Genomic DNA, 138107 nt, shown 5'->3' with positions numbered 1-138107 from the left:
CACGGAGCATGCCCGAATGGGCCCCTCGTGTGGGGTTCTTGCCACGTGGGGGCCGCGGGGGCCGGGGTGGTGGGCCCCTCCTGAGCCCCCTTTGCCCTTTTCACACCGGCCCCTCCCCCCACTTAGGTGCCTTCTGGTGGCCAGCCCGGCCCCACCCTCCACGGTTCTGCCTCTCCCCACCCTCAGAGTGAGGGACAAAGCCATGGGGGCTCAGGGAGGGAGCAGGCCTGGGTGGCCCTGGGAGGTTGGTACAGAGATTGGTGTAGTGGGTTAAATTTTGTCGATGGTGTCGTACTCGGGTACGGTGGGTTAGGACAGTGGGTCAGCGCAGCAGATTAGAGTCAGTTAACACAGCAGATCAGAACCGAAGGTCATTGTAACTGATTATTGTGGTAGAACGGTAGGTCAGTAACGATTATGTGGGCAGTTGGGATAGCAGGTCAGTGCGGTGTTATTGTTGTGGACTGATACCAGGTCGGTGCGCCAGTCCAGTCCGGGGCACGGTCCATGTGCGGTGGATTAACAGCACAGATCGACACCGTAGATGAGTCGACCGGACCAGGGTTCCGGAGCTCGGATGAGCCAGGGCTGGGCTCTGTGCCTCTCGCCCGAGGCTGGCCGTTGTGCTGGGTCCGGGGCTCCGCGGCTGCCCCGAGGCGTGAGTGGCCTGAGAGGTGTGGCCCTCGGGGGTGACCGGCTTCGTCGGTTCTGACGCGTCCACCCCCCGGGCGGGTGTCGGCACAGTCCGGACCGGCCCCCGTAGGTGCCCTTTGGCTCTGTCCCCAACGCAGGCTCTGAGAGTAATGGGCTCCTTTCTGTCGCTCAGAGGCGGGGACAGCTCGTGGGACCTGACGTTTGTATTCAGACGATCGTGGTCTTTTCTCACGTCTTTCCTCGTATTGTGGAGCGATTTTCTCTAGTGTTGGGTGTCTCATCGCGTGGGTTTGTGTGTCCACCACGTGGTGGTCCTGCTGAGAACACGGGGGATAGCCCTGTGCTCATGGGCGGTTTTGCTGCTGTCACCGACCCCACAGAGCGGGAGGGGCATCCTGGTTACTGCGCGCCTGCGCTGGACACGGGCTGTGGTCTTAGGAAGCTTCTCCTGCGCGCAGAAATCACACATCCCAGATCCCGCATCCAGAAGGTCTTATTTTTCTTATCAGTCAGTTGTGTTTTGAGAGCCTTGCTGGTCGGGACACTGACGAGACGTTCGCCCGATCCTGGGCTCACGGGTCACCTGAGCGCCGGCCGGGACGGTCCCTGCAGGCACGGTGGGGGGTCAGGGGAGTGTCTGCAGGTGCAGCTCTGGGACCGACCGTGTCTGAGGGCTCCTCTCCCCACAGGAAACGAGAGCAACACAACTGAACTGACCATGTATTTAAAGGTTATTATTATTTTTTTAATCACATTTTGTTTTATTTGAGGACGAGGACACGGCCTGTTTGGGGGCCGAGAATAGGTGTCTACCACTGTTTAATTCAGCACACGTTGGGGTGGCCACTGGTCATTAGCAGGACCCTGGACCTGACCGTGGGTGTCACAGGTGGGGTCCGCAGGTGGGCTGTGGCTTTGGAGGGCACAGCCTCTCACGGGGGCTATGACGGATGTGTTCCCCAGTAACTGGACCCTCCGAGGCCAGACGCCGCGTGAGGACATCACAGAATTCCTTCTGTTCCGGGCAGTTCGAGACGCCCTCACTGTACGGGGACCTGGTTCTTCAACTGGAACCTTACTGAGGACTGGGTTTTGACGCGTCAGGTGTGGGAAGGACTTCCGCCAGCTGTGGGACCCGGGAGCAGGTCTCTCCACGGATGTCGGCGCTGCAGCGTGTTTGGGGAGCAGGGCAGTCCCCCAAGAACGTGCAGGCCGGAGGCCGGGGAGCGTGCGTGGGGAGCCTCCGATCGGCGGGGTAGAGAGATGCTAGGTCTAGATTGGCAGGGAGCCAAGTTGGGGGGGTGGTTGCCGTTGACTGTGGGGTCCCAGTGAAGGTTTTCGGTGGGAGAGGCCGTGAGGACGCAGTGCTGTAGAACCTGCAGGGAAGGAGCTGACCGAGGAGAGGCCTGGACGGTGGGAGGGGAAGGTTAGTTCGGGAGAAAGTCGTCTGATGTCAGCCTCCACATTTAACATAAATGGACATTGGACACATGAACAAACACAGCACTCGCCTTTAGTGCTGATAGCGTATATCGAGCTGGTAACCTGGATTTTTTTCACAAAGGAGAAATATAGTACTTTTAACAAAATACTTGTTTTTCATTTCATAGTTTTATTTTCATTTCATCCATATATAAAGGCACCTTCAAAAATAACCACAATAAAGCATCTAAAAATTAGCAATGATTTCTTAACATCATCTGATATCCTGCCAATGTTTCCCCTTCCCCAGTCTGTGTGTATGTGTGTGTGTGCACACATGGGCTTCAGTGTCCCTGGTGTGTGTGTGTGGGGGTGCTTCAGTGTCTCTGGTATATATGTCTGTGTGTGCGCGGGCTCCATTGTCCTTGGTGTCAGCGTGTGAGCGTGTGTGTGTGTGTGTGTGTGTCTGTGTGTGTGTGGGCTCCATTGTCCTTGGTGCCTGTGTGTGTGTGTGTGTGCGCGGGCTCAATTGTCCCTGGTGTGAGTGTGAGTGTGTGAGTGTATGTGTGTGTGTGTGTGTGTGTGTGTGTTTGTGTGTGTGTGGGCTCCATTGTCCCTGGTGCCTCTGTGTGTGTGTGTGTGTGTGTGTGTGTATGTGCGCGGGCTCCATTGTCCCTGGTGCCTGTGTGTGTGTGTGTGTGTGTGTGTGTGTGTATGTGCGTGGGCTCCATTGTCCCTGGTGTGAGTGTGTGATCGTGTGTGTGTGTCTGCGTGTGCACAAGCTCCATTGTCCCTGGTGTATCTGTGTGTCTGTGTGTGTGTGTCTGTGTGCGTAGGCTCCATTGTCCCTGGTGTGAGTGTGTGTGTGTGTGTGTGTGTGTCTGTGTCTGTCTGTCGGTGTGTGTTTGGGCTCCGTTGTCCCTGGTGTGTGTGTGGGGGGGGTGCTTCAGTGTCCCTGGTATATATGTCTGTGTCTGTGCGGGCTCCATTGTCCCTGGTGTCAGCGTGTGAGCGTATGTGTGTGTGTGTCTGTGTGTGTGTGTGTGTGTCTGTGTGTGTGTGGGCTCCATTGTCCCTGGTGCCTGTGTGTGTGTGTGTGTGTGTGTGTGTGTGTCTGTGTGTGCGCGGGCTCCATTGTCCCTGGTGTGAGTGTGAGTGTGTGAGCCTGTGTGTGTGTGTGTGCTCACGCACGGGCTCCACTGTTGCCGTAATAGTTACCGGTCACGAGTCGGGAAGAGCTGCTGAGGCCCCTGCATGCGATCGCCCGGGGCCGAAAGCGTTTGCCCAGGTCCACAGGCGCCCGAGAGGAGAACAAAGAGGCCTTGAACAGCGGCAGCTGCTGTGGAATCTGCGCCCGTCAGACTTTCCGTGGCCGCTGGGGATTAAGCGCCGTTGGGTGGAGGGTGAGAATTCCCGGCCGGCGTGCACCCTTTTCGGTCCCATCCGCGCCTCAGCTGTTGGGACGCGTGAAGGCCTGCCCACGTGGCCATGTTTCTGGACGTGACTCGGACTGGTTTTAGCATTTATGTTAAAGGGACATCAGTGTGTCCCTGGAAGAGTGCACCCTCCCCAAGTTAAGGTCGGGAGAGGGTGAGTGAGGGCTGTCTGAGCCTGTTCCCATCGCGCCTGGTCACGGGGCTCTCCGGAATGTGCCCAGGGAGGACCAGGGTCTCAGACGTGGGGACGGCGTACGGGTGCCCAGGCCCCTGCTGGGCCGCGTGATTTTAAGCCAGTCGGCTCACCTCTTTGAACCTTTCCACTGACTGTAAACTGGAGAAGTGCCGTGCCGAGCGGGATGGAGGTAGGCTCTCTTTCGCGAGGTGACCCCACACAACCCCCATTCCAGAAGGTTGCCTGGGCCCCACCTCTGATCCTCTTTTCCCAGCTGGTTTCCTGCTCTGCTTACCTCATTTCGTGTCCTCCCAGGACGAGCCGGTAATGTTACTGCTTCATTCTGCAGAGTTGTAGACTGAGGATCAGGGAGGTTAAGACATTTGTCCAGGATGGCACAGCAGCAAAATGCAGAGAAGGGATGGGAACTCAGGTGTGTCTGGTGCTCCCTGGGCCGCAGTCCACCTCCTTGCTGTCACACCAGAACACTGACATCTACTCAGAGCAGTGGCCTGGAGACAGCGTGTGTGCACGTGTGTATACGTGTATATGCGTCCATGTGTATGCGTGTGTGCATGTGTGTGCGCACGCGCGAATATGTGTTTATATGTGCACATGTGTATACGGGTGTATGCATGTGCACGTGTGTATATTGTGCACACATGAGTGTGTATATGTGTGCACATGTGTATACGTGCGTGCACGCGTGCACTGGTTACTTTTGTTTCCCATGGATGAGTCCCGAGAGGCAGGGGGTGGGCCCTGTGAGCACCACTGAAGGCTGCTGTGGGGACACCCAGGTCAGAGGTGTCCCAGCGCCCTGTCGGGTGTGTCGTCTGCTCCTGTTTTCCCCCTCAGCCTGCTTGGCTCCCCGGGGTCTGTGACGTCGCAGAGGACGCCCCGCCATGTACTCAGGCGCTCTTCCCCTTGGAGGAGCCTCGCTTATCCGCACCACCGCGTCCTGTTTTCACAGCAGGAAGGCCACACATGCGAGTTTTCAGTAGAAGCCGCGTGGCTCCCACTTCCCAGGGCCCGAGATCGAGTTGGCATCATCCTGCTGGGAACATGCCCCGTTCAGTTGCTGTTTCCTTGGCGGCCCCTAACGAGAACGACGTCCGCCCGCTGTGTTTGCAGGGACACCCTGGGTTAGTTGGACAGCATGGACCTCCCGCCCGCCCACGCGGGGCGGACCTCCCGCCCGCCCACGCGGGGCGGACCTCCCGCCCGCCCACGCGGGGCGGACCTCCCGCCCGCCCACGCGGGGCGGACCTCCCGCCCGCCCACGCGGGGCGGACCTCCCGCCCGCCCACGCGGGGCGGACCTCCCGCCCGCCCACGCGGGGCGGACCTCCCGCCCGCCCACGCGGGGCGGACCTCCCGCCCGCCCACGCGGGGCGGACCTCCCGCCCGCCCACCCGGGGCGCGCCTCCTGGTTTGCTCAAGAGGTGAGTGTGGGTCCTCTGCCCCTGTCATTACGCAACCGTCCTCGGTTTAACCCCCCAGTGCTGGGCTTTCTGGGTCAGAACAAAATGGCCTTGGGAGAAGTCCGTAGTGCACAATTCTGGGGTTTTTTTTGGTCTGGAAAGTAGGGAAAACACTGATTTCATTTTTTAAACACCCGTGGAAGAAGTTTGGGATTTTTCCCAGAGGAACCAGTGTGTGAACTCGTACATTTGTTTTGTTCATTTGTAGGGCAGAGGGAAGGCTTTGCCGGATCGGCTGCCTCTGCGTGTGGCCTGCGAAACAGCAGTCCGGCCACAAAGCCTGGGGAGGAGTTACCTAGGGCAGAGCCGGAAACAAAGGGTGCCGGGGCTGCGCCAGGCTCCCCTCGCCGCACCGGGTGTGGACCCTGGGCCCAGGGCCCAGGGCCGGAAGGAGCCCCTGCCTGCTTCTGTCTGGCCCGCGAGCTCAGTGTTTTACACTTTTAAGTGGTTGAGAAAAATCTGAACGAGAGCGTTTCCTGACGCCACAGTTGCGGGGTTCCGAACCCTGTGCCAGGAGCTGGGGATCTCTAGCAGGCATGCCCGGGGCCCCCGTACCGTCTGTGGCCGCGTGCTGCGGTGACCCGGGCAGGGTATCCCCGCTGTGCGTGGGGGGCTGTGGGCCCGGGTGGGGGTTCCTACAGGGCCTTCCCGGGGGTCCTGGCACAGGGCTCACTGGAGGGCCAGCAGAGGGGATGTGTAGGTCACAGTACATGAGGAGCTGGGGCAGCACGAGGCTGTCAAGCATGTGTGCGAAGGTTCTCCGCGTCCTTGCCGCAGACAGCTGGGGCCGGGAAGTCGCGGACGCTGTCTGCGGGCTATTGGCAAAGCTCAGTCCAGAATCCCCAGGGCTTGTTGAGAATGGATGACAGTTTCAGGGTGATGGGTCCTTTGCTCTCGCTGGCCACCCACACAGGTCAGCACACGGGTGTCCACTTTCCCCTGGGCAGGCTGAGCCAACGCCTGCCTTCCTGAGCCGAACACGAACGCGGGGTCTCAGTCTGAGGACATGACCAGAAGACTGGAAGTGGCAGCATGGGCCGTCGGTGCCCAGAACATGGCTCTGTCCTGTGCCGCTTCCCGCAGGTTTCTGTGCACCTGAAAGGAAAAGAGAAAATCTTTCCTGCCAACACTCCTTCCTTCCGACCTATCTGCCTGTTTTCCTGGGGGCAGCAGCTCTGTGTGCAGCTGGGGTCACCGCCCTGGCTTGTGCCTGAGGACCTGTGATGGGAAGGAGGAGCTGGCCCTGGACCCCTTCCTTCCCCCCACTGTCCCTCCTTCCGGGTCTCGTGTTGTGCTGTTTAGTGGGGTTCATGGAACATTCTGACCTGATCCTGGACAGTAGGTGTCTCCCTGCCTTCCCTGCGGTTTGCCTGTAAAGACTTAGACCCGGCAAATGAGGCTTACAATGTCATGATTATTTAAATATCTCATGGTACAAATCCAAGCCATAGGGCCACCTTCTCTGCAAAGGAAATAATGTCGCTAAATCCCAGAGAAATCTAATATTTAAGCGTCATCACTGCCTGTATATGTTACTAATGAAATAACCTCCTGACTCCTAAAACCAGCTTGGAAAGTATGTATGTTTGTCTTTGGAATGGGTCGATACCCTGATTTATTTTCAGAAAGTCGGTTTTCATTTAAAGTTTTCTGTATTGTGCTTTGAACTACTCAGTTTTTGTTTTGAATTGTACGTTGGAGAAAAACGTATTTTGCTTTCCTCTCTGTTATCATATACGTTATTATGTATTTTTGCCAACCAGACTTTTAAGGAATGGGCCGGAAGGTCACCTAAGAGTTGGCCTGGGTGGGCGTCCTGCCTCCGGGAGGTCCTGAGGGGTTGGGGCAGCCTTCTGGCCCTGCCCCGGCCACCCCTCCTCGACACTGGGCTCCACAGGACGCTGACACGTCGAGGCCCCCAAGGAAGGGGATGCAGCCTTGAGAGACTCCGGTTCTCTACCTCCCCGTAGTGGGACCCAGCCCTGCAAAAAGGAAGGTTCCTCAGTCTGGAGGCTGCCCACCCCGGGCAGGGCCCTTGCGAGTTCTTCCTGTGGCTGCTCCTCTGTCCTCCCTGCTGTCTGCCTCTCTGTCCCGCCTGCTGGGTAGAGCCCCTGCCTACCCTGCACCTGTGAGCCAGGAGAGGCGGTCCTGGCTGCTTGGTGCCATATCAGGAGGCAGAGACGGCAAAGAACAGAACGTTTGACAAATTGCACCCCAGCGCCCACGTGCCTCTGCAGTCTGAACGGCCTTCTCTGGGGAATGTGCGATCCTGGATGTGTGGCCGCCGAGCTCACAGGCGGCTCCGTGGGAAACAGAGCCCTCGGGGCCACAGAGCCGCCTGGCGTTGGCTCCTTGTCAAATCACCCATTTCTCCTGTGGGCTCGTGGGAGAGGTGAGCCAGGTCATGTGAGCAAGGAGCTCGCTGTCTGCCCGTCCCCATCTCTCTGGGACTGCCCACCTGGCAGGGGTGCGGGCACGGTCCTTTCATGTTGTACCTGTAGGCTCCTGGGCCGAGAAGTGGCCTGGGGCGTCACCTGAGGACATGGTGCCCTGGGTGCTGCCTGTGACGGGTGCCAGCCCGCAGGCCGCCGTGTCACAGGTCAGCAGCAGTGTTAACACAATGTCATAGTAACAACATGCAAGACCGTCTTTTACTGTTTTATGGAACCGTCAGTCCACGGTAGGGTGGGAAGAAAGGGCAGAGCCAGCGAGCTGGCCCCTCCCGAGGGTGGCTGAGCCCGTGAGCACGCTCCTCTGGGCGTGGCTGGCCGTGGGCCACCTCATGCAGGCCGTGGAGGAGCAGAGCCCATCAGCCACGGCTCACAGGTCTCCTGTGATGGCTCCTGTCTTGAAAGCAACGTGGTTGTCAACACTGACACGGCTGAGAGCTGTGTCCCAGGCTGTCGTGGGCAAACGCGTCCAGCCACGCTGGCGTTCCGGAAGGATGCGCCTGCGTCAGCACAGCCTGCCCTGTCCTGTGTCCACGAGCCCTGTGTAGGTGGAGGCATCGTGTCCGGGATCCCTCGTGGCAGCTGGCCGCAGCCGGTCCTGCCTGTCGGGTGCGGGTGCCGGTCCTAGCTGTCCCTCGGGCAGAGATGCTGGGTCCCCACGTGGGGCCATGCCCGTGGCTGGGTGGCCAGGCCTTGGACCCAGGCTCCTTGGCTTTTCCTCTCCCGGCACCGGTGTTTCTTTGCTGACCCGTGATTTTCCCGTTTTTAACTTCAGTAACTTGGCTGAAGGAGGGAGTAGGCGCCTATCACACATGCAGACAGCGCGTGCTCACGGGCTTAGCAAATCCTTGAACGCACACCAGGGTCAGAGAGACCTCTGGAGGCGAGAAGCATGAGCCAAAATAAACAGGATGAAGTTTGTGTAACTTCTGGCTGTGAGTCATGCTTCAGAATCCTGCCGGTGGCTCCCAGTGAGGGAGAGGGGACAGACACACGGAGTCTGTCCCTGAGCCTCCTTTTGGGATGCTGTTCACTTACACTTAGGAGCCTGACACGTGAGAGGATCTGTGTGAGAAATTTTGCCTTCGTCTCGTATCAGTAAAGTCTCATTTCTCCCGGACGGTTGGCTAAGGAGCTTTTCGGGGCTCGGGAATGCTGTGCCAGATCTGACCTTGGCTTTGCTTGCCTTCGGGGTGCTTAGAGCCAAGCCCGCCTCTGACCTCCGGCCTCTGCTCCTGAGCCTGGCTCTTTCTCTGCCTTTCTCTCCTCTTCCCTGCGACCTCAGGCATGTTCGTGGCTTGTGTTTTGTGTACTTTCATGCTGTGAGAAAGGAAGATTAGGATGGGAACAAACAAAAACGAATTTGTCATTGTGTGTAAACGTTCCGTGACTTCCAGCCATGACTCCTGTTTTTTCAAATCTACTCTGTAAATACCGAATTGAGTTAAATTTTTTTTTTTTAAGTCAGCTGCAGAAGCAGTGCCAACTGCTTGCCCTCCTGTCCCCTGGTGTCCCCTCCTGTCCCCTGGTGTCCCCTCCTGTTCTGGACATGCAGTTGCCCTCGGCAGTTCTGTCTCCAGGCTAATGCCGTTCAGCCCTCTCTCCACACCATGCCCAAGATGTTCTCAGACGTTCTCAGACGTCCATGTGATCCTGCCTTCTTTCCACTCCAAACCTCCCTAGTCTCCACTTCAGGAGAAGCCAGAGCCCCACTCCTGGCCTCCTGGAGCCCGGCCCGAGGCAGCACGGCGTCACGTTGGGAGCACAGTCCGTGCCCAGGTCTCTCTCTCAGCAGGTCACAGGCTAGGCCATGACCCCAGGCAGCTGTGGTGGAAGTGTCCAGCCCTTAGCAGGTGCACAGGGACATCAGCTGTTAGCCCACGTCCCAGCAGAACCGCCTGTGGGAGTCTGGTTCACAAACACCTTTGCAAGAATCCGGGACGATCCTTGCAACGGCGCGCTTACCGTGTGCATGCGTGGGGCCAGCTCAGACGTCCCCCTGAATCTGCCCTCTCGGTCAGCAAACCACGGAGTGTGCCCGCCCTCCCCCCCCCCCAAGACCAAGCCCTCCCAGGGCGAGCCCGACTCCCCAGCCTTGCTGGAGCTCTGACCCGCTGCTCCACGTGCACGGCCCCTGTCCCGTAGACCCCGTGCACCGTGTATGGTGCAAGCGTCCTAGCTCGCGGCCTCTCAGGCCTGCCTCCCTCGGCAGGGTGATTGTCAGTGTGGCCTCAGCACCCCAGTGTTGGCATCACCAGGGGAATTTATAGGCGGTCAGTTCTGATGGGCAAACACTAGCCAAGGGCCAGCTCGCTCCCGGTCAGAGAGCAGGGTGCACTCGCTAATGACCTGGGGACCCTAATGAAGCATATTGGGAAACATGGTGGCCTGAAGAGGAGATTCTGGCCAAGTGGGGCCCAGGCAGTATGGGACACTCTGGGCCGTGCCTCCTAACTTGGTGTTAGGAAGGACCGGCTGTGATTCGGACAGCAGCCGTCCATGCATCCCACAAGCACTGTGGGAACCCCAGAGAGCTGGTCACCGGAGCAGACAACAATACAGGGACAGTCAGTGGAGGGGCGCCTGTGGGCGTGACCCCGTAGGCCTGATGGGGCGGGCGTCAGGCTCCTGACACTGACAGCCAGGCACGTCCCGGGCACGCTGAGCTGTCATCATGAGGGACGGCCTTGGGGACTGGAGTGTGCGGCTCGTGGAGGCCAACGGGGACCGGAGGCTGGAGCGGGCTGGGGGAGGGTGGTGTCCTCCAGGAGGATGGCCCAGAGGACACTTGTGCGCTCAGAAGGGCACAGTGGATCCTCATCTGCAGCCCTGATTGGCCCCGAGCTGTGTGGTGCCTGCGTGGTGGGCATTTCAAAGCTGTTTCAGCACATTTGTCGTTCAGGACCTCGTTAGTAAAGGTGCCTTTCCGAGCTGCCCTTTGTAGTTACGCAGCGCGAACATCCCTGAGCAGGTGGTCTTTGCTTTGCCGGCACAAAGCCCAGGGCAAGTTCTCAACTCCGTGTGCGCGTCTGCACGCTCAGAACGCCTGTCCTCACCGTGCTGCAGGAACCACTAACGGGGCGTGCGCTCCTGCGGGTGCTGTCTGGTCCCGGAGGCCAGGTCCGCTTTCCTGAGCTAGTGGGATGCCCACGCAGGAGAGGGCGCGCTGTGTGCCCGGGGTTCTGCAGCAGGGATGGGGGCAGGCACGTGGGCCGGAGGCGTCAGGAAGGACAGACGGCCTGGTGGTGCATCGGAGGCAGGAAGTGAAGGAGATGTGGCGGTCAGCTTCTGGCTCACCTGTCCAGGGGGTGGAGTGTCAGTCAGACTGCAGGAATTGGAGAGGAACCACGATTTGTGGGGGAAGAAAACATGCTTTTCTTGAGGACAAGTGAAGTCCACGGTGCCTTGGGGAGTGCGTGGGAGACCCACAATTCCGTGTGCCCGCAGGCAGGGACGTTCGCACCAAGGCGGGGCCGTAAGTAAGTGTCTTATCACCAGGTCATTTACAGACGTTCTTTTTTAAAGCAGTCTTGGGAAGACAGAGTAGGCTGTGAGGTGCTCTGATATCTTTAAAGTAAAATGTTAGATTTCTGGGACGCCTGGGTGGCCCAGTCCGTTAAGCTCCTGACTCTTGATCTCGGCCTAGGTCATGATCTTGTGGTTCATGGGATGGAACCCTGCATCTGGCTGTGTGCCGACACACGGAGCCTGCTCTCTCTCTCCCGCTCTCGCTCTCTCTCTCTGTATGTCTTCCCGTTCTCTAAATAAATAAACTTAAAAGAAAAGAAAAGCAGTGCTAGATTCCGAAAACAATAGCTGTGTCGGGTTGGTCGGGGTCACGGTCCACTCAATCCAGATGCCGGCCCCTCCCTTCCCTGGGGACGCAGGAGGCAGCAGTGGGTGGGTCCCACGGCTCCTTGCAGCAGCGGGGCCGGCTTCCCGGGGCCACACTGCCCATCTCAGGGAGAGAGTCCAGCGCTTAGAGTTCTGAGTAGAATTGGGGGTGCAGCTAGATTCACGATGGCTCGACACAGTTTTCCGACTCATGATCGTGCCAAAGCTGTACGCACTCAGGAGAAACTGTACTTGGGATTTGGATTTTGGCCTTTCCCCAGGCTGGCGGTACTGGGTAGGATCCCTTCTGATGCGGGACAGGGGTCCGCAGCGGATAACCCTGCCCCCACACAGCCACCTGTGTGTCACTTGCAGGACGGTGCTCAGTAGATCACAGGAGCTGTTCAGCACTCTGTTCTGTGCTGTGTGTGAGGTGGTTTTGCTCAACTGTAGGTTCACGGAGCATCTGAGCGGGTTGGGGTGGGCTGGGTGTAGGCTCTGGGGTAGGCTCCGTGTGCCGTGCCCTCTAGGTGCTCAGTTTCTGATTTCTGTTTTTTTCTGCTGGGCTTTGCTTCATCAGTAGTTTGCAGTAATGAAACATTAAAACAAATCACCTAGCCCTTGGCACTTGTGAGCTTAGACTTGGTTAGCCTTTTTCCTATAAAGTGTAAATGGACTTCTGGTTTTGAGGGTCTGGCTTACAAAATTGCACTGATTTCCAGGGCTGTTCCAGGCCCTTCTGCCACCGAGGGGGCTTCTGTGGCCCTGCACTTCCCCGAGGAGGCCGGAGGGGGCAGCACTTTGCATTACTTTTGAGGAGCTCCTGAACGCGGGTGCCATGGGGCGGGGGCATCCTGTGAACCCCTCCACCTTCTCAGAGGGGGGCGGGAGCGTTGGCGGCACAGATCAGAACCCTGAGCGGATTCGGAGTTCACCTCTAGCCCTGCTGCTTGCGACTGAGCGACTTGGGGCACCTTGCCAGACCTTCCTGCCTCTGAATCTTTGTTTGCCAAATGCAGGGATTTCTTCTAACCTGTCGCGAATTCTCCTCCTTCCTAAAACCACTCACCATTCCCAGGCCCTAACTTGTCCGTGGCAGACACGGTGGACGTGGACCGTGGTGCTGTCCATGATCTTGCCCCGAACTCCTAGTTTCTAGGAGCCCGTGGGAGGCTCCCTTGCATCACCCTGAGACTCTCTACCGTGGGGTCTGCTTAATTCAGAGACTGGCGCCTAATGAGTACTTAGCGCGTTCAGCGGATGAGTCTGGGAAATCTGTCAGAACCATGAGTGATGGTCTCCGTGGACGTCTACAAAGGGCTTTATGGTCTCGGGAGCACTTTCCACAGACATGGTCTCCTGCCGTCCTGTGATCGTGTGCCGAGTGGCGTTTAATTTTTAAGGTTTAGGACTTTTGCTTCCTGTTAGGATTATTTGTGGAAGTACTTAACAATGATTGTAAAAATAGAAATTCTACTTGTAAAATAACTGAGCTATAGCTAAGTGTGCAGTGTAGGGCAGGAGTGACCTTCCATGGTCCTGTTCTGTGGGGTTAGACATTTTGTCTCCTTGGGCATGTGTAGACATTATTTCAAGTTAAAAAATGGGGGGGGGGCATTTAGTATACACTTGGCTCTAACTACTTTTTAATTGGCTTACATTTAACATAAGTTTTATGTCAGCAACCACAAATGGGTTAAAGGATCAGACGTGGAGGACGAGCAGAGGGGACGAGCAGAGACCCACTGTGTGTGTGTGCGTGCACACGTGTGTGCATGTGGATACATGCATGTGCACATGCGTGTATGTGCGCGTGCACATGCAAGGGGTGCATGTATATGTGTGCATGTGTACATGTGTGTGTGCATGTGTGTACGTATGCGTGTGTGCCCAGACGTGTGCATGTACAGATGCCGCTTGTGTGTCCGCACACACTCGCAAACGTGCACACACTCACACATGCACACACACAGCTGCCTCCCCAACATTACCAAAGAGCAGTGTTCTCAAACTTCACCGTGCGTCTCCTGGGGGGATTATAAAAACTCAGAATTACCAGGCTCCACCCCAGACTTTCTGATTCTGTAGATTTGGGGTGGGGCCCAGAATTGGCTGTTCCGGCAAGTTCCCAGGAGATGCTGCTGATCAGGGGACACCCCCCCCCCCCCCCCCCCCGCCGAGAACATTGCTTAAGAGAATCCTCACTGTTCCTAATTAATAAGTCCCTCCTGAGACTTCCTACAGAGCGGGAATCGATTCAGGTGAAACACAGCCTCTGATCTGCAGTTATGACTTTGGATTTGGGGTTCGTATTTGAAGCCCATGGCATCTTGGTTCCCTGCACCTGTCTCTCCGGGCTGGGGCTGCACGGCCTCTGACCGTCCCTCCTCCTGTCGCTCGGAGGCTGACCGAGAGTCTCTGTGCGTCATGTGCGAGGGTACAGACACTGTCCTTTTTCCGTCACACTGTGCACTTTCTGGTGTCCTGCCCGCAAGCTCGCCCCGTTTTCTGCCGTATTCAGGATGTCATTAAGTCTGTGCAAGGACTTCCCATTTTAGCAGTTACGACTTCCAGTTCCAGAATCTCAGTTTAGTTCCTTTTATTGTTTTTATGCCTCTGCTCTTGTTGGGGGGGACCTCTCTGTGCCCTCTCCCTGGCTGCACGGGCATGTGGTTTTTCTCCAGCCGTCTGCTGGGAGCACGGGTGGCTGGCCTGACTGCTGGAAAATAGGCTGTGCAATAAGATGTGGTCACACGTGTAAGTTTAAATTTTCTAGCAGTTTCATTAAAAATTAGAAACGGGCACCTGGGTGGCTCAGTCGGTTGAGCGTCCAACTTTGGCTCAGGCCATGGCCTCACAGTCCGTGAGTTCGAGCCCCGCGTCGGGCTCTGTGCTGACAACTCGGAGCCTGGAGCCTGCTTCAGATTCTGTGTCTCCCTCTCTGCCCCTCCCCTGCTCATGCTCTGTCTCTCAAAAATAAAAAAATGTTGAAAAAAATTTAAAAAAAATTAGAAACCGGGTAATTTTACTGAGTTTATTAACTATAACAAACATGTTCATGTTTCAACACGTAATCAGTGTGCACTGATCTCCACTTCCTCCGGAGTCCTCTAGATCTGGTTTGGGTCTTCCCCGGACCTAGGCCTCTGTTAGGACCGGCCATGCTCGGGCACTCAGAGCCAAGTGCGCGGCAGCCGCTGTGTGGGGGCCCCTCTGTCCGTCCATCCAGCCAAGGCTCCTGGTACAGGCCTCACACCTGCCGGCGGGTGTCATGTGGGGCTCCCTCCCCCCAACCTGAGCGGGTGGGCGCCACCGTGTCGTGAGGGTGTCCAGTCCTGGGTCCCTGAGCTGTTTGCCCCCAGTGCCTGGGCATTTTCCTGATTGTCCGCCCTGCTCTGCCGTCGTAGGGGAGCCCGCCTCAAAAGCTGCATGGCTCTGGCCCCTGTCCTTCTGCCAACCTGAGGGCCGGCTTCGTGGTCTGCGGCCGTCCCCACCGGTTCGCCGGAGTGTTTGCCCACGGCAGTCCCCATTCCGGGGGGAACCTGTTCTCCGTGTTGGTCCAGGGTCATCTGTCCGAACCCTGTGAAACCCTGCCTTTGCTCTGTGCGAGGAGGGATCTTCCAGATCACCTGTGTTTACACTGAACAGTAACCAGCCAGGTGTCCTCATTAACCGCGGCCCCACATTTCACCGGGATGTGGAGGGGAGTCAGGGAAGTCGGCCCCAGAGACGCCCCCCGGCCCCCGTTCCCTCCCTCCCCTCCCTGCAGGGCCTGGCCTCAGTGTCCTTGTGCTGGAACCACGTGCAGTGTTCTGAATGTGGATGTAGATGAATTCTTGCCGTATTTCAAAGCAACAGGTCAGCTCGGGCCAGCTGCGTTCCCCGGAGAGCACGCGGGCGGACACCGGGATCCGGAGAGCACACGGGGTGGTGGTCAGGCTGGCAGTCAGGGCCGTGGCGACCGGCACCCGGGCCTGCCCTTCTCGAGAACCCGCCCATAGCGAGGAAGCAGGTGCCCCACTGTTCACTCCAAAGTGCTCAGATTTCATTTTAGCCACTTACATACTTCCTGAGAAGTTTTTTATTGCAGCATAAACCAGAACCCATTCCGTAAGTCATTACAACTATTAAATTGGCCCCAAATATCCGATTCCTGAAAAGCCCGTGAACGTGAGAACTCTGTACACGTCATGAGAGGAGCATCGTTCCGGAGTTGGACCACATGCTGCCCAGGAGCCCCGTGTCTGTTTCCTGGGGCGGCCTGCACAGACGGAGCTCAGACGGGAATCCACGCGCTCCCAGCTGGAGGCGCCTTTCCACGACCAAGGGTCACGCTCCTTCCAGGGCGGTCCGCTCTGTGTCCCAGCTGCCGGCTCGCGGTGGACCTGGGTGATGGTTGACATGTGGCAGGATGATGGCCGTCTTCACACGGCTCTGTCCCCATCGTCCAGATTTCCCTCTTTGAGGACGTGAGTCATGCTGGAGTGGGGCCACCCTCGTCGCCTCTGTAAAGACCCTGTTTCCCAATAAGGTCGGCTCCGCGGCCCTGGAGTCAGACCTCAAGGTGCTAATGGCAGGGCCCCAACTCATCCCGTGATAATCCAGCAGCACCGAGTCACAAGGGGTTGGGCCTGTGCCCAAGGAATCTTGATTTTTCTGACTCTTCGAGGAGGAAAGTCGTGTTTCATTTGCTTCTCAGTGCCTTTCATTCACGTTAAATTTATAGGTTTTATTTGGGGCTGGGAGCGGGTAAAAATGGACCCGGCCGCTTGCCTTTTGCCCCCGAGCTCATGGCCCCGGGCCGAGCGCCTCCCCGGGTCCACGGAGCACACACGCCACCAGCTGCCCGGCGCCTCCCCCACTGGGCCACCGGCAACAGACAGCTCCAGCCCTGGGCGCCACGGTCCTGCCCTCTGGTCTCACCTGGGCTGCCCAGGTCATCCCTCTGTCCCTGAAAAGTCAGTAACTGCTCTCCCAACACACATCTGAGTGTTGAGAAGACGTAGGGGGAGTACTGAGTTCGGATCCACTGTCTGAGTGCTGAGAAGACGTAGGGGGAGTACTGAGTTCGGATCCACTGTCTGACTGTTGAGAAGACGTAGGGGAGTACTGAGTTCGGATCCACTGTCTGAGTGCTGAGAAGACGTAGGGGGAGTACTGAGTTCGGATCCACTGTCTGAGTGCTGAGAAGACGTAAGGGGAGTACTGAGTTCGGATCCACTGTCTGAGTGCCGAGAAGACGTAGGGGGAGTACTGAGTTCGGATCCACTGTCTGAGTGCCGAGAAGACGTAAGGGGAGTATTGAGTTCGGATCCACTGTCTGAGTGCCGAGAAGACATAGGGGAGTACTGAGTTCGGATCCACTGTCTGAGTGCCGAGAAGACATAGGGGAGTACTGAGTTCGGATCCACTGTCTGAGTGCTGAGAAGACGTAAGGGGAGTACTGAGTTCGGATCCACTGTCTGACTGTTGAGAAGATGTAAGGGGAGTACTGAGTTCGGATCCACTGTCTGAGTGCCGAGAAGACGTAGGGGGCGTACTGAGTTCGGATCCACTGTCTGAGTGCTGAGAAGACATAGGGGAGTACTGAGTTCGGATCCACTGTCTGAGTGCCGAGAAGACGTAGGGGGAGTACTGAGTTCGGATCCACTGTCTGACTGTTGAGAAGACGTAGGGGGGAGTACTGAGTTCGGATCCACTGTCTGAGTGCTGAGAAGACGTAGGGGGAGTACTGAGTTCGGATCCACTGTCTGACTGTTGAGAAGATGTAGGGGGAGTACTGAGTTCAGATCCACTGTCTGAGTGCTGAGAAGACGTAGGGGGAGTACTGAGTTCGGATCCACTGTCTGACTGTTGAGAAGACGTAGGGGAGTACTGAGTTCGGATCCACTGTCTGAGTGCTGAGAAGACGTAGGGGGAGTACTGAGTTCGGATCCACTGTCTGAGTGCTGAGAAGACGTAGGGGGAGTACTGAGTTCGGATCCACTGTCTGACTGTTGAGAAGATGTAAGGGGAGTACTGAGTTCGGATCCACTGACTGTTGAGAAGACGTAGGGGAGTACTGAGTTCGGATCCACTGTCTGTTGAGAAGACGTAAGGGGAGTACTGAGTTCGGATCCACTGTCTGAGTGCTGAGAAGACGTAGGGGGGTACTGAGTTCGGATCCACTGTCTGAGTGCTGAGAAGACGTAGGGGGATTACTGAATTCGGATCCACTGTCTGTTGAGAAGACGTAGGGGGGTACTGAGTTCGGATCCACTCTCTGAGTGCTGAGAAGACGTAGGGGGAGTACTGAGTTCGGATCCACTGTCTGACTGTTGAGAAGATGTGAGGGGAGTACTGAGTTTGGATCCACTGACTGTTGAGAAGACGTAGGGGAGTATTGAGTTCGGATCCACTGTTGAGAAGACGTAAGGGGAGTACTGAGTTCGGATCCACTGTCTGAGTGCTGAGAAGACGTAGGGGGTGTACTGAGTTCGGATCCACTGTCTGAGTGCTGAGAAGACGTAAGGGGAGTACTGAGTTCGGATCCACTGTCTGTTGAGAAGACGTAAGGGGAGTACTGAGTTCGGATCCACTGTCTGAGTGCTGAGAAGACGTAGGGGGCGTACTGAGTTCAGATCCACTGTCTGAGTGCTGAGAAGACGTAAGGGGAGTACTGAGTTCGGATCCACTGTCTGAGTGCTGAGAAGACGTAAGGGGAGTACTGAGTTCGGATCCACTGTCTGAGTGCTGAGAAGACGTAAGGGGAGTACTGAGTTCGGATCCACTGTCTGTTGAGAAGACGTAAGGGGAGTACTGAGTTCGGATCCACTGTCTGAGTGCCGAGAAGACGTAGGGGGCGTACTGAGTTCGGATCCACGCGCAGGGTGGATGGATCTCCCAGCTCACGATGAGCTTCTCAGTTTCACTCTCTACTTCTCACCGAGAGAACACTGAAGGCGCTTGGCGGATAAAGCACCGCGCTCCAGTCCGGAAATTGTCGGAAGGCCGTGCTGCAGCTCTGGACCCTCCCATGGCCAGCAAGTCCTGTTGAGTCCGTGCAGGGCAGTCCCGCTCTGGTTTGGGAGGACCTGGTGACGTTAGGTTTTCCAGCGAGTGGCAGGAGGTGGGCGTCTGGTCAGTTAGAAGCGTGTTTGTCTCTCCAGGATCGTTGCTTAAACCAACTTGTGTCCCGGGAAAGCGCCACTCTCGTTCCGATAAATGCTCACTGATTCGTTGAGCCTCGGAGAGGAGGCACTTGGCCCAAGGAAGGAGCTGGGCTGCAAGGTTTAATTCCTGAGGTGCCTCGTCGCGGTGTTGAGTCTGGGTGAGATGATGGCTCATCACTAGCGGTGACTGTGCACTTCTGTGTCTAAACACATCTCTTGTTTGTTTTCAGGGATCTGCGCTTTAACAGAATCCGGGAGATCCAGCCCGGGGCATTCAGGAGGCTGAGAAACTTGAATACGTTGTAAGTCCAAACGCTCTGTTGGGACCCCATGGGAAAAAGTGTAGAAATCATCTCAGCTTTCACCTGCGGGTGGAGCTCAACCACAGCGGTCAGCCCCGATGATCCGTGGTCGGGGGTGTGGATCGGGAGAGTGGACACGGGGCCCCAGAGGAGAACATGTGCATTGAGACGCCAGGCCTGTGGGTCCGTGCTCGGCGGCCATGCTGTCTTGTCTGACATCCGTGACCTGTGTGGGTCCCTCATAAATGGGTGTGACCCGGCCCTCGGCCACGGGCACCTTCTCTTCCTATGAACGACTCAGCCCCTGGCTGGGCCAGACCCCTTCACCTGCCCTATTCACATGCCCCCCTCACAAGGTGGAGGGGAAGGTGCTTCTCCCGAGCTAGCTGGGCCCAGGATGGGAGCCTGGGGGGGCGGCCAACCCCTCCCTCTGGTGGGACCACCCTGCACGTCCACACTGGCCTTCCAGTCAGCTGAGGTGGACAATGAGACAGTCAGTAGGACAGACAGATACCCTTTCCATCAGAGGGGATCTTGGTCTGTGTGCCCGGGGGGCGGGAATGGCGTGCCGTGACAGGGACGCCCATGCACTGAGGAAACTCGTGATCAGAGGGCAAAACTGAAATGCTGTTTGTCATGGACACAAGCAGTCAAGCCAGTGTAGGCGCTGAGCTCCGCAGCGGAGTCCTGCTATGACCCTTTGCAAGCGGAAGGAACGTTTCCCACAGCACAGTGCAGTGGTGGTGTTTTACTTCTTCCTGAACTTTGGTTTCATAGGCTTCTCAACAACAATCAGATCAAGAGCATACCCAGCGGATCATTTGAAGACTTGGAGAATTTAAAATATCTGTAAGTTCACCATCCGTTCTTTACCCTTCGGAAAGCTTACGTTGTCGGTATACAGACTAATCTTGAGCGAAATGTTATGCTGCTTGCGAATTATTGCAGATACACCCATCTCTTAGGCTGTATTTTCAGAAGGTAGTGAATTTTCGGGTGGGATTTTTAAAATGAGTTCTTGTCAGTATGAAGTGCTGTGTTGCATGAGGCTCGGTGAGTAAAGTCCGCGAGTGAGGTTAAGAGTCACAGCCCTGCAGAGTCCGTGGGAACAGTAACTCTGCTTGTCTGTGACTCATGGTCCCTCGCCAGCGTGAATGGCTGACAGGTGGTCTGTGAGAGAGAAGCTTGGAGAGCAGTCTCAAGCTGCCTGTCCAGCTGTGGGCAAGTGTGGGAAGCAGATGACAAATCCCACTGGAATGTCACTACTTTTGGCTAATTTTCCCCAGCTTCCTCCAAGTGATTGCACCTCTTAGTTTTCTGCAGTAAAATTGTAGTTTACTTTTCAGAGTTGACTTTCGGTAACTTATTTATTAGAATTTAAAACATTTGCCTGTTGAAGCCAGTTTTGCAGGTTAGAAAGTGGCCTCACTGTCAGGCGCAGGCTTGCTACGTTGCAAGCTCTTAATTTAAGACCGGAAGGCATCAAAGACACATTCCAGTCGCATTCCTGGTTGTAGAGAAAAGTACGTGTCGTGTACGTGTTATTCTTACTTTTAAGACTTAGATGGCATTTCCAGATAGAAGCATTAAAAAAAGGTTTTTTAACGTTTATTCATTTTTGAGAGACAGAGACAGAGTGCAAGGGAGGGAGGAGCAGAGAGAGAGAGGGGGACACAGAATCCGAAGCAGGCTCCAGGCTCCGAGCTGTCAGCACAGAGCCCGACACGGGGCTTGAACCCACGGACCTCGAGATCGTGACCTGAGCTGAAGTCGGACGCTCAACTGACTGAGCCACCCAGGCGTCCCTCTTTTTGTCTTTTTTTTTTTTTTTTCTTTTTTTCAATGTTTATTCACTTTTGAGAGACAGAGAGTGAGTGGGGGAGGGGCAGAGAGCGAGGGAGACACAGAATCCAAAGCAGGCTCCAGGCTCTGAGCTGTCAGCACAGAGCCCGACGCAGGGCTCAAACTCACTGTCTGCCATATTATGACCTGAGCCAAAGTCAGACGTTTAACCAACTGAGCCCCCCAGGAGCCCCAAGGTAGAACTATTTTAATGAGGGATTTGTATCACTGACTTTTTTTGGAAATTTATATCATAAGTGAACCTAAACATCTAGAAGTTATGTTGATTTTTTAAAACAAAGTCACATTATTGGTGTTGATGTGTATTTGGAAGCCTGTTTGATTTTGGATAACGTCACTGCAGCGATCACATTAACTCTGCTTACAGAAATACGTATTCCTCAGTGAAGGTAAACGAAAGTGTTAGGTATAAATATTTTCCATCACAGTTGGCATAGTGTGTTGCTTTTTAGAACAGGACAGGACAGAATAGACTAGAATAATGTATGAACATTATTAAGCCTTGTCGCTCTTTTTAAAAATGAGGGAAAGGCCTTCTGTTATGTATTTATTTATTTTAAGTGCTATGCAAGTTCCAGAAGGAAGGTTTTGGTTTCTGACAAAAGTAGGTTCAGTTAGCTGATGCCCAGCATCCGTAGTGTGTGTATGCGTATGTGTTACTTATTTTTTATTTTGTAATAATTGTGCTTTGGGATTGAATTAATTAGGAGCAAGTTATTCACTCTGCAGACGTATTTAGTGTTACAGTTTGGGGGACACTTTGGTTCTCACTTACAAGGATATTTTAAAGTAACACTTCAGGAGCCCCGTCTGCTGGCTCAGTCCCCATCAAGGCACCTGCTCTCCAGCCTCGCCCCCCTCTGTGGCTGGCCTGGCGGAAGGCGCCCCAGTCACTGGAGAGGGCTTGGGGCAGGGTCCCTGGTGAGGAGGGACCCCACCTGCCCATCTGATCCCCTCCTGGGCAGGAGAGTGCGCTCCCACAGGCACTGCTGAGGACACTGTGCAATTTCAGTACCGGGGAGCTGTTCTGAAGTTAACTGGTTATTTCCGCCTTTACACGTAGGCAGTGGTTTCAGACGTTGAGTATTAGTTGCCTGTGTAAGGCCTAAACCTCCCCTCACTGGTATTTCCGGATGAAGCTGGGCAAGAACTCCTGCTCCAGGCGACTCTGACTCTGTGTGGGCTCATCTGTACGCGGCCCGTTACTGGAGGCGACCAGCACCCACTTACTCCCGTGGAGCCCACGTGTCCTCACAGACGCACACTCGTCCACAGTAGTTCGGTTCAGTCCTTGCAAAGTGATCCAGCACCGGGGGCTTGTTTTCGCCTTCTTTTGAAGAAATGAGCCCAGAAACCCCCGTCCGGAAGTAGAAGGGGGAGTAGCGCCTGCCAGGACCGTAGTGGCCGAGGGTGAGGCCGTCTTCTGTCGGCTTCCCATGTATCTGTTCACTCCCAGTGATCCTGAAGTGCTGTGGTGTCCATTTACATCGGAAGAAACTGAGGCGGAGGAAGGTTACCAGCTCGTTCACGACCACACAGCTAGTGAGTGGAGGTTGACAGAGTGGCCGCTGGGCAGGCCTCTGTGGCCGCTGGCCAGGCCTCTGTGGCGGGCGCTGGGCTCTGCACGGGTGGGCGAGCTCTGCCTGGTCTCTGGGGTCGCCTCGGCACATTTGCCCAGACGGAGAAGTGGGAGCCGCTTAGCTGGATGGTTCGAGGTAGCCCTGCACCAAAAACCACGAAACCCAGTGCAGTAAGACACACGGTCCTTTGCAGATGAAGTACACAGTGTCACAGGCGTTAGGACAAACATGTTCTTGGGGGGACGAAAGGGCGAAAGCCTAGCCCCCAGGTAACCAATGTGCAGGGAGGGCCTTACCGCGGTCCCAGGCTGGCGCCTGTGTGTGCTGACCGGTCCCTGGGCGTCCACAGCAGGCAGAGGCACCCAGGGCGCCAGCCTCTTTGTCTGATGCTGAGATCACCTCGTATTCGCCATGGCACTTCAGGGCTCATGAGGACGCTACCGGGGGCCAGTCATGTCCTCAGAACCGGGGCCCTTTGGGGACGGTCCTCACCCCTGGCAGGTCCGTTCAGGATGTGGCGGACTCTGCAAAGGGCCATCCAGCGTCTGTGGTGGCTCCCCGCCTCTGCCGTGTGGCCCCCCACCAGCCGTAGGCTAACAAAACCGGGGTGTGTCCCGTGTCCTTACGGACTCTGAAATTCACACTTTATATACTTTTCCTGTGTCGTGAGGTGTTAATGTTCTTCTGAAATTTTCAATCAGTTAAAAATGTAAAACCCATTCTTAGCTTGCAGACCATCTCAAAACAGGCAGTGAGCCAATTCTGTGACTCTTCTGACATGCCAGCAGGGGACCCTGGTGGGGGAGGTCTGCAGGGCACATGCAGGGTGCGAACTGTCCGCTCCCCAAATCGTTTCCGGGTCTCTCAAAATGGCGCAGTTACAGCGTCTTATGATCAACGCATACTACATGTTTGTGGGGAAATGGTTTTATTCCCTTCGAGCTTTGAAGCGAGTGTACTGGGAACGAGTCGCAAGCCATGCTCCCAGAACCAGGGACTGGTCTGAAGACAGAGCAGTGGTCAACAGCGTCCCGTGTGTGGACACTTTCCTCTGGGGACGGGCAGGGGGCCCTCCAGGAGGGTAACCACGCTGCCGTGTAAATGTGTTGTCCGTATTCTAATACAGTCGTTAATTTTAAAACCCTCTCCATGTGTCAACGTAATTCTCCTTTCCACCTGGAGTTACGGTGTCTCGTGTGTGTGCTAATCCTCCCCTCGTTTCTTGTTTCAGCTATTTGTACAAGAATGAGATCCAGTCAATTGACAGGCAAGCGTTTAAGGGACTTGCCTCTCTAGAACAACTGTAAGTGTCCCTCTCCTGCGCCTGACTGCCTTGGATGTCACCTGCCCTCTTGCCTCTCGTAGGGAAGATGAACTAAGTTTGCTGTCTGCACGATGCATGTCTGTACTAACGGGGCGTAGGGCGTGTGTGCATGCCGATCGGAAAAGCAGTGGTTGACTCGTTACTCCTCTGTCTGTCTGACCCCCACCCACCCGGTCCCGGACGGCACTGGTTTCTGCCCAAGAGCAGCCCGGTGCTGAGCCCCCGTGATACAGAGATCAGTGAGAGCCAGTGGCCCCTGTCTTCATGGTGCTCCCGAGTTAAGGGACAGGCTCGCACACAAGTGAAGGGCCTTCGGGGAGAGGCACCCGGGGCACCGCGGGGCCAGCAGGTGTTTTTTATCGCCCGCCGGTTCCTTTTGTGACTCTGCGCACGTGCAGCTTCCTTCGTTTATGACCTCATGATTTCGGAGAAAATAAACTTTTTCACGTGGTTCTAGTTAGCGTGTGTGGATGTCGTTTCCGTGGCCGCACAAGAAGTCCTCCGTTGCTGTGAAGTCAGCACGTTCATTTCTAAGTAGAATTCCTGGCAACGGGAGTCTCTTTCTGGTTTGTTTGTTTGACTTTTCAGCTGTGGAGCTGGAACAACTTGGAGGATTCCAGAACTGCCCGCAGTTTAGTCGCACAGCCGGACGGGGCCGGTTGCTGTAACGGGGGGTCTGCCCACGGCCGCCCGCGCGTGTGCGTGTTTCCTCGGCCGGCCGGGCGCAGAGCCTGCACGGGGACCCCCGGCAGGACTGGGGCACGGGCACCCCGAAAACAGTGCCTCAGGGCACACACGGTGCTCGTGTGTCGAGGCCCTTTTGATTCGGGAGGGACCTGCATTCCTCAGCTCACTGCGCGTGGCTTGTGATGTCAGGGAGGGAAGGGGTCGTACGGAAGTGTTTGTGTAATCTTCGCTTCAGAGAGAAAGGGACAAAAAGTTCAGAGCTTTGCAGAAACACACGGAAGTGTCTGGAAAACGTCCAGGTGGAGGAGAGTTTACGAAGGGACACACTTCCCCCCGGGACGGGGCAGTGAGATCATCGTAGCCGACACCTAGAAAATCGCGTCTGATTTAAACGTGCTGGAAAGTTAAAGCACGTGGAGCTCACCCTGACGGCGGGGGGGGGGGGGGGGGGGGGGGCAGGGAGGCCAGCTACTTTCCAGGAAGAAAGGGGCAAAGTCTGGGGAAAGTGAGGCTTACTGGACCAGGAGCCCCGAGCAGGGTCTCTAACCAACCGGCTGGAGACAGCGGATCCTGGGTCCGGATGCCTTCGAAACCCCGGGTTAGGGAGTTAGAGTCCCTGCCACCGGGACTTCATGCCCTGAAGGTCGGCGAGAGTGTGACAGACCCAGAGACACGTGGGACCAGGCCCCCCGCCACGGGGAGGACTCTGTGCGAGGAGACGGGGCTGTTCTGGTGGGTGTGCCCGGGCTGCGGTCTGGGGTCCCGTCCCCATGCCAGGAGCCCCTCCACACCCCTGGGATAAGCCCGGGGCCGCCGGAGTCTGCCGAGCTTCTGCCCAGCGGGTTTCTGGGAGGCCCGCATCGTGTGTGGTGAACGTGTGTGGCCAGACCCAGAGAGCATAGATGGAGTTGGGGCTCACGGCCGTCTTGGGGCCGTGGGAGGGGGGTGGCCCCAGGCCGCCCGGAGCCCCGGGGAGTCTCTCCTGCCTCCTCCACCTCCTCCCTGGGCGCCTCCCCCAGGACTCCCCCTCCCTGCCGATGGGGGCCCACTCCAGGAGCCTCCTGTGATGGCCGCTGACTGTGGATTTTCTCCCTGTGTCCCCTCTGTTCCCTGCTTGTGGGCTTCCCACCCTGGTGTGCGGGGCGATGGGCAGGGACCTGTCCGCGGGTGTCACGGAGGCACGGGAGGTGGATCTGGCAATGACCTGAGACTTGGCGGGGGGTGGGGGACACCGTGCACCCTCCCAGGGAGCCAAGGACAGGAACAGAGGGCAAGGGAGGACAACTGAACTCTGGTAACCCAAGTTACGGTAATTTCAGAGTTAGTGGAGGTCTCCGAGTGATCTGGGTGCGTTTCTAGACTGCTTTCTGGCATTTGGGTTTGGGGTGAAGTCTGTAGCTGCTGGGCCCAGCGTCCCCTCCCAGAGTCAGCCTGTGTGAAGGCGGGGACCCCCCTCCTTCTCGTGCAGGTGGGGGGCTTGCGGCAGGAGCACCCCGTCCTAAGACCACTTCTGGTGTTTTTCTTAGGGGGAAAAACACCGATTTCCAAAGTGAGAAAAGCAGTAATTCAGGAAAATGAGGAGAAATTAGTTGTGGTAAAAATGTGTCAATTATGGAAAGTTAAGGGGACATAGTGAATGAAATATAAATGCTGGGTATTCTGTGTAATTAGCACATTATCTTACTGAGCCTGGGGCTGTGTTATTTTTCCTGTAGTTCTTTCCAGAGCTGACGGTATGCTCACCCCCCACATTAACGTATACGCGTGTCCTCCCCTAAATTCACATATAGACTAGAAGGTTTGAATGACGGCGTGCACCTGCTTACATATGTGCTGCAATTGAGAATATTTTGGCTTTTTTCCTGCGAAGGTCCGTGTGCTTTGCAAGCAGGTCCCCGGGCTAAGCAGCCAGGCCCCAGGCCTGAAGGGGACTTGGTCAGAGTCCCTGCTGTCCGTCTTACAGTCTGTGCCCAGTTTTTAATTGTATTTAATCTTACCATGTGATTACTTCACGTGTTTTCTGCACAATGTAGGAAATCTAGAGAGTTATCTATTGACATACGAATTTGAAATGACTTAGGAACCATTTTTTTGAGCAGAAAATCTAGATCAGCAAAAGTAAAATTGTTTAAAATGTTTCCTTTCTCTTTTTCCTTTTTTTTAAAAACTTGTCTAGATACCTGCACTTTAATCAGATAGAAACTTTGGACCCAGAGTCATTCCAACATTTGCCGAAGCTGGAAAGGCTGTAAGTTGATTTCGTCTTGCCCTCCCGTCTTCCCGCTGGTCCCCGGGGGCCGGCGTGCCGTCAGGTTCTGTGATGGAAAGGGGGCCACTGCCTGTCCAGACACCTGAGCAAATCTCTGTTCCTTGTCTAACAGTTCAGAAGCGGGACTTACAATTTTCTCTTTATCTGGAGATGGTGATAAAATAGAAAAAAAAATCGAATTATTTTCTGAACTAAATATTGTTCTCAAGTTCATTTGTATCACATAAACGCAGTCGCTGAGGTATTGTTTACAACTCACTTACTTGACTGCTTGTACTCTTTTCTACACGTGTAAGAAGCGTTTTTAAAAGTTGGTTTGTGGTTTTCTCTCTTTCAACAGATTTTTACATAACAACCGAATCACACATTTGGTTCCAGGAACATTCAGTCACTTGGAATCTATGAAGAGACTGTAAGTGTGTCTTTACAGAAGCCGATTCCCTGCCATTGGCCGGGTCCTGAGCTGGGTCCTGTGGCAGGGGCTGCGGGGTATGTCACATGCAGAAAAGCACAGGGACACCCGGAGGGCACAGTCAACCCTCCCGGTGGGCACAGCCGAGAGCCCCCGGGACTCCGGGGATGTGCCAGCAGGTTGACCCCTTCAGAGGCAAACAAGACATGTTTTAAAATCGGTTTCACATTCTTCAGATTAATTTTTAATTCCATGTTGCAAATTTTGGTGGTGGAACCGCGTCCGTGTAGGACTCTGTGTCCTGTCCCCAACCCTTGAGTGTTCGCAGAGCTGGGCATTAAGTAAACTGGTCCCCCGGTTTCTAAGGCCTCTAAACACACTTCTTGTACCAGGTGGTGTATTTTAATAGAAGGAAGGGATGTTAGTGCTGGTCGAGAACGTTGCTTGACGTCCTTCTGTTTTCCTCCGCGGTCAGGAGGGCCACCGCTCTGCGGTTGGCCGTCACCGAGCGTAAGGAGCCACTGAGCGTAAGGAGCTAGACATCAGGAAAAGGGGAAGATCATGCTAATGAGCCCAGGTCCAGAGCGAAATAAGGTGAAATAAGACAGCCTCCCTCGCTAGTTAGGATTCCTTCTGGACAAAGAAACGAGCCAAAGTCAGACGGCGTTCTGGCGAAGGTGGAGGGGCACTTGGTGTTGAGGGAGCAGGGAGGTCGCCAGAAGAGCAAGCTTAGGGCCGGGCAGGCAGGCGGGGTCCCCGGAGTGGGGACCTGGCCAGCGGCCTGGACGTTCCTCGCCGGCCTGTGTCCGGCAGGCCCCGCACAGGCTCACGCGTCCAGGTCGTCCGGGGTGGGCTCGTCCCCACGTCTCACCGTCTTCCCTGTCCCAGGAGACTGGACTCCAACGCGCTGCACTGCGACTGTGAAATCCTGTGGCTGGCGGATTTGCTGAAAACCTACGCCAAGTCTGGCAACGCACAGGCGGCCGCCACCTGTGAATACCCGCGACGTATCCAGGGGCGCTCGGTGGCCACGATCACCCCTGAAGAGCTGGACTGTGGTGAGTGCGGCCTGGGGCCGAGGGAGACCCAGAGCCCCGTGCTGGCACCCAGGGGGTGTGGTATGCACGGCCCTGCCCACCTGCAGGGACGGCGTCCCTGCATCAGATCCTTGTAGGACTGACAGGGACGCTCCTTGGCAAAGCCCTGGTCTGCACACAGCATCTCTCGGTGCCTGTGGGGTTTCTTTCCTTTTGTTTTCAGGCTCCCCTGCAAAATTAGCAAACTGGGTCACACTGTCCCTGCCTCCCCGTCCCTCCCGCCCCCGTGCACACAGGCTGCAGCTGCCGGCTGCCTCTGCGCACTGGGCTGGGCCTTCGGCCACGGCCCCGAGACACAGACCGCCAGAAGGGCCAAACTCCGACGGCGGGGCAGAGTCCTGCAGTGCCCAAGGACTGGTGCGGCTGAGCCTTTTAACTGCAGCACTGTTTTGGGGTGCTGAAGTCCATTTCTCTAAAGCATCGTCGTTTTTTTAGTGTTGAAAATACATGTAACGAAACTAGAAATCAGCAGCTTTCGTGAGTAACCAGCCAGCATCTGCACTCCTTTGTTAACTGTCCTTACACGTGTGCACCCGTCTGAGCACGTGCCCGGCCTCAATAGTGTGCAGCGTCAGAGGCCCTGTTCACGTGTGTGCGTCCTGTGCGACTGTCCTCCTGCAGGAGCCATGCCGCACGCAGGCAGCACTGCTGAGCTGTGTGTGCCTCAGAGATGAGGTTCTTTCCTGGGACAGAGGCCAGAGGCCGCAGCCGAGAGTGCCCGGCTGATCCCTGACATCTACACGTGTGTGTGTGTGTGTGTGTGTGTGTGTGACCACCATGCACCACACGGTTGATGTCCCAGAGCTGCCCTGGGTGTCCCTGCTCCCCAGCCGCCTCTGACTTAACCAACAGGACCCCGGCTCGAGGGCCATGGGTTTTGTCTGCCTCCTGCCACCGTATTCGTGGAGAAGGAGGACATGGGGCAGCCCCCCCTTAGCAGATTGGAGGAGGCAGCTCGTTGGTCCCAGGGCCATAGGAGTGGGACGCGCACGTGGGAGGACAGAGGACAAGGACGCGCTACTGTCCTGCCTTGCACAGTAGAGCTTTCTGCTCTCAGGAGTGCGTTAGCTAAAAGGCTTTGTTTTCTATTGCTTTATTCACCCAAAGCAGCTGTTCCTGGAGTTTGCTGTGTGCACAGGGGTCTCGCCGGGTTTATCTGAGGGTCAGAAACGCTGGGTAAAACTCAGCCTGTCTCCCAGGAGATGCCCGTCTGTCATCTTCGTGGGAACATTGTGGTTGGGATGGATGTTTGAACACTTGGGATTTTCTCTTAAACCTGAGATCTGGTTTGGGTTCTTGCTGACTCTAACGGGAGTGTTTAAAACCAAGAAGATCTGCATTTCCTTCTTGGCACAGAAAGGCCCCGGATCACATCAGAGCCCCAGGACGCAGATGTCACCTCGGGGAACACTGTGTTTTTCACATGCAGAGCAGAAGGCAACCCCAAACCCGAGATCATCTGGCTGCGAAACAAGTAAGTGATTCTCACTGTCCGCCCAGATGCCCCGTCTGCACCACTGGGCATGTGCCCACGCCGCCACCCTGTGGGCCTCTCGACACTCTTGGCCTCTCCGGTGGAGGGAAGGGTCTAAAGGAAAACGTTTCTGCATCGTTTCTGCTGTAAGGGGCCGTCCGTTACTCCCCCTGCCTGGGGTGAGGGGCGTGAGGGAGGCTTGGTTCTCCGCCGGATCTGGGGGGAGGGTGGTCACTGGGGCTTCGAAGCTGGAACCGTCCTCCTGGGTGAGGAGGGCTCCTTCCTGCTGGGACAGCGTCTTCAGGGACGCCCATCAAGTGGGCACTTTTGGACTTAGTTCCTTGCACGTCTGATTGGCCTCAGGAAACGAGCGTCCTCCCTTCCGTCCACAAGCATTTCGGGGTGTGTGGGGGCACAGGTGTCGGAGGATGTGGCTCCCGGGGCCTCGTGTTAACATGGAACGCTTTCCAGCGTGCGTTGTGAACCGACTCCTTGAAAACGGATTGTTAGCGTGAGACCCCCTGTCATTGCTTCTGTGTTCATTCTCACGAGGACATGGACAGGCTTTTCTGCGGATCTTGGCTGTGGGCGTTTATACTCTGAGCTGAGCTCGCTGGCTGTTCGGTCGTAACAGGGCGCAGAGGACCCTCTGGTGACCGAGCCCAGACGCCCACCCAGCCGTCATCCCTCCCAGTGCTGGGCCGTGTTCGCAGAGAAGATGCGCAGGAAGCTGGGGAGCTTGGCATCAGAGAGCCGTCAGGTGCAGGAAGGGCAGCACTTTCCTGCCTGTGAAGTTTGGGAGCCTCGTCTACACCTGGGTTTGTCCTTATGACCCGGGCCCAGCGCTGTGCAGGATGTGAGCAGTGCCAGCCTGGTCCTCAGAGAGGGTGTTCTCTTGGATGTCTCTGGAGTTGTCAAGATTTAAAATCCTGAGTTAATACAGGAGGAGTACGTGTGTATTTGAAAAGTAGAAAAGCATGAGTTCGGCCGAGCCTTTTCCATTAACCCCAGGCCTGTCGTCTGGTGCTGGGCTCTGCCTCCACCTGCCAGCCTCTCCTGTGGGTCCGCCTCCCCTGCTGACCTGCCTCCCCTGTTAGTCCACCTCGCCCGTGGGCCTGGCTTCCCGACTTGCTGGCTCACCGTGTTTATGGAAGGGAGCTGGGCCAGATCAGTGAGTCTCTTACGTTTGGAACCTGGGGAGACTGTTGCTTCCATCCAGAAAACCCCGTGGATGAGGACGGATGTCACTTTCGGTGGGTTGGTGCAGGTAGAGAGGTGTGTGAGCCGGGAGGGGAAGGGGGCTCTCACACCTGGCCGGGTCTTCAGCCGAGAGCCTGTAGGTTTCTGAGTGGCGTCCATAGGGAAATGCTCACAACAATGATGGTTTTGTCGGTCAGTGTATGTAATCATTTGCTTTAATAATAGCAAATGTTTCTGTCCCATTTTCTTGAGTCAGTTTGCCAGAAACCAAGGAAAATGTTTCTTTTGAATTTTTCCCACTATTTTCATTGTTTCCCTTTGGAAAGAGGACTGCTTTGGAACTTAAAAATATTTTTTGTTTTATTTTATTTATTTTTATTTGAGAGAGAGAGAGAGAGAGAGAGAGAGAGAGAGAGAGAGAGAGACAGGGAGGGAGTGTTGGGGAGGAGCAGAGAGAAGGAGAGAGAATCCCAGGCAGGCTCCATGCTGTCAGCACAGAGCCTGACTAGAGGCTCAGTCCCACAGACTGAGATCATGACCTGAACCAAAATCGGGACAGAGTGGGACCCCTGTACGACCACGCCACCCAGTTGCCCAAACTTTAAAATCTTTATAAACTGAAACTGAATAGTAAAAGTAACCAGGAATTAGTGATGCACTAGGCCGGCCCCTGTCCCAGACATGGTAATGATGTGGGACACTGTTGGGGGTGGGAAAGTGTCCTGGAAAGGCCAGGCATGGCGTCTCTGCCTCCCCACGTGCTCAGGTGTCTTCCGGTGTGGACTGGGCCTCCTGGGGCTTTCCGAGTCTGAGCGTGCCGGGTTTGTGTCTTTGCAGCAATGAGCTGAGCATGAACACAGATTCCCGCCTCAACTTGCTGGACGACGGAACCCTGATGATCCAAAACACACAGGAGACAGACCAGGGGATTTACCAGTGCATGGCGAAAAATGCCGCCGGGCAGGTGAAAACACAAGAAGTCACCCTCAGGTACTTTGGGTCTCCAGGTACGTGGAGAGGACGCCACATGAGGGTTCCTTCCAGAGCTGCCCTTGCTCGTGGCGCACAGGCTCCCTCCCTGCACCCAGCTGGGCAGGGCACGGGTAGGACGTGGGCAGGGCATGGGAAGGAAGTGGGCAGGATGAGAGCAGGAAATAGGCAGGAAGTGGGTATGATGAGAGCAGGAAGTGGGTAGGGTGAGGGTGGGAATGGGCAGGAAGTGGGTAGGATGAGAGCAGGAAGTGGGCAGGGCACGGGCAGGAAGTGGGTAGGATGAGAACAGGAAGTGGGCAGGGCACGGGCAGGAAGTGGGCAGGATGAGAGCAGGAAGTGGGCAGGGCATGGGCAGGAAGTGGGTAGGATGAGAGCAGGAAGTGGGCAGGGCATGGGCAGGATATGGGCAGGAAGTGGGCAGGATGAGAGCAGGAAGTGGGCAGGGCATGGTTAGGGTGAGGGCAGGCATGGGCAGGGCATGGGTAGGATGGGGGCAGGATGAGAGCAGAAAGTGGGCAGGGCACGGGCTGGGCATGGGCAGGGCCAGGGCAGGGTGTGGGCAGGGCGCGGGACAGGAAGTGGGCAGGGCGCGGGCCGGAAGTGGGCAGGATGCTGGCCGGAAGTGGGCAAAGCGCCGGTGCACTAGACTGCAGTGAAATTCCTTCACCCGGAGATGCTGGAGCACGTGGTCCTAGGTAATCCTCGACCTTTGCTCTGTTTTTTAAGAAGAAATTCAGACTGATGTTTTCTTAAAATGAGTCCATTTGTGTTTATTGTCATGAGCAACATATTTAGATTTATAAGTTTTGCATCCTGGGACTATTTATCCAGTCTTTTTTGTATTCTGTGCCTAATTTTGGAATAATTGCCCATCTTCTGTTTCCTGCTTCCACTTTGGAAGCCACAGCGTGGTTCCTTGATGTCACTGATTCCCTAGGATAATTTAAACGTGACCTTAAGTTACCAGAGTCGATAATCACCGCCTACTGTTGTCTCCAAAGTAGGCTGTGTTCTGATTTTTCGGTGTATGAAACATTTTGTGCTTCGTGTGTTGTGTGGTCATAGCACAGTTAGCACTTCTGAATCTCGCCCTTTCTTTCTCACTTGGAGCTGGAGTCAGGCGGCAGCCCCTCATGAGGACCAGCTTTTGGTTAATAAAACTTGAAGGAGATTTATTTCCACACTCGACTGATGCCAACTCTCTGTCCACATTGGGTGCGCAATTGCACCCAGAGCTGTCCTCGCCTTTGCCTCTGTTTCTCCACGGGCTCTGAACAGCCACTTCTCAAGCCACAGTTGCATGTGCCCTCCGGGTGGGCTTTGACTTTGGGGTTCTTGCCCCTGCAGATGGCTTTGTGGTCTCTAGCTTGCCATCCTCCAGAAATGCTAATATTAGGATCATTTCTGCACCTTCTATTTATCTGTACGTGTTTAGTACAGTTTAAACATTAACCGAATACGAAAGGTGCAGAAATGTTCTTCTGTGTGTCTTTCTTCATCCCCTAAATTCACGCCTCCAACCCCACTCTCCCAGATTATGGCTAGGGCTGCCTTCTTCGCCCCCGCCTTGCTTGTTTTTCATCTCAGAACGTGACTGGTTCTCTTACTCTTTCCTTTCCACAGCTGCGTGGAATTCATGATCTGTGGCAATGTGATCTATTTAACTGGTTCTTTGGAGTTTCTGAGGTTTTTCCTCAAATCTTTTGCCATTATCAGTCCACATCATCCCTTTATCCAAAACCTCTTGGGTCTGATATCATTTGGAAATCAGAAATTGGGGGAATTTCAGCAGGGCCACCTGGTACGTAATCTGTTTAAGTGGCTCGCAGGGTCCCGGGCACCGCCCTGTAGCCACCGTATCCGCGTCCCACAGCGAGCTGTGTGCAGTCACGTGACGAGGAGTAAGTTAAGACTCTAGACGCTTCTCGTCAGATTTTTACAAATAAATTATGAAAGATGTTTTGTGTTTGGAGCGTTTTTGGATTTCAGAATTGGGGAGAAGGGTGTCGGCCTGAATATACATCACAGGAATTTAAAAAGCACCCTTTTGGGGTACAAACGTTGTTTTACATGCTCGTAAACTCCTAGGAGAGTGATCTCTGGGTAACGGGGTGTATGACTTCTCAGTTCTGACGTGTGTGGCCACGTCACCGCAGGTGGGCCGTGGCGGTTTATGCCGCTGGTGTGTGAGCTCCGTGCTTCGTGGACGCCCTCACAAAACGTGTCGCTCGGGGCGGCACAGACTTTCTTCTGGATTCAGAGCTGGAACATACTAGCTCAGCTAGCGTGTGCTTTCTTTTTGCATAGGAAATGGTTATTTTTATTTGTTCTAAATACAGTTTAAAAACAGTGTTTCGTGCTAGTTAGAGGCTCTGGCAAGGTTTGACTGGACTGGCCCAGTGTACTTAGAACGAACAGAAGTTAGGATCCTGCCTGGGGCTGCTCTGTCCACGCTGAAAGAGGGAGCCACCCGGCCATCTGTCGGGCACTGACGGCCCTCATCCGAGGCAGCCCATCCCTGCCGGCTGCACGTTCTTTAAAAGAGAAAGAAGACGAGAGAGTGTTGATTAAACTGTTTGCTTTATTTTAAGGCCAATAGATGGAACGAGTGGCCTGGAGAGAAGCCCGCGCAGAGCCCTGTTGCTTGGCCAGAGGAAACTAATCCAGAACTTGTGTTTCCTTGTGACAGCTCGACCCGCTTTTGTAATCCAGCCACAGAACACGGAGGTGCTGGTCGGCGAGAGTGTCACCCTGGAGTGCAGCGCCACAGGCCACCCTGTGCCGCGGATCACCTGGACCAAAGGGGACCGCACGCCCCTGCCTGAGGACCCTCGCGTGAGCATCACCCCCTCTGGCGGCCTGTACATTCAGAACGTCCAGCAGGAGGACAGTGGGGAGTACATGTGCTTCGCATCCAACAGCCTGGACAGCATCCATGCTGCGGCTCTGATCATCGTCCAGGGTGGGTCGGGGCGCCCCTCGTCGCTCGCGTGCAGACCCTCTCCCCGCCCCCAGCGCACTTCCCACATCCGACTTCCGCGACTTGGGGATTCATTTGGTTTCCGAATGGAGACTTTAGGACAGTTGATTTCTCCTGGGGCTTTATCTCTGGCCGTGTTATCTGTGGCACGTAGGGCACCTGGCGTGTGTAAGGCGAACACACGAGTGTGGGCGGTGTGCATGGGCGTGTTGAATCCATCAGTAAGCCTTGCATTCAGCTTGGAACTTCCCAGGAGTAGCTTTGGCTCCAGCTGCAGACAGACAGTACCTGTAGTGTTAAGAGCTCAGCTGTGTTTCCTAACGTCCGACTGACTCTTGTTGAGTTTGTTGCCTTGTTAATAGATTACACAGTGAGGCATTTGAGGAGAAGCTCTGAGCCAGGAGAGTGCCAAATACCGAGAGATCAGCCCTCTCTCGATTTGTCTGTCTTCCCCAGCCTCCCTCCTCCATGGAAGCCCCCTCCCTTGCCGTCTGCTGTGAGTCTGTCCTGCTGCCTCTTTGGGCACGTAACCGCGTGGTGCTGTCGTCTGGTCGTTACTGTTGCACGCACGGATCTGTTCTGGGCTTAGGGCTGTGTGATTCACACCCCCGGCAGCAAACCAGCTCCTGTCCCCCCGTACAGCTGGGCCAGGTGACACTTAGCCACATAAGGACGAGCGGACGTTGCACGGCGAGAGGAGCGGGACCCCCTCGTTAGCCTCACCGCCGTCAGCAGCCGTCTGCTGAGTCAGCAGAGGTCTCTGACCATCTCCCAGCGTCCGATGCCCTTCTGCCGTCATGCTGTTCCCTCTCTGGCGCCCCCCTGTGGCACAGCTGGCCGCTCGGGGCCGTGGCGCCTCCCCGGAGGGAGGACCCTGATGCTCCTTCCAGCGGTTTTACCCAGATCCACCTCTGAAATGATCTTTCCCATGTTTTTCCGGAAGCTCTTCCCCAGTTCACCGTGACCCCTGCGGACAGAGCTGTTATCGAGGGCCAGACGGTCGATTTCCATTGTGAGGCCAAGGGCTACCCACAGCCGGTCATAGCGTGGACCAAAGGAGGTAAGAGCCGCCTCGGGAAGTCTGTCTGCCCTTTCCAGGCAGCCCCGGAGCCCCTGCCCAGGCCCGAGTGGTGGCCGAGCCAAGGCGTCCCGGCCGTGGGGACCGTCGGCGTGTGTGTGTGTGTCCCAGCCTCGCCTTTGCCCACTGTTGCCGAAAAGGACACGGGGAGGAGACTGTCCACGAGGGCGCTGGGGTGGCCTTCTGCTTTCTTGCTCCTCCCACGTAGTCTGTGTCTTGCTTTTGATCTACACTGAATTAGCATCTCGATGGGATTTAGCAGCATGTGGGATAGAAGTTTCTGGAAACCGATTGTAGCACATGTCTGTTGGAAGCTCATTTCCTGGGCCCGTCGTGCTGTGTCTCCACCTGCGGTGAGGTCACACTGTTGATCTCCACCTGTCGATCACGCTGATTCCCCGGGGCCACCTCTCCTGCTGCAGCTGGTGAACCACAGGGCAGATGACGCAAAGACACAGACTTCTCCCGGGACGTTGGCAGCCCGGCTGGGAAGGTGGGGGGAGGAGAGGTGGCCTCCGGGCTCTGCTCTGGGAGTGACCTTGAGAACCTGCCTTGAACCGGAGGGCAGCTCCCCTAAGGGGCCCTTAAACCAGAGGAGCACCCGGGCAGGTGCGGCAGGAGTTAACGCCTGCACCTCTATTCTGGGCAGGAGGGGCTCCGCCAGGGCACTTGCCCCCTCACCTGGGGTGTCCTTCGCTTCTGAGTAGCTCCCGCCCTGACCCCTGCCCCGTGGCCCGTCCTCGGGCCGACGTCACACACGCCCCCTGTGTCCTGCCTCCTGCTTGTTTAGCCTGCGTCCCTGCCACCCGCTCCTCCCTGCTTCTGGGCAGTTTCTCAGAGGCCGGAGCGTGTCTCTTGTCCCTGACCTGCCGCACGCCCCGTAGGCTGGACCGTTGCTCGGGAGGTGCTGACCCAGGGGCCCTGCTTCTCGTTTGCTCCGAGAACGTTCTGCTGACCGACGTACCCGAGTCCTGCCTCTAACCCACCACTCACTGCGTGTCCCACTGACTGGCGCCCCCGTGCCTTTCAGGGAGCCAGCTGTCCGTGGACCGGCGACACCTCGTCCTCTCCTCGGGAACGCTCAGGATCTCGGGTGTGGCGCTCCACGACCAGGGCCAGTACGAGTGCCAGGCTGTCAACATCATCGGCTCCCAGAGGGCTGTGGCCCACCTGACCGTGCAGCCCAGAGGTACGCGCGGCTCCCTCCTGGTGGACCCGCTGCTCTGTGCGGATGCACCGTCCGGAGACGCGGGCCTTCTGCGGCCAAGGTTCCCGTCACTGCTCGCGACAGAGCGTGTCCTCTTCTTCTGAACACCCGTCCCTCGTACCTGCTCGAGGTACAAGGTGTGCGTCCCGCGCATGGAGCTCCTCGTGGGGAACCCGACGAGGCCGGCTTGTCCGTGCTCTGGGGCCGATTCTTCCCGCTTCACAGAACGGCTCTCATATCCTTTCCGGGATGGTCACTGTGGCCAGGGGTCTGATAGCTCCTGACCCATGGACGAATCCTGAGAATGTCCCAGGGATTCTGTCTCTCGCCCCATTGTCCCATGAGCCTTCACACATGTCTTCCTTTTGTCCTTTGTGGGTGTGTGGTCTGACTATTCTGTCCGTGAGAGGCGCCCAAGCCGGAGTGTGGCTGGTGCTGCAAGGTCCCCAGCCCCTGGGGGGTCCTTCCCTGATGGTTTGGGGCCTGGGCTGTCTTCCTGTTACTCAGGCGGGCTGGACTGCTCTCGGCTGGGGCTGACCTTCCCATTCCCGACGGGCAGCATGTGGGATGGCCTGTTGCATGAGATCCTGTGGGTGGTCCCTAAAGGGCACCAGGACTTGCCATGTGGGCGTGGGCCAGGATCCTCACTTTCTTGGTGAGGAAAGCTCTTCTCCTAAGTGTGCGTTTCCCGTCCTAACCATCAGGCTCTCTCCGGGGCCCGTGACGTCCCAGTCCCCCCGCCCCACGTAGACAGGAGCTGGTTAGGGCTGCGTCTGCTCTTCAGACGTGCTCCTCAGGTCCAGTGTGGGCCGCGGGCAGACCATCTCCCCTTTCCTCCGGCCCTTCGGCTCTCTGCAGACAAGGCTAGGAGGCAGAGTGACAGGCTGAGACTGGCAAGAGTGCCCTGGGTCTGGCCTGGCTGCGGGCAAGGGGCTGTGCTCTTTTGAAGCCTTATGGTGTAAATCACGAATGTCTTGGGATTTTCACCGTGGTCAGCTGGCTGCCCCTTCTTTGCAGTCACCCCGGTGTTTGCCAGCATTCCGAGCGACAGGACGGTGGAGGTGGGCACCAACGTGCAGCTCCCCTGCAGTGCCCAGGGGGAGCCTGAGCCCGTCATCACGTGGAACAAGGTAGCACCTGCCACGGGCGGGGGAGAGGGGGGTGGCTGCGGGCCCCTTACTGACAAAACCAAAACGAGGCAAATGCACAACACAGCATCATGCTCTTCATGACCTTCCCCATGACAAAAGCCAAGAAAACCTTCTGGCTAGATCCGTGGCCCCATAATCCATACGGGAGGTTTTTGGTGTTATTTCATTCTTCCGTGTTGTTTTTCTGAAGCCCAATGCAAAAGTGCATTTCCACGTTTAGCCATTGTAAACAAGATTTCGATGGGACGTGTCCCCGGAGGATGGGGTGGCCATGGGCAGAGGTCCGTTGGAGGGAGGCTTGAGTTCCCCCCACTGTCTGCCAGACTTCACCTGCCATGACCACACGGGGCCATCCCGCTGGCCCTTGCCCAAGCTCTGTACCTTCCCTACCGTTGTGCACACTGCATAGGGGTGTCCTTTCATGAACCCCCGATCCCCAATCCTGGAGACTCCAAGGAACTTATCTGTGTCTTCTCTGGATCTTTTGCAGGAGTTTAAGAAAACTCTCACCGAATTGGATTAAATTTTCTCTTTCTAGTTTTGGGTAGATGTGACCACAGTCCGTGTGACCCATCCACTCATGAGGTCCTGACAGGCGGTGTCCCCACCCCAGAAAGACAACGCCTGCTTCTTGATCTTATTCTTTTTTTTTTTTTTTTTTTTAATTTTTTTTTTCAATGTTTTTTATTTATTTTTGGGACAGAGAGAGACAGAGCATGAACGGGGGAGGGGCAGAGAGAGAGGGAGACACAGAATCGGAAACAGGCTCCAGGCTCCGAGCCATCAGCCCAGAGCCCGACGCGGGGCTCGAACCCACGGACCGCGAGATCGTGACCTGGCTGAAGTCGGACGCTTAACCGACTGCGCCACCCAGGCGCCCCTTGATCTTATTCTTAGTATCATTTCTGTTCTGCTTTATTCCAGGATGGGGTTCAGGTGACGGAAAGTGGGAAGTTTCATATCAGCCCCGAGGGGTTCTTGACCATCCACGACGTCGGGACTGCGGACGCAGGCCGCTACGAGTGTGTGGCCAGGAACACCATCGGGCAGGCCTCCGTCAGCATGGTGCTCAGCGTGAGCGGTGAGTCCCCTCGGCGCGTGTGTCCTGAGGTCGGCAGACATTCTCCCGTGTGGACTCACATAGCAGGAGGGCACCTGGCCCAGCGCACTTGCAGACTGACGTGAGGGTTTTCAGGGTTACGGGAAGGCAGGGCGCCCCCAGTTTGCAGGGGCGTTGGCGGGATCCTGAGAGGAGAGCTGCCTGCCCAGACTCACACGCTCTGGCGGCCACCCCGAGACCTCAGGCCGCTGTGGTCACGTGCCCTGTGCGGCTTTTCTTGATGAGGGGTTTGGTGGTTGGTGGAGTCGTCATCCAGACCCATTCGGGTCTGGGAGCATGTAATTTGCAGTCCCCATCTGGCAGGAGTGGACGCGGCTGGTGCCCCTTCACTGTCCTCGCGCCGGTTCTGGAAGGGGCCACGTGTCCTCCCGGGATGAGTGTCTGTCATCACTGACCGGTCCCACCCCGGACCCTGAGCCATGCCGAGCCCACCTCTGCATCTGCCCCTTGCCTGTCTCGTTCACCCGTTCTGTCCATATGCTGCCGCCATCTTCCTGAAGGCTCAGATCCCCAACGTGTCGCTGTCGCTGCCCTGTGCCCTGTGGCTCCAGGACAAACCCACAATGTTAGGTTGGACCCAAACCTGCATCTCCTGTACGTCCCGTCAAGCTTCCCCTCCGCCATCCCGAGCGGCCACCACCTTCGCTTGGGTCTGTGTTTTTGCCTTCCTGCCTTCTCCACGGGCTTGTGAGTGCCCACAGGAAGCAATGGGGTTGGGTTGGTTTGTACGCCTGCCACCCCCCACGCCTTAAGCCTAAAGCCACTTCTTAAATAGGAACCACAGGGGCTCCCGGGTGGCTCAGTTGGTGAGGTGTCTGACTCTTGATTTCAGCTCAGGTTGACTCCAGAGTTGTGTGATCGAGCCCCGAGTCGGGCTCTGCGCTGACCGTGTGGAGTCTGCTTGGGATTCTCTCTGCCCTCCCCCTGCTCTGCCTCTCCCCAACTTGTGCTTTCTGAGTCTCTCTCTCAAAATAAATAAAAAAATATTTTAAGAGGGCAGCCTTTTAAAAAAAGTGAAAAAAAAAAATAAACGTGAACCATAAAGGAATAACTGGAAGCCTGATTTTGGAGGGTTTTTTTAGGGAAAAATATTATTTTCCCATCATACATGGTATGTGAAATGGATGTAAAATTAGATTGGTGAATTTTATGACTGTTTTTTTAATTAGTTTTTTATACCTGAAGTAATGTTACTTAAACGTGAATTGGTTATATATGAGATTTAAAAATAATCTCCCCACAATCCCACTTCTAAGAAATAAGCACTGTTAACGTTTTGGTGGATTTCCTTTATTTTTTCAAAAGGTAGGTAAATGTTTTCGTGTTAGTTTTCGTGATTGTCGTTTACAGAGGAAAACAAATTGAAGTGATTCGTAATAATGAAACATTGGAGTCATAACATTCTATACAATTATTGGACCCTCTCGTCTAGCACTTGGCATAAAAACATTCGGTTCCAAAAGTTAGTAAGTTTGGCTCCGTGCGAGACCCACTGCGTGGGGGGTCTGCCTGGGAAATGCTGTTGGGCCACGTGGGTCGAGAGCGGGTAAACGTGTCCCACGCACCGTGGCTTGCCCGCTGTGTGCCTGTGTCGGCGGGGAGGAGAGCGTCCCGGGCAGCCGCTCTGTACACGGCTGAGGGCGGGCGCAGGGGTGTCGGGGGCCCGAGGGGCTGCGGCTCACGTGCAGGCAGCGGACGCGGACGAGTAACAGAGCGAACGGCAGGCTCCAGTCGTGATCCGACCGGGAGGCTGGGGCTCGGGGCAGGTGGTCGGGGAGGACCCGCCCTGGGCACGCACATTCTGAGGAGCGGGGCCGCGTGGCCTGGCGTGAGTGGCGGGCGTGAGGCCTGAGGTTGGGACGGGCCGAATGCCAGAGACCAGGCGGGGTCGGGGCCTCGTCAGCCGGGCTGTAGTCTGGCTTTTATTGCACAGGTGTGGGAAGCCACCGGAAAGGTCCGAGCAGTTCCGAGGCAGTAAGGACGGTGAGGTGTGGGGGAGGGAGCGAGGACGGTGTCTGCCAGTGTCCCAGTCGACGTGCTGCCACAGCGCAGGCGTGATGGGCCTGCCGGCCGTGGACCCACGCAGAGCCCGGCGGGCGAGCGCCGTTCGCTGAGATGTCACAGAGCGGGGTGGAGGCTGGGATGAGGCGCACGGAAGGTTCTGTGTCCACGCGTGAAAAGCACGAGTAAGCTTTGGGAGAGAGATGGGCTGGTGCGGATTTGTGAGTATTTAGACCACTGCCCCCTGTGACCCCCAGGGAGGGCCTGAGGCTGGCCCGGCACAGCGGGGAGATGTCTGGTGGGAAGGAGGAAGCGGCCACACCGCTGCAGAAGGGACAGAGGTGGGGGTAGGCATCAGGAGGCAGGAGTGGGGGTCAGGTAGACCTGGCTCCTGTAGGTCCTTGGGAGGTGTGAGGAATCAGGAGGGAGTGTGTCCCAGCAGGAGGGAGTGTGTCCCCAGAGGGAGGAAGTGTGTCCCTAGAGGGAGGAAGTGTGTCCCAGGAAGGAGGAAGTGTGTCTCAGAAAGGAGGAAGGAGGGAGTGTGTCCCAGCGGGAAGGGAGTGTGTCCGCGGAAGGAAGAAGGAGGAAGCGTGTCCCAGGAAGAAGGAGCAAGTGTGTCCCAGCAGGAGGGACTGTCCCAGGAGGGAGCAAGTGTGTCCCAGGAAGGAGGAAGTGTGTCCCCAGAGGGAGGAAGTGTGTCCCAGGAAGGAGGAAGTGTGTCCCAGGAAGGAGGAAGTGTGTCAGAAAGGAGGAAGGAGGGAGTGTGTCCCAACGGGAGGGAGTGTGTCCCCGGAGGGAGGAAGGAGGAAGCGTGTCCCAGGAAGAAGGAGCAAGTGTGTCCCAGCAGGAGGGACTGTCCCAGGAGGGAGCAAGTGTGTCCCAGGAAGGAGGAAGTGTGTCCCCAGAGGGAGGAAGTGTGTCCCAGGAAGGAGGAAGTGTGTCAGAAAGGAGGAAGGAGGGAGTGTGTCCCAACGGGAGGGAGTGTGTCCCCGGAGGGAGGAAGGAGGAAGCGTGTCCCAGGAAGGAGAAAGTGTGACCCCAGTGAGGAAGTGTGTTCCTGGAATGAGGAAAAAGGAAGTGTGTCTCAGGAAGGAGGAAGTGTGTCCCTGGAGGGAGGAAGTGTGTCTCAGGAAGGAGGAAGTGTGTCCCTGGAGGGAGGAAGTGTGTCTCAGGAAGAAGGAAGTGTGTCGCAGCGGGAGGGACTGTGTCCCAGGAGGGAGCAAGCGTGTCCCAGGAAGGAGGAAGTGTGTCCCACGGCCAAGTGAAAGAAGCATTTCAATACGATCGTTTAAATTTGTGTCAGACTCTGGAAAGGCTGAGTACGTTGAGGGAAAAAAGTACCACTTCGTGCCCGGTGACCTTTGCTCCAGCCGCGTCAGTGGATAGGGGTAGAAGGTCAGTTGGTTCGGGGTTATTTTATTTAGCAAACTCTGGTATTAAGTGGGAAGAGACAAGAAGAGGGAAGTGGGAAGGCCCAGAGGCCTGCAGGTTAAGCCGTGTGGACCTGTGTATGCACGTGTGTGTGCGCGTGTGGTAATGGTGCGCTCGTGGCGGTGACGTGATCAGCCCATGGTGGACAGGAAAATGGAGGGGGCAGAGTCTTTGTAGGGGCGAACGGCTGGAGATCCAGGCACCTGTGGAGGGTTTGGCCACTGACGGAAGGACGGAATCCACCAGGAATTAAAATTGGCCGGAGCCGAGCCTCCACTCGCGGCCGGGCTTCGCTAGGAGAATTGGCTGCTTCACGTCCGAGCTACTTTTCCCATCCTCCTCCAGGGTCACGTGGTTTCAGAAATTCAGGTCTATAATTCACATATGGCTTGAAAATAGCTTCCAGCGTGATTTAACTTTGGTGTGAAAAATAGTCCTGGAGGGAGGTGTGCCTTATTCTAAATGATGTCGTGTCCACATGTGATCGCCTAACTTGTGGGGCAGTGTTTGGGTAACGAACGACTTTGTGTTTTCCAGTTCCTGACGTCAGCCGAAACGGGGACCCGTTTGTGGCCAAATCGATTGTTGAAGCAATTGCGACCGTGGACAGAGCCATAAACTCAACCCGCACGCACCTGTTTGACAGGTACTGGGGGTGGAAATGGCTTCAGACCACTGTTCGGTCGGGCTCCGGGGTGAAGCGCGTGCGGTTCAGGACACGAAGCTGTGACCTATGACGTCTGAAGAAAAACCTTTCAATTTAAAAGTCACAGTCTCCATTGGCACCGGGTTTTGTGGGGTTCAGATGACGAAAGTCACCGTTTCTGAGTAGCAGCTGAGTTGTGACTCACAAGACGTTTTCAGAAAACCTCCACTTACTCACTTGGCTTACTACCGAATGATTGGGCAAAAACAAAGTATTTGTCGGGTGCGTTGTATTTGCTTGTGTTGGCAGTTCCAAAGTGTTTTTTCCTGCCTCAGAACCGTGTGTTTTCTCTGTTGATTTAATGATTTGCCTTTAGCGTCTTTGGTTTTGACGCTTTGCACTCGGGATGAATAAGGCACAGTCTGCCACGTCTGGAGAAGCGGCTTCACCAACACTCCGCGGCAGTGATCGTACCTTGGGGTGTGATGTTCGTTCTCAAGGGTTTTTTCTGTTCTTGCCTCCGCTCCTAACCCGTTAGCCGTCCCCGTTCTCCCAATGACCTGCTGGCCTTGTTCCGGTACCCGAGGGACCCCTACACCGTGGAGCAGGCACGCGCGGGAGAGATATTTGAGCGGACGTTGCAGCTGATTCAGGAGCACGTGCGGCACGGGCTGATGGTCGACCTGAATGGAACAAGTTAGTCCTGGGGTCTTTCTCTCCCGAGTGCCAGGCGTCCACCCCACCTGTGTGGCCTCCTTGGGGGCCATGCCCGCATCCCTGTCTGAGTGCCGGCTCGGCTGCCCGGGTGCGGGCCACGCCGGGTCCTGCGGTGACGGCCTCGGGTATCTTGGACGCCCACGCGCTGCTGGCCCCCGGCCGAGACAAATGGTTCCCCGTGACAAATGGCATGGAGGGAAGAGGGGGCAGGGCAGCGGCTGCCACGTGAGGCCGTGCACACTGGACGAAGCGCTGCGGGCCGTCGGGACGGCATCTGCGGCGCTCGGCTGTTTGCAGAGCGGCTGCTGAGGCCTCCCGGGTGTCATGTGCACGGTGAGTGACTGATGCCCTCTCTCCGGCCCCCGCCATGCTGGGAGCAGAGCAGCGCCGTGAGAAGTGCCGGGTGGCCGTGGCTTTTATTCTGGAAAAGCAGCCTTCCCACCACGCGTATTCTTTCACAGCTTTCCGGGAGCACGCACAGTCCCCTCTCTCCGGGAGGCAGGCTCCGGGTTTTCAGGGTTTTTTGATTGGTCTTCAGTGAGCCAGCCGATCTTTTCCATCAGGACAGAAATGTTGGAGAATTTGACATTCTTAGATACGTGCATGTGGCTCGAAGATGTGGGAATGGGCCCCTGTCCTTGGGAGTGGAACGCGTCCTTCAAGCCTGACCTCTGCCTTGCACTGGTTTGGGGCTGAGCTTCCTGGCGCGGGTGTGCAGACTATAGGCCTGTTTCCTCGTCCTGGAGGGCGCTGGCCTCAGTTGAGTGTCGGGGGCCATCTCCGGACGTTTTCTCTCTTCCATGGACGGCCAGCCTCACCTTGGAGGTGCTCCCTGGGGAACCTGTGTTGGGCACTTCTCCACTCTTCGGGCCCAGGATGGGGACTGGGATGTGTGAGGCTCATAGCATTGTCCTGTGGACAGGGACATGTGGGGTCTGTGGCTTTGTCCCCGTGGACAGGGATGCGTGGGGCTCGTGGCCTTGTCCCCGTGGACAGGGACGCATGGGGTCTGTGGCCTTGTCCCCATGGACAGGGATGCCTGGGGCTCGTGGCCTTGTCATCGTGGTGCCTCACGGTGTCCCCAGCCGTCTGAGATAGGGACCATGCTCTGGCCCCTGTGGGGGCCCGTGGGGTTGCCTGGTTTTCTTCCTCCCTTTCTTTGTGTGGCTCATCGTTCAGGAGCTAAATGTGGCCGTGGCGGCTTCTGCAGGCGGGTCCTAAACACTGTGCGGCCTCTGTATGAGGCAGAGCCCGTCTGCTGTTGGTCCTTGTGCAGGACTACGAGGCCGTCTCCCATCAGCACGTGCTGTTTACAGGAACATGGAGACCCGGACAGACAGGAATCAGTCAGCACCCCAGCACGGGTGCACAGCCCGCCCCAGTCGGGGTGTCTGAGGCTGGGCAGGCTGGGCTGGAGCAGGTGGAGAGACCGGGGAGGGGAAAGGATGAGGGAACTCTCGGGTGCCCAACCGGAAAGGGCCCCTGAGGCGAGAGGAGGGTTTTGTCATGGTCTCCGTGATGTGGGGGCCGTGGGGCTTCTTGTAGAAAAGTGACCTGATCACGTGGATCAGGTCGTTGGGTGGCCTTGATGTGAAGGGGGAGGGGCAGCGTGGACGCGAGGCAGGCGTCCGTGGGGTGGCCCAGGGGGTCCTGGGTGGCAGGTGTCTGTGGAGCGACCCAGGGGCACCTGTGGAGTGACCGGGCGGGTTCCAGGTCACGGGTGTCCGTGGAGTGGCTGCGTGGGGAGGTGAAGCATTGCAGTAGGGTGGCCAGCGAGTGGGGTGGCTTCCAGCTGTGCTGAAGGCAGAGGTGACAGTCAGGTGACTGGGTCTCTGCCCGGGGGCAGGAAGCCCAGAGGTGACTCTGGGTGAAGTGGGGAACCTGGAGGCCAGGTTAGTGGTGGGAGGGACTGTCTCACCTCCGGCAGCTCGCAGGCATGCTCAGGGGACGCTGGTCACCAGGGGTACCCGTGTCCTCGAGCTGCAAACCCCGGTGTCCTAACTCGCCTTCGGAGCCTTCTGCTGACGGTCCTTCCGCACCTGTGCCCGACACAGTCCGGTCTGTTGCATTAGCCTCAGGTGCCTTCTTTTCCTCGAATTTCGGTGTTTTCCCTGGTAGTTGCTTGTCTGCCTTCGGGGATGGTTTTTATATCTAAAGCAAAGCAGAGGGAGCAAGCATGGCTGCCGATGGTCAGGGCAGTGTGCAGAGTGTCCGGCGACCAGCTCACTACCCAGAACTTGCTGACGCAGCCGGTGGTCAGCCCGCCGGGTTAGTAGGAAGGCTTGGCCTGGCAGCAGTTTATCAGGCGTCCGTGGGGTGGCCCAGGGGGTCCGTGGGGTGGCTGGGGGAGACTCGGGCGTTCAAAGCACAGCACACGTGTCTGGGTTCACAAAGGTGGCCTGTGTCCAGCCTTGCCTGCTGGCCGGTACCCATGCTTGCCCGGGCCGTGCTCATCCCTCCGACTGGAAAGCAGGCCAGAGGAGAGAGGGGCAGTGCAGGGGGACGCCAGCCCCGACCCCTGGAGGTTCTGGGGCTTCCCGAGGTAGACACCCCGATCCCGCTTTGCCGTGTCTGCGAGGTGCCCGCGGACGGAGTGTTCAGGTCTGAGGGAGCCGAGCGTCGGGCCGGCTCGCAGCCCAGCGTGCCTGTCCTCTCATGTGGCACGCCTGCCCCCTCCCACCTCCAGTGCTCTATTCCCTCCATGGGTGGGACTGGCTCGGCTCCTTTAAACGTAGGCAGAGTCCATCTTGACCGGCTTCAAGCAGGTACCGTGCAAGATGGTGCTGACCAGGAGTCTAGCAGTGTGGGCGGACATGTGAGCCCGTGTGCCCGTGCGTGCATGCATGCCCTTCTGTGTGCGCGTGTGCCCCTCTGCCTATGTGCTGTGTGTACACGTGTGCCCCTGCGTGTGAACGTGTATTCCTACACATGCATATGTGCCCTTGCGTGCGTGCTCTTGCTTGTGTGCGCGTGCCTCTGCGTGTGCACGTGTGCCCCTGGGTGTGTGTGCCCCTCTGAACGTGTACCTCTGCATGTGCTCCTGTGTGTGTGCACGTATGCCCCTGCGTGTGCATGTGCTTGTGTGCCCTGCATGTGAACGTGTACTCCTACACGTGCATATGTGCCCTTGTGTGCATGCTCTTGCTTGTGTGTGAGTGCCTCTGCGTGTGCGCGTGTGCACATGTGCCCCTGGGTGTGTGTGCCCATCTGTGTGCACGTGTATGTCTGCATGTGCTCCTGTGTGCTCCCGTGTGTGTGTCTGTGTGTATGCACGTGTGCCCCTGTGTGTGCGTGTGCATGTGCTTGTGTGCCCTGCGTGTGAACGTGTACCTCTACACGTGCATATGTGCCCTTGTGTGTGTGTTCTTGCTTGTGTGCGCCTGCCTCTGCGTGTGCACGTGTGCCCCTGGGTGTGTGCGCCCCTCTGCACGTGTACGTGTGCCCCCGTGTGTGCCTGTACTGTGCACGCGGGCGTGAGGGTGCCCCGGTGCACACGTGCACGCCCCCCTGAGCGCGAAGCTCTTCCAGCAGTCCCAGAACAGGCCCCTGGCGCACGTCAGGTCTTTCCCGGCTGTTCCTGCCGGGACCCCTTCCCCGGCACTGTGTGGACCCCGGGCCGTCCCCCGCTCCCCCACCGCGCGCGCCCGTCCCACGAAGGTCCCCTCCCCTGGCTCCCGGCCCGGCAGGCAGGACTGGGTGGGGGAGGACCGCGGGGGCCAGGGCCGCGTGCCCGTGTGCTGCCCGCCGTCCGGAGGGTAAGCCGCGTCCCCCTCTGCCGCAGGTTACCACTACAACGACCTCGTGTCCCCCCAGTACCTGAGCCTCATCGCCAACCTGTCCGGCTGCACGGCCCACCGGCGCGTGAACAACTGCTCGGACATGTGCTTCCACCAGAAGTACCGCACGCACGATGGCACCTGCAACAATCTGCAGCACCCCATGTGGGGCGCCTCGCTGACCGCCTTCGAGCGCCTGCTGAAGGCCGTGTACGAGAACGGGTTCAACACCCCGCGGGGCATCGACCCCGGCCGGCTGTACCACGGCCACGCGCTGCCCGTGCCTCGCTTGGTGTCCACGTCCCTGATCGGGACCGAGACCGTCACGCCCGACGAGCAGTTCACGCACATGCTCATGCAGTGGGGCCAGTTTCTGGACCACGACCTGGACTCCACGGTGGTGGCCCTGAGCCAGGCTCGCTTCTCCGACGGACAGCACTGCAGCTCCGTGTGCAGCAACGACCCGCCCTGCTTCTCGGTCGCCGTGCCCCCCAACGACCCCCGCGTCAGGAACGGGGCTCGCTGCATGTTCTTCGTGCGTTCCAGCCCCGTGTGCGGCAGCGGGATGACGTCCCTCCTCATGAACTCCGTGTACCCGCGGGAGCAGATCAACCAGCTCACCTCCTACATCGACGCCTCCAACGTGTATGGGAGCACGGAGCACGAGGCGCGCGCCATCCGGGACCTGGCCAGCCACCGGGGGCTCCTGCGGCAGGGCATCGTGCAGCGGTCGGGGAAGCCGCTGCTGCCCTTTGCCACCGGGCCGCCCACGGAGTGCATGCGGGACGAGAACGAGAGCCCCATCCCCTGCTTCCTGGCCGGGGACCACCGCGCCAACGAGCAGCTGGGCCTGACCAGCATGCACACGCTCTGGTTCCGGGAGCACAACCGCGTGGCCGCCGAGCTGCTCTCCCTGAACCCACACTGGGACGGGGACACCATCTACCACGAGGCGAGGAAGATCGTGGGCGCGCAGGTGCAGCACATCACCTACCAGCACTGGCTGCCCAAGGTGCTGGGCGAGGTGGGCATGAAGGCGCTGGGCGACTACCGCGGCTACGACCCGGGCGTCAACGCCGGCATCTTCAACGCCTTCGCCACGGCCGCCTTCAGGTTCGGCCACACGCTGGTCAACCCCGTGCTCTACCGGCTGGACGAGAACTTCGAGCCCATCGTGCAGGGACACATCCCCCTGCACAAAGCCTTCTTCTCTCCCTTCCGCATAGTGAACGAGGGCGGCATCGACCCACTGCTCAGGGGCCTGTTCGGCGTGGCCGGGAAGATGCGTGTCCCCTCACAGCTGCTGAACACGGAGCTCACCGAGCGGCTCTTCTCCATGGCGCACGCGGTGGCCCTGGACCTGGCCGCCATCAACATCCAGCGGGGCCGGGACCACGGCATCCCGCCCTACCACGAATACCGAGTGTACTGCAACCTGTCGTCCGCCCACACCTTTGAGGACCTGAAAAATGAGATCAAGAACCCCGAGATCCGGGAGAAGCTGAGACGGTGAGTTGAAGGAGGAGCCACCGTGTGGCGTCTTGGGTTTCTCAGCGTTGTCAGGGTCAGGCGTGCCGAGAAAGGTGGCCCCACGTGTGCGTGGCTGTTGTTCTCGGGATCCTAGTGTGTGTGTGTGCAGCTGGGAGGGCAGAGCCTGTGGAGGGGTCGCCTTCGGAGGCCGTGCAGGTGCAGGGAGTGGTGGCCACAGCCACGTGGGTGCCCGGCCTGCTTGTGCAGGGGAGCCCGACGGGAGGGGAAGGACCTGCGGGGAACCTCGGGCCCCAGCGTGCGTGTGTGGGGCTCTGTGGGCAGCTCCCTTGCTCGCAGCAGGCAGAGAGCACCAGAGCTCGGCCAGCACGACAGGGACACCTCTGTGTCCGGGGACCACTGCCCACAGCCTCAGGCAATCGTGCGGGCTCTGGGCAGCAGGAGCCCGGGGCCTGTGGCGCTGGAACCGTGAGGGTGCTCTGGGCACCCCAAGACCACAGGGGCAGCAGGGAGGTTAGTGGCCTTGGTCCCTGGCTGGGCGGTGCGTTAGACCTGCATTTCTGCACTCACTCAGCCGTCCGCCCTTCTCACGGGCACGGCTGCCCTTGGCTTGCTGACTACCTACCGTGTGACTTATCGTTTCTTTAATGCAAATAGTCCCTTTTTAGAGTTTTTCCATAACGATCCCTCCTCGTCCTCGGACTTGTCAAGTACGTCTACAAGTCATCGTGTATTTAAGTTGCGTTCGTTCACGTCGGAAAGAATTGTTTGAAAAAGGAAAGCTGTCTGAGGCCACACTGCGTGCTTTCTGGACTCTCCGGTTCGCCTGGTTCGCTTATTCTGAGTTGCTCACTTTCCACTGAAGGTGAGGCGTTCCCCAGTTAGGATCTGACCGTGGCTTCTCCAAGACGATCACTTTTTACTCGTAACTTATCGCGAGGTGCGACGACGTGAACGCACCTAGCCCTCCTGAGTCCGGCGCGTTCCAGCGTCCTTTAAGTAACGGTATCAGGCTGCCGGTTTGTGTGAATCCTGCGGCACTGGGACATCACCGGGCACAGAACCGCTCGGTCAGGATTTGCGGGATCTGTGTTTCTTACGTGCCGGTCCCGTCCGGATGAACATGGGTCGCTCTCCCGTATTTCTCTGCTTTGCCAAACTCCGTTCACGACAGTGGGGAGACCCTAGCGTCCCAGCACCACAGGCCGGGGGAGGGGTGTCCGCCTCGTGCGCCGCAGACCCTGGAAAGGAAGCTTCACCGTCTTTACCGCCACAGCGAGTTCCTCAGCCGTCAGCCCCCGAGCCCTGCGGGAGGGGTGGGGGGCCTGGCCCGAGTGGGGTGCTCCCTGCTGGCTGCGGCCCCCGAGCGAGCGGGTGTGGGCGCTGTCCCCTCGTGGGGAGCGGCTCCTTCAAGCGGAGGCCGCGTCGGCGGCAAGGTCACGGGAGCCGTGCAGGCTGGGGCTCCCGACTTCCCCGCCTGCCCTCAGCCCCGCTCCCCGGGGAAACCACGGCATGAGGCTCCTCTGTTTGCAGCCGAGGTCAGTGCTGATGGCGTGGGGCTTGGCAGGAGCGCCCAGCCACCCTTCTCGAGGGTGCCTGAACAGCACCCCCTCTTTCCTCTGTGGCCACAGCCCCGCCGACGGAGCCGGCCGCGCCCCTGAGCCGGATAGTGTGCGTATAGAAAAGCCAGCTGAGCTCTGAGTCCCAACTGAGACCGAGCACCCGCGTCTGGGAGAGCCGCGTGCGTGTCTCAGGGGAGAGCCTGCCGCCAGCTCTCTGCCCGCGTGCTTGTGCTTCGCGGGAGCTGGAAGAGCTCGATGAAAGTGTTTGCTCTTGAACGTTTCAACCCCGCTGTCTTGGCCTCCTGTGCTGTTCTGCTGAGCAAATGGCTTCGTTACCGCAAACCTATTTTCAACAAACGGTAGAATTCCAGCGTCACAATTACCCGTTGGAAACTCTGTTCTCAGTTATGTGAAGTTTATTTATATTTATGAAAAAAACCTGGAAGGTTGTACGTTATCCTGTCAAGTGTGATGATCTCTGAACAGAAAAGGTGTGATTTTAACTCTCTTCCTGTATTTCTTGGTTTTTCTAAACTTACAATAAACGTGCGGTATGCTTTATGCGTGTGTATACGTATATGCACAGAAAGTAGGGAAAAGTTTTGAAACGTAATGGGTAGACGGTTTGAGTAATGATGAATGTTCTTTGTGGAAAGCAGGTCCGAATGATGCTAAATGGTAGTAAAGATGGGGACTTTCTCACGTTGGTTTTATGTACTAGCTGTCTCACGCCTAAGCAAATTTGAGGTTTCACTGGGTTGTTTTCCTTTGTAGGTTATACGGGTCCCCACTCAACATTGACTTATTTCCTGCCCTCATGGTAGAGGATTTGGTCCCTGGAAGCCGACTGGGACCGACCCTGATGTGCCTGCTGAGTACACAGTTCAAGCGCCTGAGAGATGGGGACAGGTAAAGGCAGGTGCCGTAGGGACGACAGGTGAAGACAGGTGAGGCCGGGGAGAGCCTCTGCTCTGAAATGCACCTTTCCGGGAACTCGGGGATGTGAGGGACACGTGGCGGAGACTGTGTCCAGGTGAAAGTGGATGAGCGTCTTCGCGCCTCGCCGCGTTCATGATTAGCTCCCTAGTGTGGGGACCTGCCCCCGACTGCAGCCCCAGGATCACGTGACCCAGTTCACAGGTGCTTTCGTGCCCTTCCACGTAGCGAGGGCATCTCTGTTCCCAAGAACGGTGCACACGGTTCAACCGCCGTGGCAGTTCGGAGGGATTTGAGCTTCTGGCAAGACTGACACGATGTCACGAGTGGGGTTTACCGCGGGGCAGTGCAGCAGGGGCCGCGCCACGCCAGGGGTCTCACCCCCACCTGCTCCAGCTTCTCTGCTGCGTCCAGTACAGGCCCCGTGTGTTGGGTCTTGAGTAGGAGGCGTGATCCGTGCTTGAGCCCCTCTTAAGTGACAGCGGACTGAGCCCCGCGGCGTCCGTGCCGTCGGCAGAGCTTCCTGGCGGTTTCCCTGCGCCTCCGCGGGGCCTCCGGGCGTCTGACCTTGCTCTCACTCTGGAAACAGGCTGTGGTACGAGAACCCGGGGGTGTTCTCCCCGGCGCAGCTGACACAGATCAAGCAGACGTCGCTGGCCAGGATTCTGTGCGACAACGCGGACAACATCACGCGTGTGCAGAGGGACGTGTTCAGGGTGGCCGAGTTCCCCCACGGCTACAGCAGCTGCGACGACGTCCCCCGCGTGGACCTGCGCGTGTGGCAGGACTGCTGCGAAGGTGTGCGTCCCCAACGCCCAGCCCCTCCCTCGCCTCTGTGGTTTGTCTTCCCCACTGCCTGCCCGCTCCTGCCGCGCTCACCGCCTGCTGTGGTGCTCCCGGGGCGTCTGGCGCGGTGCTCCTGGGGCTCCTGCGGTAGTGCTCCCGGGGCGTCTGGCGTGGTGCTCCCGGGGCGTCTGGCGTGGTGCTCCCGGGGCTCCTGCCGAGGTGCTCCTGGGGCGTCTGGCATGGTGCTCCTGGGGCTCCTGCCGTGGTACTCCCGGGGTGTCTGGTGTGGTGCTCCCGGGGCGTCTGGCATGGTGCTCCAGGGGCTCCTGCCTTGGTGCTCCCAGGGCGTCTGGCATGGTGCTCCCAGGGTTCCTGCCGTGGTGCTCCCGGGGCTCCTGCCCAGGTGCTCCCGGGGCGTCTGGGTTGGTGCTCCTCGGGCTCCTGTGATGGTGCTCCCGGGGTGTCTGGTGTAGTGCTCCCGGGGCTCTTGCTTTGGTGCTCCCAGGGCTCCTGCCGCGGTGCTCCCGGGGCGTCTGGTGTGGTGCTCTCTGGACGCTTGGCCGCAGTGGGGACAGAACCAGGTACCGCCCTTGCGGGCAGCCATGCAGGGTCGCTGTACAGTCTGAGAGGCCGCGGTCACGAAGGACTGGTAGTGACATGGTGGCGTTTCCTGTAAGTGACGTGCCCAGTGGAGGAGACAGGAGACGAGAGTGTGCTTGAGGAGACGGGCTTCTGTGTTGTCTCTGAAACCTAACGTGCGTCTAAACGGGGGCACTCGCGTGTTGTCCTGAGTGTCGTGTATGCACACGCGCGGGTGCCCCTGCCACGTTGACGCCCCAGGATGTGTGCTCAGTAGAGAAGTGTGTGCTGTGCGTCCAGACCCCTGTGAGAACACCGTACCTGGAGGGGCACGTTGTGTAAGATCAGGAGGAGGGCCGAGGCCTGTGGAGTGGTGGGGAGGGGTGGGGAGGGGTGGCGGGTCTCTGGCCGCACCCGGTCCCTGCCGTGGGGCCGCTGTCCTCCTGCCGCGGAGCCCTTGTACTCCCACTGTGGCGAACCACGAATTTGACCTTTTCATTTGAACGTGATTTTGGCTTCATTGAAACTGCATTCAGAGACTGGAATGTGGAAGCCAGGTGCGTTTGGAGCTGCCCTGCGTGACCCACATGCCTGCGGACACAGCCCCTTCCGCCCGGCATGCCGGTGGACAGGAGGCACAGACTAGAGTTGTTCCCTCTCCTTTCCGGAAGAAATAGTTCGGTCAGGCTCTTGTCCTCACTGGTGATTACTCTCAGGAGGCTGCTGTTTGCATGAGGAGGTATCGGAACCTGGGTCCGTGGCCTAGAGCTGTTTGCGGTGTCTCCCTTTGAGTCCGTGCGCGTGTGGGTGCCTGCGCTGATCCGGTTGTGCGTCTGCCCCCTTGGTTCTCTGCGTGTGAACGTACGGTGTGTGTACACGTAGGTGCTAAACAGGGATGTGTGGCACACGCGGTTCGCAAGAGAGTTCGCGTGAAGATGAGGACTGAGTTTGCTGCACGCCCCATCTTCCAAAACATTTGTATTCTCACTATTACCTCGAAGGAACCATGTTCTTGTTTTCAGTTTTTTTGAAAAACATCGTCCTTGTTTGTCCAACTCCGCGTGCTTTCCTGCAAATCTGGCAGAGGAAGCAGGAAGCTGTCCTGACCCCTGGGAAAAGCCGGTTCTCGGATAACTGGCTTCCTGATAGCTTTACCAGGGGCCCCTTGCTGCATAGGAAGGGGCTGAGCCGGGGTTCCTGTTCCGCTCGGAAAACCCAGAGTCCCGGGAGAGACGGGGTCTTGCCAGGCGGGCCTTTCCTGGAGCTGCTGGGGCCGGCTCTCCTGTCCACGCAGCTGCCAAAGGCATTTCTGACATCCTTTGTCCCCGACGCTTTTCCTCCAGAAATAGCAGGCCCGGTCCAGAGCTGACCAAGTTAAAGGATGCTTTGTATTTTTTTTAAATTTTTTTTACATTTATTTATTTTTGAGAGATAGAGTGAGACAAAGTGAGAGTGGGGGAGGGGCAGAGAGAGAGGGAGACCCAGAATCCGAAGCTGGCGCCAGGCTCCGAGCTGTCAGCACAGAGCCCGATGCGGGGCTCGAACTCAAGGACCGCGAGATCGTGACCTGAGCCGAAGTCGGATGCTCAACCGACAGAGCCACCCAGGCGCCCCGAAAGGATGCTTTTTAAGCTTTGTCTTTTATCGTAGCTCCAAAGTCGTGTTTAAAATACAGTAGGAAGAAAAAGTTTTGACAGACCGAACGTCGGTCGCTGTTTACTTTCCATTCAGCTTTTAAAGACTCGCTGAAAGCAGCCCTCTGAGCTCCCCCCTGAGCCACAGCCGCGCATCGTGTGCACAGAGGGGCCGGACGGGAGGGTTCCTGGGCGGGTGGTTTCAGAGGGGAGTTTCAAATTGCCCCTCTGTGGGCAAGGAAGAGCACATAGGCACACGCACACACTCTTGCACATGTTGGTGTATCTTGAAGTAATCGCGTGGGTTATAAAATACTGCGGATGATTCCGGGACCTGAATAGATGCATTGGTCGTTTGTTACCTATTAGTCACTGTTCTCTCTCCCGTGTGTCTGTATGAGTACACGTGTGCCTAAGTACGCACGCGCGTGTGTATGCATATGTGTATACACGCACACGTGTATGCACGCAGATGCGTGTGTACGCTCACGCATGTGTATGTGCATCTGTGTGCGTGTGCACACACGTGTGTACTGTGTATGTGTGTACGTGCATGCAAGCACAGACGGGTGTGTGTCCACACGTGTGTATGTGCATACGTGTGCACACATGCACACATGGGTGCGTATGTGCGTACGAATGCATGCATATGCACACATTGCGTGTTTGTACACTTGTGTATGTGTGTGCATAGGTACGCACGTATGTATACATACGTGTGTGTACTGGTGTGTGTGTGTGTTTGTAGGGAAATAGGACACATTTTCCTGAACTAGAGGAGGAAGTCTGAGCGTGCCCCTGTGCTCCTGAATAACCCACTCACGTGTGTGTGTGGGCAAGATTGGGAAATTAGCGTGGATACACATGCACGTCCTACGACAGGGATTTAATCTCGCGCCCCCGGGTCCCCTCTGTCCTCCTCCGGGCCCGCCGCAGCCTCTCCCTGGGTTCAGATCAGAGCCGGCTCTGCGTTCGGGGCGCTGGCGCTCCCTGGGCGGGGCTGCATTCTCTCGGTGCGGCCGCAGGAGGCGCGTGATGCCGGCCTGTCCCCCCGCGCGGGACCTTCACGAGGATTGCTGGCTGGATCGTGGTGTCTGCGTTTGCGCAGCGTGAGTGTCGCCGTGGGCTCCTGCTGCCGCCCCGAGGGGCACCTGGCCGCATGGTGTGAGCACCGCTGGGGAGGGTGTGTGCTTTAGCGCCACGGGCTGCGCATCCTCTGCTCCCACGGCGTTGCCCCAGGCCTCCGGGTCCCACGAGCCTACGCTGTGACCCTGCATCGGGGCGGAGTGGCGTGACATGGGTCCGGGAGCGGGTGGGAAGCCGAGTGGTGGCTGCTGACGATCGGAGGCGTGTGGAGGCCTCTGGGAGGCGCGGTCTGCTGGCAGAGGGGCTCCAGGCCCTGCCTTCCCTTCCCAGCGGCCGGCAGGCGGAGCTGGCCCCAGCTTACGCTCCACGTCCTGCTGTCTGGGGCCGGGCCGCCGGACGGGGCACCGGCGTGTGCAACATGCTCCACATCGTCCCCCCTCCCCCCCCCCCCCCCCCCCCCCCCCCCCCCGGCCACAGGGGAAGCTGACGCCCTGGCGCGAGCAGACGGACGTGAGGCCGGGACCGCGTGCCCCCGTCCCTGTGGTGGGGGAGGCCGGCGTGGGTTTGAGAGGACAGCCGCAATGCTTCGTGCCTGCAGGAGGCCGGAGCAGGCTGGGGGCTCCCGGGAACGGGGGAGTGGGGGGAGACACAGTCAGAAGCCATCTTGCCTGTGGCGGGAGAAGGGAAGCACAGCCGGGTTTTTGGCCGCTGCGGCCGCCAGGCGGTGGCTCGAGTCGTACACGTGCCGGAAGGCCAGTTGACGTCTCCCAGGATGAGCCCGTGTCTTCTGAATTGGACCCAACGCCACCCGACACACCCCTTCTGCTTGCGTTTCAGACTGCCGGACCCGGGGACAGTTCAACGCGTTCTCGTATCATCTCCGAGGCAGGCGGTCCCTGGGGTTCAGCTACCAGGAGGACGGCCCCGCCGGGGGAGCGGGACCCGGGGGGACACCAAGGTACGGCCGTCTCCGGGGTGAGGTCCCGGTGCTGGGCGGGGGCACGTGCAGCCACCGGTGGCCTCCAGCTCGAGTCACAGCGTCCCCTTCTCCCCCGCGCAGCGTGGGGCAGCACAGAAAGCGCCCCGGCAATGCCACGGCCGCGTCCCGTGAGCGTCCACAGGTTCCGGGGACGAACGACTTCAAGGACTTCGTTGTGGAAATGCAGAAGACCATCACGGACCTCAGAGAGCAGGTAGCTGCCTGGCACGTCCTGTCCCACGCTGCGGACGGCACTGTGGCCACCGTGACTGCGTGGGTGCGCCACTGGTCTGCCCTCACGTGGAGCCTCCAGGGACACCACTTCCTTCTGGGGCCGCTTTGTGGCCTGTCCCCGGCCTAGCCACTTTGGGCTGCCCTCAGGATTCCCACGGCCGGGGGGCTCATGCTTTGAGCTGCCCGCAGGTGCCCTTGTGGGAGGGGGTCCCCGGAGCGGCCAGAGTCCGTAGGTCAGGAGGGGGCTCAGGATTAGGGCCACGAGGGAGAAGCCACACTTCAGGCCCCATCCTGAGGCCATGACGATGTGATCCTTGTTCCCAGGGCGGGATCAGGAGCTGGTTTGTGGTCAGGACCCCCTGGTGGGGGCAGGGCACCGTCTATACACTGGGCTCTTCTCTGGGCATCTGTAGGGTTTGCAGAAAACCATCTGTCCTCCCCGGCTCAGGGGACTTGCTTTCTCCTCTCCCGTCTCTGTGTCCGGGCCTCCGTGGTGGGCTTTTATGTATCACGAGTGGAGACTGAGGCCTTAGTAATAAGCGTGCAGACCTCGGACGGTCCTTTTGGCAGGGATTCCTGATGTTGTGGAAACTTCTGGAGACGCGCCTGTGACTGGTGGTCTTGGAGCACGACCCCACTCCTACTTACGGGGCCCCCAGTCCTCAGGGATGGGACCCTGGGGTCTTCTGTCCCAGCCTCTCGGAGAGGTGTCCCGGCTCTGACCGCGTCTGCCCTCCTGTCTTGACGTGCACGTGCAGTGTGAGGTGATCTCACCTGACGGCCTTTATTTGCTGTCACATGGCAAATGGAGACAGGCTAGGAGGGGATAGCGGGCACCATGCAGAGTTCAGGGTTTAAGGCACCAGGAGAGCAGCCCCCAAAAGTCACTTGGAGCCGAAGAGACAACCAGGCTGTGACAAGCACAGGGTGTCCTGGGGGCCCAGCCCGACACAGGTGGGCGCTGGGAGGCCTGAAGACAGTCTCTCGGAGACCCTTGGAGCGTCACAGGTGGGTGGGGGGCGGGGGGGTCACGCTCTGCAGGTGGGGTAGTGCGAGCAGAGGCAGGAGGCAGGACGAGGCAGCGTGAGGCGAGCGTCTGTGGGTCCGTGACTTCTCGCACCTGCAGGATGAAGTGACTCTGCCGTCCCCTATCTCCTTTGCTCTGCGCAGCCCTGCATTTCAGGGCGGGTGCTGGTCAGGGGCGCCAGGGCTGGTGCCTTGCGGGGGGGGACGTCTGCTGTGACTGCAGCCCAGGAGGGAGTGGGGGCACCTGTCCTGCTCCGTGCGGCCGCGCTGCGTCCCGCAGACGTGCTCACAGTCTCCCCGAGGCGGACACGGCTCCAGTCCTGGCCTTGCTGCCTCTGGCTTTACGCTGAAACGGGGTCAGCAGCCACCGAGGGAGCCCCCGCCATCCCCAGCAGCCCTGCCCGGCCCGTGGCCCCCGCTGCTGCACCTCAGGGACCTTCCTTTCCCTCCCTTCTTGGAAGGTCCGGTGGCTTTCGAGATCGGTTGTGCTGACAAGTGCCGGCTTCCGCTCGGAGCCTGCCTGTGACCTGCCGGCTCGAGTGCCCGTCGGCCCCTAAATGTCAGGTCACCAGGCCGTGGGTGAGCTGGGTGCTGAGTGCCCGGGGCAGGTGACTTCGCTGCTCTGGGCAGCGGTCTGGCCTTGCGCAGCGGGGAGGCCGTGCTGTTTTCCACGTGCTGTCACACCGCGTGCACGTCACGCGTTTCACTGACGGGGGCTCGTAGGGGGTCTGCGAGTTCACTGTTCGGCCCACTCCTGCCTTCCGTCAGAGCTGCGGGCGCCCAATTGTGCCCGTTCTGGGGGGTCTGGAGATGCAGCTGCCTGTGACGGAAACCCCACGCGATGACAGTCTAGACGTGCCGGCCCAGCCGCAGGGTCGGAGGGAGGGACGCCCGCAGAGCCCGGTCACGACCGTTGGCCGCCGGGGTCCAGGCTCAGGGTGTTCCCGTCCGGCTGGGTCTGGCGCTCGCCGGCCTGTGGGAAGCCGCCCTCCAATTCTCCGGGCTCCTCCTGCGCCTCCCATGCCTTGCAGTGTAGGCCTGGGTGCGGCGTAGGCCGGCGCGGCTGTCGCCTGCCTGGTGACGGGCCGGCTCTGGGAGGCGCCGCTCCCGGCGACGGCACAGCCGCCCTTGCAGAGAGAAGCTCTTGGTCGCGTGTGACCCGCACACGTCTCGCTTTGCTTTGCGGCAGATAAAGAGGCTGGAGGCCCGGCTCAGCGCCACGGACTGCACGGACGCAGACGGGGAGCCTCACGCCAACGGCGCCACGTGGAAGCAAGACGCGTGTACCACCTGCGAGTGCCGTGTGAGTGTGGGGCCCCGGCACGTGGGCTCCGGGGCGGGCGGCCGCAGGGTCCGCCAGAGGCCCCAGGGGTTGTCTGGGGAGGGGGTGGCTCTTCCCCGAGAGCCGCCGTTACGGGGCTGCCCGAGCAGCCGCCGAGGTGCCTATACCAGTGAGGAGGCTGGTCCCGCCGGGTGGCCTGGGCCTCCAGAGGAAGGGGACGGGCCGCCGTGGTGCCCGGGCTGGAGGCTGGGGGCACAGCACAGGGCAGTGGGCCGGTCTGGTGCCCCAGATGCGCGTCGGGAAGGGGATTCTTCCTCCGGTCCGGGGACGGGAGAGGCAGGCGCCCCAGGATCCCTGGCGGTTGTCGCGTTCGGGCAGGGCAGGGACCGTGCCTCCTGACTTTGTCCTCCTCTGGCTGACATCCCCGGACGCGGGGTCTCAGGGGTGGGGCCAGGAGGGTGTGCTGAGCCCCAGGTCCCGGGCTGTCCTCAGGGTGGGGAGCCGAGGGCGGGGACCTCGCGGAAGAAGTACAGAGTGTCCGAAGCCGTGAATCACCCGGAGAACGACCCCTGTGTTACAGAGTGCACCAGAGAACTCGGGCGTAGACGGGTGGGGGAGGGCGGGCGGCGCCCAGGACGCGCACCCCAGGAGCTGACCGGTGCTGGCGCCTCTCTCCTCCAGGACGGGCAGGTCACGTGCTTTGTGGAAGCCTGCCAGCCTGCCGGTTGCCCAGCGCCCGTGAGAGCCCCCGGGGCCTGCTGTCCGGCCTGCCCGAGAGACGGCTCGGGGAAGAGGCCGTAGGCTCCGTGAAGCCTTCGGCGCCCGCGCGGGGCGTGTGGACGAGAGGGACCATCGCCGCCCGGGACCCCTTCTGTCTCCGGAGGAGCACAGGTGCTTAGAGCAGAGCGTTGGCAGAGGAGAAACCACGGACACACGTCCTGACTTCACGTTAGATTCTCAGGTTTTTATTTAAGTTTTTTTAACGACAAATTGGTGCTACTAGTAAATTGCACGGTCCAGTTATTTAGGCTGCTGGATTCGTGTCCCTGGACGCTACTCGTCTCCCCAACCAAACGTTCGTCCCCTGGGCTCCGACGCCTGGAGCTCGGCAGCTGCCCGCCGTGAGGGCGCGTCACGGAGCCGCCAGAAGGAAGCGCACCGCAGGGAGAGCGGGATCAGCACTTGGCCGACGGGCAGGCTGGTGGGAGAGCCGGCTGACGTCCGGGCGGCGGGTGCGGGCTCCCCGGGCCCGACCCGACACCAGCACGGAGCACACGGCCCCGCGGCTCAGCCCCCGCTCGCCGGCGACCTCCAGCACGTCTCCCGTGAGGACATCAGCCACGTGCAGAACCCACGGCTTGCGTGGAGCCGCCTGGGGTGGACCGAGTGTGGAACCCCCTCCCCCCCATTCCTGCTCAACCCCGGGTGTGGTGCCCGCACGGAGGCCTCTCCCGACGGAGGAGTCGGTGTTGGCGACTTTGTGACTTCAGGTTGTGTAAGTGCCTTAAGGAAACAATCAGTCCCTATACCTCATTTGTATTTTCAAAGTGCAGGATGTTTGACGAGATTGCGCCCATGTTTGCGGTGTTCGGGTGGCAGAGAAATGCCTTCCACTGTGCGAAAGTCGTCTCCGAATTCAGTGAAGAGCAACCATCATACCTCGTGGTCTCTCTTTTCAATTGACCAGAAACCTCCTTCTTTGTTTTCAATATGAAGTGATCTGTGTCCTCAGAAACGTGTCCCTGAACGTGCGGGCGCCGTGGGAAGTGCCCCGAGGTCACAGGTGGTTTCGTATGTGGGGGGCGCGTCCCGGGCTGGGGGGTCGCAACCCATCCCTGGGGTGGCCGGGAGGCCGTCGGGCACGTCGTGAGCAGTTTCGAAGCCCGACCTGGGCCCGGCACGGCCTTCCTTCCGGAAGCAGGAGACCCCGGCTCTGTGACCAGCCGGCCCCAACCGCGGGAGGGAGTGCACATCCCCGCCATGAGCGTGTTCACAGCGGCTCTGAACACAGCCAACTTGACTTCTCATCCTCGTCACGTTGAGTGGTAAATACAAGCTGGTGTTCCGTGGGGCGTGGGACTGCCCCTGAGGGATCAAGTCACTTTTAACACCCAAACCCTAGAACCGATTTCTGTCGAGTAGAGAGCGGAGGACTGTCCACAGCGTGACAGTTGTGGAGGTTGCTCAGGTGTAGAACGGCAGCGGACCCCACCCTCCGCGAGCAGCCGGCGTCTCCAGGCGCCTTGGTGGCGGATTGTGGTTTTGCTTGGAGGCACATGCACGTGGGCTAGAACGGGTGACTGGGACTGTGTCCTCTACCCGGAGGCGCGGCTGCCTGTGACTCGCGGTGCCTGTCTGGAACCGCAGCGGGAACGTGGAATGTGGCGGGGCCACCGGATTAATCTCACGCGGAGCGTCCGAGCTGCGGGCGGGGTCCCGGGGCCCTCTCGGCAGCCACGGTGACGTGAGGCGAGTGTACATATTTATTTACTTTCTGACTGTTGCCAACAGACAAGTGCCTTTTTACGTTCATTGTAACCAGTTCATACCAAAGAAACGTTTGCACTATGTAACGATGCCTTCAGTTCAAATAAATGGGCCACGTTTTCAAACGGAGAGTGGCGTTCTTTTTTCCCTCAGCCCGTCGTCGGGGCGGCACCTTGGGGGCCCTTGGGAGGCCGACAGCAAGGTCGGGACCCGAGGCGGCTCCTGGAGAGAGCCCAAGCTGCTCTGCCCGTGCATGGTCTCCCACGAAAATGTGAGAGAAAGCAGAGAAACGGAAGCGGAGTTAGAACAGATGCTCTGGGGCCCGTGGGGGCTCTGTCAGTTTAGCGTCGAACACGATTTCAGCTCAGGCCATGATCCCGCAGTTGTGGGATCGAGCTCCGTTTCGGGCTCTGTGCTGACAGCACACAGCCTACTTGGGATTCTCTCTCTCTCTCTCTCTCTCTCTCTCTCTCTCTGCCCCTCCTCCCTCTCAAAACAAACAAACAAACAAACGGACTCTGCTCTCAAATAGCTAGGACGCTGTCACGGGCCGAGGCGCTTTGCCGTTTTGATCTCAGGGGAGCGTGACATGTCGCGGTCTGGACCTGGACCAAGACGTGTCTGCCAGAGACGCCGTGTGGCCCCGGCCGACACGCGGACTCTGCAGGGGTCCCAGAGACGGAGGTGGCAGACGTGGGCTGTTCCTCCGGGGACCCGCCCTGGTCCGGGCTCTGGGTGCGAGAGGACAGGACGCTGTTCTGAGGGGCACTGGAGGGGGTGGGGCACCTTCCCGTCTCTGGAAGAGTCGGTTCTTTACGCCGTTATCGCAAGGAGAACAGGGAGTGAACACCAGGGAAGATCACACGCGTTTCTCAAACTGCCGAGTTGCTTCCCAGCCAGACACGCGAGTGGCTGTGCAACACCCAAGTCTGGGGAGCTGAGGCCCTCAGTTACCGGATGCTTTAGCGACGCGTTCTCCGTCCTCGACGGCACGCCCGCTCGGGGTCGTGGGGAGCTTGCAACCGCTCTTCGCCAGCCACGCAAGAATTCTCGTCTCTCCTTAGACTTGTGTAATGCTACGTATTTGTGTGACGTGAACAGAATCCCGTTCCGTTAAACTCCAGCGTCGCGAGGTGGCCATGAGCCGGAGCTTGGGGAGCACGTGCCCAGGCCGAGGACGCAGGGGGCGTGTCATGTCGCCAAAGGTGGGGAGAAGCGCTGGATGAGGTGGGGTGCAGACCAGGCCCTGGGCCTCTCGTCTTGCTCCCCCTCCCCCAAGACCGACACCTGTTCCGTGTGCCGGCCACCCCTGGGATGGCAGTCCCGGAGGGAGGGTCTGGGGGGGGGCGGTGCGCAGCCCTCAGGGGCCGAGGTACACAGGTGTTCAGTTCACCGGGACCACCCACGGCCCGGCCAACAGGAGGCCAGAGGACACTTTCCCAGTCGGTGTGGAACATGGTTGGGGGGGGCAGGGAGTGAGTGCTGTTTACCTATTTTAAGTGAAATGGAGAATGTGAAACTGGCAAAAGTGGGTCATTTGGAGCTTGCTTTAAAAACCGTGGAGAACGGATAGAGTCTGTTGCCTTTCAAAAAGCCCCTGACACCTGTTTCCTGTGTACAGAATTACACGCCAAATGACCTAAGTAGTTGTGTTTGATTTGCCAAGTGATTCACCAAAAAGATTCTCAGATGTGTTCCGGGAACTCGACAAACACATTTTAAACGTATTTGATATTTACAAAAGATGTATTTGCCATTTGGACAAAGTTTCAGGAAATCATCTGATTTGCACAGATGGGATCTTCTGTCACGTTCTGTGGCTTTACCACATCATCACTTCCCAGCTGAAGCCGTGAGACAAGAGAGCATATGGCGTGCCTGGGTGGGAGTCGGGTCACCCTGTGGTGCCGAGAGGGCAGGTGGCCCCCGCGGTGACTGCACCAGGTGACTGTGCGGGGTGACAGTGCGTGGGGTGATGGTGCCTGGTGACAGGGTGGGGGGTGACAGGGCACCGGGCGACGGTGCGTGTGGTGACCGTGCACGTCGGGTGACTGTGTTTGGGGTGACGGCATGCCAGGTGACAGTGCTTGGGGCCTCCTGCAGGTGGAAAGCAGGTGGGGGAGTCCAGACCCCGCCAGCCCTCGGAGCCACGAGCAGAGGGCCCAGCCCTGCACCTTCCCCCTGGTTCCTGCTCGTCCCTCCCAGGCTCCCTCTGGGGTCCCAGTGACAGTAACCAAGGCCCTGACCAGATGGCGTCCCTGCTCTTCAGCTGTTGAGTGCACGTAGTAAGCTTGAAATCTTCCAGATGTGGGTTCTCAGCCATCTGTGTTCAGGGTAATGAGTATTGTCACAGCCCAAACTGTGACGCGTTGGCGGGAGATAGCACGTTTGGATCTAGAAGGTTCCAGAAACTCCAGTAGTGCCCATTTCTATGTTGGTGGGATTTGTTGAAAGTAACTCAGTCTCTGTCTGCTGTTTGGGCGTCTGTCTGGTTTCCTTGTGCAGAGACCGGCGTCCGAGGAAGGGGGGCTGCTCCCGAAGGCCCCCAGCGGCCTTAGCCAGTGTCCTGAACGTCTCCCTGACTTTGCACGGTAATCTCAAAGTCCCATTTTCCCGCTTTGATTCCTGACAGCTGGCCGCCTGGGGTTCTGCCAGGAACAGCTTCCTCCGCGGTCTTGTGACTGAGCGGGGAGGGACACACCCACGCCCCGTGTCACTTGCAGGGAGGGCTCAGGTGCGTGCCCGCTGCCGACTGGCTTTTCTCTCTCAGAGCTTTGGGGCATGAAGACAGGAGTCTGGCTTTCACTGTGCTTTCTGCTCTTTCCGACGTTGATCATCGCCTGAAGCATCGTGGAAACGGTCGTTTGCAAAGTGTTTGCCGCAACCGAATCCCGCTCGAGTGGTTGGCGACCCTCTCCGAGAAGCCCGGAGCTGTGCGGTGACAACATGACAACAGAAGCTCCACGCGCCTTCCCGACTGTCCTCGTCCTTCCCGCACACAGACTGATCCTCTTATTCTGTCTCCAGAAAGCAGAGCAAGTCCGGACAGACAGACGGAGCCCTTGCCGGCCGACTCGCTGAGAACACACGTGTCTGTTCCCTAAAAACTACCGCGCCGGGAGGTGACGCCGTCCACGTTTCCCGTCACGACCTGGAGCGAGGGGGCTCGGTGAGGAGGCGCGGGCCGGTGCGCGTGGACCACCGGGCTGGGCTCGGCGCCCCCAGGGGTCCGCACCTGCTGGACCCACTTCTGACACGGAGGCCGGTGCCGCCTGCTTTCCTCGACCCCGAGCGGGCGGCCGCCGACATCTCGTGAAGTCTTTGCTCTGCCCGAGCCCCTGACTGACGGGTGGCTTGGGGCTCAGTCCTTCCTCCACGGTGCTGACCTGCAGTGTGGACTGGAATCCGTCGCCTCTGTGACCGCGACCCGTGCCAGACTCCCGTCCACACCCGCTGCACGAGCCCCGGGCCCGGCACAGACTCGGGCCGGGGTGGCACCGCCTGGTTCCTGGAACCGTCCGGCCCCATTGCTGCGCCCTGGAAAGGGGGGACGCAGAACTCCGGCCTCGGTTCGTCTGCCGCCCGCACCCACAGAGAGCGAAGTTTTGTAGAGAAGCCTCTCCCGCCGTGACCTGGAATGGCTTCATTGGAGGCCAGCGGCCGTGCCCAGTGTCAGTGCACAGACCGAGCTCCTGCACCCAGAGGGGCCTCCATGTCGCCAGCCTCCTTCCCGCGGCCTCTGTGTCTGCCTGCTCCTCCTCCTCCTCCTCGTGTCCCCGCACCACCTGTCTCTGTGGTGGCCGTGGCCGCACCTGGGACAGTGTCGGAGGGTGGGGCTCGTGCTCTGCTCACTGCCAGCCTCGTGGATCTTCTCCGTGGCTCGGCCCCTGGGTCCCCGGCCAGATCACAGCTCCCCCCGCACACCCGTCCTCCGCGCCGTGCACTCTCCTCTACTTCAGGAGTCACTGCTGGTCCCACTTCTCGTGGGCGGCGGCCCCCTGACTCTTCAGGGGAGGGACCCAGCCTGCAGGCGATGGGGGCGAAATGTCTTCACTTTGCAGGCAGTGCGCGTGAAGACACGAGGCGAGGGTGGGCCGCTGCCCTGCCGGTGGCTTGCTGCTTGCTCCCACGGGACCCCGCCGCCCTTTTGCGCTGCGAGTGATCCTGCCGGTGAGCGTGGCTTTGAAGCGACTACGGTAAGGTCGCCGGAAAAGGACAGAAATGCGCACGCTGCCGGGGACGGCGTGTCGGGCGGAGCCGCGGTGCCTGCGTTGTGGGCGTCTGTCTGGCAGGGAGAACGTGGTCCGAGCCCCCCGGGTCCACGGCCACGCAGCGTGTTTCCTGTGGGCCGACTGTCCCCGGGAACCTCTGTCAGCTGTGTCCCAGATCCTCTGGTCTGCGGCTCGTCTTCGGGTGGGGTCAGCCAGGCTCCGCTCGGAGCTGCCCGCCGGTGGACACACACTGACCCGGGCTGGTGACGGGGCCGTGGGTGCCCCCCAGGTTCCGACCACCCAACTGGCCGCCTCTGTCCTCCGCCTGTTCAGCTGCTTACCGAGCACCAGGCCGTGGCCCGCGCTCTGTGGGGCTGGGGACGTGAGGACACATGGCGGGTGGCCGCGGAGAAGGGACAGAATACCCGACCACCCCGCTCGGTCCAGAATTCAGGGAGTGGGACTTCGTGGCGGAGAAGGCGCGAGTCAGTTGGCTCATTTGTGGCTGTCACAGGTGCACGTGGTGTCAGCCCTGTGCCACAAGCCGGGGGGGTTGCTCGCTTGATCAGTGGCCCTCTGGTGGCGCGCCTGGTTCTCTGCACTTGGCAGAGCGCCTCCTGTGGGTCATCACTGAGGCCACGGAGACACGGCTCAGAGCCGTGAGGCCGCACGTGTCGGGGGAGGCCGAAGTGGAGCCTCCAGGGGGATCCAGACCCGTTCCTCGTTTTCCCCACAAGCAGCCGTTGGAGGGAGACGCGTGGTCAGGTCCCTGCTGCCGGGAAGCCTTCCTGGAGCGCCCGCTGCAGAGCAAGGGCACGCTGCCCTCCTTCCTGCCCCCGCCGCCCAGACGGCCGCACCGGGTGTGAGGCTCTCAGGCCGAACGGTGTGAGAATTCAAGTGACTCCGTCGCTTTCTCCGGGAGTAGAGTTTCCGGATGAGGCCTGAGGGAGCTGGCCCCGGATTCAGGCCGCGTGTGCGTGTCTGGGTGTGTGTGTGTCTGTCCGGGTCCCGCCTGGGTCTAGCGACCTGAGTGCTGGACACAGCACGGGGCTGGACGCGCTCGCCCGGCACCCACTGTTCCTCCGCTGTGTCGCCCGCGGCCCCAGGGAATCCCTTGCCTTTGGTGCACAGTCCTGGTCCGCGAGGGGAGTCCAGGAGGGGACGCCTGGGCCCTTGACTCGCTCAGGACGTTGGTCCTGTTGTCGGATCGTCTTCCTCACGCGTCTGTTTCCCGAGGTCCCGGGTGTAAGGGAGGCTGCCGTGAGCGCCGTCTGGAAATAACCGGAGTGTGTTGCACCATCGTGTTGGCCGCTCTGGCTGGAAGTCATCCTCCTGACCCGACGGAGGGCAAAGGACAGGTGCAGGTTCTGTAGGGAGCCTGGGCCAGCGGTGTGAACACAGGCGCCCACCCACCGGCATGGTGGCTCCCAGGCGGACGGGAAGGGGCACAGGTAGGAGCCGGGTCCGCAGCTGCCTCGAGGTTCTCCGTCTGGAGCCCGCAGCCTCATCTGCACCCCCAGGTACCACCTGTCAGCTGTGCCCACGGCCGCGCGTCTCCCGGACCTGCCGACGATGCGCGTTCTCGTCTGCACGTTTGAGGCGTCGTGATGCAACGTCCGGAGAAGCGCGGCACGTCTGCTTTCTGGAAGGGCCCGAAACTTGGCGGTGGCTCGGGCGGAGAGCCCGCGGCAGGGTGGGCTGGGGCCCTGCGAGTCCGGCTAACGGGTGCTGTTTTGGGGGAACACACGTCCTCCTCAAGATCTTGTTCTTCTCGTTAACACGTCCCTTGTGTTGGAATCAGCAAGGTGGCCCCTCGGGTGGGGACGGGGTGGGCTTGTCGTGAGGACACCTGGGGGCACCAGCTCATCGGGATGCGGGGGGTGGGGGAGGAGCAGGGACCTCAGCGTGGCCCCCAGCACGCAGCTTTCCCGGAACCCGCCTCTGGACGGATGGGCTGACGGCCGAGAACAGTGGTCACCACCTGGGAGGACAGACCCGGGCTCTCTCCAGCTGTGTGATACAGGTGCAGTGCTCAGCCTCTCTGAACTTTGCTCGTGGCTTTTGTGGAAGAGTTGCTAGGCCCTGGGTGGCTTTCAGGACGGGATGCCAGCCTTGAATGCTGGAGCAGCCCCGAGAAAATCGAACAGTGGTTCTCGTCACCGACCTCGTGGGCTGTGGCTGGATTCTGTTCTGTGGTGTCCACAGGGGAGAAAGTGATGAGGCTCAAGGCAGAGGAATTTGTGGGGGGCTTTCCCCTTTGATTTTACCAAACCCCAGACGCTCGAGCAGGCTTAGAGTGTGTTAGCATGAAGACACCGAGCAGAAGGAGATTTGAGCCTGTGGGTGGAAGAGAGAGGGGTCCAGGGTCTGGACAGCAGAGAACCAGGCCCCTGCCAAAGCACCGTAAGCCTGAGGTGGCCTCGAGCTTCCTGCCTTTGGCGCCTGGTGGCTCTGGGGCAGGCGGGCAGAGTCTTCTTGCTGGACGAGGCGCTGGGCGCCCGGCCAGCCACTGGACGGAATGTGGGGAGGCGGGGGGTCCCAGCTCGTGCAAAGGGCGTTGCTGCAAACCAGACGGCAGGGCTCGGACTCTCCCGCCCACAGGTCCACGCCTCCTCTCCCACACGACTAACTGCCTCTGCTCCCAGCCTGAGGCCACACACCACACCGCCTTTCCCGTTCACGCCACCCCCGTGGGACATGGCTGCTTGCCGGGCAGCCACTGTCACTTGTGCCCCAGGCCAGTCCTCTCTGCCCCCCACGTGCTCACTTTCAGAGGCGACAGATTATGCCTGGACTCTCCTGCGGCCCGGAACCCTCCCCTTGGCCTGAGCTGGGCTGCACGTCTGTTCCACGGCCCGGGGCCCTGGGGCCTTTCCACTTAACTCCCCGTGCGGGACGCCTCCCCAGCCCCGACCAGCCCCGGACCAGCCTGCAGAGCCTTGCCGGTTGAGCCGGACCCACTCGGAGCTCCTTGGCCGGGAAGTCTTCTCCAGCTGTTACACTGACACAAACCTTCCTGCCTTGTAAGGGCACGGGGCTGGCCCTTGTCGTTCTGGAACCGTGTTCCCCAAGGAAGTGCACGCAAGTGCTGAGGGCCTCTGTCTGCTGTGCTTTGGGCTGGAAGGCGATGCACCCATACTGACATGATGTTTTAGGTACATGCGTACATATGAATGTATGTTCGTGCAGATAGGTCATCACACGTGCTGCTCGTAGATACGTGTTCACTACGCTAGACATTCACGTGTGTGCGTGCTCGCTTCTGTAAGGGGGGGCGGTCCTTCCATGAGGAGGGCGGGGCTATGTCCTGGAGCCGAGGAGGGGCTCCCAGCGTGCGAGGGGGGGGTGTCCTGATGAGGAGGGGCTCCCGGGCTGCAGGGGGGCCGTGCCCCAAGCAGAGGTGGCACAGAAAAGCTGGGGGAGCTCTGGTGTGTGGGGAGGTGGGCATCTTGGTTGTGTTTCTGGCCGGCCTCTCCCCTCACCAAGGTTGGCCCCCCATTAACAGACCTGCGGGCCTCATGTGGGGCCAACAGTTTCTTCCTGAGAACAGTGGAGCAGGGTCCGGGCCACCAGTGACATGCCCGACGGCAGCTGGTTCTGGAAAACAGCTGAGTGATGTCACCCGCAGACACGGTCCCCGGGGGTCAGTGCGTTCGTGGTCCACGGGCTGATGAACTGGTTTCCTCTGCGGGCAGTGTGACACATCCAGGAACGATCTGATCCGCATGCCGGCGGGCTTCCCCCCTGGGTCCTGCCCACAGACACCGCCCGTTGTGTTGGCCAGGTGCATCAGCAGGTGTGTTTGCCAGGTGTGACCGACGAGTGTGGACGTTGGAGATCAGCGGCTGTGTTACACGGAAACGACCGGTCTCGTAACTCGTGTGTAGAGACGCCGTGTCACGTGTGCAGGAAAGATAACCCGTAAGCGTCAGAGCTCCCCAATCTCGGGGTGGGAGGGGGGGATGCTGAAGGCGGAAGTCGCCGGATTCTTCTAGTGACGTGGCTTTTCGTGGCACACGGACCGTCACAAAGCTTAGGCACTCCCACACAGAAACCCCGAAGTCCGGCTTCTCCTCACAAGGTCTTACAGCACAGGCGGGCTTGCGTGGGGCAGCGGGCCGTGAGCCTGCTGGGTCCTGAGCTGTCCTCGCAGCCACGTGATCTGTGGCCTCGAGAAGGCCAGTCGGTGACCCGGAGCATTAGTAAAAATCCCGGTTTGGTTGACCGTTTGCTTTGCAAATGAATCTGGTCCTCCGGCCGGAGAGCACGATTGCCGGGCCGGCCCGCTGTCCAGCCGTCTGCCGGGGGCTGGGCTGGAGGCACGTCTTCCTCTGGAGCCCCCCACCCCCACCCCCAGGAGGAGACTTGGCCCGCACGGCTTCCGCGCGGCACGGCCTGACCCCAGCAGGGCTGCAGGCCGCATCACGGGCCCTGTAGCTTCCCCTGAGCGCCCACCCCAGTATCACCCCGGTGACCCAGATGGGGCCCGGGGCCCCCAGGAGATCCTGAGCGCCGGCCCCAGGGCCTGCAGCTCTCGTGCACTCTGAGGCTGACCAGACTTCCCCCCCCCCGCGACTTTCGGCAGGAAGGTGGCTGGTGGGGGAACACAGCGGGGGAGGGGGAGGGGGCCATTCCTACTGATAGCTCCCCCCGCTGACTGGGTGCATCCTGCCACGCCTGCTGGCTGCCCCCCGCTGACCCCCCACTGGCTCCCCCCCCCGCACTGATCCCCCACTGGCTGACCCCCCCACTGGCCCCCCCCCCCCGCACTGACCCCCCAGTGGCTGACCCCCCACTGGCCCCCCCACACTGACCCCCCCAGTGGCTGACCCCCAGTGGCCGCCCCCCCCGCTGACCCCCCCACTGCCCCCCCCGCCCCCCCCCCCCGCACTGACCCCCCAGTGGCTGAGCCCCCAGTGGCCGCCCCCTCGCTGACCCCCCACTGGCCTCCCCCACTGACCTCCCCCACTGGCCGCCCCCGCTGACCCCCCACTGGCTGATCCCCCCACTGGCCGCCCCCCCACTAACCCCCCCCACTGGCCATCCCCTGCTGACCCCACATTGGCCGCCCCCCCGCTGACCCCCCCACTGGCGGACCCCCCACTGGCCTCCCCCACTGACCCCCCCACTGGCCATCCCTGCTGACCCCCCACTGGCCGCCCCCCCACTGACCCCTCCCATTGGCCCCCCCCCCCCACTGACCTCCCCCACTGGCCGCTCCCCCAGTGGCCGCCGCCCCCACTGACCCCCCCCCCCCCACTGGCCATCCCCTGCTGACCCCCCACTGGCCGCCCCCCGCTGGCCCTCCCACTGACCGCCCCCACTGGCCACCCCCGCTGACCCCCCTCCCCCCACCGGCCACCCCTGCTGCTGGCCGGGAACCTCCTGTTGCAACAACCCCGTCCCTCGGCCCCAGTCCCCACCTCCTCTGGGGTCTTTCCTGGTCATATGCCCTGGCCCGCGAGGTCTCTGTGCCAGGGCACACACCCCAAGGACAGAGCCCAGCGTCCCCACGGGTAGACACCGCTGCAGGCAGGTGAATAGGAGTCCAGTCCTATTCGGCGAGTGTGACGCCGTTGGGGACTGAGCAGAAGTCACGGAGGACGTGTCTGCCTGCAGACACTGGAGGACCCTCTCCGTGGTCACCGGCCTCGTGGCCCCAGGCTCGCGCTCACAGCCTGCTTCCAGGAAACGGACGTACTGGTATCTGGTCACGTCTCGGATTTTCAGGGTCCAATCACCCCGATAAAGGTGGGTGAGAAGGTCCCCCTGCTGTGTGGTTGAGGTGATTTTTGTCCCTAACGGTAGACGTTGGCATCTCGATCGTGGTCACAGGTGGTGCAGAAGACGTGGTCCGTGCACTGAGGTGGATGTGGGGTTGGTTCCCAGAGCGTGGGAAGGAAGAGCGTGCCCCGGTTAGGGTGTGCAGGCGGGAGGGTTTGTATAAAATCCTTCCTTCAGGCTTATAAACGGAGTTTCCCTTTTTCCTTAGTCACCCTGCTAATTGGAAAGGCTGCGGACTTTCTGCGCACGAAAGCGATCTGAATGTTGAAATCAGTGACCTCTTCACAGAGACAGTAGGTCTGGGGGAGTCCACCGGCCCCTCCTGGTTTCTGTCCTGCTTAGTTCAGTGCCCAACATGGTCGCCTGTGTGCGCAGTGCTCTCTCCGTAGGTGACAACGTCACCGTGTCATTCTCTGGGGTTCCCCAAACCCAAGGGGGCCGTGAACCTGTCGGCTTACACCGTTGCCCTCCTGGTAGGAAGGGAGCCCCGGAGACCCCTGAGCTGGGCAGCAGGCGGGAGGAAGGCCAGTGGTGGGTCTGAGGCATTGGGACGTCTGACTTTGGGTCGCGACCGAGTTAACCTCATTGTCCGTTTGGCTCAGTGACCCCTCTGAGGTTGCCGGGCCGGGGTCGGCCCCCAGGGCTCTGCCTGCGGGTCCTGCTCCCCCGTCAACAGGAGGGGATGGGACGCTGGCCGGCACGGGGAGCCTGGGACAGCCCAGGCGGCTTCTGTGCAGGACCCCTGCCCCCCGACCAAGGGACCCCGCTTTGTGGACTCCCGAGTGTCCCCAGCTGTGCCAGGGCCTCCTTCCCGGGGCTGGGAATTTGGAACCATCTGCTGTTCTCATCACATACTTTCCACCTTCCCGGGAACAGCCCATTTGTGGACGGCGTCCAGCTCCTTCTGTGGCGGCCGCCTCCTCTCTGGTGTGTGTGCGGCTCGGGCCCCACGCAAGCCCTGCCCCCACTGCCTGACGCCTCAGTTCCTGCCCCCCGGGCTTGAAATGAAATAAAGCTGGCCTCAGGGGTTTGCGAAGGAGACACGCTGTAGGGCACCAGTCCCGGGATGAAGGTCTGGAGGGTCCGCGGGCTGGGAGAGCCCCGTTGCTGAGGCAGCGAGGGGGTTCGTGCAGGTGTCCCGGCATCTCCTGCGGCAAACGGTGCGCCCCACAGAACGTGTCAGGTCCGTGCTATTGAGGACGGAGCACAGCTCACCAGGGGTTGTTAGCCGCAGACCAGGATCTTCCGGAGGTCTGGTCTGCCCCTGAATTGTGTGTGGACCGTGCAGGGAGCTCCCCCTGGCCCCGGTGACACACTGCGGGCAGAGGTGGGCACACGGGCCTGGGAAGACGGCCACAGTAACGTCATAGTACGGGTAAGTGGATCAGAGGGAAGTGTCTGTAACACGGCGGGGTGGTGAGGACAGGAGGAGGGTCCTGCAGTGGGACACGTGTGGCACATTGGAGGAGAGGCCGCCAGGCGCCTGTGTCTGACCTGAGATGGGCCCAGGACGGGGCTGGGGGCCACCAGAGCACGCACACCCTTGGGCGCTGGACCAAGGATGTGAGGTTCTCATCAAAGCAAAGGGAGTTAGTGGAGGGGGTGTGGGGGGTCGAATAGTGTCCCCCAAATCCAAGTCGCCCGGGCCTCATTAGTGACTGTTTGGAGGAACGGTCTTTGCAAATGTAATTAAGGTAAGGGCAGGAAGCAATTGTGCTGTGAGGCGATGGCCCTAAATCCCACGGCACCCTTGTGAGAGGCACAAGAGGACGCGCAGAGACGCAGGGAAGAGCACACGGCGGCCACGAGCCCAGGAAGCAGGGACACAGCGGCCACGAGCCCAGGAAGCAGGGATGCGGCCCTGCCCTGCCCATACCTTGACTTTGGGTCTCCAGCTTCCAGAACAGTAGAGGACAAGTTCCTTTGGTTTAAAGCCGCCTGGTTTGTGATAATTTGGGAAACAACACGGGTTATCAAAGGAAAGGAAAGTGATTTCATGTATCAAAGCCAAGAAGACACAGACCCTGGGCTCCCGGCCCTGTTCCGGTGTCTGCTGTCCTCGTGCCTCGGTTTCCCTGAGCGCTCCACCAGCCCCCCCTTCGTCACTGGTGTCCCTCCCATGGCAGAAGATGAAGACGTGTGTCTTCCCAGGGAGCAGCTGGGGGCCCCGGTTGTCCCTGAAGGTGTCTGTGGCGAGTGGAGACCAAAACAATGCCTACCCCACTGCGTTTACGTGCACGTCGCTCGGGCTTCTGGACTCTCCTCTCTGCAGGCTGGCTCGGGTCTCAGGGAGACACGTGGTGACAAGTGGGATTTGCTTCCTAGATGCGTAAGTGGCCACAGTTCTTACGTTCTGTGTGAGTTTTGACTGTTTTCTCTGTATTAAAATAATTTTGATTCATGGTTCTTGTAACGTGAGTAGGTGACTTACGGTTCACTGTTTTCAAGCTCAGAGCTGATCATCTGGAACAAAGTACACATGCCTTCTGCCGTGGCCTCGCCCTCTGGTGTGGCCTCGAGGCCCCTCGTTCCCGTGGCAACCGGCTCCTCGGCTCCACAGGTGTTTCCAGCACCTTCTCCAGGCATTTCTGAGGCACCAAGAGATTTGCTCTTTTCCCTCCTTCTTGTTCACTGTAACGGCCAACGTGCTGCAGTGGAAAACCAACATTTGCTTTGAGTTTTTCTTGTGAGACCGGCTTCCGAACAGCACGACTCCACAGGCACCTTTCAGGTTCGCGTTCTCTTCAGGTAGGACGGGGCGAGTAGCACCTTCCTCCTGGAGCAGCGTCAGCGTTGGCATCCCCTGCGCTTGCCTCCTTGGGGAGGGATGGCGGGATTTGCTGGTGCCTCGGAGACTCTGGGGGACGCCGAGCACACCCTCCGGCTGGAATCTAAAACAGGAAGCGTTGACTCCAGACCCACAGCTTGGAATGTCGCTGGAACCAGCAGAGGCCAAGGGAACGCAGCTCGCCGCCCTCCAGGGGGGTCTCCAGGGCGACCGCAGGACCCTCTACTGTCAGGGCTCCGCCCCTGCTGGTCCCCACCTCCGGCTCGGTGTCTTAGAGCCTCTGCTCAGCGGGAACGTGAAGCTGGGTGAGCGTCCACAGCGCGTCCCCTGCTCCCCCTGCCCCCAGAAGAGACCAGGAGGCCCAGGGTCCAGACGCTGTTCACAGACCCAGGGAGAAGCGGCCGCTGGCGGGGCTGGGTCAGTCACCTTGGGGGTTGGTGGGAATACGGCAGCTTTGATGGGAACCGATGCCCAGAGGAGGCGCGTTTCTCCAGCACAAGCGGCGGCCGGGGTGGAGGCTGGTCCTCGCAGCGAGATGTGGCCCCAGCGGCCGTGCAGAGGGGCCAGGGGCTCTGCCACCGTGTGTCTCGGGGGCCACTGAGTTTCTAAATCACACGAATGTAACCGCAGGGCACGCAGCTCCCGTGCAGGACGGACACATTCACTTCATTCACGTATCCAGGTATCGTGCCCCGCTTCCTCCAGCTTGTGATCCCCTGGCTTGAACGTGACCTCCGCCTCGTGGGCGGTCCCCGTGAGTCTCCCCAGAGCGGCCATCTTAAACGGAGGAACCGCCACCAAGCACAAAATTGCCCCAAAACGCCCACGCAAACCGCGCCGCCGAGTGGACCGCGAGAAGGAGCTTCGATTGCGGGAGGAGCTGAAGCAGGAAGTTGGGGCGTGGCCTCGTCCCCGCGGCGGGACCGTGGGCAGGGCGGCCCCCAGCTTCCTGGGGCGCCAGCGGCCTGACAGTGCCGATGCGGGGCTGCAGCGCACTTCCGCGAACAGGCGAAGTCACAAGGGGACCCCGGATAGCGAGCAGGAGGAGGGACGTCGGGGACGGCCGTGGGGCGCGTGCTCTGGGCGAGGCGAGGGACCGACCTCTCAGATGCGGGAACGTGCGGCTTCCCGGTGCCTGTCCTCCCGTGTGGTTGGGGGTCTCAGTCTGCGGGCCTCAGGAAGCTCTGCTCCCCCCTCGCGGACTCCCCACCAGCCCAGCACTTCGGCACACGGGGTGGGGGCCGGCCACCTGCAGTGGGGACAGGGTGGGGGGCGGCCACCTGCAGCTGGGACGGCCCCAGGGAAGCTCAGGTCCAGACGAAGTGAGGCCGCTCTGTCCGAGTGGCTCCAGGGCAGCAGACAGGTGGGCGAGGCCTCTATGTGAGCAGGGATCCCGAGCCACACAGCGCCCTGAGCTGACCTGACCTGCACCTCGGCTGCTCGGATGCACAGAGTCGGAGCAGGAAGGGCACTGGTTTGACTGGAAAAGACGCAAAGCAGCCACAGCCCACGGCCAAGGGGAAGGCCTCCCCTTGGTGAAACCACAGCCCGTAAGAAAGACAGCTCTCACCAACCACGTCGTCCAGAGCGTTTCCAGTGAAAATTGTTTTTCCGTTTGGGGTTGGGGAGAGAGGGTTCCAATGCTGCCAGCAGAAATCAGTTCTCGTGGCAGGTGCAGATTCTCGTGGCGTTCGTAGGCAGCTCTGTGTTCTCCAGAGGGGCTCTTACCTCACGGAGCCCATCTGTGGGGGAGGGGGCGGGGGCCCGACGGGGTCTGTGTTCAGTGTCTCAGGCTCTTGTCACACGGGGCAGGGAGGAGCCGCACGAGCCCTCCCTCGTGTCTAGTCCCCGCACGGGGAGGGAAGCTCGCGAGCACTGTGGCCCCACGATGCATGTGACAGGCGGCCCCCGCGGGACGGCCCCAAGTGCCTCTGAAAACGGCCAGCGGTCCCAGGGGAGCTGGGGCACACAGGCTCTGAACCTTCCCTGTGTGCCCACCTCCCAGCACATTCTGGAATGAGCTCAGGTCCGCGTGCGCCCACGTCCTGGCTCCAGAACCTCCTCACAGCCGCGGAAGCTCCCTTCAGGACCTCAGCCAGACTTGGCTGCCTTCCTTCTCGGAACCTTCCGGAGGTTTGGGACCGATAGGGATGAAATGCCAAGTTCTCCCGTTGAGGCAGATTTCTAGGCCGGGAATGGAGCCCATCCTGCCTGGTCACTGCACCCCGTGCCCCTGTGAGCGCCCCGTCCGCCCCCAAAAGGCCGGCTGCGGTGCCATAACCAGATGCTTCCTGTTTGTCCCTCCCCGTCTGTTCCTTGCCCCCCACGCCCCCCACCCCGTGGTTCTCCAGAAGGAGACTCCCGTCCCGGGACAGAGCTGGGTCCTGAGGTACGGCGGACCCTCACCACCCGCGCCCTCCATGATGCGTGATGCACACCCCGATGTTGAAGCGGCCCGTTCAGGCCCTCGGCGGTCTGTAAAGGGACCCAGATCCCACGGAGCACATGCCAGATCCCCCCAAATCCCTTCTTCCTGTTTCTGCCACTCATGCGAGCCGTCCCCAGCCCGGCAGTTCTACCCTCGTTCATCCGAAACCTTTGCCTTCCGGCTGTGAACGGCGCCGCCCTGGCTCCTGACTTGCAGCTTCTGCGGTTAGGGCTGGCAGCCGATGTGGCTTAAGGGACACGTTTCACCAGGAAATAGCCGTTTTTCTGACAATACCAAATGTCTGTAGCTTTGGACGTGAGGCCCACGGCTGAGGCGTGGCTGATGCTGAGCCAGGGAAGGCGGGGACGCGCTGTGGACGTGGGGCCGGCTCCACGCGGGTGTGGGTGGGGTCAGCGGTGGGGCAAGACGGGCGTCCAGCCTGGGGGCGGGGGGGTCTGGCTTGCAGCACGGCCACGAGAGCCCGGGTGGGCAAGGGGCCGGAGGAAAAGCCCCGGGACCAGGACTTCCCACGCGGTCACCGCGGAGCCCCTCGCGTCTCGCCTGCTGTCTCTCCTCAGGCGTCGGGTGGAGTTGAAGACGTCCTGGCTTGTGCTGGAAGGAACCCCTTCCTCCGACCGTAGGGGACGCCGGGACCCTGTGACGGACGCCAGCCTCGCGGCCCCCGTGGCATCTGACCCCTTCCCTCTAGCCTGGGCTGGGGGATGTGCTTCTCCGGAGGATGGAGCCTCCCTGCTCCCCGCCGTGCGCCCCGCACTCTGGGGCCCCCCTCGCTGCCCGGCCATCAGCGCACGGAGGGCCCGTCCGGCCAGGTTCCCAGAGATCGAGGGCCGCTGAGGACGAAAGGCTGCCTGGCCTGCGCTGAAGTGAGCCCGGCTGCAAGACCGACGTCCGCAGGCCTGTGGAGAGTGTCGTGCTCTGTGCTCTTAAGAAAGTAGCTTTTCCAGCTTCTGTGTGTGTGGACACCAGGGCCACGTTTGCGGACGCTGTCGCCTGCTCACTGTCTGCTCACCTCGGGCTGCTCTCTAACCGGAGGGCACGCCGGCGTCTCGGTGAGCCCATCGTCCCCCCTCCTGCTCTGGCCTGAGGAATTCACGCCCGCGTGCCCCACCACGAGTCCGGGGCTGGAGGGACACTGTGTCGTCTGACCCCGAAGGCAGAGGGCTGGCTGCTCCCTCCAGCCTCTGCGGCCTTCCAAGGCGACAGCTCTCTGGTCCGAAATACCCCCCAGGGCAGCTCCGGGACGTGTCTCCCGTCCGCGGACATAGCAGGAAGGAGGTGCTAAAATTCTCGCCACGAGAGAAAAAAAAAAACACATTTTCTTCCCTTTTTTTTTCAAAAAAAAATTTTTTAATGTTTTTATTTATTTTTGAGACAGAGAGAGACAGAGCATGAGCAGGGGAGGGGCAGAGAGAGAGGGACACACAGAATTGGAAGCAGGCTCCAGGCTCCGAGCTGTCAGCACAGAGCCCGACGCGGGGCTCGAACTCATGAATCGCGAGATCATGACCTGAGCCAAAGTCAGACGCTTAACTGAGCCACCCAAGCGCCCCTTTTTTCCTTTTTTTTGAGTACCGGTTTGAGTTGCTGGGAGTCAGGAATTTCCTGTGATAATCACTCGATCCGTAAGCGCAGGCCCCTGAAAACAAGCCCCGTGGGCTTCCTGTACCCAAGGAGATGGGGTCCCAGATGAGGAGAATCTGTGCACCCGCGTTTGTGAGGGGATTATGAAGAGGCAGGTGGACTCGAGGGACAGGCCAGAGAGGCTTCCTGGAGGAGGTGATGTTGGCTCTTTCAGTATTTCATTTTCTCTTCAGAGTTTCAAGAACAATGGCTTCTGAGATGTGTTACCGATGAAAACAACTCTGACGATGTTAGGAAGAGAAATACTCAAAGGTTTCCACGAGAAAAACATCGGTCTGTCTGACGTGCGCTTTGGTGACTTCTGGGAACACTATCCTGTGTGGCTGTGGCGCCCCCTCGTGGGGCCGCAGGTCCGCGGGGACACCGCAGGTCAGGGATGGGAAGGAGAGCAGGCCCTTCCAGCAGGTTGGGAGACACTCAGCCCGGTGTCCCCGGGGAAGGACGCCTTGGGGACTGTGGGCACCTCTGATATGGTGACGTCCCGTCTGGTCACTGGGTGGGGACTTGGGTGACGGTCAGATGAGCAGGGGACACGGCCTTGAGGCCTGCGGATATTTGGGGTCCAGGCAAGGGTCAGGTTGCCCCAAGAAAGGGCAGGGCGTGCAGAGAGGAGGCCGCGGGGAGGGTGGTGTCAGCCTCGTGGCCCGGACGGGTCCGGGGGCTGCTCTGCCCATCTCCCCTCTGCCCAGGATCACGTCCCCAGGGCCAGCTGTCCTCTCCCTGGAGGCGAGCTGGGCCTATCCCCTGCACACGGGGCCGTGGATGCGAGCACTCCTGAGGGTGGGGCCGGGTGCTCCCCGCTTCTCCATCCCCCCTGCCCAGACCGAAGTCCTTCATCCGAGGACCGACCCGACCCGGCCACGCCCCGGGGCCACCACTCTTCCGGCTCCCTTCACGGCGTCGTGTCCGTCCCATTGGTCCCGGGACGGCCACGTGGGGCCCGGGTTAGCGTGAGAAACCACCACGGTCCCTGCTGGGTTCTTGCCACCGGCAGAAGGGTCTCCCCGTGGCCTCCGCCCGGCGGGACGGCTTGCAGACCCCGTGCTCAGGTGGGTCACCAGCTGCGAGCCCCACCCGTGGACGAAGTCCGCACTCTGAGCCCTGGGGCCAGCGATGGTGGTGTCCCCGCCAATGTCACCTACTGCCTGTTTTGGGCATGAAATTTTGTTGGTGCTCATCTGTCCACGGCCACTTGCCGTGGCAGAGACCACAGCTCCCTCTAAGCCCAAGACATTGTGTGGCCCTCCGCAGAGAAGTCTATGCCTGTTTTCAGGCAATAATGATTTTACCGATGGGACCGCGTCCCGAGAGGCCGGACCACCGCAGGAGGCCCGGGAAACCACTTCCAAGGCGGGTGGTGTGTGGGGTTGGCCGTGGGCCCCAGGCCACAGGGGCTCCGCCTGCCCTCCTGCACAAGTGATTACAGCCTCCCCAACCTCCCCACTGGAGCATAGCGGATATTTACCTTTTGTCCCGTACCACGCATCTTACAGTTCATTTAAACTTATTTCCATAAGTGATGGTTTAATTTCCATGAGAAAAAAGGGGGTGTCTTTGTCCAGATGGATTTTATATTCTGTCTGCATCACGGATATCAATTTTCATGCAATGCAATAAAATGGGTTCCAAACTTTGCTTGTTTTCTAATTTACGTATTACTGCGGGGAGGGGGGGGGTCAAAGCTTTTACAAAATTCTCAGATTTTTTGCTTTTAAAAACATGTTTGATAACAGATCACTGGTTCAGACAGCAAGGCTGTGTGGGGTCCCGTGGGGAGCTCCGCGGCAGGGGCTTCATGAGACCTCGGGGCGGCCTGGGGACCCTCTGCGGGCACCGCGAAGCCATCTGCTCACCAGACCCCCACCTCCTGCCCCCTTGCCGTCCCTGTTCTGACCTTCACTTTCCAGCCCCGAGCCCTGCGCCCTCACCCGCCCGGTGCAGAGGCGAGAGTCACAGCGGAGCCCCAGCAGCGCCGTGTCAGTGGAGGCCGTTTCCTGGGCTGCGAAACAGACTCTCCATTCGGGGAACCAGGATATGCTCTTACGAGGTCCTGCTTCCTCGAAGGTTTTCCTTCCCGAGGACTTTTTGGGTGAATGTTTTTCTTCATATTCTAGGCCCGAAGCTTTGAGAGGAGGAAGTGATGCTCTCCAGGGAACGAACTTGTCCCTCAGGTGCTGGGGGAGAGGTGGCCCTTGGCCAGCGTGGCTTCTGGGACCCCCAAACTCACCCCCCACCCTCTTTGCTACCTCCCCCATGATAGCCTATTCTTTTTTTATAAATATGTTGTTTAAATTGTTTTAGTGTTTATTTATTTTTCAGAGAGAGAGACAGACAGAGACAGAGTGAGCAGGGGAGGGGCAGAGAGAGAGGGAGACACAGAATCCGAAGCAGGCTCCAGGCTCCGAGCTGTCAGCACAGGGCCTGATGTGAGGCTCGAACTCATGAACTACGAGATCATGACCTGAGCTGAAATCGGATGCTTAACCGACTGAGCCGTCCAGGAGCCCCCATGACAGCCTCTTCTGAGGCATGGAAATAATATCATCATTTGTACTTTAGTGAGAATTAGGACTAAAATTTCAAGCCAGAAGTTTCCACCCTGCCTTGTTACAGCAAGTGTTGTATAGTGCATCTTTGCTATCCTGAAATGAATCTCACAGCTAAAAGAACTTATCTGCACAGTTTAAAAATCAACACAGCGTCCTAAGTGTTGTATAAAGAAGAAGAATTTCGTAGCAAATCATTTAACGCGAAAAGGATTATCCGCAGCTGCCCAAGAGGCTCCTGCTATTGTCTGCTGTTTTCTAAGGAAGTAATGTAGGCCGAAAATAAGTAAAATGACATTCCACTGAATGTCGTCAATGCTTTTTTATTTATACCTCACATCTTGAAATGAGGGATAAAGGAGTATCTTTATAAAAGTACACAGAGCCGCAGCAAAACGCAATCACCCCAGATGCAACCCCGTGGGATGTGTGACCGAAGAGCCTCGCACAGTCCAGAAATGAGGAGGAACTTTGGCTGGGAAGACAGGATCCTGATTTGCTTAATGAGCTCAAGACACGAAACCTGTGCAGAAAACGCTCTTGTGTTTCGGAATGGACCGCTTCCCCGGAGTTGGGGCCCGGTGGGGGGGGGGGTGGTCCTGAGGCGGGACCACCGCCTGTGCCCTCCCAGCCCTCATGAGACCCCGGCCCCGCCGACTTCCCCACACCCGAGGTGGGGCCTCCTGCTAACAGAGGCTGTTCTAATGCTCCTTTGTGGAATCCACCGGAAAGAGACCCTGCCCCCACCTCCCAGCCCCAGGTCCCAGGACTGCACCCGCTCCCTTGTCCAACACCCCTCCCTCGGGTGGGTGCAGGGGAGGACGGAGAGATCAGCGACGTTCCAACACTTTGCAAAAGAGGGAGTGGGATCCCAAAGCCCTTGCTTCTCCGCTCAGCTCTGTCCTTCGCAAATGCCACCCGCTTTTGCAGAGCCCTCCAGCCATCTGCACAGTCCCCGTGAACGAACCAGCACTAACGTCAGCCCCGAGCCACCGAGGGGCAGCCGGCCGTCCCCGAGGCAGGGAAACGCAGGGCCGGGTGCTGGGCGGGCACCGACCGGACCCCGTCGGGTGCGAGCAGGGCTGGGCCGGAGCCGTGGGAGGCCGGCGGGTCCAGACCTGAGGCGCCTTTGCGGGGGCCCGGCTGAAGGTGCAAGGATGGCCCTGCTCACCGGCTGGGCTGCTCTTGGGTGGGGGCGCCCGCCCGCGGGTATTCCTGCCCCTGGCTGGGGAAAAGCCGCTTCCACAGCACAGTGGTGGCCGTTTCGCGGACCCACGCTCAGCACGTGTGGGCTTGAGCCTTGGCTGTGCCGTCGGCCGTCACACTCTCACACTCAGTGGCCCCTGGGGCGGCGGGAAGGGTGGGACGGGGCACCGACGCCCCCTTCTGGTGGGGTCACCCCCTGGCCCCTACCTTAAACGCAGGAGGCAACGGCACAGGGGCGGGGCTTCTGAGCTCACTGTGGACACCTGTTCTTGCCAGAGGCCCTCCCTCTGCTGTCATTTTCCCTCCCGTGAGATCACTGCCTCGCTGGGACCCACCTGGGGGGAGGGGCGTGGCGGGGACCCAGGGGCCTCTCCCAGCTGTGGGCGTGCTTTGGCCGGCCACGGAAAAGGAAAAAAAAATGGAAATAAACGGAACAAAAATCCCCCAAAACCAATAAACACAAACCAAAACCCCCCAAAGTCAACCCTTTTTCTCTGACACCGAAAGCTGCTCTCGGTCCCACACCCACAAGGAAATGAATCCTGCCAAGGATCTTAATTGCTAAGGCTTGGGATCGGCTTCCACCCTCTGGGCGTGGCCTCCTCCAGCCTGGCCCCAGATGCGAGCCAACCCCGACAGGACAGAGCCCAGCACCGCGGCCGGCGTCCTGACCAGGGACTGGGGAGCACACCCGGGTCCTGCTACAACTCCTGGTAACTGGCACACCGCTCGGGGAGCACTGCAGCTGGAGTCCGGAGCGGGGCTGGAACCCTCAGGACTATTCTCCCAGATACACCTGCCTCCCTCAAGGGCTGTCTGGGGGTAACATGAGGCGCAGTGGGCGCCTGGAGGTGGGGATGCCTGGAGGTTGGGGCGCCTGGAGGTGGGGGCACCTGGAGGTGGGGCGCCTGGAGGTCGGGGTGCCTGGAGGTCGGGGCGCCTGGAGGTGGGGGCACCTGGAGGTGGGGGCGCCTGGAGGTTGGGGCGCCTGGAGGTGGGGACGCCTGGAGGTTGGGGCACCTGGAGGTGGGGACGCCTGGAGGTTGGGGCGCCTGGAGGTGGGGGCGCCTGGAGGTGGGGGCGCCTGGAGGTGGGGGCGCCTGGAGGTTGGGGCGCCTGGAGGTGGGGACGCCTGGAGGTGGGGGCGCCTGGAGGTGGGGACGCCTGGAGGTGGGGGCGCCTGGAGGTTGGGGCGCCTGGAGGTGGGGGCGCCTGGAGGTTGGGGCGCCTGGAGGTGGGGACGCCTGGAGGTGGGGGCGCCTGGAGGTTGGGGCGCCTGGAGGTGGGGGCGCCTGGAGGTTGGGGCGCCTGGAGGTGGGGGCGCCTGGAGGTGGGGGCGCCTGGAGGTGGGGGCGCCTGGAGGTTGGGGCGCCTGGAGGTGGGGGCGCCTGGAGGTGGGGGCACCTGGAGGTGGGGGCGCCTGGAGGTGGGGGCGCCTGGAGGTTGGGGCGCCTGGAGGTGGGGACGCCTGGAGGTTGGGGCACCTGGAGGTGGGGACACCTGGAGGTTGGGGCGCCTGGAGGTGGGGGCGCCTGGAGGTGGGGGCACCTGGAGGTGGGGGCGCCTGGAGGTTGGGGCGCCTGGAGGTGGGGACGCCTGGAGGTGGGGGCGCCTGGAGGTGGGGGCACCTGGAGGTGGGGGTGCCTGGAGGTCGGGGCGCCTGGAGGTTGGGGCGCCTGGAGGTCAAGGAGCCTGGAGGTGGGGCACCTGGAGGTGGGGGTGCCTGGAGGTCGTGGCTCCTGGAGGTCAGGACGCCTGGAGGTTGTGGAGCTTGGAGGTTGGGGTGCCTGGAGGTCGGGGCGCCTGGAGGTCATGGAACCTGGAGGTGGGGGCGCCTGGAGGTTAGGGTGTATAGGGGCATTGGGACATGTGAAGGTCAGGGTGCTCGGAGGTCAGGGGGGCACATTGAGGCACACAGGTGGGGCCACAGGGTCCGCGTGGGCTGGGCCGCTGTCCCTGGCTGGTTTGCCCACAGAGGCTGAGCGGGTCTGGTGCTCCCGCAGCCCCTTTGCGCACGCAGCCGTCTGGACAGGGTCTGACGCTTTCAAACTCATCGGCTTCACATTTGGGCCCTGACCTGGTTTCAGGCCAAGGCCGGAGCTCCGTGCTGAGGACTGGCCCGGGGTCTCCTGTGCCAGGCCGGGGTCCCTCCCATCGGGGGAGCCCCACTCTGCAAGGGCCACGCCGTCGCTGACACAGCGAGTCTGAGGGAGTGCGCTTCGGGCCCACGGAGCCAGGAAAGCCGTTTCCTGCTGCCTCGGTTTCTCCCTGCTGAGGTGGGAAGGGAGTGAGCTGGGAGAACCTCTGCCCACATCACCTGTGTCCACGGCGAAGGTCAATGTGACAGACGTGCTTTGTTGTGAAACACTCTCTACATCGTTTGCTAAGGCCTCGATTTTTGTTTTCGGCTGTTTTGCCATCAGAACCGACACTCGCTGTTCCTTCTGCAGACTGACAACTATTTGCAGAATGCAGTGTTTGCACAACAGATTCTAAGAGGCCCCTAAGAAAACAGAAGATGTGAAATCCATCAACAGTTTTGCTGGAGTGAAATCATAGCCACGACCTTTCTGTTTGCCTCACCAACGGCTTTTTCATCGATTACTCTTTTGCTTTAGACTAGAATGTCTGACCCCCCTTTGGCTGCGGCCGACCCGCCCGGTCCTGGGATGCGGCTGCGACCCTGGGCCCTTCACCCCTGGACATGCTGCTGTCTGCTGCCTCCATGCTCCCCGCGGTGTCCCGGTCCCCCTCCCGTCCCCGTGAGCACGTGCTGGTGGAGGCCCTTTCGCTGCGGCCGCTCAGACGCCCCCCGTGCGCTATAACCCTCAGGGCCCAGGTCTGGAAGGAAGTGGGGCCCCTGGCCCCCCCCCCCCCATCCACCCGTGGCACTGGTGTCCCTGCAGGGCTCACCCCAACGTCGACGGGCAGGAAAACGGAGGCTCCCGTAATGCAGACACTCCCTGTCCCCTAAGGAATGTGCTGCCCTGGGTCGCCTTCGGCGGCCCCCACCCGGCCCCTCCCTAGACGATTAGCTCCATCCGTGCCTGAGCCCAACAGGCTCTTCCAACCCCGGGGCTAAGGTGCTGGGTGCCTGTTGGAAAAAAGCAGCCGGGGTAGGTTGCGTTCCCCACGGCACCCAGCAGGCAGAGCCATCGGCCAAGGAGAACGGGGCATTGGTGGGAAAAGTGCTCCAGGCCCTGTCACGAAGCCTAGTCCTGCCCCACGGGGGGCCCTGGTCGGCGGTGAGGCTCGCCCGGGACGGACGTGTGCACCGGAAGGGCCAGTGAGGGGTCGTCGGACCGAGAGCCGTCGGGACCGCGTGAGCTGGGCTCGTCCTTCGGGCTCGTTACTTGTTCATCAGCACCGCCTACGAGGCCGGCCCCACACGCACAGGCCCCGAGGGGGAAAGCCCAAAACAAGAGCCTGGAGCGGAGGCCGCGCACGAGTCGCGCTGTTGGCGGCTGACTGGGACCCTGAGGGGCAGCGGACTGTCCATCTGTGTCCACCCATCTCCTTACAGAAACCGCTCGGAGTCAGAACCTGTCCGGAAGGCTCCGTCCACAGGCCGGGGAGCACGCGGTGTGCAATGTTTGTGGGTCCACTAGCCCCCCACGTCTGATGGTGAGGGAGCTCTGGCCGGGGTGCTTGACTGTGGCTGAATCGTCGTCATTAGCTTCATATTAACAGCAATGAGAGTCTGGGGACACAGGAAGACCCAGCACCCGTGGGGAATGACAGGATCTGCGGGTTCCGAACGCCAGGGCCGCAGACGTTCGGCAGTTTCCTTGCCGTGTCCTCCTTCCCGGTGCGTCGTGAAGAGGTGTCCAGGAGTGTGTCCCTCAGTCACTAACTCCCCAGGTTCCCGGGCAGGTGCGTCTGTGCTCTTCCCATCTCCCGGCTGGGCCCAGGGGGACTGGCCACCGTGGAGGGACCCAGGTTGCTGCTTGGTCGCTCGGGTGTGGAAAAGCAGGGCGATGACAATAGCTGCTTTGTGGGGATGACGGGTCCCCCGACGCCAGCAGGTCCGGGGCCTTAGAGGGCATCCAGGCTGTTGCCTGAGTGAGGGGAGCTGGGGGCAGGCAGCATGTGTCCAGAGTGGGGCCGGGCCCCAGGACACTGTGCCATCGACCCCTCGGGGGTGAGACAGACCCCGAGAGTTGCCCTGCTTCCAGGCCCACCCGGAGGAGGGCAGCCGGGAGAGGACACAGGCACGAAGGCCACCTGGGCACAGGACACTGGAAAAACGCACAAGCAGGAAACAGGTGCGCGGGCAGGCAGCAGGGTGGAAGGAAGAAGACAGCAGCCAGGATGAGAGCAGGGGAGACGATGCCTGAACGCGGTGGACACGGCGCCTCCCCGTCTGTCCGGCTGGACGAAGGGGCTGGTGAATCCCCGTCCGGGAGCCCCAGGAGGAGCCGGCAGGCAGGCTCACACACACGCACAGCCAGACGGTCGTCAGGGGAGGATTTATTTGTCCGCCCTTGACTGTCACTGGACCACAGGCCAGACGGGCCCTGATGTGGAAAACAGCCTCGGGAGTGACTTGGGGAACACGAAACCGTTTTGAAGCCTCGAATGCCCCGGTCAGTAAACTGCAGTCTACTGTCTTGTGTCCCATCCCCATCCCACAAAGGGGCAGCACACGTGTGTGTGACACACGGCTCTGAGTGTTCAGAAGCAGCTCGCTTCCTGCAGGACGGAAAGGCCCGGGCCGTGTCGTTTCCAGGGTGCCCTTCTGCCCCAGATGCCCCGAGACGGCCGTGCGCTCCCAGGAATCAGCCGGAAGCAAGTTCTCACGCGGGGTTTCCAAGCAGGCGCCTGTGGTTACTACCGGCAGAGGAAGGTCCGCGATCCATAGGCCGGGTCCTGTGGGAGACAAGTCACACTGAGCACACGGACAGACGGGGGACCCGCGTCGGCCCTCGGGTCTCGGCCGGGCTAATTAGGGGCCCAGGTGTGCAGGGAGCATCTCCAGGGACAGGACAGCAGGCTCTTGCAAGGGCCCGCCGACCGCCTAGGTCTGACAGGTGCAGGGGTGCGAAGTGAGTTTTTAAAAAGTCTTATTTATGTTTATGCAATCTCTACACCCAATGTGGGGCTCGACCTCATGACCCGAGATCAAGATTCGCACACTCTTCTGACCGAGCCGGACGCCCCTAGAAGTGACTTTTTAATGCATCTGTTGAGGTCACACGTACAGAGTAAAAACAGTAAAAAACAAGTCTAGATGCTACTTACAGCTATTCCATTTTTTTAAAAAGTACATTTAGGGGCACCTGGGGGGCTCAGTCAGTTAAGCGTCCGACTTGTGCTGAGGTCATGATCTCGCAGTCCGTGAGTTCAGGCCCCACATTGGGCTCTGTGCAGACAGCTCAGAGCCAGGAGCCCGCTTCGGATTCTGTGTCTCCCTCTCTCTCTGCTCCTCCCCCACTCACGCTCTGTCTCTCTCTCTTTCAAAAATGAACAAACATTAAAACATTTTTTAAAAGTGCGTGTAGAAGTCAACGTTTCCTTTCAGCTCCTGTTCTTGGCGGCGTCTTGAGCCAGTACCTGGGGTGAACGCCCGCCGTCAGGCCTCAGTTGGCACAACAAAAGCGTTTCACGGCTTCCACTCTGGCTCACTCGTTCTAATTTGTCCTCGCTTTTTAAAAAGTAGGTTAACGTTTCACTAGTTCACATTCTCCTGTAAATGCGGTTTGTGGGAGAAAACACACAGGCAGGTGCAGAATGGGGAGGACCGGGCGCTGTGGGGAGCACCTCCTGGTCGGAACGGAAACACCTGCCACGCGGGGACCCACGATCGCCCGGTGTGCACCCACCTGCCCCGCGCCCCGAGTGCAGGCACCAGGCTGCGCCCCCGTTTCCAGGGATGTTCCAGGACCCGGCGGGCAGGCTCCTCCTGTCTGCACGATGGGCAGTGAGGATTTGCGGCCCGTGTGTGTCCTGTGGACAAGCACACACTGGTTACGACTGTCATTCCTCACAGGGACCCCAAGGGCCCGCCCCACACGCCGTGCTGCCACCGTGACTGGAGGGAGTGTTGGAGCACCGGGGAGCCCCCCTCAACCCCGACCTCTCAGGGGAGGAGCCTGGCGGCATTACTGCGACGAGAACGTTCTTGCACAGCATGGCCTGTACTGTCCTCGGTCAGACAAGGGACGTCAGGAGGCCACAGAGCGGGGCCAGCGCCAGCCCTGCGGCCGCAGCCACCACACCCGAGCCTGGTGCTGCCACCCCTATCTGACGGCACTTTTAATTCGTGCAGAAACGCGTTCAGAAACTCACAATCCGTACGTGGAAAACTGGGATTGCGGGCAAGACCCCCACTCCCACTGACGTTACAATTCTCACGCTCACTGAGGACGCTCTGCGTTTGAACGTGACCGTCTCCGACACGCTGCGTGTGCCTCTCCTGCTGGGGCCAGTCCCGGCCGTGGCCCCCCCCCCCCCCCTCACAAAGCAGGGGCGTCCCCAGTGTGGGACACAACACCCTCCCCAGCAGCCAGGGGCACAGGGGTCACAAGGAAACTAGGAAATGCCGCGGGACAAATGGACATGAGCACAGGACGCACTGGGCCCTCAGGCACAGAGGTGGCCCGAGGAGGAGGGGCCGGTCCCAGTGATGCGCGTCTACGTGGATATGAAGAAAGACGTCAGCTGAGCCACCTTGGTTTGCAGCCTGGGGCACCGGGAAAGGAAGGACCGGTGTCGGCTGAGAGGCAGAAGGACCAGAGACCTGGGCAGACGAGTCTCACAGGCTGTGTGCCTCAACCTCCCCTCCCCCACCACCTCCGCCTCTGCCCGTGGCCCAGCTCTCCCGCCGGGTGGGTGCCCCAGGGGCGTGGGCATGTCCGCCACGGATCTGGGACAGCACAGCACGTGGCCACCACTTGCCAGGAGGGGCCGTGCTCTCTGGAGCCCTCTCTCTGGGATGTGTGGCTGCAGGCGTGGGACAGCCCCCTGTCCGAACCGCACGTCCCACGGAGACAGGCCCGCTCCCAGAGACACCCTCTCGCCGGCACCTGCCCCGGGCCCCCGGGCGTTCCGCCTCCCCGTTCGCCAGCCTTCCGTTTGTGTCCTGTGTTTATCCTGCCATTTCCACTGGAGCTCCGGTCCCACAATCCATTTCTGCCTAACGGCACTGGGCATGCGGGCAGCCGTGAGGGCCTCAAGGGACAAGGCGGTGGTGGGTTCGGTTCACACGGTCCTTTCGTTAGAAGGTCGCTGCGGTCACCTCAGAGTGGGAACATGCGTGTGCACGCATGTGCAGAACACTCACACCCCCCGATGGCCGCACACAGGCCACCACACCAACTCCCTTCGTCAGACCTCATGTTCTCGGAACGAGTAGTTTCACAGACAGGTTTTCAGGGAAAGAAAAACAGAATTTTCTGCGGACAGAGCATTAGAGCGGACTGTTTCCCTTTCCATCCTCCTTTTTGTTTGTCACGGAATTATGATTCCAACGCGTTCCGTAAGGAGCGAGCGGGAAGCTGGCTCATGGGTCCTGCTCCCGGGACGTGGGGACAGACGGGACTGGTGAGGCGGCGGGAGGTGGGTGCGGGCTCTCAGGGAGCCGGCTGTGTGGAGAGACAGGAGCGTGAGGCTGTGAACGCGGCTTTCCGAGCCCAGCCTCCTCCTGTGGCGGGCGGGTCACCAGGACCTGAGCGAGAGTGTGGGGAGTGTCGACCATCCGGGAGGAAGGAAGTGTCGCTGATGGTGAGTCAGTGAGGACTCAGCAGGACATTCGGACACGTCCTCCACCCGCCAGCTGTGCCCGGCGCATGGGAGCCCGTCACTCCTGCGGTCACTTATGACGTCTCCAGGACTCAGGACATGACAGCAACAAGCCTTGGGGGGACCACCCTCCCTGGGGTAGCGTGGGTGAAGGCGTCTGGTCTCCTGGAAGGAAAGCTCTGGGAAGCCGGCTGGGCACTTGTTCCCGCTGGGTCCCCTGTGCCCGGACTGCAGAGGGCCCAGGGGAGCGCGGGACAGAGAGGGAGCCTCGGATTCGGCCCCTGGCCCGGCTGGAGCGGAGGCAAGGAGGCCCCGTGCCTACACCCTCTGGGAAGTCACTGAATTTGCTCCGTGGGGAGCAGAGGCCAAGACGGGAGGACAGGCGTCCCAGGCACGTGGCCAGCCGCCACGCGCGACACTCGCTCAAACCACGCAGCATGCTGGAGGGCGCCAGGCGAGGCCACCCAGCCTGGCGGCGGGGGTTGGGCGGGAAGCAGGGGCCCAGGTGCCAGGCGATTGTGGATCGTGCACACAGAGCCGTCCGTGTGGGCACAGCCGGACTCTCCCTCTCCCCCCGCTGAGTGCCCGCTAACCAGATGTCCCAGGAGGGCTGCCCACCAGGAGCTGAGCCCCCTCCCTCTGTTCCCTGTGTGGGTTCAAATCCAGAGGACAAACTCCCCCTTTCCAAGCCTCCCCCACTCACAGGGAGGACCGAAAACTGGGAAAATTCAAGCTGTTGACCAAAGCAGTTTCAGGTAAAAGGTGAAAGGCCTTCGGGGCGTGGAGGGGAGTGGACCCCGCAAGTGGAAAGGGCGCTTCTGGGCGTGGCAGGTCTGCACCCCCTCGTGGCCCAGGGTGTGGCTGCCTGGTCCACACGGCGACCCCGGCCGCGGTCTGAGCCCGTTTCCTGCGTGAACTGCCGTCCTGTTTGCAAGTCAGCATCCGCCTCGAGCCACTCGGCCGAGTGATCTCAGGTGTTCTCCCGGCTGCAGTCGGCCGTCAGGCTCGGGGGATGCTTCCCCCCAGACTTCCCCGGAAAGGTGTTCGTGGGGCCGATGGCTCTCAGTTTCTTGGTGTGGGGGCTACAGGCGTAACCCAGTGACCAGGGCCGGTGTCTTAACGGCGATGTTCGCAAACACAAAATCGCACGTTCGCGCTCGATTACGGAACGTCGGCCGCTTGCCGCATGACACTTGGCAGGTCGGGAGCGGCGCCCAGCCCGTCTGGCGGTGTTTGCTGACGGGCCCTCGAGTTTCTACTGCTCCGCTGACTTAGCGGCTTGCTGCGGGGGTACTGACGCCAGCGTCCGCGCCTCTAAGAGCAAGTGATTCTCACAACAGGTTCCCGCCCCCGCTGTCCTACACCTGGAGACGCTCCGTGAACCCGACTCCAGGGACTCCCCGCCAGGTAAGCGGGGGGTGGGGGGCGGTGAGCGGTCCATGACCAGTCAGAACAGCCCTGAGGGTGCGACCACAGTCGGGCCAGAGTCAACTAGGAGGAGGCAGGGGCAGGAGGACAGGCCCCGGCCCCACGCAGCCCCCCGGGTTCCCGTGGCTACTCCACGGCCGACCAGCCTGGACAAGTGACACATTCCGGAAACGGACAGACCGACACTATCATACGAGTTTCTGGGGCTTCAGTAACAACCGTGCCGCGGCCTGGGGACTGGGCAACGGGAATCTGTTCTCTCCCTGTTCTGCAGTGTAGACACCCGAGGTCATAATGTCGGCAGGGCTGGTGAGGGACCATGCGCTCCAACCTCTGGAGAGGCTGGAGAGCCTTGGCTTGTAGACGCCCCGATCTCTGCCCTCGTCTCCACCCGGCCTCTCTCTGTGTGCGTCCTTGTCCCCATCCCCCTTCTGTGAGGACGGCAGTCCTGCTGGGTTGGGACCACCCACTGCAGCATGACCTCATCTCAACTAGTTTCATCCACAGCCACCCCGCTTCCACATGTGGTCACGTTCCAAGACACCGGAGGTCGGGTCTTCAGCGTGTGACCCCGGGGGACGCACGTCAGCCTATGACAAAGACTCAGGTGACCGACAGAGAAGTTAGACGAGGTAGCAGCTAAATTTACCGGCCCGCGTGACCCGTGATGTCTGGGTCTTCCTGTTCACGGTGACCCGAAGGAATCCCTCGCGGTATCGTCTGAACCACGGCAAACGTTAGTTCTGTCGGACGTTACGAATCTGCTGCAAAGCGTGTCCTTTAAAAACCACTTACCAGACACACAGTGGACTCTTCAGGGACAGAAGTCGAGGCACAGGTGGTCTTGGAGCTTAAAGGATATGGTGCCGGGTCTACCAGAGCATCTCAGCGGGGGGATGGGCGGAGGGGGGCCGTCACACTAGGGGGGACTTCACCTCAGCTGCTCGGGACAGAAGCAGGGCTGTGGCTGGCCTTGGTCGGTGACACCCGTGGAGCACAGCAGTGGCCTCACAACGGTGACACCTGTCTGCCGTGGCTATGAGGTTTGGCTGTTTAAAACCTGCTTCTGCAGGGTGTAGGAACACGGGGAGATGTCCCTCTTCAGGTCAGGGGCAGGCGTCTCTGAACGTGTCGGGACGTGGCGGGAGCCACGGAGGCGCCGACGCGTGGAGGTCACCGCATCGCTGGAAGACGGGAGGGACGCAGAGCAACGCGGGAGCCGCGGGGGCCATGGGGCGAGGCCTCGGGGGCCACAGGGCGAGCGGCAGGAGGGACAGACCGCGGGAGGCAGTGGTGGACGAGGTGCGGCAGACGCGGGTGTGGAGGGGGCGGCCAGACGGCACGAACAACGGCTTCGTGCATTCTACGCACGTGAGAAACTTCAGCAAGAGTCTGAGCTTGACTCCTGAGAGCTGCTAGTGAGAGCGGCTCAGGGGCGCGGACTCGTCCGCCGCACAGATGCCCAGATCTGCCTCTGAGGCCCCACCACGCTGCCAGGTTTGGCGTAAAAGTCCAACTTCCCAATTCCCAACTTCCCAGGAGTCGGCCCTGGAGCGGCGGATGTGGCTGAAGACGGGACCCTTGTTGTCTGAGAAACCAGGGGCAGGGGGCGAATCTCGGCTCCTGAGAGAGCATCCTGCAACCTTGTAAGGTTCCCAGAACCCCAGCCCCGGGGTCTCCGCCCACAGATACCTGATTCCCGGGGCGTGAGGGCCATTGTCCCGCTTTCCTTGTTTGAAGCGTCATCAAGAACCAGGAAGTCTAATGCTTTGTACAGAACAGCTCTGGGGACGGAAGGGCTTGGGGCACTGACCCTCTACCCTGGCCCCTGAAACACAGCAGCCTTGCCCGCGGGGAGGAAATGGCCTCCTTCGGCGGAAGAGCGGGGACTTACCACCTGCAAACCACCGTCCAGGTGAGGCCTGCCAGGCCGCCGACGAGCAGGGCACCCAGCGCCACGGAGACCCAGGACGCCTTGGGGAGCCTCCCGGAGTCTGAGGAGAAGGAGCGGGTTAGCGAGCCGGCCTGCCAAGCGTGCGGCCGGTGTGCCCGGGAGCCCGAGCCCACCCTGGTCCCGAGGGGGCCCGCCTCTGCTCGTGACGGCATGGTGCACCTGGGGGCACAAATCTGCCCGAAGCAGCCATTTCCACAGACGGGCTCCCCCCGATGTGAGGTGCAGGGAGAGCTGGGGAGAGCGCAGGGGCGCCTGCCCTTTTCCAGGAAACAGGCCCTCCCGCCAGGACCGACAGGCAGAGACGTGTGAGCCCCGTGGAGAGGTGCTGGGGACCCCGCGTGCTCGTGCTGCACTCACAGAGGGGCCCAGCGGGCAGGTGGGGGGAGGTGCAATGTGACGCCACGAGCTCGAGCCCTCGGCGCCCCTTCTCGCAGAAGCAGGTGGAGGCTGAACTCCGTTCCGTGGTCGGAGCCCCGAGGGGGAGCCGTGGGGCCCCGACACAGCAGGCGCCCCAGCTACGGGCTGGCTGTTCATTCAGCAAAGAAACTGAGCAGGGTTGATGGGTGCAGACCGGAAGGGGCCGTGGCTGGACGGGGGTGAGGAGGGGGCTGCAAGGAGTCACCGGGGACGCGCAGGGCTCGGTGACGGGACTCGGGAAGTGCCCGGCCCACACCTGACTTCCACCTCCCCATCCCAGAAGCGGGGAGAGAACAGGTGGCCTCTCCAGACCCGTCGCCTCCCGGGTCTCACCACCTGCCCGGGATGCGCCTGCCGGGGGGAGAGGGTGCCGGCGTCTCTGCCCGTCCCCCGCCGGCTCCTGTGTGGGAGCAGGTCCTGTGCCTACGTGTGGGTCATCCCAGGTCTGCTGGGCTCCGTGCCGGCCAAGCAGACACACAGGACCTGTGACTCTCCGATCCCACTGATTTTTCTAAAATGGCCGAGAATGGACTTCCCAGACGCATCCACCGTGGTCTGTGGCCTGTCACCCTGCGTCGAGCCAGCTCCTGTGTGGGAGGGGCCCCGCCCCACCTGCCTGATGTCCACCCGGCCTCGCCACTGTCCCCAGCCTCAGCGCGGCTGCACGCAGATGGGCCTAAAGAGGTAACTGAGGTCGAACGAGGTCGTGAGGCCGGGCCCCAATCCCGTTGACGGGCGTCCTGTGAGGAAGGGACATCAGGACGCAGACAGCACAGGGAACCAGGTGAGGACCCGGGAGGAGATGCCACCCACGGGCCCGCCGGGGACGGCCCTGCCCACACCCGGATCCCCGACTCAGCCCCCAGGACGGGTGACAGGTCTGCGGTCCGGCCCAGCCCGTGTGTGTTGGATGTCGGGGCCACCAGGCAAGCGAGCACAGGGCCCCCCCGTCCCAGGGCTCCGAGCAAAGCAACCCCAGAGCTAGCTGAGCACGACCGGGTTCCAGACGCCGTCCCAGGATCCGTGCGGCTGCCGCGGGGTCTCCTCTCACCTACCCTGATGCGGGGAAAGCCCGCACGCGCGTGCGGCCATTAACGATCGTGCACAAAACGCACCAACAGAAGGGCCCTTTGCCCACAACGTGAGCGTGCCCGGTGGCCCAGCTCTCCCGTGGCACCTGGGGTCTCTCAGCCTGTACGTGGTCGTGGACACCAGTGGGCAGTGGGTGTGGCGCAGGGAGCGGGGGGGGGGCCGCGTCACGGGGAGGCGAGGGGGGAGCCTCTGGTAGACGGACGTCTGCACTCTGTCCCCACCCACCCAGGACGGGGTAACAACGCCGAGTGACCCAGGTGAGAGTCCGTCTTTCCTGATACCGGCCCCCGCCTCACCGAACACGTGCGCACGTGGGGTCCTTCCGCCTGAGAGCACACCCTCTGGGACAGGATCGTTCAGAGAGGCTGGTGGGGGGGCATCCGGAGCAGACAGCTCCTAGCGTGCTGGAGGCAGTCACAGCGGGTCACGTGGGCACACACACACACCCGGCCACGACAGCAGCGGGACGCGTCCCCGTGGGCAGGGCCCAGGCCCGGTGCCCGCGCCACAGTAAGACCTGCCACGTGGATGTGGCTGTCGGGGACGGAGATCCCTCAGGGTGGCGTGACGGGGGTGTCTCCCGTGGGGGGCCCCCCCTCGCCTTGAAAGCGGGGTGCCGGGGCCCCAGAGCGTAGGGACTGGATTTTCCCTGCACCTGCCCCTGACGCCCTCCAGCAGCTGACGCCCCGCCTGCCGCTTCCGGGCCCGGTGAGGCTCCCCGGCGGGACCACGCGGTCGGCCGGGCACGTGCGACCAGCGCTCTGCACGGGCGGCGTGTGGGGGCGGGACTGGCTCCTGTCCAGGGGGCCCTTCGAGTCACAGCTTCTCAGAACCGTCCACGGGGCCTCGACCCGCCCGCCCGCACTCAGCCCCTCAGTCGGCCCTCATGACCGGAAACCGTGAGCGCGCCCGCCGCTCTCAGCGAACACACGGGCGCCAGGATGGGCGTCTTGGTCCCAAAGCTGGCCGGGCCCCTGCACCGCCCACCTGCGGAGCGCCCTAGGCTCCCTGCACATCCCTGTCCCTCGTCCCTCGCGTCCGCCTCTGGTCGCAACACCCACGTCCTGCCGCCACCTCGGCCTGGCCCACGGCAGCCGTCTCCTGCGGCGCAGGTGTGAGAAGGCGTCCCGCCCTCCGACACGGGGACATAAGGGGACAAGGGCCTGCTCCGCGTTGCTCTCACCGCCTCTCCTGTCCCCCCTCCTCCCAATCATCCCCACTGTCTTGCCCCAGGGCCTTGGCACCCGCAGTGCTTTTCCACCCCTCACCTCCGCCTGCACCCCGCTGTGACAGAGACGCTCCCTGAACCCCTGGGCAGGCCAGTGTCCTCACGGACATACCTGCACGCCACGTGCCCCTTTGTGGCACTTACCACGAGGGCGGGCTCTACGCGGCTTGTGAGACTGTGGGTTCGTGCCTTGCTCCCCTACAGGACTCTGACCCCTCACAAGCCGGGGACGTCAGGGTCCCGCCACCCCGCCACCCCTGTGCCTCATGTGGGCGCCCGGGTGGTGCCTGCTGCATGCACTCGGGGACAAGGGTGCCGCCTGGAGTCTGTCTGGAGTGAGGGGCCCCTCCCGGCCCCACACTCGCTGCTTCTGCAGGAATCCCCCAGCCTGACCACGCCCTCCGGCTGCTTCCCCTCCCCCACAGCCCGCACTGTGTGGCCGGGCGTCTTTGCAGTTGGGCTCCGTCGGCCTGGTGCCCCACCCCCACCAGAACAAAACCTGTCCCTGCAGATTCTCCTTCACGGGGGCGAGGCGCCAAGTTAGGAACCTGGATCTGCAACCGAGTGGCTGTGTGACCCCCAGCAAGTCACTGGACCTCTCTGTTCCGTACTGAGAATGAAACGTGGTGCCAGCCTCACAGCGGAAGCTCCCGGGAGAGGAGGGACGGTGCCCCCACACTGGAGAGGACAGGAAGGTGTCCCCAGTGCCGGAGAGGACGGGGCGGTGCCCCCACGCTACCTCGCCCTTCACGAGTGTCGTGTCTTTCCCGCAGCCAAGCTGAGGTCGGAACTGGCTGGTCCCCGCTCCCACCCAGAGTCACGGACGCGGCACAGGGAGCACACACAGGACGTCACGGGACACGCATCTGGGAGGATGACCCTGCGGGCCTCTGGAAGGTGCACTGCAGACGCGCTCGGGACGCAGGCGGAGGGTGGACTCACCTACACACGTTGTTCTGTCCTCCCCCAGCACGTACGGGTCTGTGCACTCACACCGGAAGCTGCCCTTGGTGTTCCGGCACCGGGCCGACGGGTGGCAGGGGGGCTGTGCCACGTCTTCACACTCGTTCACGTCTGCACAAAGCACACGGAGCTCAGGCGCCGTCTCCTCCCCCGGCTCCCTGTGGCGTCCCCTCCCCAGCTCCGGTCCTCACCCTGGGCGCAACGCAGGCCCCCCAGACTGCTGCCTAGAGGATACGAGAACCCCTAGTGCCCTGTGGGGCGTGTCCCTCTCGGGGGAGCCTCTGTGGGAGCACCTGCTCTCTTCTCGTCCACCTGTGAGGTCAGCTCAACAGCCGGTCGGCCACTCTGTGACCACGCTGCCCGGCACGACCAGGCCGTGTGGTGGGCGTGCGGGGCGGGGTTGTTCCTGACACGGAGGTCGAGGGTGCGGGCTCCCCCCAGCTGGGCTCTTCCCATGTGTAAACGGGTGTAATTATGCACATCCAAGGGGCCAGGGGTCAGGGCTGCGGTGTGCATCTCGAGGGACATGTTTGCCCAGGTCGGGGACCCGCACCTTCTGCTCTCCCTGCCCCAGGGAAGCCACGGAACGTGTGGGACAGACCCACACTGGTCTCAGGCTTGCCTAGTCCTAGATTCCTGGACCGTTACCTGCCCGGGTGCGTCTCCCCCTCCCGAGCTCAGGGTGCTGACCCGGGGCTCCCTGTCCAGTAGACACAGGAGCCACGGTTCGTATTCATGGATCACACACCCTCTGGGCAACAACAGAGCAAAGAGCCACAGACACCCCGCGTTTTGTCCACTTTGATTCCCGACTTCGAAGCCCTCACGAGAGTCTCATTGCAGTTAATTTCTAGGCTCGCTTTTTCCACCAGCCTTTCGTGTGGATGGGCCGGTGGAAAAGTAGGGCTGAGTGGCGAGGAGAGTGCGTGTCTCGTCTGACCCGGGCACCGCATCCTCAGGAAAGCCTTTCTTTCCTCCCTGCAGCCGTGGCCGCCGTGGTTCACTGAGGACAGAGGTGGCTCTGACGTTCACATCAGTTCACCCCACGAGGAAAAGCACTCTCTGCACTGTGTTCAAAGGCTGTTTTTTCCTTGACTTAGAAACTCACAGTGCAGGGCACAGATCAGGTGAAAAACACCACGTACAGAAATAGCACATTTCTACCACTGGCTGCACCGCGTCGAGTTTTCCGGAATTTGTTTAAAGATGTTGTATCTTAATCGTTAACGCAGGAGGACAAAACACAGGTCGTGTAAATAAAAGGTTAACACCCTCTCCTTCCTCGTCCGGTCTCACTGTGCCAAGTTTGAAACCGAGATTAATGAGTCGTCGTCTTCACGAAGGCATTGGAAGTATTTACAAACAGGCTCCTCTCGCCCCAAGCGGGTTCCCACTGTGCAGCTGCTGCGTGATGTGCATCTCACCTGGTGAATCTGTGGACAGTATCTCACGTCAGTGGACACACTGCTAATTTATTCAGCACGAGTGTTCCCGGTGTGGATGCACCAAAATCCAACCCACCGGCTCTGGACTCGCTATGTTGGTAACGCTGGGCATCTGCCTGTGCTTTCGTTGTGCCTGTGACTAACCGGAACGGAGAAGCCACGGAGACAGGTGACCCCCCTCGGTCAGGTCGCCTCTGCAAACGCGGAGTCACAGAAGCCCTTGGTTTGGGGGCAGATGACAAAGCTACTGAGGCGGCCCAGGCAGGGTGAGCGGGGGCGCGGGCCAGTGGGGGGCAGGATCATTAGACCGGGAGCAGGCTTCTCAGAGCCGCCCCGCCCGACCAGGGTCTTGGTATCCGGGCAGGTAAGTCCAGACTCAGGAGCTCTGGGCGCCCGGGGGCGACCGTGAGCCAGGAATTGTGTCCACACGGCGGGCCACGCCCCCCGAAGGCTGCCGGGTTCACCCCACCGGGGTTCAGAACCGAGTGACATTCACTGCTAGGGGTCAGCATGAGCCAGGCATGCGCCGGGCAGACGGCTGATTAAGGAAGAAGAAACACCCGATGGGTGTGAGGCGGGACATCAGGAATAGAGCTCTGGGGTCACGAGGGCTAAAATCCGCCTGAATCCACACGTAAAACGTCTAGGTATTTAGGCAAAAAGGGTGTAACCCACGGCCGTGGGTTCCTGTGAACCTCGAGGGCAAAGCTCTGGCTTCCCCCCCGACCACGTCCAATGAGGCGCGGGGTGTCCTCCAGCCTCGCCGCTCACGCCCTGCTCGTGCAAATCTGGGCACGGGGGTTTTCCGGTCCAGCCCTGGGCCTGGCGATACGCTCCCCCGAGCCGGCAGGGTCTCACCTGGTTGCTCCTGTTCTGGCGACTGCTCCTCAGGGCTCTCCCTGGACACGACTCTGGGGCCAGCCACCGGGCCCCTCCGGGGACCCCGACCCGTCCCAGATCGCAGCCCCTCCCAGACCCTGGCCCTCGCCAAGCAGGTGCACAGGACCGCACAGCAGCCCGGCCTTGGCGCTCACGGTCTCCGTCAGTCTCTCTTGTGTGACCACCGCAGCCCTCCGGAACAAGACACCGCTGGCCTCCGAGACCGGAACCGCATCTTCGTCACCAAGGTAAAACGTCCGCAACGTGAACCACTTCTAGCTGAGCATTTCCGTGGCCGTAAGCTCGCTCTCGCGGCCTCCATCCACCTCCAGAATGCTTTCCTCTTCCTGAACTGAAACACCTGCGTGGCTGTACCCCTGTGCCCGCTGGGCCGTCAGCAGCTCCTAACAAGCAGCCCGCGTGCGGCTCCCTGCCTGTCACCAGGCTCCTCCCAGGGCAGTCGTGGCCAAGGTCGTGGGCCAATGAGTGGAGCCTGCGTGCCTCCGGCATCACTTCCCCGGCCGCTGCAGCCCGGTGGGGTGCACGCACAGTTTGTGGGTCACTTCTCAGCCAGCGGGCCTGCGGTCACCAAGAGTCCCCGGCTTCAGGGACCCACACACAGGCATCCGCTGCAGACGGCCATTCTGCCCGCTCCTCCGCAGGGCCGCTCGGGGACCCTCACCTGCGCTTGCGCCCCTCCCCCCGCACCGCTGCCAGCAGCCAGGCTGGACGAACGGATGGGAGGTGACCTGGGGGCGCCCACATGCCCAGGTGCGCAAGCTGGGCGACAAGTGTGTCCCAGGGCGTTCCGAGAGGAGGCACCTCCCTCCTTCAAGTTTCACTCGAGAATGTGGCTCTAGAACCTTCTCCCGTGAGTCATTGACTTGTCCCTAATACCCGCGTGCCGATGTGACGGTCGCGACGCATCTAGAAAGCGGTCCACGAGGGCACCCCCCACCCAGGAGACGCTTTATTTCCCTGCCACCTGGGAGGGTCGTTACGCTCAGAGGCGCCTTTCCAGAAGCCACACTTGTGCTTACTCCCGGTCTGACGGGCACAGATTTGGGGGTGAGGCGGGGGCTGAGGAGCACTGACCTCTGCACACGGGGGGCTGGAAGCGCCCGCCCCGGGGGGAGCAGGCCACCTGCTCCGGGCCGTGCAGCCGAAACCCGTGGTGGCAGGAAAACACCAGCACGCGCTGCCCGGGCTCGCCGCACAGCGCCCAGTCCCCGTTGTCCACTCCGCCCTGGAGGCCACACGGGTCACCTGCACAGGGACAGAAGGCGGGTGCCCTCAGCGCTCACTGCCGGCTCCGCCCCGCCTCCGCCCGCCACTCGGACCCCACGTCCCATGGGATGGTCCAGCCGCGCACGACCAGGAGCACTGGCTTCAGAGCCAAGCCCACCCGCCTCAGGACGCCGGCTCTGGGCCAGGTCCCCCCCCAGGCTCTGCTGCCCCTCGACACGCTGCTCCCTGGTCACCAGACACAGCGATGGCGTCCAGGACGCTGTGCCCACACCTTCCTCCTGCATCAACCCCTCCCTGGGAGGCCTACCCAGCCTTCCTGTCCCCTGGCGCCTCTCAGGGCTCTCACCTCCTGCCTCCTCCTCACCCCCTCACCCCTCACCCCCCTGACCCCCCTCACCTCCCACCTTCCAGCCAGAGACATTTCTGCCACAGCCCAGCGGGCCATGCAGCTTCTTGGCACTGGGCAGAGCTCTGCAGACGGCACCACTGAGGCCCAGCGGACACTTGTGCCCCCGAGGCCCATGCGCTCACCTGTCTGCCTGCCCACCCCGACTCGAGGGTCCCATGTGCAGCTCACGTGTGGGGCGCCCACCTCCCCCATCCTTGCAAATAATGCATGTGCCACGACAGAAGTTAAGAAGGGCTTTATGTCACCTTGAGGAAGGACCTCCCTCCACGCATCCAGGTTCAGGCCTGGAATGTTCTCGCACGACTCAAAGTCCCTCGGGAATCTTCCGACCAGGAAGGCGTCAGGGGGCACGCTGGGGAGACCCGTGTTGTCACAGATGACCCGGGACAGGGAATGCCTGGCCAGCTGGTGCCGCTGGGCCTCCGTGAACACCCCGCTGCTCTCCCACCAGAACCTGCGCGAGAGGAGAGGGCCTGGGACCGGGCGGCCGTTGCGGTCCGCGTGCTTCCAGACTCCTCATGCCCGCCATGCCAGGCCCAGAACCAGGACCCTCGGGGTCCTCGCGGGGCCCGAGCCGAGGCTGAGCCTTCAGAGGGCGCCCTCGCGGGCCTGTGCCTCAGGCCCGGGTTAGCGTCCGTCTGCCCCACTGGGCAGACGTGTCAGAGAACACCCCACGGCGGGCTTCCGGTGCCAGAAACACGCGCTCTCCACGCGAAACCTGCTCACACGTGAGGCCGGGCGGTTGGGACGCATCCACAGCAGCTCACAGGGTGCTGGCCTGCATGAGCCCCGTCTGGGGTGACCCGGGGCCGCCTCCCGCACGAGGGCCCGGTCGGGTGCACCCACCGGTCTCCGTCCCTCAGGGCCTTCATCTGTCTCCCGATGAGGCAGGCGAACAGCGGCCCCGTGCGCGCCCGGGGGAGGAAGGTCTCCGCCAAGCCGCCCAGCCAGACGTCGATGTTGTCCGGGTGACCATACAGGTCCATCATCCGGCCCGCGATGCTGGCGTTGGCAGTGGCCGTGCGCAGGTGGGCGTGGGTCTCCAGTGCGGGCAGGCCGCAGAACCGCCTCCACGCGTTGTAGCCTGCAGGGGGAGGGGCTGTAGCGTCCGCCCCGCCTGCCTCACCGCAGCCACCGCTCACCGGTCCTGTCCAGGACGCCTGGCTACAGAGAACCCACCCCACCACCCGACGTGCCGGAATGTTCCGGCACCGACGTCGGGGCCTTCCTGAAGGGTTAGTTCATAAACCCAGCGGGAGGCACAACAATGCCAGACCCCAGACGCCACGTTTTACCGTGATCATAACTCACCTCCCCGGCCTTTGAGGGGGAGGTAAGAGGGGACACGTGTGGGGGGCTCTGAGCAGGCAGGCCTGGTTTCCCACGGCCGGTCTGTGAGTCCCCAACACACGCAGAGAGGGGACACGTGAGGCGTAGCCCCTGACCCGGAGGGGCTCCCCAGGCACCAGGGGAGGCGTGTCTACACACAGAGACTGGGTGGCAGGCGGCAGGGGCCTCGTGTGGCTACCAAAGGCTGGCCAGACAGCCCAACTGTGGGCACCCCAGAGGAAAGGCCATGGAGGGCATCCCAGAGGGTCTCAGGGCTGGGGCGGCGAGGGTTGGGACAGGTAAGGGTGACGGGGCCTGAGTGGGCACGGCAGGTGGGGGTGGGGAGCTAGGAGCCTCCCGGGAAGAGGGTTCCCACCCACACAGTGGCCAGGGAATCAGACTGCTGGGGTGAGACGGCCTGGAGGCAGCAGAAGGCTGTGTGCTGATTGGGACGGTGACAGGGAGGGGGCGGGCAGGACAGCCGCCTCTGACTCCCCTGGAGCTGTGCCTCGTGTGGGCTGCTGGGAGGCCAGACCATCTCCCTCTTCCTCTTTTTAAACCCCCTGCTCCTGACCCACTGGGAGGCCCCGGGCGCCCTGCGGGCCTGCCCTCTGAGCAAGCTGAATGAGCTCCCAGTGGATGAATGAGGGTACCTGGAAAGCCCATTTCTTAGAGACTGAACAAAGGTTGGCAACGCATTTACTTCTGAGAAGACAGGCCCAGGTGGGAGGTGAGCCAGGGAGGAGCCCGGGGAAGTGAGTCTGGGGAGGTGAGCCCAAGGAGGAACCCAGGGAAGAGCCCAAGGAGAGTCGGGGGAGGAGCCTGGGGAAATGAGTCTGAGGAGGTGAGCCCAAGGAAGAGCCCAGGGAGGAGCCCAACGAGGAGCCCGGGGAGGAGCCGGGAGCAGGCAGACCTGGCAGGCCGTGGTCCCGGCCCCGCTGCAGGTTGATGGACGCCAGGTCCAGCATGCCCGAGCTCCCCAGCACGAACAGCCTCTCTGTCAGCTCCTCGTTCATCAGCTGGTCCTGTACCTGCAGCTTGGCTGGTCTCGAGAGAAGGCCCCTCACGAGGGGGTCCAAACCGCCTGTAAAATACACGGAAGAGGCCGAGATTGTCTCATGAGTCCTGGGAAAACCACGGCATCTCCGATGGCCAGCTCTGCTTGTCCTTAACGGATGAGCCCTTCTCGAATTCCCTTCACATGACTCCGAGGGCTTCCCAGTACTGCTTGGGTTCTGCCGTGTGGGTGGGTCGGCACCTGGCCGGGCCCCCCAGGGGACTGACTGGTGAGCGTAGAGGGCAGGCTGCAGGCCCAAAGGGGACCCAGAGAAGGAACCGGCAGTCCTGACGTTCTCACGTTGTGCACCAGTGAGGACGGTGTTACTTGTAACGAACGTGTGCTAACGAGGTTTCTACACGAGCTTTGAAACACTAGGTGGAGGGGGGCTGCACCTCAGGTGGCCACCCTGCGGACTCTGAAGAGCTTCAGAATCCGGGAGGAGGTTTTCTGATGAGCGGTCGAGCCTTTAAAAAGCTTCGAGGTGTTGACTTTCCCCATAAAGGCCGATAACCACACAGAATTCGGCCAAATGTGCTAGGAGCGGAAAGCCTGCCGTCACCACGGGTTTGTGGGCGCTTGTGCTGGGGAGCCTGCGGGAGGGGGCGCACCTTCCTTGAGGACCCTCCAGGGGCTGAAGAAGGCGTCCTGCAGCCGCAGCGGGGGGAGCGCGGGGTGCTCCCGGAAGCTAGCGTCCAGCCGCCGCACCAGCGGGTGCACCGTGGCGTGGCCAAAGCGGAAGGCGGCCGTGGAAAACACGTTGGACACGGTGGGGTCCACGGTGGGGTCATAGCCCTCATAGGGGCCCACGTGCTGCTGGAAGGCCTCGGGGCCCAGGACTTTGGGGATGTAGTCTCGCATGGTGATGATCTACGGAGAAGGGAAAACAGGAGTTTCTGAGCGGGGCGCCTCCAGCAGGGCCCGGGGGCCAGACCGGGGCCACGTCCAGAGACAGGGGAGGACTTCCTCCTGCACATGCCCGGGGGCAGAGGTGTTCCAGGAGGGACGTGCCATCCAGGCAAGGGAACAGGTAACCAGCTGAACGGATGCGAGTAGCGACCTCACAGCTCTGGCATTTACGGGACGGGGCGCGTGTCAGCGACATCCCCAGACACCCCGCAGGGAAGGCCACACAAAACGTGGCTGCACACCACGCAGACACCGGGGCTGTGGCACTGCACCACGCTTCACCCATGGGCACTCCGGCGACGCCTGAACTCAGAGCGCAAGTCAGAAGTCCAGGCGTTTTGCGGAACCTGAGACCAGAGGCTCAGGATTCAGAGCCGGGAGTTCGAATCCCACCTCCTCCTTCTTAGTTGTGCTACTCTGGGAGGGCCGGGGGCCTCTCTGGACCGGCTTCCTTATCTGGAGAACCTCTTTCGTGGAGTTTCCGTGAGAACAGGAAACAGCCATGGTTTTCTGTGCTGGGTGTGCGGTGTGGTGTCCACGTGGCAGACACGTTACTTACAGAGAGGGTCCGGGGCGCTGCTGGACTCCCTGCCCGGAAGCGGGAAGGAAATGGCGCGCAAGACGAGGGCTACGTGGGATTGAAGGGCTCTCGCCGGTTAAAATTTAGGCCGAGAGAAACACCCTGTCACTCCTTCCCCCCCTGAATTGTGTCTGTCAGGTCGTTAGTTCGTTGTAACAGAAGCACGAAGGCAAGGGGCCGGCAGGGGTCGCCACAGGAGCCGAACCCGTGTGTGGGTTTTGTAAATGAGGCCTCGTCCTAATTTGGTCCAACCTGGAAGATGCATCGCTCTGTCTAAGGGGACAGGACTGACGCGGCCTGTGACCCTCCCCAGGTGCCCTTCATGATCACGGGACCCAGCGGAGAGACAGGTGCAGCCCCCTGATGGACCAGGTCTCAGCTCACCCTGCCCTGCAGTAAGGCCTCAAAGTGACTTCTCCACAAGGTTTTTGTTTGTTTGTTCTACACCTGTAGGTTCCCCTGTGGGAGCCCCTTCCTCGACCTGGGGCAGGGCACACGCCCCCCCACCCTGCACAGGGCTGTCTGTCCCGGGGCTGAGGGGCCGCCAGGACGCAGCCCATGCCCCTGCAAGGGTTTTACCAACTCTTTCAATGCAACCTATCAGTATTTTAAGGTTTCCAAGGCATTTGTAAAAACCCCGAAGAAAAGCTATTGACTGAAGAAAACAGAAGGAAATTTGAAAGTGAAATGTGAGCCTCAGAAATGTTGTAACGTCCTGGGCAGCCGCAGGGAGGGGCTCCGGGGTGATGGGCGGGGCTCTGCTTCGTTCTTGCCCTTGGACCTGGACCCCTGCTCATACGGGACAGCTGGGAAACACACCGTCTGTCCCCGCGGAGCGTGCGTTCGGGGAAGGGGCACAGACACGACACGACACAGAAAACAAGGGGACACGCGCCATGGCAGAGCGGGGGCCGGGACGCCCCCGACGGGACCCTGTCTGAGAACTGCTAGACCGCGCCTGCGTCGGAGGCCACTTTGTTCAAGGTGAGAGCGTGTCTGACGTGCTGTTTGACTTTGCCATAAGACGGTGGCGGGTTTCCGGGTCACATTACATTGCCGTCCCCCAAATCTGCCTAAACGCCCCTTCACAGGCCCTACGTGGTTATCACTTCTTTTATTTCGCCGACTGCGTGTTCCCCTCTGTGAATCGTGAATGTGACTTGGAGGTGAGCTGCCCTCCACCGCCTGCGGTCCATGTAAGCGTGGTCATCAGGTTCCCACCCTCCACCCTCCACCCTCCAGCACCACCTCCACAGCACCGGGTCTCCCGCGCTCTTCTTACCCCGCCCCCTGCACCAGGGGGCTCCTGCCCTCTACCCCCCGCCCCCGCACCACGGGGCTTCCCACCCCCCCACCCCCCCCTCCCGCTTACACAAGCACGCAGCTCCTTCCGGAGCTCTACTCCTGCACCACGGGGCTCCCGCCCTCTACCCCCCACCCCTCCCCGCACCACGGGGCTCCCCCAGCTTGCACAAGCACGCAGCTCCTTCCGGAGCTCTGCTCCTGCACCACGGGGCTCCCGTGCTCCCTGCCTCCCGCCCCGCTCCCGCTGCTCACGCTAGCACAGGGCGTCCCAGTGACCTCTCACACCTGGTGCAAGGCGCCCACCACCTTGCGCGCCTCCTGGTAGGCGGTGTTTGCGCTCCAGTGCGCGTTGAGGGCCTTGAGCGCCACGGCCAGGCGGTTGTGCTCCCGCAGCCACAGTGTGTGCAGGGCCGTCAGGGCGGGGACCTCGCTGGCACGGCCGTCCCCGGCCAGGAAGCAAGGCGCCTGGGCCGTCCCGCGGGTCCCGGGCTCGGGCGTGCAGCCCGTGGGCCCAGGTGGCCGCGCGAAGGGCAGGTAGGCGCGGCCGGCGTCCCAGTGGCGCGTGTTGACCCGGAGCAGCCCCTCCGCACTGGTCCAGTTGCGCAGCTGCTTCTCCAAGGCCGGGGAGCTGCCGTACACGGTGGACGCGTCCAGGAAAGAGGTCAGCCCGTTCATCTGCTGTCGCGGGTTCGCCGAGGTCAGGTTGCCAAAGAAGGCGCCTTGGATACCGGTGCCACAGGCCGCGGAGGAGCGGTAAAATGGCAAACAGGACCGGCCTGAGGTCCCCGAGCCGTTGGTGGGTAGCTGCCGGGAAAGGGGAAACCGGGTCACTGGGCCTCTGCAGACACCCTGAAAGCTTTCGGGGGGGGGGCCGGGACCCTAGGGCACCGGTGCCGCTGTCTGCCCCGCCCACTCCTGTCTCCTGCCCCGCCCACTTGTCCCCCTCCAGCTCCCCCTTCCTGCCAGGGTCAGGACATTCGGAGGAGGCTGGAGTTTCCTTAGCTGTGATTGGTGCACGCCCCATGGTGCCCTTTCACCCCTTCTCCACAATCTTTCCTTTTGGTCTGTTTTGTTTAGATGCCTAGCCTGTTGAGGCCTCCTCTGCAGACGCCCAAAGGGTCCTAACTTCTGGTTCTCTTATCTGGACCTCCCACCAAGCTCGGGCACAGCGTGGCCCGGAGTGGCTGCTCCAGGAAGGTGTGTGGTACCTAGGGGACGCGGCCCAGACAGTCTGCTCTTGGGTAGAAAGTGCTCCCCCTACCCCCGACCTTTGAGGATGTTTTCCAAAGAGAAGTGATTAAACCCTTACCTGAACTGTCTGTTCCCTTGCTAGTAAGAGAGGAAATTAGCACAATATTTACAGAGACCAGATTTGTAGTATCTGTGGGCGCATTCTGTGCTCCCCCAGCTCTGCACCGTTAGCCCTGCCGACGTGCCCGCTAGGTGCGCATGCGTGCCCCAGGCTCTATGTCCAGGTGTGCGCCCGCTTTGTTATTTGCGACAGCATTTTAAAACAACAAAGCTTAAAACCACCTAAATGCTCATGAAGAAGCTAATCGTTAGTAAGTTATGACGCACACTGCAGGACTGTCGAAGTCTTAAAACAATCACGTTTCTGTCCACTTAATGACACGGGGAGAACTATAACTACTGCTCGGAGACCCACACCAAGTTGGGAGCAACGCACGTAGTGCGACACACGAGCTGTGCGTGAGGCTCCTGTACGCACATAAGGACACGTTATGTACATACATGCACAGGCAATTTCTGGCCGCATCCATAGGTTTTGACCTTTCATTTTACACTTCTGTTTGACTTTTTAAACGACATCTATTACTTTTGTAACCAATGTGAAGAAGTTTAAATTTGCACCTGTATGGGAAAACACGGGTCTTGGTTTTTGCAGGTCAACTGGCAATCAGCTTCTCCCTCAGATGCAACTTTCCTGGTGCTCTGAGGGGTGAATGCGATGTCGTGATCAATATATTGGCCCCACACCATCAGGAGATCAGAATATTGGTCATCTTCCGTGACGGCCTCATTGGAAACTCGAATAACTTGCCTTGTCACCTCCCGGACCTGGGCGAAAGAGACCAGCTTGTCATGTGGGAAGGCCATCGGCAGAGAAAGAGGACACTGGGGGACCCTGAGGGTCATAGGGCCGTGCTCGTTCACAGGACAGGAGGCTGCACCCATTCACGGATGGCTGTTCGTGTCTGTGGCATTAGGGTGGGTGGACATATCCAGGCTGCCCTCAGCATAATGCATTGGTTTGTGGTGATTGGGGGGCCTTAGTTAACTGCCCTGAGTCTTAGTTTCATTATCTGTATGTCAGTATGAAATGTTGATATTTCAGGATCATTGTGGGGATTAAATTAGGTAATTTATTACACATCTAGCCATTGGTGTGACAGAGGTCATGACTCAGAGGACAGGGCCACGGAGGGCTGTTCCCCAGGCCTTGACACCTTTGTGGATGTGATTACTCTAAGGACCTCAAGACAGGGGGCTACCCTGGGTTTCCAAGTGGATCCGATGCAATCACATGGTTCTTAAAATCGGAGAGCTTCTCCTGACTGTAGGCAGAGGGGATGCAGCTTTTGGGGGGCAAGAGCCAAGGAGGCAGTGTCCCTGGTAGCCAGGGGGCCAAGAAGCGGATTCCCAGCCTCCAGGAGGAATGAAGCCCAGCCCACACCTGGATTGGAGGCCAGTGAGACCCATGTCAGACTTCTGTAACTTTGTGTAGTTTAAGCCACTAAAATTGTGCTAACTTGTTACAGCAGCCGCAGGAAACTAATACGTGCCCTTAAAGGTACCTGAGCTCTGACCTGAGTAGCTGTATAATTCTGGTGGGGTTGCCCTTAACACTGAGAGTTCAGAAAGCCTCAGGGCTCCAACAGGTCTGGCAGCTAGTGCAGGACAGGAAAGGTGTTACTACCTCATTACCCAGGCAGCTGAATGGAGGCTGCAAGTGACCTGCAGAAAAGTACGGGTTAGCACACCCAGAGGGGCCTGTTCCAACCACAGGGAGCCCACGGTGGGGCTCTGACACCAGGCGGCTCCTGTCCTCCTGCCTGTCAGACAACGGAAGACCTCCCAGGGAAGCTGTTGGTTTCCGTAGGGGAGCCTGGGGACGGGGTGGCGGTCCCCAAGCTGGCATGGTCAGATCCTGACTTCTCACACTAAACAGGGCGTCCCTTTTATGTTTCTGGAGAATTCCACTGTCCCATACAGGACAGGACCAAGCAGATTGGTTTGTTCATGGAAGCAAGTAGTCAAATGGAGGGTCAAATATCCATTTTTTTAACCACATTGATCAGTGGATTGGATATGAGTTTGCTTAGCAAATAATTTGCCTCTGGGAGTAAAGCGGCAACCATCTATGGTTTTGCATGAATGAGTGAATTACGTAACTTTAAGAATCTTTGAATACACCTCCTCCTCTGCCCATGCATAGAGGATTTCTTTCAAATACTGAAATGAGGTGTCGAGCAGAGAGTTAGAGGACCTTTAGCTTAAATCTGCCTTGTTGTGCTCCCTGGCTGGTGACTGGCTGGTGGTCTCTCTGTGCCCTGGAGCACAGGGGTTGTGAGGGTGGAGGGGGACTCTCCGAGCCCACTGCCCTGAGGAGGCTGGCTTCCTCCGAGGTGGCGGGTGGCCGGGGAGCATCGTGGGGACACAGCGCGGTGAGCTACGTACGGGGGGCAGTGGAAAGCCGTTGTACAGGACGTGGGGGTTCCACCCCCTGGCCTCGCTGATGCCGTCTTCGTAGGCGGGGGGCAGCCACCTGGCCAGGGCTGTGTTGGAGGCTCCCCACCTGGGATGGTCTCTGCGGAAACAAATGTGAGGCTTCGAATCATGAGATAGCCTACATCTGGGGAAAAGTGATAGATGAATTAGAATGGAAACACTGGTTGAAAGAGCAAAAAGGAATGGGAATTTTCTGTTACAGAAAAATCTGTTCTTTGTTTTTTAATGGCTAATTTGGGTATAAAATTGTTCATGCTCCCTTGGCATTTACCAGCCAAATCCACGTGGGGGCACTCGGCATCTGGGGCGGCCCCGTGGTGCTCTCTGCAAGAGAAATGAGCAAGGTGGCCGTTTGAAGGCAGTAGGCAAGTGTCTGGCTCAGGAGGTCACACGGCAGAAGGACCTGAGTGGGCAAACATTGGGACTAGACTTCAACGATCCTTTCGTGCATCCGATGTGTAGGCACTTGGAGCACCTAAGTAGCAAAGTCTAAGAGACTCATGACATGCTGAGTGGTTTTTTTAGTTTGTGGAGTGTTGAGAAATAGACGTATTTAAAAATTAGTTGTGTTGTGACACAATTATCATTATTAAGGACATCATGTATGTGGATCATTCTGACATAAATGTGACTGATTCCGATGCTCTAAGAGGGAAGAGAACCGGGAGCTCCTGCGAGTGGTTTCTGATCTGGGCAGTGGAGTCAGCACATTCGAAGGACAGACTGAACACAGCTTCTCCTGATGGTGCCACATGGCTCCTGACTTAGGGAAAAGGGTTTTATTGCATCCATCGCATCGCGGCTGCCTTACCCGGGAACCCTCGGGAGCACCTAGCAGGAGGTGGGATGGGCACTTTTGTGTGTCTGCAGGGACAGTGGGTGGGGATAATTTGATTATCAGTCCTTCGTTGATCTCCAGCACACTGGAGTGGTTCAATTTGCAGAGCGACACGGGACAGCAATGCGTTTAATTAGCTGCCATAAGTCAGCGTGGGGAGATTGGTGTGCTCTCCAATAAGGTGTCAGATTTGTTACAGTTGGTTTCTCTTTACTGGAATCCCATGAAGAATGGCTTGGAGGGGTGCTCTTTCAATCAGTTGCAAATGAGATTTTTTTTTTATAATTTATTGTCAAATTGGTTTCCATACAACACCCAGTGCTCATCCCAACAGGTGCCCTCCTCAATGCCCATCACCCACTTTCCCCTCTCCCCCAGCCCCCATCAACCCTTGGTTTATTCTCAGTATTTAGGAGTCTCTTATGGTTTGCCTCCTTCCCTCTCTGTAACTTTTTCCCCCCTTCCCCTCCCCCCTGTTAAGTTTCTCAGGATCCGCATATGAGTGAAAACATAGGATATCTGTCCTTCTCTGCCTGATTTATTTCACTTAGCATAATACCCTCCAGTTCCATCCACATTGCTACAAATGGCCAGATTTCATTCTTTCTCATTGCCACGTAGTATTCCATTGTATACATAAACCACATCTTCTTTATCCATTCATCAGTTGATGGACATTTAGGCTCTTTCCATACTTTGGCTATGGTTGAAAGTGCCACTATAAACATTGGGGTATAAGGGCCCCTTTGCATCAGCACTCCTGTGTCCCTTGGGTAAATTCCTAGCAGTGCTACTGCTGGGTCTTAGGGTAGTTCTATTTTTAATTTTTTGAGGAAACCACACTGTTTTCCAGAGCGGCTGCACCAGTTTGCATTCCCACCAACAGTGCACGAGGGTTACCGTTTCTCCACATCCTCGCTAGAATCTACAGTCTCCTGACTTGTTCATTTTAGCCACTCTGACCGGCGTGAGGTGGTATCTCAGTGTGGCTTTGATTTGTATTTCCCTGATGAGGAATGACGTTGAGTATCTTTTCGTGTGCCTGTTGGTCAGATCCTAAAAACTGTATGGAACCACAAAAGACCCCAAATAGCCAAAGTAATATTGAAGAAGAAAACCAAAGTGGGAGGCATCACAATCCCAGACTTTGGCCTCTACTACAAAGCTGTAATCATCAAGACAGCGTGGTATTGGCACAAAAACAGACACATAGACCAATGGAATAGAATAGAGACTCCAGAATTGGACCCACAAAAGTATGGCCAACTAATCTTCGACAAAGCAGGAAAGAATACCCAATGGAAAAAAGACGGTCTCTTTAACAAATGGTGCTGGGAGAACTGGACAGCAACATCCAGAAGGATGAAACTAGACCACTTTCTTACACCATTCACAAAAATAAACTCAAAATGGATAAAGGACCTGAATGTGAGACAGGAAACCATCAAAACCCTAGAGCAGAAAGCAGGAAAAAACCTCTCTGACCTCAGCCGCAGCAATTTCTTATTTGACACATCTTCAAAGGCACGGGAATTAAAAGCAAAAATGAACTATTGGGACCTCATGAAGACAAAAAGCTTCTGCACTGCAAAGGAAACAATCAACAAAACTAAAAGGCAACCAACGGAATGGGAAAAGATATTTGCAAATGGCATATTGGACAAAGGGCTAGCATCCACAATCTATAAAGAACTCACCAAACTCCCACCCGAAAAACAAATAATCCAGCGAAGCAAAGGGCAGAAAGAAGATGTGAATGAGATGTTAACTTCTTAGGTTGCGATGTTTGTGCCGAGTGATTTTTCTATTTCAGTAGCTTGTGGGCTATCGAGACCACCCAGGGGGCACTCACGTGCCTTTGTGGACACTCAGCAAGGGTGTGCACTTGACCTACACCCCATGTGGCCTGGTGCCCTGCCGGCCGGCCTGGAAGCATGACCATCTCGGCCTGCGGTGCGGGGGGCCCCTGCTGGAGCTCCCCGATCGGCGGCAGCAAAGACCCGTGAGCGTGAGAGATGGGCCGTGGAGGGGGCACGACTGAACCCTCCCGGAGGAACAGGCTTTTCCGTAATGGGTACGTGCTCAATGTGTTCTCCAAACTCTGGAGACCTTACTTATCGTGGAGACATCTGTGCCCATGTTGTGTTCCTCGATACTTCATCAAGAAACCAACACCAGCACCGTCTACTTTTCCTTAAAGACTAACAAGCGTCCGTGGGGCCTCGGGGGGTGGCCTGTGCCTGTCAGGGGTGCTGTTCCGTTTCGGGTTTGTTTGGATTCAAGTGTCAATATCAGTAAAGGATCTGAGGACAGCGTGGGCGCTGACCCATCTAACAGCTGGTTTCAAGCAGATAAATGCAGGCGTTTGAGGGAGAGGATGGTGTGAAGGTGACACGAACAGCTCCCTCAGTTGCACTGAGACCCTCAAGGTTTCACTTCCACCGGGTAATTTCGTGCCTTCGGCCCAAACACAAAGGGGAAGAAAAAGTGAGTGTGAAAATGACCCCAAAGCAAATGGGCCCTGGGGACGTGAGTCTTCAGATGCCTGGTGTTCGTATAGCCACATATGTTGGCAAGCCAGATCCGACACTTAATTTGGTTTTTGACAACTTTTTTTGGCAAATTAATACAGAGAATTATATATATACCAGAATATATACTAAACCTAGGTACGTTTGGGGGTTCTTCCTATAATTTCAATGTATGTGTCAAGTTTCGCCTTCAGAGTTTATGGTTTCCTCTATGAATTCATGGGTTTTGAGGAGAGAAAGTCTCCACGGACGAAGCTTGGTGCAGAATTACCACGTAAAGGAGACTGGCATGCCAGCCTTTGGTAGGATGACGACCTGCAAACCTGATCCCAACCTCTCTGTATGTCCGTGTGTAGGACGCACATCAGGCAGGCCTGGGAATTAAGCAGACGAATCCAGTAACGGGCTGTGTCTCTGTCACCGTGTGGATGGAAACGTCGTCTGCAATCTCCACGCCTCTGCCGGATGGTTAGAGAGGCTGAGGGCCAGGTTTACTGGCTGTCATCTTTAACTTGACGTTAACCAAGCCTGAGCCGTGAAGAGTGTCACTGTCACCTTGAGAAGCAGTATACGTCACAGCTGCCTGATCGTAGGGGCCTCCCCCCTGCTCTCGGGAAAATTCACGTTGAAGGATGTTTCTGGCCCTCTGTAGCTGGTGCCCTCGGCCAGAGCCAACTGGTCACATGTGGAACGGTCATTTCATGGTAACAATCAGGGCAACACCTACTGTCCTCGAGCTTGTAGACTGCATGCAGGGACCTCTAGAAACGCGTCTCTCAAAATCAGCCCTGCCGGTATCATTCCCATTTTATGGATACAGAAGTAGAGCCAGGACTGCCTCCGAGAGTCATCAAGGTGGTCCCGCTACACGCAGCAGCCAGAACCGCCAGCACGTGTGTGAATTTCTGACGTCCTACGTGTCACGTTTGGATTTACCGTAGGAGACACAAGTAGCACCCATGCCCACACCGCCACACGCGGGGAACCCAGGTGGCTGCCGGAGCCCGAGGACCAGCTGAGAGCAGAGAAGGGCCAGGTGAACGGGCGTGCACTCGATTCCTCGTGAGCAACATGCTTGTGGCACCGATGAGGTCACACCAACAGAAGAGAGACCGTAGACATCCTTCTCCACTTGGGCTGGCCGATTTCGCGTGACGCAGCCCAGCAGTTGGGATATTCTCAGCAGAGGGAAAAGGAAGGTTAGAAGCCATGCCCCACACACGTGAGGTCTACACTGCAAGAAAACCAGTACAAGTGGAGAGTTTTTAAACCCACCATGTGGAGACTTAGAATTTGTACGGTTAAATCCCAGGTCACTCTGGCCACCGCACCGCCGTCAGTAGGCCCAGAGCACCACTGTTCGCTGCCTGGCAGCAGCTATAGGATAAGAAGGGACTTGGTGAAGGAAGAAAAAGGGAAGCAAAAACGCCCACTGCGTGTCCGAGTTCGAGTGTGGAGGAAAGACCGTAGCAGGAAGCCAACCCCAAGAGCTCGGAAAGAAGCACTGGTGAAATTTAGGACAAATGGGAAGCATGACATTGGTAACGGCCAACACGTCCGCGATTTAACTCTGCCACCTCGTAGGGAAGTCTGACCACCGGCGAACCTCGAAGGAACAGCAGTCCCGGCTTCCTGCTGACAACAAAGCTGCTTTCGAAACTGAGATAAAAGATGTAGAAACTCAGCGAAATAACCAGAACTACCCAAAAGGAAAATACGCTTTCCCAGTTAAGAAGATACGGATCAGAAAGAAATAGCTGCTAAGCGTTTACTCCCCAGGTGTGAACACCCCAGTGTGCATCACGCCCGGGGGGCCGCACAAGCCTTGTGGAGCTGATGGGACCCGGGGCCCGTGTGAGCACACGCGTGTTGGTCTCTGCGGCACAGACACGCACCCCGGAGCAGCCATGAGCGGTGTCTCCCGTGTGCACTGAGGACTCACCGGCCCGGGCGTCACAGACGCTCCCGCCCTCCGCAGCCTGCACCCCAGGCAAAGCCAGCACCAGCAGGAGCTGGGGCGTCACGGAGGAAAGAGGTGTGCCAGGAGAGGTGCTAGACAAGACCCCCCGGATGGAGCTGGCAAGGGCTCCCCAGGGGGGCCCTGCCTCCACAGAAGGAGCCTCAGAGACAGAGGCGAGAGGCCCAGGCCCTCCTGGGGGGGGACCGGGGTGGGGGGCCCAGGGACGCCCTCAGTGGCGTGCAGAGTGGGGGAGGGACGCCGAGCATCTGGTCGTCCTTGATGGCTTGGGTCACGGGCATCACCCTCTGCCTCCGACAGCAGCCCCGTGTGCATGGCCCCCGCCTGACCAGCCACGTGGGTGTCCCCGTTTCCTTTCCTTCATGTATTAAAAATGGGAGCTGTTCCTGTTTACGCCGGACCCACTGGGGCCCGTGGCCTCATTTGTCAGCTGTGAGGACCAGGCTGTCACATCCCCCAGCATGTGTCACAGCTCCTGGCTCTTTGGGCGCTCAAAGTGTTCTGAATAAACAAGGAATGAACGAACGAACCAGCAAACGAACGAACGAACGGACGCATGGCTGACGGCCGTTTTCTCCCAGCCCCCACCCCGGGGCCAGGCCGCAGCGGTGCTGCCCTCCGGTGCCTGGCGGCTGCTCTCCTCCTCCGCCCGTGACCCAGCCCTGCGTCTAGGCCTGACGGAACCGCCCTCAGCCCTCGTGCTTCTGGGTTCTGGTCTCAGCTGAACCCGTGGCTCCTGGGCCTCCCCAGCCCCGTCACACTCTCCCCTGCTCTCTCCCCTCCACGCCACTGTCCCCCGTGCTTGTGTGCCACTCTCTCCCCCGCCCTCCTGTGGGCCCTGCTGTCCAGGGGCTGGGCGTCCCCTCACCGGTCCTGCAGGCAGGTGTCCAGGGGACACCGGTGGACAGGGTGGGGGGCGTCCAGGGGACACCCGTGGACAGGATGGGGGCCGGGTTCAGGGGCCACTGGTAGATGGGATGGGGGTGGCGTCCAGGGGACACCCGTGGACGGGTGGGCAGGTGAGGTGGTGGAGGGTAGAGAGATCCGGCGCTCAGAGGCGGAGACGACCCCGGGTGGTCTGCCACCTCCCTCAGGAGGGCCGCTCATCGTGTCGGAATCCAGCCGAGAAAACCGGAAGGAAATACCTGTTGGTGCAGGCGCCCGTGATGAGCCTGTACTTGTTTGCCAGGCAGGTGTCTGGACACGTGGGGGGCAGCATGTGAGGCAGGCATCCGGACAGGTTCGCGATGGTGCTCAGCACGTCTTCTGGTAGGACATCTGAGGAGAAGCAGCAACGCGTTTGTCACGGCAAGCCTACCGATGCGGCGGGCACTGTCCCACACTCTCAGGGTGTCTGTGACCCCTGTGTTCGGGCTCACATGGAAGCCACGCTGTGCGCTGGGGCAAGGGCTTCCTTCTCCGTGAATCCAGTCGCTCTCTCAACAATCCCCTTGAGCCTCTCACCGCCAGCAGGTGGCCTATTAAAACCTATTTTTGCTTTGTGATCGTTCAGGAAAGCCAGTCAGAGCTCCAAGCCCCCAGACACAAGCCACCTAGTGGGGTCACCTCCCCGACGTGCCGGTCACACCCTCGCGGTGATGGAAGACAGTCAAGCGCAGTCCTTGTCCCTCCTCCAAGCCTGCCCTGGTCAGGTGTGCCCGCAGCATCCCTGTGTCCATCCACAGAACCTTCTTTTCTCTGCGCACTGATTTCTGGATCCCTTCTCCCGAATCTTTCTAGATTAGGGGCTCAGAAACCTGTCCCTTATTTACTCACTTTCTCCCCAATTCTGTTGCTGCTTATTGAACAAATCAAAGCAAGGACTGCTTTGTTGTCTGCTCGCAGAAGGGATCACTGGCCGCTTCTCCAAGATGGTTTGTACAAATCTTCAAGATAACGCCTTAATAAGCTGACTAACCACACACCCGTGAAGCTGAGGTAATCAGCAGAGAAACACGAGGAGGAATGCACGCTGGTATAAACTGGGGAGAAATGACACCAGCTTCCTGACCATCAACGTGCGCCGAGCAGTCCCTGCGGCTCAGTGACCCTCCGACCACGCTTTCTGCCCAGCCGACGGGAACGTGTGCGGCTTACGACGTGAGCACAGAGCCTTCAGAACAGGAAGCGCTCTGGCGTGGGGAGCGTGACCAAGCTCGCCGCACAGAACCACGATCGTAGCTGCGCTGACGGACGGAACCAGCGTGCGCAAAGAGCGGGAAGCAGGGCGCCTGCACGTAGCTGTGGACGCTGCGCGCTGACGAGGTCCCAGGGGCCACGTGGCCTCAGTTACTTTTCCCACATTCTACACTGTCTACACCTGTCCACGCTGTTGACAATGGAACCATAGGAAACTCCCTAAATTAATGGGTTCTTTAGTTCTGTATGTTGGCCTGGGCCAAACCCCTCTGCCCCGTCTCCTGATACCCCTGCACCCCGCGGCTGAGCAAGGCTCTGGGGACGGGATGGGGCCTACAGCCCTCAGAGCCCTCACTCAGTCCCACGATTTGACACAAAACCACGTCAGAAGAATCTTTGGCTGCCATGAAGTCAGTCGAACCTGGTAAGTGTACTGTCTGAGAATTCTGGTGAGCCCCGACTCAGCCAAGCCTGTCTTGTTGTAGAGACTAACTAACCACTTCGGGTTAAGTGTCTACAGCCAGTTCGGATTAAGGGACCCAGTAGCTCACCGCACCACACTGGAAAAGTCTGGGTAAGTTTGTTTCTTAAAAATCCTGCCTTCTAGTTGCCCACCCCAGGGCTCACAAATGTGCCCGTGGTCACGACGGCCATCAGCGCAGGGCCCTGCACCCGCGGGGTGCTTTCACCTGATGCGGCTTGAGCCCAAGTCTATTTTGTTCTGCCAACAGCCGGGCAAGCCGGCAGCCAGTGTGGTGCCCAGTTCAGGGTCGAGTACCCTGGTTCTCCAAGGCTCTGAACCAGTAACAGGCAATGGCTCACCGTCCTTGCTGGCCCCTGAGCTCCTGGGAGCTCCCCGAGTTCTAACCAGGTCTGTGGACCTCCCCACACTCCTTCCACCATGACGCGGGACGCCCAGGAGGCTGAGCTCCTTGGCAGGTTCAGTTCAGACGGCAGAGCAACAGTGACCTCCCAGGCCAGCACAGACACAATGTGATGTCTGCCTGAGCCTGTTTATTTAAGAGCCAAGTGTCAGTCCTGGGAGTGAGCGGGGACCCCATGTGTGTGCAGCGGAGTGAGAAGCACCCTTGAAGTCCCCGCCCAGCCCTGGGGTCTGCTCCTCAGGGGCCATGGCTCCGGGTGGGGGGCACCTCGGGGAGCTCACCGGTGGGAGGCTGAGATCGCCTGAGCTTCCCGTAGACTCTTGTCTTCACGGCCTGCACGGAAGCTTCCATGATCTCAGCCGCTCGGGAGACGGCGCGGCTGGTTGGCTCGGGGAGCTTGGAAAAAGACAGCAGCTGTGACGGAGAAGGGCTGTCTCGTTCGCTGAGGTCTCTGCGCACAAGAGGAGACTCGGGGTTGGTTACTCTTTCGTGGCCGTGTTCATCGGCCGTCACTGATGGCTTCAGCGGACGCTGTGGAGCACCACACGGCCAGCACTGTGTGGGCTGCAGGTCAGGCTGATACACACGCTGCTCGCCGGACTCAGGGCTTAGCCAGGGGACAGGGCCTGTGCGACACTGTGTGAGATACACCTTCTCCCCCAGATCCTGAGATGCCTTTGCTGTGTTCCAGCCGGTGAGCGAGCCGCGCTGCGTGCCTGCAACCCTGCGAGGTCCCGGGGCCAAGAACCAGCCACCACAGGGCACGACGCGGCCACACGCCCTTTGTTCTCGAACCGAAATCACCCTAACGCGAAGTGCCATCGGTGTCGCCGGCAGCTGGCCTTCCTGGCCTCTCACATCCTGGGAGCCCCGGCCACAGGGGGTCAGTGCGACCCCTCTGCCCACGGCATCTGGGGGCCAGGGCCCCAGGAGCAGGGGGGCTGGGCTGGCCTCTGTGCCGAAGCTGCCCTCGCCTGGTGGCTCCTGCAGGGTGGCATCAAGCGGCCCCAGGTGGAAGCAGGAGCTGGCAGGAAGGCCCGACGCTGAGGCCTTGGCGAAAAACAGCCAAATTCTCGCTCAGTTGTCCCCCTTGCTGTCATCCAGTGGGCCACCTCTGTGTTCCATTTGTTAATAATAAGCACAAACGGGCAGGGCTTCCTGGGTGAAAACAGTGTGGCAGGCGCTGTGCTAAGTACTACTTTCTTCTCAGTAATTCCTCACAAAGACTCAGGGGATAAATTCTGCAATTATGCCCATGAGACCAGAGCAGCTGGCCTCAGGCCGACAGCCAGCAAGAGAAGGACCCGGTATTGGGACACAAAAGTCACACACGTCTGCAACGTGTACGTTAGAGATACCCGAACGCACATATAAAGGTATCTGACATGTAACTTTAATATAAAAAAGCTGTGTTTAGACCTGCCAGTGTGTTTTTTAACCACATGATGGCATCATGCACTTGAGGGGATCCAGCTTTTCATAGAAGCTGAGACACTGGCCTGCATAGCTGCACAGACCCCCAGACAGGGGACCCTGGCTCCAGACATGGGAACCCCAGCCCCAGACAGGGGACTCCGGCTCTAGACAGGGGACCCTGGCCCCAGACACAAGACTCCCAGCCCCAGACAGGGGACTCTGGCCCCAGACACGGGAACCCCAGCCCCAGACACAAGACCCCCAGCCCCAGACAGGGGACCCTGGCCCCAGCCCCAGATAGGGGACCCTGACCCCAGACACAAGACCCCCAGCTCCAGACAGGGGACCCTGGCCCCAGCCCCAGACAGGGGAACCTGGCCTCAGACAGGGGACTCTGGCCCCAGAAACAAGACTCCCAGCCCCAGACAGGGGACCCCGGCTCCAGACAGGGGACCCTGGACCCAGACACAGGAACCTGGCCTCAGACAGGGGACCCTGGCCCTAGACACAAGACTTCCAGCCCCAGACAGGGGACCCTGGCCCCAGACCCGGGAACCCCAGCCCCAGACACAGGACCCCCAGCCCCAGACAGGGGACTCTAACCCCAGGCACAAGACTCCCAACCCCAGACAGGGGATCCTGGCCCCAGACACAAGACTCCCAGCCCCAGACAGGGGACCCTGGACCCAGACACAGGAACCTGGCCTCAGACAGGGGACCCTGGCCCCAGACACAAGACTCCCAGCCCCAGACAGGGGACTCTGGCCCCAGACACGGGAACCCCAGCCCCAGACACAAGACCCCCAGCCCCAGACAGGGGACCCTGGCCCCAGCCCCAGATAGGGGACCCTGACCCCAGACACAAGACCCCCAGCTCCAGACAGGGGACCCTGGACCCAGACAGAACCCTAGTTGTGGACACCGGACCAAGCTGCAAACATGGGACTCTGGCCCCAGAGAAGGGACCCTGGCCCCAGCCAGGAGCCCCCAGCCACAATGGTATCAGTGCCAGGCTTTCTGGGTCCCCCTGAGACTCTGTGTGGACAGGAGAAGGGCCCTCCAAAGATGTCCACACCCCAGTCCTCAGAGCCTGTGAACACGCCTGGCCGCATAGCAAAGGGGATTGGGTTGCAGGTAGAATCTGCCTTGCTGGTCAGCCGATGATAAGATGACATTGTTTCCCTGGATTGTCCCATGGGCCATGTGCCCCCCAGGTCCTTGCGAGGGGAGGACGAAGTCAGAGTGAGGACGACTGAGGAGAAGTGCTCAGGGACCCAATGTCACCGCCCAAAGAGAGAGGAAGGCCCACCAGGGGACGTGAGCTGGGAACGACCCGGGACGGTGAGGACAGAGGTTTCCTGGAGCGGAAGGACTTCGTCCCGCAGGCTCCTGGGCTCTGGTGCAGTGAGGGCCGTGCCAGGCTTGTAAGCACAGGACCGTCTGCCGACTCACGAGTGCTGTACTGAGCCCTGGGGTTTGGGGCAGTGTCTGCATGGGCCTCGGAGACGAGCACTCCACTGCTCCCAGATGCCCGGGGAGGATGGCGGCCCGTGAGGTGCAGTGGCCTCGCAGCCTCGGCTGGGAACCCCACTCCACATGGGCTCCCTGCCCCCCCAGGAGCCCTGCCTGTTACGTCCATGGGATCGAAGCTTTCCTGCTTGTGCGGGGAGGCGGTGTTTCTCCCAGGGCTTAGCCGCTCTGCGGACGACCTTGGAGAACTGTCCGGAACAAAGGCAGAGGGGCCTCTTAACTGCCTTTCTGAGCAAACAGGTGAGCAGAACCTTCCAGGGGCAAACCCCCGGCAGCGCGGCCAGGCCACAGCCCGGAGCACGGGCTTCCAAGGTCACAGACACCGCCGGCACGGCCCGCGGTGGGGAGGCGGCCTCCAGCGTGGGCGGGCCTGGAGAGGCCACCTGAGGAAAGGGCTGTGCCCACCGTCTGCTCGCGGAAGGGGCCCACGCAGGCAGCTGCACCCCACGGGAGCTTGCACCGGTCACACCGCCTCCCATCCCATGGGAGGGGTCCCCCGAATGATTGAGGCACCTCTGTTGAGACCACCCCATCTGCTGGGACCCAACAGCGCCCCCCAGCCTGGGACCCAACAGCATCCAGCCCCCTACCAGCCTGGGTCCGTCCCCGCTCGGGGCACCTGCCTGCTCACCGGGACAGTGCACTTTAACACGCTGCTCTGTGCTTGCGGCTGACCCCCTGGCCGCGCTGTTCCAGCCCCGATCCCCATGCGAGTCTTCTCGTGTGGAATCCCGGGACCAGACTGCGTCCACACAGCACACATGTGCCCTCACCCCTGACAAAGGTGTGGCTCCTTTCCGGGCTGGCCTGGGGGAGCACGTGCAGATTCCCAGAAGTGGGCTTTCACTGAGGGAGTATGGACGCATGCCACACATATGCACACACACACATGCGTGCGATGGGAGCCTAGAGTCCAGCACAGTACACACACATATGCACACATGCACATGCGTGTGACGGGAGCCCAGTGCTCACCAACAGAGCTGAGACAAAGCCCTTGGAGCCCTTCTGGTGAGGTTGACAAGACACGTCCTCACGTCCAGACCCGGCTGGCCCGGCTTGGAGCGAGGACCGGACGCCAGCCCCTGCCCCCTGGGCCCCAGCCTCGTGCAGCCAGGCTCCCGTGCCCCGCACAGACCTGCCCTGGCTGGCGGCAGGCCCTCGTGTGCTTCCCACGGACGGGCAGTCCTCAGAGATCTCCTCGGGGACGCACGTCACCCCTGCCCGGCTGTGCGGCCTCCGGTGTGGAGGCCTCCGGCCTCCAGCACAAGGGGCCTCCGCTGTGCTTCTCCGGCCCCCAAGGCACCCAGGCCAGCCTGTGCTGCCCACTCCCGTGACCAGGGTCTGCCTCTGACCCCCTCCCCCCGGGGGGATTCTCTGTTCCCTGCGAGGCCCCGGCTCCAGCTGGCTACCCTGCGTGCGGGCCTGGCCGTTCCGGGCCCACGACAGGCTGGTGGCAACCACGAGTTGTCCTGCGGGCGTGTGTCCCTCTGGGCACCTGGGCTGCTCCCTGCGGAGGCGCCTCCACTCCTGTCACCTCCGCTCCGTAGCCACCCCGTGAGGTCGCGGGGGTCGCTCGCGCACGTCACAGTGCACACCCAGACCACGGCTGCAGGTTGACGGCCTCGGCTCTAGAGGTGAGTGAGGTAGTAAGTATGAAGAGGCGGCACACCTACCCTCTATTCACAGCAAAACATGCCTGATTTTGAGGTCACATCTGGGGAGCTCTCACGGGCTCAGCATCAGCTGTGCGTCGGATCCCGGTTCCCGGTGTCGCCCTGGTTTCCCCGGAGCGTCGGAAGCTCCCTCAGCCTCCCCCACGGAGCCGGAAAGGCCACGGTGTCTGCAGCGGATGGGCTCCAGGGACACCGCAGACCAGGCCGTGCCGCCCGGGGCGCACCTTTTCCAGGCAAACTGAGTGTCGGAAGTGTCCCGAAGGCCAACCTGGGAGGATTTAGCGCCCGGGGACGTGAGCCCCAGCATCGTGCCATTTACACCAATACAAGCGTTGGGGTCCTCGGGTCCACGTTCCTGGACCCAGCACCTCCCGGCACCATGGGTCCCCTGCTGCTGAAGCGTCACGGACAGGAGGACTTGCTCCCCACCGCGAGCACGCGGGCCCTGGGAGCGCATCCTGGGAGCACCAGGGAACGGTCATCAGCCCTTAAAGGCAAGTCATTGGGCGCTGGGGGCATTCGGGACCCTCCCTGGGAGGCTCAGGGGGCGGGGGTGGGGGGGCGGCCGAGGTTCTCCCTGACATGCGCCTCTGGGCTCACCTGTCTGCTCACCATCCCGTCGCTCACCTGGGCCACTTCCCAGCAGCACCTTGGCCCCAGCCATCTGGGCTCACAGCCAGAGCACAGGGGGATCACAGCCCGAGCACGGGGGTCATAGCCAGAGCATGGGGGGTATCACAGCCAGAGCATGGGGGGGGTCACAGCCAGAACACGGGGGTCACAGCCAGAGCATGGGGGGGTCACAGCAGAACATGGGAGTCACAGCCAGAGTACAGGGATCACAGCCAGAACAAGGGGGCCACAGCCAGAGCATGGGGGGGTCATAGCCAGAACATGGGGCTCACAGCCAGAGCACAGGGGGATCACAGCCCGAGCACGAGGATCACAGCCAGAGTACGGGGGTCACAGCCAGAGTACGGGGATCACAGCCAGAGCACAGGGGTCACAGCCAGAACACGGGGGTCACAGCCAGAGCATGGGGGTCACAGCCAGAGCATGGGAGGGGGGTCACAGCAGAACATGGGAGTCACAGCCCGAGCACGGGGGTCACAGCCAGAGCATGGGGGGGGGTCACAGCCAGAGCAGGGGGGATCACAGCCAGAGCATGGGGGGGTTCACAGCCAGAAGACGGGGGTCACAGCCAGAGCACGGGGGTCATAGCTAGAGCATGAAGGGTCACAGCCCTGAGTATGTGGGGTCACAGCCAGAACACATGGGGTCACGGCCAGAGCACGTGGGGTCACAGCCAAAGTATGTGAGGTCATAGCCTTCAGTACACAGGTGACAGTCCCCAACTGGTGGGCTCCAGCCCCAAGTTCCGCACTCATGTGTCAACCAGCCCTGGAGGCAGGGTCATAGCCTTGAGTCCATGGGGTCATAACCCCGAGTATGTGGGGCCACAGCCCAGAACACATGTGGTAACAGACCTGAGATGGTGGGGTCCTAGTCCCGGGCAAGGGGACCCCTTGGTCAGTTCATGGGACCTTCCTTCCTTCCTTGACTCTCTTTACTGTCCTTCCCGCTCTGGATCTTTCTCCTCTGCCTTCTCTGCCCTCCGTCTGTCTGTCTGTCTGCTTCCCTGAGTGTCCCTCTCTGCTTCGGGATGAGCAGGGCCAAGGCTGCTCCCTGGTCCACAAGACAACCCCATGGCGGCCGGGGTGACTCTCGCACCCCTGTCACTGGGCTTGTGCACTTTGTGGAATGAGGACATTAAAGGCATGTGATCCTTCCAGTGACCACCGTGGACCCCACAGGTGGATTCTTCTCGCTTTAGAAGAATTCACAGAAGAGGCAGAGCTCACATGGCACATGAACCACGGTCTTAGCCTGAGTACTTTAGAAGCTCTTCAAGGATCAGGATGAAATACGCTGAGAAATTACCTTATTTAGGCAACTCAGGTTTTATACGTTATCGTTTCATAAATAATAAATAATTAAGCGACCATGCAATTATTGGGGGATTTTTGTTGAAACTTAGTTATTGAAATGCAATAATTCATTCTATGATTAGTAAGCAAATAGCAAATTAACGGCTCCTTAGTTCATTAACCCTAATTGAGAAACAATATACGTCAGGGGGAAATGTTGGCCTTTCTAGCCTGAAGAGGCTTGTGAATGGAGGGCAGGAGTGTTGGGGCCGCAGTGGAGCCGCGAGGCCGCTGGGGGCAGGTCTGTGCACCCCAGCCCAAAGGGCATGAGTTCAGGGGCACCAACCACCCAGCACCACCCCCTCCAGAATGAGGCTTGTCTCTCCGCCCGAACCCAGCGCCCGCCCCGCCCCAGGTCGCCCTGCACCTGCCCCCGTCTCGGTTCCTCCAAAGCTGATTCTTTATCGCTAATCGACCACGATACTTTTTTGATGATCAGTGTGCCCGTCCCTGAATTAAGTGTGTGTCTCCCCAGAAGGAGTGTGGACATGAGATGATATTCATCTTCCTAACCCTAGCGGCACAAGGCTGGCCTTGCTAAGTAGGGAGAGCATAGCCCCTCAGGACACACCGCTTGAGTAGGCAAATAAAGCATTATTTGAGAGTTCTTAAAAAGCAGATCTTTCCAATAAAATATCCCAAGGGGGTCGTCATGGCCTCTTTAGGCTGCAGACACTGACTTCAGTGGGATCCGCCAGTTTCCAAGCAGAGTCTGGCTGGGCCACTGACGGCCATTCCCATAACCGCTGTCGCGGTTTCAGACACGCTGCCAGAGTATGAGTGCAGGGGAAGTGGGCTTTCTCTTTCTTCCCCCTTTCATTCAAGGTTTTAGAAAAGAGGTAAAAATTAGTTCACTATCAATACGGACAGCAGGGGACTTTTCTGGCTGGAAAAACAGATATTTGGAAAGGAATCAACTATGCCTTGTGACATTCTGTATTTTGACAGTTTATATAATTATTAGTCAACCTCAAAACCTGCTTTTTAGTTGTTTTGTGTTTTATGAACATCTAATGTTTGAGACCACGATATCTTTGATGTTGATGTCAATTATATATTTAAAATCGAGGTGTTTCTTAAGTACTTAAACCAGAATGATGGGTGGACTTAATCCAGCACCGAATGTGTGTCTTTGCCAGCCCCGCCCAGGCCCCAGTCTCCCAGCTCCCCTGCCTCCTACTCCCCAAAGGCTGAGTCTCATCCCCCAGGGAGAAGCCCCCGGCCCCCAGGACTGCGAGGACCGCAGCGCTGAGTCCCGGGGACGTCACTGTGCTTCTCCACATGCTGGAGGAAGAATCTGATGCTGAATATGGGTCTTTCCAGCTCTTGCCCGAGAAGCCAGGAAAGTGGATTTGCGCAGGCAAGGTCTCCTGAGGTGTGGAGACGCTGGGCCAGTGGTGAAAATTAACCGGCAGACCCGTGCCCTCTCCCGGCGACCTGGCGGCTCCCCTCCCGCCCCCTCCGGAAAGCCCACCTTTTCATGGTGTGGTAGATGGCCTCGTCCACCATGCGCCTGCTCTCTTCCACAGCGCGGGTCACAGCAGAGTCTCGGCCCTTCCCTGTGGACGACACGCCCCACGGTGAAGCACATTCGAGGTCAGCCACCCTCTGCCACCTTCAGTTTCTCCACCAAGTCCACGGGAGGCGGCGACAAGCTCGCGGCTCCTGGGCCCGAATGTGGGGTCCTGGCTAGGTCACCCCATGGGGCCCCATTCGCACATCGCAAATCGGGCACCAGCTCCCCCTGCAGAGCTGCCGTGGAGCAGAGCGCCAGGAGCAAGCGGGCCCATACCCCCTCACCTCCTCCAAGGTCGGTCTGGCTGCCCTTCTTTCTCTCTTGTCCAGACACTACTGCTGATTCTGAAAACTCTGAGTACTTTGTTACCTAATCAGTGATGTGGTGAGTTCCTAATATCTTCCTATTTTAAGTTGTGCATTTCACAAAAGATAAAATACTTAAATATACCAGCTGTTTCCAATGACAAGACTTCCACTTCATTTTATTTTATGTTCGAAATGTTTAACAAGTCCTATGGTCTAAATGCTCATGTCCCCTCAAAATTCGTACACTGAAGGCTAACCCCCAGCGTGACCGTGTGAGGACAGAGGGGCTTTGGGAAGTGATTAGGTCACGAGGTGGAGCCCCAGTGTTGGGACTGGGGCCCTTGTAAGGGACCACACAGGGCCCGTCCCCGCGAGGACACAGCCAGGTGCTGAGCCAACCGTCTCACCAGACACCAACTCGCTTGTTCATCTGGGACTTGGGCCTCCGGAGCCGCCGGAAGTAAATGGCTCTTGTTTGTAAGGCACCCAGCTGGCGCCATTTTGTTACAGCATCCCCAGCGGAGTGAGGGAGTCATTTACGACTCCAATCTGGTTAAAACGTGAGGTTCCACATGATCACGTAGCAGGCTCCTTCCAGTGACGCACACGAGGAGCTTCTGTCACTAACGTATCTTCACACAATCAACACTTCATCAAAGGAAACGCATTTATTTGTAAGAATAAATGGAATATCAGAATGTTTTCAAACATTACACACTTTATAGGAATAAAACTATTTTTATTTCTTTAACGTTTATTTATTTTGAGAGAGCGCGAATGAGCAGGGGAGGGGCAGAGGGAGAGGGAGAGAATACCGAGCAGAGTCTGCTCTCAACACAGAGCCTGATGAGGGGCTTGATCTCACGACCCTGGGATCATGACCTGAGCCAAAATCGAGAGTTGGACACTTAACCCACCGAGCCACCAGGCGCCCCAGGAATAAAACTACTTTTAGAAAGGTAACGGTCTATATTTGGAATGACGTAGCCCAGCATATCCCAGGAAACAAAGTGGTGAGTATGCCAGGCAGGTGGCCTCTGTCCTAAAATGTAACTAATGATTCCCTTGCAGGAACAAATAAATGCGTCCATAGTCAGGAGCATCTGTGGGTCTGGAGACGGCAAGTTCTTGAAGGCGGAGACCCCAGCAGATTCCCACCACCCGCCGGGGTGTCCGACAGGGTTTCGAGCCTGGAGACCCCAGCACGGGCGCCTTCCACACAGCCTCTCCACTGCCCCTCCGCTCCGGCCCTGTCTATTCTGGATATGTCATAAGAAGGCGAAACTCCATGTGGATCATCCCTGGGGTTCTGGGAGAAGCGATTAGCCCACGTGCTGGGTGGCCCTCCCTCTGCAAGGGTCTGGGGGAGTGCACTGTGGGGCAGGTGCGGCTGCGACCCCCAGGCCGGGGAGCTCAGGCATTCTTCCTGGGGCCGCAAACAAGGGCTCAGGCAGCATCACAGACCTGGAGACTTTGAACCTGCCTTCTGCTTTTCAGATCCGAAAGCTGAATTCTAGAGAGTTCCGTGGGGCGTCTGATCTGGAGACGCCAGCCTTCTAAAAACAGTCACAGCTCCCAGGGGGTGTACATCCCCCTGGAAAGTTCTCTTCGGGACACAATCATCTCACGCAGGAGAGCTGGAGCGTGGGGAGCCCTTCAGGAAGAAGGTCCAGCCATTTCCGAAGAGTGTTCATTTAAAGAAAAAGGTCAGACAAGAATGTCGAGTCTTCCTTCTCTGAAGCCATAAACCGTGAGGGCCCCCGCGTGTCACTGTCGACTGACTCTGAGGACTTGGTTCTGTTCTCATCTCTGAGTCTGTGTCCCCACGTTACTGAGCCCTGGTGCTGAAACCCAATCAGCAGGAATAAAGTTTGCGCGCTTTTCCTTTTTAAGCATGTGTGCTGATTCCCGGATCTCCCAACCTGCAGGCAGCTCTCTGCTTCCCTGTGCACCCTGATCTCATCTGCTGTTGCTGTCGCGACGTGTCCGAACACGGGCTGTAAAGACGAGGTGCGTAAGTCTCGACTTTGCAGGAATGATGGAAACGCACCCCCTCTGCGTGCCGATGGGTGCGGTGACTTCCGCCAGGAACCCCAGGCAGGGTGTGCTGAAGGGACTCACCCTGTTCCTTAGACCCACAGGGCCGTGCGTGTATTTTTGACAAAAACAAAATCCCCCTGCATCAGTAGAGATTACCAAAGTGTGACACTTTGTTCCTCCCTGGGCTGAGCCCTCCTGGGACCCTACTCTGGGTCCAGACTCAAGGGTGCCCATGGCCTCACTTCTGTCTCTCAAACTGTACGGGTCACAGGCTGACCCGCAGTGTGTCTGTCCAGATCTACGTGTGCCATGAGTGTTTATCAGCCAGACTCCCGTCCAGTGGAGGGGGTGGGGGGGGGGGGCTTCCACAGGAAGACCTGGGGAGACAGTGAGCCTGGATACAGCTGCACCTCGGGTCTCTGGGGCCCTCCTGGGCCATGGCTGGGTCGTGACTGGACAGGCCTCTGGGCCGCGACTGGACACTGGACACAGGCCTTTGGGGCCCTCCTGGGCCGCGACTGGGTCATGACTGGACACAGGCCTCTGGGCCGCGACTGGACACTGGACACAGGCCTCTGGGGCCCTCCTGGGCCGTGACTGGGTCTTGACTGGACACAGGCCTCTGGGGCCCTCCTGGGTGGTGACCAGACCTGCGCACGCCAAGGAGAGGTGCCCAGCACAGAGCCCCAGGCAGCCAGCTCAGCGAAGCCCCGAGTCCTGCGGTAGGAGCTCAGGTTCACACAAAAGTAGAGCTGTATCATCATTTACGTCGGCTCCGGGGAAATGTGACCGATAAAAATATTTCAAAGAAAGTTAGGAGCGAATAATGACCTTGTTTCAAAGCTGTCAGGTTTTGTCAGCGGGAGAAAATAATCTCTCACATTAAAGAATGTAAAATTCGTGCATTACGAGAGAAATATTTTCTTTTTTTAAATTTTTTTTTTCAACGTTTTTTTAAATTTATTTTTGGGACAGAGAGAGACAGAGCATGAACGGGGGAGGGGCAGAGAGAGAGGGAGACACAGAATCGGAAACAGGCTCCAGGCTCCGAGCCGTCAGCCCAGAGCCTGACACAGGGCTGGAACCCACGGACCGCGAGATCGTGACCTGGCTGAAGTCGGCCGCTTAACCGACTGCGCCACCCAGGCGCCCCTAGAAATATTTTCTAAGTAAGTAATTTGTAAGTAATTAATAAGCCAGCTTCAAAATATTCCGACTGACCATAAATTAACCTCCAAAGTACAGCGTTCTGACCAGATGCTGCCTTGTGCATTATCTATATATTTATTCAAACTTTAAGCCAAAGAAAATCAAACTCTCAGGACGGGGAAGTGATGATAAGATTGATGTTGCGAAGCTGCAGAAACCACATGTCCTGATACTTAAAAACGTGGTTTCTAGAACTAAAAGTGGGGTGCACGTATGTATTTACATTCTGTTGAACGTCCCTCATGCGTAACCGTTTTGTCTGCTTAGCCGTGTGACCTCTAACTCTTGTTACCGTGGTTTTACAGAACCAGGGCCTTGACAAACACAAAATAAAAGGACAGATCAGTTAATCCACGAGACACTTGCCCGGCAGCGTCACAGGCGGGCACTGGGCTGCGTGACTCACTGAGGCCGTGGTGGGACTACTTTCATCTTGAGGTGCTTGAACATGTGAGTCCGTTCTATCTTTCCTGGTCCCGTCCAGACCCCGTGCATTCAGTGCCCCAAGCGCAGCACCGCGGGCCGGAACTGTGATGGATCTTTTCCCCACTTCCTGCCTCCTGGGGTGGGGGCATGTTTGTAGGGGGCAAAGGAGTCTGTGGAGGGTTTTGGTGCAACCTGCAGTGTGGTCACGGAGCCCCCTGATCCTGGAAAGTGGGAAAATGGGAGCTCCCAGCAGGACGTGGAGTGTGGACCGGCAGCAGGAGGGCCCTCCAGCCCTGGGGCGGTGGGGGGGGGGGGGGGAGCCCTGGGTCAGCAGTGAGTCCAGCCAGGCTGGGGGAGGCCAGGGCCTGCTGGGGGAGGTCTGAGTCCTGAGGTCGGCAGCCAGGGAGCACCCACCAGGTGCCCCCCAATATTGTGTTGGGGAAAATTCCCTTCAAGGAGTTCAGTGCCTTCTTTCCTCTTTTCTTCTTTTTCAGCCAAACAAAAGCAGAATTTCAGCTGTGATCATTTTAACCACCCCATCCCTTTCTCAACCGGGTTTGACACTGTAACATCCTGATCCAGAAAACACATCATAAGAATTACTTAGTGAAAAGTGATTTCATAGCAAAGAAATGAGCAATTTCTCCCAAAGAAAACTTTTTTCACATATATGAGCGGATAAAATGGAGATTCTCATCGTGAATCAGAGGACACGAGTTACTCCTCGGACATAACTGTATTTTAACCCTTCTACCGTCCAGAATCACTGTCCCCTTCTGGGGAAAGCCCACGAACAGAGCAGCCCGGGGGCCCCAGCTGAGTGCCAAGTCCCCCGTGACGCTTCCTGTCCCGGTGACTGTGGACAGTAACTTCAGGTCAAGAGACCGTCTTTCATCTGTCACTCACCCCAGAGGAGGTCCTGGCCGGTCCGGATGAAGGGGAAGAGGCGGTGTGAGCAGGCCACCAGCAGCGCCACGCCCAGGACCGCTAGCACCCTCATTCTAAGGGCAGAATCGATGGAGGGCACACACGCCATCGGGGCAACGCCCACGAGAGCTGCTCTTTGGGCAACTTGTTACCGGAGCCTCTGGCGTCTGACGGCTCACTGACTAGTCTCCACGCCGGCGACAGAGCCCCACAAGCTTGGGTCTGAAGCCCTGACTCTGACTTGCCTCCCAGACTAACGCTCTGGCTCCCCGGGGCCGCGGCTGCCGCCCTATAAACCCTCTCGCGCTCCAGTGCCCACTCGAGTGTCAGGAGCCGCAGCGGCCCCTGTGCCCGGGGGTTTGCGCCAGGCTCCTGTGCCGTCAGAAACAAGCGTTCGTTCCCTCCTTCAGGCCCTCGTGCGGCTGAGCCCCTGGCCCCGAGCCAGGAAGAAAGGCAAAGAGGGTGAGCGTGTGGAGAAAGAAGAAGCCGGCTACAATCAGCCCCTCATGACGCTGGCATCCCCTTCTCTCCTCTCTCTCCTTGACCTTCAGAGGCCTTCGTGTGGTCCGGTGGGCTGCTGAGGCCTGGCAGGTGCGGGCCATTACCTCCATCTGCAAGGTGAACGGGCGCCTCTCCCAGGGTGGGGTGAACAAGGAGTCCCCGTGCAGGAGGTGGGGCCCCCCACCCCATCCAAGGGGGGATCCGTGCAGGAGGCGGGGCCCCCCCACCCCGTCCGCGGGCGGATCTGCCCGAACAGGCACCTGACCTGTGTGCACGCCGCTCCCTTTGGAAGGTGAGGGAGGAAGGGTTTCGGCGCTTGGCCTCCTCCTAGGCTGCCAATCTCGGCACGAACGTGTTCAGCCCAGCATGTGTCCGCAGCAGTTCTCTCCCGCTAACGATAACACCACCGTCATGACCTTTGTTCTGGGTGCTTTAATGGAGATGTACACTCTGTTTCCCATGGAAGTCTCTCGGGTTCCTACTATGTGAACACCATCTTCTTTCTCCTTTTCTCCTTTCTTCTTCTTTAGGACCTACTCAAGCAGGCCCGCGGCTTCTCCAGGAGGGCCAAGACCGAAGTCTGAAGCCATTAGGCAAGGTGACCTGGATGTCAGTGTGTCAGGAGGTTGCAGCAGGAGAATGTCAAGATCAACACGACAGAGACCCTGACGGTCTGGGATGATCAGAGTCCTGGTAGAGGAAGGACAAGGGGGCCCTCTTCAGAAGGAGAGTCCTGGGCTCCCTGGGCAGAGCAGGGAGGCCAGCCAGGCTCAGCCTGCTGGCCTGATTCCCGGACATCCTGTCGCTGACCCTGGGAGGCCAGGGGAGGAGGGAATCAGGCATGAGCCACAGAGGACTGGTTCAGGTTTGGACACGGAATTTGGGGTGTGGGATGCACACACAGGCTGTGAGCTAGTAGGGTTTGCAAATGCGCCTTTGGGGCCTGGGCTGGAGTCTGTGCTGAGGGACACATCTGGGGGTGGTTGCCATAGATTTGCAGCTGGATAACTGGGATAAGTGATAACTGGGGTCGTCTGCAAGAAGACACGGGAAGGTTCTGGGCACCAGCACCTCTAGAGCCATAGTGGGGACTGCCGTGTCCCCAGCGACGTCACGTCCAAATCCTGGAACCTGGGATTCTTCAGACGTGACTGAGTGCACGACCTGGAGATGGCAAGGAGCAATCCCAGGATCCTCACGGGACGCAGGCAGGAAAGTCTGGGGGACAGAGGTTTCGATGGCAGCAGAGGCTGGAGTGATGTGACCGCGAGCCAAGGAATGCAGGTGCCCAGAAGCTGGAAAGAGCAAGGGACAGACTCTCCCCTGGAGTCCCGGAAGGACCCAGTGGTGAGCCAGCCTGATTTTATTCCCTACGGGCTCCTTTTGGACTTAGGACCCCAGAGGTTAGGGAACAGATTCGTGCTGTTGGAAGCCACCAAGTGTGTGGTAGTTTGTTGTAACCAAGGAGACCAGCACAGGGCGCAGGAGAGGCTCTGACAGACAGTGGTACCTGGGGCTCAAGGGGAATGTGAGAGTGGACAGAGGCAGAGAAACCAGGCCTGGAGACGTTACTGGGGAACTCATCACACTTGAGTTACCATGCTGCTCGAGGAGCGAATTCTCAGATGACGTAAAAATCCAGAGGACTTAAATCAGGTGGAGAAAGTTGGCTCTCTGGACATAGGAAGGAGAAAGTCTTCTCCACCCTTGGGGTCTGCCAGCGGGACAGAGGGTTAAACCGGCATGAGACAGACGAACAGGAGGGGTACCAAAATCTTACCCCTTGTGCAGGGAGGCCCAGCAGTGAACTTAAGACCCAGAACGTGACCGAGGCAGGCAGTGTTTATGACAGTAAATCTTCGAGGGGCTGACACACAGGGAGCACTCAGCCTTGGAAGCTCAGTTCATGCGGGGACCTGAACGGGTTTGGGGAAGGGGGTTCGGGGTGGTCCTGAACGGGTCCCTGAAGGGGTTCTCGCCGGGGTGTATGAATAGGCAGGGCCAGTCATTCACGGGCCTTCTCAGGCCAGAACGTGCGCTTCTGGTGACCAGGGGGCTCCCCTCACCTGGGACACGTATTTCCTGCTTCCAGGGGGCAGAGGGGGGTCCGAGTGCCCGGTCTTCATTAGCTTCTAGGTAGAACAGCAATATGCCCGAGTGAGGGGTTTGGGCCGGCCTGCCCTTGGCCCCCAGGGCCCCTACAGGAATGACAAAGATTGCCTCCCATCCAGCCTGTGGGTTTGTACTTGTTGACTTGACAGAAAGTGAAAAATTCAGCCAGAATGGAAACCCACCAGATTTTCCCCTTGTGAAGGACCCGTTCTTGCGGTCAGTGTATTTAGTCCAAAGTGATGACACTGAGCGGGTCCAAAAATAACGGCGTTGGAAGAGGACGCTACCTGCCTTATTTCCTTCCACCCACTCTTACCTGATTGAGGCCCCGTCCACAGGTGCTGGGGACGTGAGCGCGAGCCCCTGGGCCTTGTTCTCAGGGGCAGGAAGTAGTGATAAAATCCAGGAGGAGTGGACGGGGCTCATGCCTGGTAGCTGTGGGAGTGGGTTCTGGCCTAGGGTCACGCCCTCAGGGGACACGAGGCCCTGGATTCAGCGACTGGCCTACTCTGCAAATGCCCCCCTCCTATCAGAAAGAAATCTAAGTATCTTTCTCTGAAGCTACAAGGACATAGTGAAGGAAGCCGCTGGAAGTGGAGATAAGACGTGCACATAAATCATTACAATGCAAACCAGAAGTGACAAATGCCAGTGAGGCGGGTGTAGCCCCGAGCTCTGGAGCCCACACGCCTTCGTACTGTGGGTGACTGTGACCTCTGGTGCAAAAGCCATGGGACGCAGGGACACGTGGGGCAGGAGACATGGGCACCATCGCCTGTGTGGGAGTAGGACCGAGGTCTGCCAGGCTCATGGGGACGAGGGTCTGCAAAGCCATCCCTGCCCTCGGGGTCTGTGCTGGACCGCTGCCAGGAAGGATGCCCGGTGGGCACAGTTAGCGCTGCAGCCGGGGCTCTGGGCGCAGAGACATGGTGCTGCGGGTCCCCAGGTCACAGCCGGAGGGAGACGGCAGGACAAAGGCCACTCGGGTTGAGGCCCTGTGGCCGGAAGAATCACCCTGGGCCCTGGAGCCTGGGGGCGGCAGGAGGCGACACTGGCTGGGGCTGGGGTGTGACACAGCAGGTGAGAAAGGAAAGTTCGGAGGTCTGCACCGCCCGCTTGGCTCGCTGGCTCTACGGTTTGGCTTCTGCCACGCCCAGGAGGCCAGGTCCCCTTGCCACCTCTCAACAGTGGCTCCTCGTGGCCTGGACCCACCCCTTGCTCTCCCAGGGTGCACGTTCAGTGGTCTTCGCATGCAGAGAGGACACAACCTGACTATGAAGTCAGAGAGGAACTCTGGTCCCGGACCCACCTCTTTCTAGCTGCGGTCCCCCAAGGTCAGCGCTGAAACTCTGAGATTACGCATTTCTAAATATAGCCAATGTCTTGTGCCACACACATCACACACCTGCACGCACACACGCACCTGGGTGCACGCACACACACGCTCATGCACCCACACACCTGCATGCTCACACATCCACACATTTGCACACACACGCATGCTCGCACACAAACCACAAGCACACACCTGTACACACACAGACATGCGCATGCACACCTGCACGCATAGAGGCACGCAGCTAATAGCACACACACACCTGCTCGCTCACACACACGCACACACACAGGCGTGCAGCCAGTAGCACACACACACATGCATGTTCACAGACAGCTGTATGTGCACACACACACACAGGCGTGCAGTCAGTACGTTGCGTCTGGCACAACACACGTGTGATAGCGAGGAGAGCGGTGCAGACGCCCTTCCTCAGCGTCTCCTTGCCCCTGCCGAGCTCCCTGCATCTTGTGTGACATCCCAGACCTTCCTGATCCAGGCGTGGCCTGCCACAGCCCGTGTCTGCTCCTGTCCCACTGCAGCTGCCCTCGTTGTGCCCAACAGGAAGACGGTCATCGCGATGCGTGTGCACTTCTGGGGTCTCTAACACAGGACATCCTGTGCCTTGCAGAAGACAAGATTGTGGATTTTGTCATCAACGAACTCGTCGTGTCCTAAGAAAACTCACGTACGAGTTACTGACTTGTGCTGGGGCGATTATTTGTACTTTGGGTGTCAACAAACTATCCCAACAGGGTGGGCTTTGATTGATACTTTAGTGAATGTGTGACCACTAATTTTCAAAGAATCAGGCCACTGAAGACCATCCTCGCACCAGCCCTGCAACCCTTCTGTCTGCCCGTCCTCAGCTCTGCTGGCAGTGAGACGCTCCCCTCCTCCGGGCCCAGGGGAGCCCCCAGACACCAGCCCTGAGGCCACCTTCACCTTGACTCTGGGTTCAAAGCCACCCACCCCCTTTATTGCTGCGAACCGAGTGCCATTCTTGCCTCTTACCTTTAGTTGTGTTGTGTCACGTGTTCTTTCATTTATAAACTTGTAAGTTAGTCTTTTTTAAAGGAAAGACTGTCCCCGAGGTGGGGGGGGGGGGGACCAGGGCACTCGGTGACAGCATCACTGCAGCCTGGTGTGGGGCTGGGTCCTGAGGCCCAGCAAGGACGCTGAGGGAGACGAGGAAGCAGAGAGGCTCCGTGGCTCGGTCAGTAGGATGCGGCTTCCACAGGCCTGTCAGTGGCCCCAGGGGGGCTGGTGAGATGGGCACGGGGGCCTCCGACCATCTTCCAACTTTGGTGTAAACCTACAATCATTTTAGAATAAGCTCATTTATAAAAAGAAAAGAAAATTCTGTGATTCAGACTCAGTTAATTTTCCTTATAAAATTTGAGTAATTATTCAAGTTTGTTAAAACCTAAGTTTAGGTCAGCGGGTCACCTGACAATTCGTGCAAAACCAGGTGGGGACAGGAGGCTTTCAGCGCGAGACGCTCAGCAGGCACAGTGCCAACGCTCCCCAACCCCTGGCGTGGCCGCCTCCAGTTGCGGGCTCTGAGCCGGGGCCCGGCCTGGTCCCGCTTTCCTGTGGGGGCGTCACGGGGCAGCAGCGGCAGCAGAATCTAGGACTTTGGGGCCGGATTGTCGGCATCTGTGGGCCCAGAGCTGGCTGCGGCCCTGGAAGTGAGGATGTGCACAGGAGGCACAGAGGCTCAGTAAGTAATTCGTTGCTTTAGCGAACAGCTCAGGTGCTATGTGCAGGGCATTTGCGAAGGGCCTGAGATGCTCTGAGGCAGGAACCGGTGCCTGGGTGGCTGCAGCGTTTGGCACGAGGCCTCATCTGGCGTCAGGCTACTGTGGAGTTTGCGCAGATGCCCCACGGAGGGTGAAGAAGGGTCCACGGTCCGCTGAACCTTCTAGTAGTTTCCAGTTAATGGTCATTCCCCATCAGCTCTCCTGGGGGTATTCACAGCTTCATCACGTTCAGCAAAAACATCAGAATTTCGCAGACCGGGGCCTGGACTCTCCCCACGTACTAGCACCTGCTTTAAGCTGGGTCCTCACAGCCCTGTCCTGGGGGCTGGTGTCAGACAAACAATCTTCCCAGAGAGGAGAGACACGGGAAGGTTGCAGAATTATTCCTACTTTTCAGTGAATTTACATTGCTACAGGGATAAGAGAACAACTAGTGGATGTTAAGGGGGCACCATGGTTTTCTGGTTTGTTAAAGGTTCTTAGGAACTCAGTTTCATATCGTGCATCACACACTGAAGAAGCAATAAGGAAAACACTTTGGCATTTGTTAAAGTAAAGCAACAAGAGAGGCCTCCCTGTGAGGTTGGAAAGGCCCCCAGATCATTTTTAGTGGTCTTTGGAAGCCCCAGGGCAAGAGTG

At 59.5% G+C, this 138107-nt stretch overlaps 3 protein-coding genes and 2 long non-coding RNA genes across 6 annotated transcripts in view; 2 read left to right on the top strand and 3 right to left on the bottom strand.

Annotated features, from left to right (window-relative positions):
• LOC131484280 (keratin-associated protein 5-1-like) overlaps nucleotides 1–3580 on the top strand; it is a 3597-nt gene extending 17 nt beyond the window's left edge. The window contains exons 1-2 of the mRNA XM_058682381.1: nucleotides 1–2727; nucleotides 2913–3580. The exon at nucleotides 1–2727 is cut by the window's left edge and continues 17 nt beyond it. Of these exons, the coding sequence (XP_058538364.1) occupies nucleotides 2472–2727; nucleotides 2913–3580 (924 nt within the window). The 5' untranslated portion in view covers nucleotides 1–2471. The remainder of the gene's footprint in view (nucleotides 2728–2912) is intronic.
• Nucleotides 1–62121, top strand: part of PXDN (peroxidasin) — a gene marked incomplete at its 5' end in the record, with an annotated part of 79383 nt that extends 17262 nt beyond the window's left edge. Inside the window, 22 exons of the mRNA XM_058686331.1 lie at nucleotides 18836–18907; nucleotides 19685–19756; nucleotides 23582–23653; nucleotides 26538–26609; nucleotides 26971–27042; nucleotides 27931–28100; nucleotides 29496–29613; nucleotides 31651–31820; nucleotides 34496–34768; nucleotides 35730–35846; nucleotides 36895–37053; nucleotides 38089–38201; nucleotides 39147–39303; nucleotides 43312–43420; nucleotides 43959–44116; nucleotides 47919–49422; nucleotides 51738–51872; nucleotides 52489–52697; nucleotides 56822–56942; nucleotides 57045–57177; nucleotides 59413–59526; nucleotides 60187–62121. Coding sequence (XP_058542314.1) covers nucleotides 18836–18907; nucleotides 19685–19756; nucleotides 23582–23653; nucleotides 26538–26609; nucleotides 26971–27042; nucleotides 27931–28100; nucleotides 29496–29613; nucleotides 31651–31820; nucleotides 34496–34768; nucleotides 35730–35846; nucleotides 36895–37053; nucleotides 38089–38201; nucleotides 39147–39303; nucleotides 43312–43420; nucleotides 43959–44116; nucleotides 47919–49422; nucleotides 51738–51872; nucleotides 52489–52697; nucleotides 56822–56942; nucleotides 57045–57177; nucleotides 59413–59526; nucleotides 60187–60306 — 4240 coding nt within the window. The remainder of the gene's footprint in view (nucleotides 1–18835; nucleotides 18908–19684; nucleotides 19757–23581; nucleotides 23654–26537; nucleotides 26610–26970; nucleotides 27043–27930; nucleotides 28101–29495; nucleotides 29614–31650; nucleotides 31821–34495; nucleotides 34769–35729; nucleotides 35847–36894; nucleotides 37054–38088; nucleotides 38202–39146; nucleotides 39304–43311; nucleotides 43421–43958; nucleotides 44117–47918; nucleotides 49423–51737; nucleotides 51873–52488; nucleotides 52698–56821; nucleotides 56943–57044; nucleotides 57178–59412; nucleotides 59527–60186) is intronic.
• Nucleotides 4633–9844, bottom strand: LOC131484281 (uncharacterized). Of its 2 annotated transcripts, none has more exons than XR_009248130.1 (3): nucleotides 9732–9844; nucleotides 5881–8940; nucleotides 4633–4741 (listed from the first exon to the last, which is right to left on the bottom strand). It is a non-coding gene; the product is annotated as an uncharacterized LOC131484281 (long non-coding RNA). The 2 variants fall into 2 exon arrangements; XR_009248131.1 differs by having other exon boundaries at nucleotides 4668–4744.
• A 24953-nt stretch (nucleotides 62122–87074) lies between the features above and the next one.
• On the bottom strand, nucleotides 87075–88553 carry LOC131484279 (uncharacterized). The gene is made up of 2 exons (XR_009248129.1): nucleotides 88440–88553; nucleotides 87075–87486 (listed from the first exon to the last, which is right to left on the bottom strand). It is a non-coding gene; the product is annotated as an uncharacterized LOC131484279 (long non-coding RNA).
• A 5105-nt stretch (nucleotides 88554–93658) lies between these two features.
• TPO (thyroid peroxidase) lies at nucleotides 93659–131943 on the bottom strand. Its single transcript, XM_058682380.1, has 14 exons — nucleotides 131736–131943; nucleotides 126805–126889; nucleotides 119002–119171; nucleotides 116843–116975; nucleotides 110300–110429; nucleotides 108473–108679; nucleotides 106886–107404; nucleotides 104418–104676; nucleotides 103663–103833; nucleotides 102267–102504; nucleotides 101666–101874; nucleotides 100859–101029; nucleotides 97419–97550; nucleotides 93659–93779 (listed from the first exon to the last, which is right to left on the bottom strand). The coding sequence occupies exons 1-14, from the start codon at nucleotides 131863–131865 to the stop codon at nucleotides 93676–93678; spliced, it is 2658 nt and encodes an 885-aa protein (XP_058538363.1). The 5' UTR covers nucleotides 131866–131943; the 3' UTR covers nucleotides 93659–93675.
• Nucleotides 131944–138107: the final 6164 nt, after the last annotated feature.

This window comes from Neofelis nebulosa, chromosome 9 (assembly GCF_028018385.1).
Source record: "Neofelis nebulosa isolate mNeoNeb1 chromosome 9, mNeoNeb1.pri, whole genome shotgun sequence".
NCBI classification, from domain to species: Eukaryota; Metazoa; Chordata; class Mammalia; order Carnivora; family Felidae; genus Neofelis; species Neofelis nebulosa.
Note: the sequence above shows the minus strand (reverse complement) of the source record. Positions and strands in the feature narration are given on the sequence as shown.

Excerpts from the sequence above, each read along its gene's own strand:
- TPO (XM_058682380.1), bottom strand. The coding sequence starts at position 131,865 with ATGGCGTGTGTGCCCTCCATCGATTCTGCCCTTAGAATGAGGGTGCTA. Across the intron at positions 126,890-131,735 it reads CGGCCAGGACCTCCTCTGGG|GGAAGGGCCGAGACTCTGCT; the intron begins GTGAGTGACAGA and ends TGTCGTCCACAG. Across the intron at positions 103,834-104,417 it reads CTGGAGGGTCCTCAAGGAAG|GCGGTTTGGACCCCCTCGTG; the intron begins GTGCGCCCCCTC and ends TGTATTTTACAG.